This window comes from Sphaerodactylus townsendi, linkage group LG01 (assembly GCF_021028975.2).
Source record: "Sphaerodactylus townsendi isolate TG3544 linkage group LG01, MPM_Stown_v2.3, whole genome shotgun sequence".
NCBI classification, from domain to species: domain Eukaryota; kingdom Metazoa; phylum Chordata; class Lepidosauria; order Squamata; family Sphaerodactylidae; genus Sphaerodactylus; species Sphaerodactylus townsendi.
The window spans coordinates 135,391,396-135,532,360 of NC_059425.1; the positions used below are offsets into that span (position 1 = coordinate 135,391,396).

A 140,965-nucleotide genomic window follows, 5' to 3' on the forward strand; every position below is an offset into this window, starting at 1 on the left:
TTATGAGGAGAGGCTGCAGCGCTTGGGACTCTTTAGTTTGGAGAGGAGACGTCTGAGGGGATATGATTGAAGTCTATAAAATTATGCATGGGGTAGAAAATGTTGACAGAGAGAAATTTTTCTCTCTTTCTCACAATACTAGAACCAGGGGCATTCATTGAAAATGCTGGGGAAGAATTAGGACTAATAAAAGGAAACACTTCTTCAATGCTAACGTGTGATTGGTGTTTGGAATATGCTGCCACAGGAGGTGGTGATGGCCACTAACCTGGATAGCTTTAAAAAGGGCTTGGACAGATTTATGGAGGAGAAGTCAATCTATGGCTACCAATCTTGATCCTCCTTGATCTCAGATTGCTAATGCCTTAGCAGACCAGGTGCTCAGGAGCAGCAGCAGCAGAAGGCCATTGCTTTCACATCCTGCATGTGAGCTCCCAAAGGCACCTGGTGGGCCACTGCGAGTAGCAGAATGCTGGACTAGATGGACTCTGGTCTGATCCAGCAGGCTAGTTCTTATGTTCTTATGTTCTTATATATTATAATTTTAAAAATGCACATACGTTTATTTATGATTTAGGTTCTAGCATCTTCCTCTAGTTAGATAATCTTGACTAGTATTCATTCTTCTTTCCATTTTCATGCAATTGCATGTTGGCTATTTCTGAAGTAGACCAATTTGCAGGATGAAAGATATGTAATGAAATCAGCTATAACACTGTATACAACATTTCCCCCTTGTATCCATTTCAGTCAGGGATGACTTGTATAGGGGCTCAACCCCAAATGGCACATAGCACTACCTAGCTGATGCAAAAATGTATTTATCATTCTCACAGTATTTATACAAAATGGTATAAAAGCTCTATCCCAGTAGAAAATCCCTTTGAAAAGAACAGAAGCTCACTCAGATATTGTAAAGAACAGTGTCTGAGATGTATCATGTTGAAAGCTTAAAACCACGGCCTGTTTCAAGAAAAATACATTCATTTGAACAACCGAGCGAGAGCAGGGTGTTCCCCAGCACCTTGTTTGTTTTGCAGCAGTCCTCTTTGTTTCATTGCAGCTGCAACAACTTAACTCCTCATAAAAAAAGCAGTTCAACAGCTGGCTGAAGCTGAAGAGTCTGACATGTGCATCTGTCATGGAACAAATTGCCTTCTGTACAACGTGACCAAAATATTAAACACTGAATTACCAATTTAGTCAATGTAACAGCTCTCCTTTCAAAGACATCTCAAGTTACAGACATTTCTGCCTAGAGAGACGGTATACCCACACGTTTGATTATAGAGATTTTCAATGGCACGCCCCCATCCTCCCCCCCCCCCATTTTATATACAATATATATACATTCAGTTTCTTTCAGGTGTGTGTTAGAGCAGGATCTTCATATACCAATAGGGGAAACAGCTTCATATGAAAACAGCGCTTCACCACTTACTGTAGTATTCCAACTTCCAGTGCAAACTATCCCCCAAAGTAGACCTTCATTTCACCAAAATTAACTTCACTTTTAGTTTAAGAAGAAAAGTCTTTTGCAATCAGTTAAGGCTTCTTGAAAATAAAACAAAGATCACTCCCAGTCAAATCTCTATTTGCATTGTCTTTTATGTTCTTTGTGATGGCAAACATCACACATTAATAAGATTCTGTTTCAACACATTTGTCTCCACTGGTGGGATTTTTGTGGTGTCTTGTCGAGGCAGTCCATACAGATATATTGAAATGCATACAAGAAGAGCACCAAAGGCGAAGGGTACAGCTAAAAATGGAAAACAAAACAAACATGGTTTAATCTTTCTAATCCAAATGGAAATCTTAAAAATATAACAGCCCTGCTGAATCAGACCAGTGGCCAGCCAGTTACTCTGGGGGGCCAACACACAACAGGGTCATGTTGAAAATTAGATATATTAATAATTTTCCCTCAGTTATTCCATAATCTCCACTAGGTGGCACTCTCAACATTAGATGCTGCTAAGATTGGAAAATATTTTTAAAACTAAGCCTTAACAGCCAGTCACTGAAAATCTAAACATGAAACTAAGATACCATTTTTATCACAATCTGGGTATTAGATGCCATCTTCCATTAATCAGTAATAAAAACCTTCTTCAGATTGTAGTTTAATTCTGAAATGGCTACAAGTTATCTTGCTACAGAACTAGAGAGATTCTAGATTCCACATCTAGAAACAGACATAGTTTCCAAAAGAAATGTAGTTACTGTACACTGTTTTGTCAGTAGGTTGTTCTCTTGGGATTGGAAAACTTGGTATGTATACACTGGCAGAGAAGCAATTATGTGCCAGCAGATCCCTCTCAAAATTTAGTCACAAACATTTCTTGGGGTGTTGAGAATAACTAAGCCATAACCAAATGCAACTTACTTATCTGTAAGCCAAAGAGAATGACCGATGCAACCGTAGAGAGAACAATGGCAGCAGCTGCAGAAAACCCTTTCATAATGTTGTCTGTGTATTTTACAACAATAGAAGTGTAAAGGCCTCCAACACTTGAAAGAACTGAGAAGCAAAGGAGATGTGCTCATTAATAAACGGTCAAACGTTTTTTAAAAATCTTGCTTCACGTACGGAGTAGTTGCCATATTGGTTCAAGACAACAGTTAAGAAAATACTGTATTTTATTCAAATGAAGACAACCTTAGGGTCGTCTTCCATTTGGGTATATAGATGGTGGGGGCTTTCTTCTCCCTCCCCCTGGAGCCTTTCTGTACCAGCCAGGAGATGCTAGGGCAGAGAGAAGAGTGCACCCCCACGTGCAACTGGTAAAACCCCAAGCAGTAGTCCAGAAAGGAGGAAGGCAGAGAAAAGTGCCACTCCACATGCAGCTGGCTTACCAGACTGCCTGCAGTCTGGCAAACCAGCTGGGAGGAAGTGTATGCTCTTACCAGATATATTTTTTCTTACCAGATATATTTTTTCATGTCTCTTACCAGATATATTTTTTCTCCTCTCCTCTCCTAATGAGAGCCTCAGGGAGCATAAAAAGTTGACATTGGTCTTCGCATATGGCAACTCTGATGGTCAAATTTTCACAACAGTGGTAAAGTACACTCTATTAAGTACACTCTATTAAGTATTAAGAGCACCACAACTGAAGTCCATATTTGCAGGCGCCAGTTTCTGGATCAACAGGTTGAATCTAGCACTGATTTCCTCTGATGCAAGGAATTTCCAACAGTGGGCCAGGATTTCTTCACCTCCCCTATCCCACTGCAGCCTGAATTTCTCTCTAAAATGCGGTTTCTGGAGGCAGGAACAGCATTAGGAGGAGTGAGAGTCTGCAGTGGCATTTTTATTAAGGGATTAGAACTTGAGTAGAATAGACAGTTCAGGAAGGTGCCTTCATAATTTGAATGGGTTAGCAGTCTTTATTAGAGATGTCATCTTGCTTTGACTGCATTGTCTTCCACCTTTGTAACTTTGCTTTCTGCACTATTTATAGTATACTTCGTTGTACTCACTGTTGTGTAATTCTGTAATCCTGGACCTGCTGCACTGTTCACCGTTTGTCTTATGCTGTCAGACTACATCGTTTCAATATTCTGTAAATCACTGTGATTCTCAGGCCCCTTCCGCACATGCAGGATAATGCACTTTCAATCCACTTTCACAATTGTTTGCAAGTGGATTCTGCTATTCCACACAGTAAATCCAGCTGCAAAGTGCATTGAAAGTGCACTGTTCTGCATGAGCGAAGGGGCCTCAGAGACAAAGGCAGACTATAAAGTAAATGAATGAGCAAATAAGGAAAGGTGAAAATTGCCCTCTTCCATTAGCAGAAATATACTGGATCCAGTAAGCGCATTTTTTGTTTCCAAGTGGCAACGCCTCAGTTTCCAAGGCAAGGGCGGAACAAAGGGAGTTTCCCGTTGCCTGCCTGTGTGTAACAACCCTGGAATGCTTCAGCAGTCTCCCATCCAAGTCCTAACCAGGGCTGACCCAGCTTAGTTTCTAAAATCTGAAGAGACTGGGCTAGCCTGGGCCATCCAGGTCAACACTGAACACTTTGATGCCTTATAATTCCTATCAGTTCAACTTGGAAAAAAGTATAATAATTCAGTGATATGAAAAAGCAGTGAATAGCATGGATGGGTGAGAATACAGTAGGAGGAGTACAGTAAAACGTGCTGCATAAGGTGGGATGATCTTGGCTTTTGCTCATCCAGGGCTGCTTTTGGCACGAGGAGAAAACCACACAGACCACAGTGAGCTGGGTATTTACCGCTCACTAGTGTTGTTCCCGCTTGATTCCAATTTTGATGTCACATGCCACCAGCCATATGTTCTAAAAAAAGAATTTTTAAAGGCCAGGCAACCAGAATTTAAGACAAATTGCGAAGAAAATACTTACAGATAACAAACCAGACATAATGTGTGTAGCCATGAAAAAAACCCTTCTCCATGACTTGGCCTCCATCGTACATGTAGACACCAGCCAAGGTCACAGCAATTCCGGAGAGATACATCTGAATGTTCCTGACCCATAAAGATGTATCTGAACTCTTCAGCACCTTCTCAAAATAAACTCCTGAAAGTGGGAAGCAAGGGAGAGAAACAGAACCCATAGAGCAGAAATAGTGCAATTCTCAGGCAGAAAGGAACAGAAGGTTCAAGTATACCAGGTGTTTTGAGCCTGGACTTTCACAGCTTGCCATGATTTCAGTGTGCTCGGGCTGGAGTAATTCTGCATAGGGCCACACTGTCAGCCAAGGAGCCTGACTAAAGTCCTTTAAAAACAGAAAACACTCATAGGCCCCATTGTTTTCATTCTCACTTTGTAACAGCTACACTTAGAACTGTAAATGAGACACACTGGTATAAAGGTTAGGGTTTTTGTGACAATGATGGTAAGCAAGGAAACGCACAACTTAAATATGAACAAGAAGAAAGCTTTCATGGGGAACTTGGCAAACAAATACTATATAACATCCGTCACTACTGCAAAATGCCATTCTACATTCCAGACACACCTAATTTCCGTCACATGCATTCAAACAAGCAATTCATTGTGCAGGTTCTTTCAAATATTATATGCGAGGAAAATCAAGCTTAGCGGGCCCACTACTGCAGGAACCAGTCCCCTACCAGCCCTGGGTTCTCTTCCCCTCTCGTCTCCACAACAGGCCATTGCAGCCAAGAGCATCAATCAGCTGATTGGCCGTGTTCCACAAGTCCAGATGTTGACTGCAAAGTTTATTTTATTTATTTATTTATTTATTTATCATTGGATTTTTAGACCGCCCTCCCCCGGAGGGTTCAGGGCGGTGTACAAATAAACATATACAGACAGGGGAAAGTTAAAACCGGTACAAATATAATACAAAGTTCAGCTTCATCCAACCAAGGCTCCCTTGTTATGTGACTCTTGCTGCTTCCACACTGCAAAAATGACTTCACGTTGCGACTCCCCCCACCCTCTTGTCAGCACTGCCTGAACCTCTGGGAAAGATCACAATGACCTGGGGAAGCCAGAGTACGAGCTTTTCCTCTGTGACCCAGTGACACCTGAGTGGCACAGCAAGGAGTTGCCCTGCAGCAGCCCTTGAGAATGGAGTGGAGGCACCTTAGTTGGTTAGCTAGCCTCTGTTACATGTAAGTCCCTACAACCTAAAGCAAATTGCAACAGTGTTTTACCTGCAAATCCTGAGCATAAAACAGCAACAGCGATTGCACCAAAGCCTACCCACGGACTTTGCTCAACCTAAAAAATGAACAAAAAGAAGACCATCATGCAGGACTGCAATGTCACCAATTATTTCCAAAAGCCAAGTCATAAATGCCATTTTACTACAACATCAGCACATCCTGACCCTTTCGGCTACCAATTTGACTAGGCCACACAAAATGAACCATAGAACTTGATTTACTGCTGTCTCCATAGTCCAACACAAAATTATCCTGGGAATCACAGGGCAAAAGCTCCTTTGATCCCGACATTTTCATGATTTGTGTGGCTCCTCTTCTGATTGTGATACCTTGCCATTCTCAATTCCATTTCTTAATATACTTGTTTAGAAATTTAAAAAATGGTTAAAGACAACAGGTATTTTATTTCAGGGGGAGGGGCGGAGAGAGAAATCTTGCCTGAACTTTTGTAGCTTGAGCTGGTTTCCACTGAACAAGTGTAACTCCACCACACAACATAAAGACTGAGAACCACTGTAATTTACTGAGAGTGCGGTTCAGCATTAAGACTGTACACAAGGCAGTGCATGGGATCTTCAGCTGATAGGTGACCTGATGAAGAAAAGGGGAACAATTTTTTTCAATTAAAAAATGGCATTAATAGCAGAGCAGTATAAGCAATAAGAATTTAAAGCCCAAAATGTCAATTGGATTTCACGCATTCCCTGCTAGATGTTTGCTTGTCTGACACAGGAGTCTCTGAAATAACCCTATGAAGCTAGATGGATTACTTTCGATGTACTTATGTGTAACAAAGCATTAATCTGCCCATCGGCTAGTTGCAGAGCCTGAGGCTTCTTCAAAGCAATAACCAAAAGATGTGGCAAAATCTATTACCAGATACATTTTGAAAGACGGTCTCTAAGTAGAGAATCTTAGGGTTAGAGTACTCTATCGTCTCATTGCCAATAGGTCAACTTCGCCAGTGAAACATTTCTTTTTAGAGCATCCACAAGTTGCAAACACACACACCAAAAGAGCCCTGTCTTAGATATGCATCACTTGATGATTTTTCCTTCCATGATCTGTAGCTGGTAATGAAAACTACTGATACTGAAAGCACCATGTTCAAGGTGATGTCATCCAATGGGCAAGTTCTGCCTGCCTGCTATTGTAGTCACAGGCTCAGAACTATCGTAGTCACAGGCTTCCAGCAGCAGAACTTACAGCTATGGAGTATGACTTTCTTGCTTCCACTGCATCCCATGATACCCCCCAATGCTGCTCCTTGGGGTCCACTGTTACTCCAGAAGAAGCATGTAGAGGAAATTTGGAGCTGCAGAAGGGGTCGAGGTAGTCATGCTCCATGGATGGAAACCCCTTGATTTGTTTTTCACATGTGTGGATTCACCCTTATAGCTATCCATTAGGTATTCTGAAGGTTACTTCCTGAAACCCACAATTACCTGGTAAACCGCTGCATCCAAATTGCTAAGCGCCACAAAAGCCATATTGTTCTGAATGGCATACACAACAGACGGAACGCTTAATTTGAGTAGTTCTTTAGGGCTGCCCAACACATTTTCTCTTAAAGAGGTTAATAGTTTATTCAGGCTTCCAGTCTCTCTGAAAAATAATAAAGTTTTGAATAGAAATATTACTATAGCTGCTTATTCATAGTTAAGTACAACAGATGCGAGATCTTCCAGAAATAGTCTTATTTGAGGATCCTTGAAGGAAAATGTGTGCCTGAATAGATCTCCAGCCGCGTGCCAGAAATTAGGAATATGTTTTCACAAACCAATAGTTTCCCTGAGCCAATCCAGAGATCTTCTTAGCTAGGGAAATTAGAAGCTTCCATTTGGAGGGAAAAACAACCTTGTTGGTTTTTCTAGCAAGGGTGGATTGAACTCTTCACCTGACAGTAATACATTAGCCAGCCCATCGGCAGCCATCTTTGTCATCCTGAGTATGATGGGATTATAATCACACATAGGATTAGACAGCATGAGAAAATGAAGATGAAACTGAGATGTTTTAACCTGAATCAAAGATGCTGGAACTCAAAATGAACGGTGAGAAACCAGATGCGTACTTTTTTAAAAAAGAGTTAATTCTCACAATTTTATCATTCTATATACTTTCAGGTACACGATATGAATAAGTTTCCACTTATTTAAATCAGAGATGGATAATGTGAGCCCCAAAGAGTAATCAAAGATAAAGGACAGTGCAGAGTTCCACAGAAGCATCACAGTCCTGTTAAATAGCCACATTCTCAGTACAGCTTTAATATTATTAGAATTCTGGGAAAATATGTAACCCACTTCCATCTTGAGGCCAAACAACCCGAAAGAATCAGCAGCCCTGCCCTCTGGCAAGTGGCTGTGTTCTACGTACCACAGAGTTTAAAGGCTGTCTTTAACTTACAGTGACAACAATTAGTTTCTGATGTTCCGGAGCCGCCTCAGATCCAATTAACAAGTTCCCACAAATCTTTGCATGAGCCAGATGGCACGAGAAGGCCCTCTTAGCCGGCCTTGAAACTGTTGGGGCAGGTGATGCACCCTGCAACTGTGAATACCTCTCTTATCTTTCTCTCAGTCACTGTTAGCTCAACCTTTGTTCTCAAACTATATAAAAAAGTATATGTTGTTTGCCTTAAGCCTGAACCGCCGTTTCCTTTTTGAGCAAAACTATCCTAAGCAAAGTTACACACCTCACACCCATTGTTTTCACTGGACTTAAACTTATACAACTATGCTGAGGATGGCACTGACAGATTCCTTGAGTAACTTGAATCATGTGCAAGTTTAAAGTAGTCCAACCTTTCTTTTCCACTTACTTTAAATCCTTAAAGTTCCTTTTAAGTCTTTCTATTCTGCAGCATGAAAATACAGGTTTTTCTTGACAAACTCTAAGGAAACACATCTTGGTCAATCCTCATAACTTCAAGCCAAGATTCTGAACTCAAGCCAAGATTCTGAACTTAACCCACAGTGGAACCTTGAACTTTATCCAGAACGCAGTCAACAAGAACAATTCAGATGACTATACCCATCTAATTTAGCTGCTCAGAGACAAGACAAGATTCAGAAGAGAAATCTAAAACCTAGGATGTTGTCGGTTTTCCGGGTTGTGTGACCGTGTTCCAGTAGTATTTTCTCCTGATTTTTCACCTGCATTTGTGGCTGGCAGCTACAGATGCAGATGAAACATCAGAAGAAAATATTACTGGAATATGGTCGCACAACCTGGCAAACCTGCAACACCCTAGTGATTCCGGCCGTGAAAGCCTTCGACAATACAATCTAAAACCTGCCTGTTTTTTCATGCATAGAAACTGAACTTTTCATAGCAGTGTTCGTTGAGAGTACTGTATGCCCACAGGGTGTGGGGGAGAATTTGAAACTAAATACTTCCGTAAAGTAAATCAACAAGCTTAGAATATAAGTAAAAATGTAACAAGAAATGCACATGATATAATACAGTACTCCAGTCTGCCAACAGCACTCAAATTACTTACTTTGCTAAAATGCCCAGACTTAGAAATAGCTTGATAACTTCTGCAATACAGACAGCTGTGCTCGAAAAATAGAGAACTGCTCCTGTTGTTCTTGTGTATCGCAAAGCTACTGTGTAGGTTGCAGCCACCAAGGTCATTACCATCAAGTAGTACAATTTTAAAAGCAAACTGACATTTTCTGAAAAACAAACAAACAAAGGCACTTGTAAGGCTGGAGAGCCTAAACCACCTTGACAATATAGCTGCAATGTTGCAATTAGGAAAGAAGCCTGCTTTTCAAGCTGCTGCCCTGTATATTCAGGGTCATGGGAGAGGGGAATTATTATGCAACATTCTGGGTTTCCGAGCCCCACAGAGCAAGGAAAGTCATACGATTTTTTCCCCCACATGGTATTTGCATTGGGTTTGGGTGGTGTGTGGATGTGTATTTAATCAGACCTTTTACCCATATAGAGAGATGTAGAAGAAGAGTTGGTTTTTATACTCACTTTTTTCTACCTTAAAGAGTCTCAAAGAGGCTTACAGTCACTTTCCCTTCCTTTCCCCACAACAGAAACTTTGTGAGGAAGGTGAGGCTAGGAACTGTGACTGGGCCAAGGTCACTCAGCAGGTTTCACACAGAGGAGTGGGGAATCAAACCTGGTTTTCCAGGTTAGAGTCCACTACTCTTAACCTCTATGCGACACTGTCCATGGTGGTTTTCAACTGTTTAATTTACAAACAGCATGACTAGCCTGTAGCAAGAACATTCGGAAGAATATAAAGATGATTCAGAACAGCCACTGTGACACCTTATTTGAGACCCAGATCTATAATATTCAGACCTTTTGCCAGCACAAGTTATTGCCACCTTTGGACAGGGGGGTGAGTTGCTCTCATTTCTTTTTAGCAAGAGGAAACGTGGCAGGAGGCAACAGCAGGCTGTTCATAAGGGGTGGAGAGTAGAACTGAAGAGTGATGATATTCATATGTCAAGGAGTTGCATTTGCTTCAAACGGTTGGTTTTTCCGTCAATTTAACACCTTGTGGTAAGATTATTACACCATTAATCTGATACAGTTATGAAGCTCCAATTCTTGTTATTTACATCTTCATTCCTTTCCAGAGCTATTGTGTACACAATCCTGCAAGGTACAGTTTCTACATTGACCTGTTGAAATTGTGTAAACAAAGTACATCCTGGTAGAGACAAAATCTTACCTTAAATCTCAAAGAGGTTTACAATCACCTTCCCTTCCCTACAGGGAATTTTAGAATCAAAATGAACTTCAGTTTTGGTGACATATTTCAAGTACAATTTTGGTGATATATTTCAAGAACAGGAGGCTCACCACTGTACCAAGACGTGTCATACACCCTCCAACATTGCCTTCGAAAAGCAATATGAATTATTTTTATTATAATCAGACCATGATACTCCAATTGGTACCCCAATATTCCTTGAGCAGCATCTGAATATTCAGAAATATCGATGTACTTTGATTTGTTTCATGGGACAAAACTGTCCCAAAATTGCCACATTTCTATGCATTTTATAAGCCCAAATATTTACAACATATTTTATACTTAGTAGTACAAACGGTGCTTTTTAAACATTTTGAGTACAAAAATTGTTGCAATACAGTTAACATACTGCAGCTCAAATAGCTGGGTAGACCTGTTTTCATAGCCTAAAGCAATAACCCTATAACATTTACATTTTTACTCAAATCTTCAAAAAATTTTAAAAAATTATAAAATGTGATAGAGAAACACTTCTCACAATACATTTTCATGTCCATATATGGCTATGAAGATGTCCTGATTTTCTAACATAGAAAAGGAACACCCATGTTTTGTTTCTTTTTCTTTTCTTGTCTAAACAATACACCTGTCTGGAGCCAGATCAGGGGATCAATGTGTACATATAATATCAAGACCCCCCAAAAAAGGAACTAGCACAGCTTCACACATCACAAAAATTCAATCTGCCTCCTACTTAAGCATTTCATCTCATGCAGGATTAGCAACGTTTCCACTCAATAACCAGGGGGTCACTCAGGATCCCAAGAAGGGAGGCTGTTTTTAGTCTGAAAGGCGGGGTTGCTCTGGGAACCCCAAATACTTCCCAAAATCAGGAGAAGACGCAACTCTCTCCTTCGCCTCCAAGCCTTAATCAAACTGATTTCCCAGCACCCAAGGTTGAATATGGTGACAGTGGGGCTGGCGTGAGGCACTAGGAAAATACATCACCTTTTCTCCTATTTGACTGACAACGGGGAATTGATATGCTGCGTGTCCTGTAACTGCTCCGTTATTCTAGCATAGCGGCACACAAGGAACATGTGTCTTTCGCACCTTCTTTCTACAGCTAAATGATCTCCGTTTGGGACTTCCCATCCAGCTCCCCCACCCCCCGCACCTGCCGGGAGCGCCTCAATGAAACGAAGAGCTTCTTTTCAGGGAAAGCCAGGGAAATGGGGATAGGAGCTGAGCGAGCAACCTGCCGGCTCGGTTTCTCTTCGAAAGGATCACTGGGGGAGAACAGGGACCACACAGGTGTCTTTTGCTCACCTTTCGCAGGCGCCATGGCATCCAGCAGAAAGAATCAGCTGGCGGAGGAACGAGCCCGACCCCCCGCCGCCTCCCGATGCACCATAGAAAGGAGCGGCTAGGGCGGACGCACCAGATTCAACCATAGATTGCCAGACAAGCCATTCTCTCTGCCGGAACCGGAATGTTGATGAAAACGGCGTGCGTGACAAAGGAGCCATAGAGTCGTAGGAAATAGTGCGCCGGACGGAATACGGGCTGCCGCTAGAGGAAGTGATCAGTGCGGCGTCGTTGTTAGGTTGTTTTGTTTTGTCCGTGTTTTGAACTTTCTGGCTATGTGTAGCACTACGACTATTTCTTCTTAGGGTGTTGAAAAAGAGATATGGGTCCTGTGAAACTTTAAAAACTTTGTTCCAGCATAAACTTTCATCGATTAGATTTCGGCTCGTTAGCTGCAATGCAGTGGATATAGGATGATAAGCATTTGTCAGATTCAAATATAATCAAGAATAGTTGTGGTAAAGGTTACGCTGGGCCCCTTTTTATTTTGCATCCACAAAGCGGTAATTGTTGGCCATGTCTCTCACTTCGTTTAGCTTCGCTCGTTATATTTCACCCAGTTCTCCCTGCATTTCACCTTTTCTGGCTGTGTTGACATTTTTCCTTCTGAGTCTTATGTACAAAATCTCCCTGGAAAGAACTGAGGCCGTGCATCTAAATGAACACTAGTCCACGAAGTATCATCCTATAATAAAATCGGGTTAGACTTTGAATGAGACACAAAGTTCTTCTTTATGTTTGCAGTAATAAACTAGAATAAGAAAGTATACAGTATGCAACATGAATTATGCAGTAAGGAGACCAAAAGAAAGAAACGTTGCAAACTTAGCTGCTACTGTCTGTATTATCAACATATGATAACTCTATATACCCTGAAACCATCACCTCGTGCAATGTATATAAGCAGTTGCTTAACTTATAATAAAAACAAACAAACAAATATACATTGCACTTGAAGTGATGGTTTCAGGGTATATAGAGTTACTTGTTACTTTGGAACGTTTCTTTCTTTTGGTCTCCTTTCTGCAGTAATAAACTATCGGGGCGGCTTCAAGACTGGGTAACCATAACAGCTGCTCAAGAAAAAAAAAAGCTGAGACTGCCACAAGTTTGACAGTGACTTGGCAACAGCATGTTTTCCCCCCAGCACCACAAAAAGCAACAGAAGAGAAGCTGGTGCTTTTTAAATGTTCAGGAGGAGTGTGATGTTGGGAAGGGCCTTTAAAAAACCCACTATGCAAGTTTCCCTGTGATAGAAAAGGTGAAATAAATTGATATTATTGTTGGCTATAATGAGATGTTTTAGAAAGTGAAGTAAAAGCTGCACTCAGAGCAATTGGGAGAAGCAAATAATCACAAATAGATTAAAGAAAAGCTTTTGACTGTGTAGATCATGAAAAGCTATGGGCATGCCAAGCATCTGATTGTTTTGATGCACAGAGGACTGAAGTAGAACAAGATGAAAGTAATGACTGAGGAATTATATAAGATTACTGAAGAATTATGTAAGATTGATAATGAAGGAACTGAAATTGAAATTGCTTGGCTCAATCATCAATCAATAGGGAGCCTGCAACCAAGAAATTAGGTAATTTAGACTGAGAAGGAAAAGAAGAGTTTGGATTTATATCCTACCCTTCTCTCCTGTAAGGAGATTCAAGATGGCTTACAAAGTCCTTTCCCCACAACAGACACCTTGCGAGGTAGATGGGGCTGAGAAAGTTCCGAAGAGCTGTGTCCAAGGTCACCCAGCAAGAAGGGAATGCGGAAACACATCTGGTTCAACAGATAAGCCTTAGCCACACCGGTGGAGGAGTGGGGAATCAAACCCAGTTCTCCAGATTAGAATCCACCTGCTATTAACCACTATACCACACTAGCAGCCATGAAAGAGCTAGAAAAGACCCTGAAGTATAAGGATGTGCTATCGGTGACCAATATCATCCCAAGCCTTTTGAATTTAAATAGGATGTGCTTACACTAAAAATGAGAAATAAAGAATAAAATCTAATACCAGTTACTCAATTTAGGAACTAGCTATGTGTTGACTGTGGTCCATTTATTTAGCAATACAGCTTGCAGAAAATAGCCATTATAATTTTTTTAATAAAATTATTTATTTTGAAGAATATCTGACAAAAGACTATGCTAGGAGGCAATTGCTGAACAGGAGTGTTCGTTATTTAGTCAACCTGAGCAATGAAAAAAGGAACATTACACACTCATCCTTCATAAATGAAGGATGTTTGGGAAGTTTGGAGGGAACGAACCGGACAACAGTGTAAACTAGAGTAACAGATAAAATTAGCCAAAAAATGAAAAAAGCAAGGTTCAAAACAACTAATAATAGCTTTTACTGGGGGAGTAACTGGTCCAGAAGACAAAGACAACAGTGGATTTTTGCAGAAAACTACAGGTAGAAAACCAGTAAACTGGTCATCACAAACATTAGTAGCTTTACATGAGGTCTTCAGTAAAACTCATCTGTATTTCATTAATGTTTGCCCAGTATACAATTCATCCATTTTCCTGAGATTTATCCGGATGCAGTGGATTGGATCCAAAGTATGGCAAGCAGAACTTTGCTTGAAGAATATTACCCCACACACACACACATGCACACCCTTTGCAATCCCCTGCACAAGACAGAAAGCTGCTTCTGAAGATCCAGGGATCTTAGGAACCGCAAGGGATAGTGAAGGAGGACTGCACTTTATATAGACAAACTACAAAAATTGTGATCCATCCACAGTGCAAGACAAGGTGCCTTCTGCTCATACGGTCATAAGCCCACAAAGTAATATAAAATCAACCCATTGTTTTGATGGTTAAACCATGGTTTTACTATATTATCACAAAAAAATATAAACTGCCATATTTTCATACATTGCCACTATGGGCATGGAATTATGGCCTTTGAGAAACAAACAATAGCTATAGGGAATGCAAACCTATGAGGGCCTAATGAAGAAATCCTAGGAGGTGGGAGAAGCAGTCCCCCTGTGGCAAGCTACTGCTACCTTGCCCATAACTTTTCAGTGCACAGTGCACAGAACGAGACAGTCAGCAATAATGCCTAGTGCTTGCCCTTGGCCTGGCTAATGAGATCTATTGAATATAATATGTCATATATTGTCAAAAGTGAGTTACTGGGATGCCACCATAGTTCAGAAACTCACTGTCAAATCAGATTGTAGGCACATTACATGGCGTTCAATAATGATCTCTGACTCACTAGATATTTTTTAATGTTCATCTTTGGAATGACTTTTCACAACTTTCTTGACTATGTCTCATCAACCGCTCTTGTTAAGTTCACTTTAGTCATGCGAGTAATTGGGGGAGTTCCTCCTCGAAGTCCAGCCAAGAAAATCTGTGGCCTGGGTACGTTACTGCTGCTTTCACGCTTGGTCTGCGTGCTGGAATCCTTCATCAGGTACACCTGAGCTGAGTTGTCCCTTCGCATATGACTGAGGTTAGTCTGCACAGAATGTGTTAACTTTTGGCGCAAGTTAGCCTGAAGACAAAAAACAAAAATACGAGAATAAGCACAGCTGTAGCCAGCAGCTAAAAAACTGTATACATCATTTATTTACTTGCCATTAAGTCACAACTGACATAGTGATCCCATAGGGTTTTCAAGACAAGAGACATTCAGAGGCTGTTTGCCATTGCCTGCCACTGGATAATGACTCTAGACTTTCTTAGTGGTTTTCCATGCAAATACTAATCAGGGCTGACTCTGCTTAGCAGGCAAGATCTGGTGGGGTATCTGAGTCAGGGCATTCATTCAGAAATCCAAAACCAGGCCAATTTATCACATCTTGTCAGCACTGAGTTAATCAAAGGCCTTCAAAGTTTAGTCACTGGCATACCTGGGGGAAGCATGGGAGGGCTCAAGCCCCAGACACCACTTCCTGGAGGTTCATTTTGGGTTGCCCCCCCCCTGCACCTCACCACTTCTGTTCATGCGCTGCTGCTTCCTCTGCCTGCCTGCCACTCGCTCACCACCCACTGCCACTTCTTCCACGTAGTACTGCAGGGAGGGGGCACCACCAGATGTTAGCCTTTCCCTGCCTGCCGCATGCCTCCCAGTCTTCCATATCACCAGCTTCTGCCAGGGTCACCTGAAAGCAGCAGAGCATGGCTACAAGAATTGGCCCAGGCAGCAGGCTCCCAAGGGAATCCTGGTGGCAGCAGCGATGGTCTCAGGGCCTTCGAAAATAGAAGCCCCTACCCGGCTCCGGCGTAGCTGCCTGGCCTTCCTGCTCCCCCAAGCAATGGCAATAATGCCAAAGCAGCCTCTAAAGGTCAGAGGTGGGCTGAAGAGTGGTTGGGTTAATAAAATGAATGGGTGGGGAGAGAACGAGGAGTGCTGCCACTGCTTGGAGTTCCAATCCTGTGCCTGTCCTGTGGTTTGAGGCCCTGTGGTGTAGAATGACTTTCCTCACCCAGCCGTTTGCTTAGGGCTTAGCAGCTCTTCCCAGCAAACTTTCTGAATTTTGCTCCTGGAGACACAAATGGGAGAAGGTGTCACAAGAACATAGCAAAAGAGAGGTGGGGTGGGGTTTCTTTCTTCTTTCCTTTTTCTTTGTCTTTCTGTCTGCCTTTCCCTCCCTCCCTCCCTGCCTTCCTGTCCACACTCCCAAGTTTAGTAAGACTGTTCATATCTCCTTTAAAAGAAGTTGTGGAGAGGCAGAAAAGGTGCTTCATTTTGGTTAGGCCTGAATGGTTAATTTCTGGACTGTGCTTATTTCTATTAAAAATCACTCTGAGATATTTTATTGATGCTTTAGTGTTGTCATTGATGGAGCCATCTGATTCTTTCTTTCTTTCTTTCTTTCTTTCTTTCTTTCTTTCTTTCTATCTATCTATCTATCTATCTATCTATCTATCTATCTATCTATCTATCTATCTATCTATCTATCTATCTATCTATCTATCTATCTATCTATCTATCTATCTATCTATCTATCTATCTATCTATCTATCTATCTAATAATTCAATTTATATCCCGCCCTTCCGGCAGGGCTCAGGGCAGCGAACAACCAGCGATAAAACAACTAAAACAACAACAAATAATAAAACATCTATAACAAAAGCACAATAAATAGCCAGCAATAACAACATCAGATGGCAAAAAACCCATAAAGAGAATAAAACAATGAGGAAATCCTGCTTTCAAACTATATGACCAATGGTTTTCCTTTTTTATCCTATTTTCCTTAAGAGGTTAATAGGATATTCATAAAATTTAGGAATCATATGGAATTCAATATGCAAATATTAGAGACTGCATAGTAGCTGATCTGTTGTTACTATGGTTGTTTCCATAGTAGCTGTTTAATATGAAACAGAAATAATCAATTCAGCCTGAAGATATTGTTATCAGCTCACTTCATCCCAGAATCTTCTGATTATCTTCCCTTATCCTTTAGTACCTCATTTGTGACAGTCCTTTCAATGAAATTGCAACGGAAGGACCACTTTTGAAATGAGTTTTGGAAAAGGACTATCGAAGTTTCCTGTGGTATTCTTCCTTATGAGAATGAAAACTACATTTGCTGGAAAATAATGTGATTGAAGGATCCAGGCAGGAATGCTGTGGCCACCGTGAGGTTAGGAAATAACTGGGGGGGGGGGGGGGGGGGGGGGTGATCATAGATATGCTTTGAAACAGAAGAGGACAGAAGCAAAATGTAAAGAAGCAATTATAAGCACTAGCCAAGGCTTTTGTTGAACTGACTAATTCCAATAAAACAGAATAGTGGCGGTGAGTGTTTCTGAAATTCTATGGGGAAAACAGCACAACATTAAATTATATTCAGTGCTGCTATTTCCATTCTGCTTGCTTATGACTGTAGGAAAATATATCCATAGTGTGGAGCCAGCTTTTAATAAGCTCTCAAACGATGTAAACACGAACCAGTTTGATGGCTTTTCTTCTCAGCTCCCATTCATTCCACTCATAATCCTTCACAATAGTTGGTGGCAAGATGTGTGTGTCAGTCTGAGTACTGCTGTCACACTTTGTGATGGGTTTCAAACTCTTATCTTTGCTTTTGATCTGAAAGAAAAATAGGTATTACAAGAGGAACCCACAAGGACTCGCGGAGGAGTATAAATCCCATCCCCCAATGGTCCTTACTTCCTCTCCTTTTGGGGAAAACCAGTCCTTCAGTTACAAAGGTCTGAGACCATGAAGGGCCCTAAGGATCAAAAATAGCACCCTGCATTGAACATGGAAACACATTTGTAAACAAACAACAAGACTTTGAAATGGGTGTTTTAAAAATCAAGCAGTATGCCAAGTCAGCACTCAGCTGTTGAATTTTGGACCAATCACTGTTTCTTGAGTTGCCTTCAAAGGCTCCATTTGTAAAGTATGTTAAAACAGTTTGTTTGGAAAGAATGGGCAGGTGTCACCCTGCCCCTCCATTGAGTTCTTGTTGGCTGTTGTGGCCCTCACATCCCTTTCTGCCCTCTGACCAGCCTCAGAGCAGGCAGAGCGACTGGAGACAGACTCCTTTGCTGTTCCGTACTGCCCTAGTGTCTGCCTCCTCTCTTCTGGCTCCTCTACTAAGACACTCACATCTCTACCCCAGCTAGACTTGCTTGGGTATTTATCCCTTCCTTTCACCAATCCCCTCATGTCATCCTTCCCCCACCCTCTTTTCTGGGTATTTTCCACTTCCCCAGGTGCTCCCTCCTCCGTTAATGTTCTACTTCCTTCCTGTTTCATATGGTTCTCTTGTGAGTGTTCTCATTCTCCCTTCTTGTGCTCTGTGAATGCACTGTTGGTCTTCCCCTTGGGCAAGGTTACTCATGAGTGGGCCCCCTTGCCATCCCTCTCCATCAGCTGGCCCAACTGAACTCCTGGAACCATGGAGAGCAAAGATTATGGCCAGAGACCCAGTGACCGTGGCTGCTCCCAGCAACTCCAGCCTTGTCCTGCCCTCTCCAGCCTTGTGCCTTGCCACGGTTCCCGGATCCCCTGCCAACAGTCTGCATTCAGACCAATCCTTCAAGGTTGGTGGCAGAGCGATGCTCAATATCCTCAGCTGGACAAGGAAGTCCTCTGCCAACTGAAGCTAATCTTTTCCCCTTGGGTGAGTTTGGAGTCAGCAGGACTTATTTGGGTAGGCTGCAAGAGGAGGGGAGAAGGACTGCCTGGGCGAAAGGGGAGAGGGAGATGGTCTAGTGCCCAGCTATATCCTGACAGCTGGATTACTCAACTTGGATTTTGAAGAACATACTTTCTGTGTACAGAACTTTTTTGCTTTGTTCTCATCAAGAACTATGTGTGTTAAGTGCCATCAAGTTGCTTCTGATTCATGGTGACCCTATGAATCAATGTCCTCCAAAATATCCTATCATTAACAGCCTTGCAAACTAAGGACTGAGGCTTCCTTAGTGGAGTCAATCCATCTCAGGTTGGGTCTTCCTTTTTTTCCTGCTGCCTCCAACTTTTCCTACCATTAGTCTCTGCCAGTGAAATTTGTCTTCTTATAAGGTGACTTCTCATTTTAGCCTCCAGGGAAAGTTCAGGCTTGATGCCACTTACTTGTCTTTGTGGCAGAACGGGCTTGCTTTGCCTGTCAGACCCTATTCCGCTGCCAAGCCTCTCCCAGGGGTTGCCAACTTTTCCTGGGGAGGGCTAGCTTTTTCTCTGGGTAAACCGCTGCCACCACCTGACCATTTGAGGAACTGCCCACTGGGGAAGGTCAGGGTTCCCCAACTTCCTTTCCAACTGTGAGGCCTAGCCTCAGTTTCCTTTGGTTCCCCTCTCCTGAGTTCCGCAAGGCAGACTGGAGGTCCCGGAGGAAAAGCTGCTTGCCAGCTGCCAGCCTTCCTCTCCCCCCCCCCTCCTAGTTAGATAGCGCATCCAAGATGGTGGGGCATTCGTGGTACAGAAAACTGTTATCCACATCTAAAGTTTAAAAGTATTTATTAAAAATAAAATGGTTACAGGTATATTTTAGCACTGTACCAGATTGAGCAAGGGTTTTCAAAACAAAGGAGATATAAATGCAAATCCTCTGTCCCTCTCCCTAAACATACCCTAGCAGTTGTTGAAAATACGGTAGGTCCTTAAAGCTTAGAAGGTTGCAATTTTCAAAGAGTTCTCATTACCTGGCAGGCTGTGAGCGAGCTCCTTGGATGAGCACATGGTTCAAAAAATGGCTGCTCCCTTCACAGCCCCGCAAGAGGTCTGCTCCATTTAGTAACCCAGCAGAAAGAGAGGGAGAAGAGACCTTGCCCCTCTCCTCCCAGAGTTTTATCAGTTCCCTGGCCCCACCCTCTTTTGACCTGGTCAAGATGTTCCTCTGGAATTTCTAAGTCCTCCAAATCTATGATACCTGATTGGAGAAGGGGAGGAGAAAAAAAGAAAGGGGGGTGGGTGGGGGAAGGAGCCATTTCTCCAGTTTTTTTGGCAGTCCATGGTATCCATAAAACTTTCAACTACTGTGTAAAATTAGAAGGTCAGAAGAATTAGCCAGACTTTAAGAGTGGTTCCACCTAGCACAGTATGAGAGTATTGGCTATGCTGAATCAAGCCACAGCTTAAACTGGGAGCCTGCCCATCTTCATGAGGAGTGTTGCTAGTTCACAATGGACTAGTAAGATTAGTGCATCAACTGAATTACCCAACCAGATATAATACTAAATCCCTGCTTCAAAAAATACCTCTTCTTTGAGATACTCACCTTCCCAGGTCAGCACTGTGATGCCTGACAAAACTTGTATGAAAGTACCCAAAGTAAATATCTGTGAATGGGGCAAATACCTGTGAATAAGGGGCCAAAGATTCAAATTGATGATGAAGTTCAAGCAGTTGAATAAGTTCTGGACTTTCCTTTGCTTTGTCTCCAATCATCTTAATATATTTATCTGGATTTCTGGCAAAACAGTACGCAGATTCCCTGGAACAAAAGGTGTAATATTTCTCCTTATGCTTCAGAATTCCTAAAGAAGGATTTCCTAACAAATAAAAACCATAAAAAATAGTTGTGTTTGTGTACACACACATACGCGCATACATTTCCTCATGATGCTCTTGATCTCAATTAAACTATGTATCTTGAAGTCTAGCCTTTAAAAAATTCTGTTAACATTATCAACCCCCATTTTTATAAGTAAAGTAAGAGATCAGAGTTATTCCAACACCCAGTCTTCATTAGTGCAAATCGTAGTAAAAAAAGTCACACTATGGAAATTCTATATTCTGCTTTTTTTAAATAAACAAATGTAAATTTATGTTCTGAGGCATCAATTCTAAACACTGTTAGTAATGCATTATTTAAATCATCAAACATTTCTGCCACATGGCCATATTTGGTAGGGAGAGGAGGTGCAGGTATACAGTAGAGCTTCTAACATCCCCACTGATAAACTACACCTAAAATTGAGGAGAGCATCAGGAGTGCCTTTATGCAACACAAAGCATTGTAAATGGGGAAGAATATATGCTAAAAGGCCCTGAATATGCTCAAAGAGCTCCTTGGATTCCTGTCGACCTAAATGGGATCCGTATAGAGGACTCTGACACACAACTGGTCATACCTCTGCTGAAATCTGCAAGGAACTGTTTCAGTAATGAGTCTTAAAACAGAAATTGAAGAATGGAGTTTTACAGGAAATTACTATAATAACGTCACAACTTACAATAACAAGGCCATGTAATACTTAAGAGAGAAGTCAAATTTGGCAAAATACTGTAAGTAATAGCACAAGTTCACACATGGTGAGATACAGAAATTCCACCCACCAATACTGCCTTCCTTTATACTGATATGAAGCAGTTAAAAAAGCTCTTCAAACAAACAATATTTTAAAATTGCTGTACCTGGGACGAGGAGACCATCTTTCACAGCAAAACTGTAAGCACAAAACCCATGGTACTGAACTATCAGTTGGCTAAAATTAATTGTGGTTTCTGGAAAGAGCCATTCTTCTGATGTGAAGTCAGAAACATTTACTTTGTCATCTGAAAGAGAACGTAGCCCAAAGAAACATTTTAAAATGGTAAATAGGATAACCAAGAAGAAATTATTCACAATGCCATGGATTTAAGACAACTGGGGAAAACAGTTACTTGTAGTAGCTAACTGCCCATTAATCAGGATTTATTAGCAACTAGCAGAAATGATCACATTTGCAGCTTAGGAAAAGGAATTTTTTAAAAATCAAACTCAATCATTGTCAGAATCATAAAAAATATGTTTGGTGCCAACAGCATACAAGTAACTTTACTGTATGCAGACCTAACAATGGCCTAGTTCAGGCACTTATGAGGCTGATGCTCTGATTCATCTCACAGAGCAGCATTTCTGTATGAACATGCATGTGGGCCTCCATGTGAAGAGCCCATCTCAGACTTTATTGTTGTGTGCTTGGTGGAGAGGAGGGTTCCATTCTTACTGTTCCACAAAGGAAGGGACACTGGTCAAGTAAGTGAATCAGGTCATACTTTTCTGCCTAATCCTAGCAAAAATGTACGGTGAGGCAGAACAAAACTGGGAAGAGAGAAAGAGCAATGGTAGGAAGAGCATATTCTGCTGTGTTGTAACTACAACATGAAGTAAGTAGGGCAAGCTGTGAGTCTTAGGATTGGTAGCCTCCAGGTGGGGCCTGGAGATCTCCCATAATTACCACTGACTGCCAGGCCTCAGAGAAATGGCTGCTTTGGAGGGGAGGGTGCTCAGTCCCCCCTTTCCCCAGACTCCTTCCTCAGATCTCCAGGGATTTTCCAACCCAGAGCTGGCAACCCTTGCATACGCTGATGTCATAAGTATAAAACATTTCTTTATAGCAAGCATTTTGGAAAAACAAATTGCCTAGAAAATCCAAGGGATACGATGCCTGGATCATTATCGAGAGAATTAAAGACCTAGTAATCACACGGCCTAAGTATAATATGTTTGACAATGAAGACAGCAGAGACAGTTCACAGGCTTCATGGTGTGTATTTGATTCATACTAGATCAGATATTCATAATGATGTTGAAGTACCAGCTGATTCCTTTAACCTTTCATCATCCGTTTTCACACGTATGCCTTCAAGAAGAGATTCCATCACATCTTCTGGAAAGATCACTGCGTGGGCATTCAAGAATTGCTGGAGATTGACAGTCAAGTTATTGAGGAAACTGAGAACCAGTATCTCATCTTGAAAGCTGGTCCAAAGGTTAGAAAGTGTAATAAAACTAGGCTAGAAAACAAACAAAAATGTTTTAATTTTTAATTTGATTTTATTTCTATCACCCTCTCATACACCGCAGTGGAGCTCAGGGCAGCCAACAACATATATATGATTAAAATCCAACAAATATACAAACACATAAAATTAACATCAGACTTAAAGAAATATAATGTAACCAAAAACCCCAAGATGCATGTAATCAAGTCTCCCTATTTTGCGGGGGGAGACCAGTTGATGCCAGCATTAAGCCAGTACAAGCATTGCAGAGAGAGGGAGTTGCCACATCCAGTGGCTCCCAACACCCCAGAAGGAACACAAGCATGTGAATGGGGTGGCCAGCTGAGGTCATAGGTCATAACCTATCCCTGCCCTCAATCATAGGCCTGGTGGAACATCTGAGTCTTACAGGCCCTATGGAACAAGGCCCAGGCCTCTCTAACAGAGTTTCACCAGTCTTTGTAACAGAGTTCTACCAGGACAGTGCCACAGCAAGAGAGCTCTAGCCCTGGTCACGGACAGCCAGATACTGGTAACCCCTGGCCCAAAGCTTGTTGTCACCTGTGGAACGCAGCGTTCTCTGGGGGAAATATTAAATTTGAATTGTTCCTGTGTCTACAAATTGCACTATCTGCCCATCAAAAATGTTTACTTTTTTGTGCACTACACAAAGAGGATGAAATAAAATTTCTAGATAGTGAGATACTGGGATTTTTTAAAATTGACTTCAATGTTAAATAATGCTAAATAATTTTGGAAACAAGGTTTGGAAAAGAATACTCCCTCTGCACACTTAAGAAGAATACGCACTTACCCTTTATAAGTAAAAGTTTCATTTTAATTAAAGAACATACTTATGATTTAGGAACTTACATAAACTTGAGATGTAGGCACAGCTGTTTTTGCCCGAACAACATCTTTTAACTGTTCCATCTGTGCTGCAAGCTGCTTCTGCATCATATCAATTTCTTGTGAGCAAGTAATCACATCGGACTGAAAAGACAGTACATCCAAAGCAGAGACTGATTGTAATATCAGGGGGGAAATGTAATAGTTAATGAAATCACGGTACACAAAAGCTCACTTTGGGGACTAGACAGCTACATTACCAGAGAAATTTAATGCTATTCTAGTCTAGCAAATCAATGGGCATAGAATGGAGTATTTCTGTTCAGGAATCCATTCTAAATGTCACAAAATAGTTATGAAAACCTGTGTACTTGCTAGTAAACTGTACTGAATTAAGTAAGGGTTTATTCCCAAGTAAATGTGCTCAGGGCTGCAGCCTGAGAAATAGGGGGAAAACAATGAGGTAGACAAAGGCTTGATGACTCAAAGCTGCAGGGGGTAGGGGGGGAGCATCCAGCAGTGGATTAGATTTAGGGTGGAGTTGATGAAATCACAATGTCAGGGTTATTTCAATTCAAAGTGAGGTAGTGGTTCCCAAAAATAAAGCAGGAAAAGGAGTGACAGGATTAGCTAGGTAAGAATAATTCTCAGAAAACGTTGATTGTGTCAAGCTGTCTAGCATTTAGCATATCTTTTGTGATCGGGACAGCAGGTGTGCTGAATCCAAGGGCAGTGGCATGGCCATTGTTCTCTGGATAACTTTAGGAAAGATGTAGCTGGCTGCTATGCATTCCAATGAGGGACTGAGAGAATTGTCTGTACAGATCCTTTTCCTATAGGCAAAGCTGTACAGTGTTCTGGAGATGGTATCAATCTTAGCCTGTATTACCAGGGCACCTCTATGGAAGACTGGTGGAGCTCTGCTTCCTTCCTGAAAACAAGCCCCCGCTGTTCCACCACAGGTTGGTCTGACAACACTGCCCCCTGCAGTGATAGCCTGTGGAGGGCATTCCACGGGCAGAGGACTTTGGCCTGCGACTTTGGCCCTTCAGCGGTGCAGACTTGCGCCACCAAAGAAAGCATGTAAGTCATTTTCAACTATGGGCTTTTCTGGGGGAGAAAGGAGTTTCTCCTTCTCCCCTGGCGTCCATGCTACCAATTATCTCTTTAGAGCTGGTGCACTGGCACCATCCCTGGCCACTGCTCTACTCCCCCCACCACACTTTGGATTGGGCTGTAATTATTCACAAGATCTGTAATTATTTACAAGTTGTGCACCATTTGATAATCTAAGCTCATATAAGTATAGTGCCTGTATGTTGCAGAAATGATGCTATTTCCCCATTATATAGTGCAGAATAGGAAGTTTGTATACTTTTCAATTAACAGCAGGTGACTGGTGCTGAATGTCCTCCTTTCCCCCACTCCTTGGCACCCAACATAGCTATTACTGTCTACAGGCACTCTGAATGCACATACAGGCATTTCTAAAGAAGATGCAAAATTCTCACCAGGATGACGCAGAGATAAGCTTCATGTTGTCTCACATTGTAAAGCACTTCTTTTAACATTGTCAGTTTCAGTTCCATTTCAGCATTTAGGCTTTGGTGCATTGTTTCAATTATGGCTGTGTATCGATATGCCAAGTCCTGGGAAGTCTGAAGCTCTATCTCTATGTGGTGGGTGGCTGCTGGGATAGCTTCATTCAGAATAGCTGGTACTAGGGGCATAGATATGATTGGAAACATACAAAGGAATTACAGTCATTATTAATCAGCTACAGATATTTTCTTACGTATTTCTGAGCCGGGGCTGGGATTCAAAGGCAACATGCAGCCTTTCACATGTTCACACAATCTTTTGAGGGATGTCTTTCTCAGCAGCCCTTTCATGGCCTGAAAAGCAACCCCCCAATATCAAAGGATCCTATGAATCAGAAATCAGAATAGCACATGGAGCTGAAGCTGGAAGGAAAAAGTTAGCACAGACCCTGTGTGTGTGCAAAATGATTTAAGAGCATTTAAGAGCAAAATGATTTAAGATATTTGGATCCTGATTCAGGTCTGTCACTCATATTACAGCCAGTGTCATATAGTAATGTATTTGACCAGGAATTCATCCTAACCTACTTCACAAGATTGCTGTGAGGGCCGAATGCAGAAGGGGAACATGTATGCTGCCCTGAGTCCCTTGAAGAAAGAGAGTGATAAAAATGTAACAAATAATCAATTATTCATCTTCGAACAGGCTGGTTAAAATAAAATAGTTAAATAATATAAAATTTTAATAGAACTAGTATTTGAAAGGCATTCAACAAACACAGTTATTCCACTGATTGAAAACAAAATACTAAATTGTTCTGAAAAGCCAATTTAAATGTATTGCCTGGGCCAAGTGATTTAGATGGAATTCTTTATAAAATTGTGATTAGCAATAAACATTTTAATACAAAAGTGGCTTAAATGCATAGTATAGGCATAGCCTTAATTTTAGTGCCCACAATATGGGCCTCCATTTTTTGAGGGGGAAGCATCAAGCTGTACACTTTTCAAGGCATCAGATACCTACAGTCATCAATGCCTTCTCCTCCCTTCCCACAGTCCTTGTTGAATAATCGAATTCCTGTCACAATCATGGTGAGTTCTTTCAAGTGGCGCTCTTTTTCCTTCTTATTGAGAGACAGGAAAACAGCAAGCTCTGTCTGAGGAAACACACTCTGCAAGGCAGCTGGAAAATATTCAATGTGAAGATGGTCATGCTAAAAAAGTAAAACTAGAAACATCAATATAATTGCCTGAAAGTTAACTATGGGAAACTCGTTGGGGAATAGTCTGCCATTTGTTCACTTTTTCTATGCCTAACATAGTAGGATGCTTATGCATTTTGGGACCTATATTATTGAAAATCATGGGCTGGATCCAAATTTCTGAAAATAGAACAAATTCACGGAAGCAGTTTTTATCGGTTTCCCCTTCCTTCAGCTGTTCCCTGCAAGCCACCATTACCCTGCCCAAAAGTCACTGCTAAGGATTTGGGGCACCTCTAGAACAATATGCCAGGAGAAAATTTTAGCCACTTACGTCTTATTTCTGCAAAGTGATGTGGGAGTAATCCTAACCCTGACCAATGTTAGCATTAGCACAGGAGGCTTCTAAAGGAAGGAATAAGCAATAAAAATGTCTTCACACACTATTCACACAAGAAGGTTTGGACCTAACCTATTATTTTTTGAACTGGCTGTAAAGTTTTAAAATGTTATGTGTGTGTTCCTTTAAATTGAGAGGTAAGTTGTAGAAGGAAGGTGGGTGAAAGGGGGATGTGTGAAAGAGGTGATTGGTTGACACTGGAGAGTGACTGAGTAGAGTCTGTGTTGAACTGAGAGAGAGGGAGTGTGTATAAAACTTGAGAGAGAAACAGCAGTCTGTGCTGAAGACTGACAGGGAGCCAATCTGAGCTAAACTGAAATCAGAGTGTACAGAACTTGAGAGAAAATATTATGTGCTAAACAGAGAGAAAGAATATTCTGTACTGAAGTCTCAGTCAGTCTGTGCTATACTGAGAGTGAGAGATTAGAAAAAGAGTCAAATCCTGTTATGATCTCAGAGATGTAAAGGAGTGAGAGAATGAATTGATATAAAGTGAAAGTCACCTCAGCCGAAGTTGTTGCCTCCGTTTATTTTATTTTTAAAAATATTTCTTAAAACCCAAAAGCATTTCTAAATAAAAATTTATTTGTTAAATATAACCTGGAATTCCACACTACTAATTAACTCAGAAACACGTAGTCAGTGATGAAGGGAGGGGGAACTGCGCCTGGGGCATGAGCTGCCCACCAGCCCCCTCGCACCCCACCTCCGTCATGTGACAGCAATGGCGGTGCCCGGAACAAGCCGCCCCGGATGTCCCCATTGCTGCTATGCATCTGCACATAGTGCCTCGAATCTGCTTTAAAGTTTGGACACACTATTTCAGTGGAAAGTATAAAGGGGCTTGGAATTAAATTCCTGGTGCCAGCAAAATATATATACAGAGAGAAAGGAATAAATGAACATTATTTTGCACCTATTACTTTTATTTGTAAAGAAATAAGAGTGGGCATTGCATGAGCATTCATTGATATCTTAAGAAGCTTAACAACTCAACCCAGACTGGGCTGGCAGGCTAGGGTCGCACCACTCTGGCACAGCCCCACCTGCTTCCCATGCTGCGGGAAAGCCCAGAAAAGTTTTTAAAACTACTGAACAATCCCCCATTGGGGAGAATAAACTCCACTGGTGGCTCTACCAGGCACTCGAAGCCAACTAAGGTTGACCCCAACCCCCAGAAATCCCCCAGAACACTCCCAGTCATTCCAGAGCAGCGTTTTGTGCTGGTGGGTCTGAGTAATGGAGGCTGTTACTGGGTCAGGTGCTATGGATCCATGTGGTGCTTGGTTACCCAAAGAAGTTGCTACTCCACAGGTGCATTTGCCCCTTGTGCCAGGGGAACAGGCACTCCCAACTGCAAAGGTGTGCACCGGCTTCACAGAGGAATTCACACACACACACACGGCCTGTATGTGTTATGTTAGTTATTCTTAGTTGGAGATACTACTAGAATTCCATGCAACACCTTTCAAATATTTTACTTGTGCACCTGCTGGAAATTAAGCCCAAATTCCAATGACCTAATTGTGAACAAGTGGCTTAAAATGAGGTTTGTCCACTACCTCTAAATTTGCTTCTGTACCCCAATGCAAAATATTTTAACAAGTTAGAAAACAAAGAAAAGTGTTCTTCATTTTAGCAATCCTGAGTGTTTTCACTGAAAGCTGCAAAGAAAATCTAACAGTAGTATCTGCTTTTTTGATTAGTTTGCAGTCAAATCACAGCCGACTAAGGGCAACCTGGTAGAGTTTTCAAGGCAACAGATGTTCAGAGGTGCTTTACTGTTGCCTTCCTCTGGGTTATGCCCCTGCTATTCCTTGGAGGGTCCAATCCAAATGCCAATCAGACCAACCCTGTTTAGCATCCAAGATCTGTCTAACCTGGGCTATCCAGGTCAGGGCAGTATATAATGACAAGAATCTAAATATAACTGAAGGTATTCATAAATTAACATCGGACAACAAATAAAGTAGCAGTAATTCTTACTACCTGGAACTAGATTCTCCTTACCCTGAAAATATATGTGTCAGACAAGTGCCATTAAACCAAATCTGTTAATTTTGCATTGCTAATTCCATGCAAGAACCAGGCTTGCAGTGAATCTGGCATTACTGACAGAGACTGGAAGAGTGAAAGGAAAGAACAGGACAGATATTAGAAACCTGTATGCTGAAGGTCTAAGCAACTATCAGACATAGGAGGAAAATAAGGAAGTGGACATTGAATCACCCTTTTCTTGGTCACTGGTAACCCTTTGTATTCCTCCTCGAAGACGACAGTAGTCCAAGTCCACGTATTCTTAAGATTTCTTCACAGCCACAGATGCTAGACATTCTTCCATTATTTAAAGGAATTAAAATAGAGGCCACGAGGCTACAACATTCTGCACTGAAAATTAACGCAAGCGTAGAGTCTCTGTATGGTTACCAAGCGTTGTAGTACACTGACTAGCAACTTATTTTACTGGACAACCATACTTAGGAAGGAAGTGCAGAACGGTGGGTCAGCATCTCATCAAAATCCTGCCTGATGGTGCCCTAGGGACCCTGCCCACAGCCATCTTGTATTTAAGAAGACCTTGGGGGAATAGGGCTAGCTGATGCCTCTCAAGAGTCCATTTCCAATTTATTAAGGGATACATTAACATAACTCATTATTTCATCTTTGGAACTTTTACTAACCAGTTGCCTCTCTAATGACCTTGATGTCTGTGGGGGAGCCAAGTCCTGAGCGCAGTAGAACATAGCTGACCATTTTTCGATAAACACTTTCCAGTTCTTCTCGTGTTCGAGCACGATTATCTGTAATTTCTCTGCCCACAGGAGCAAGCCTGGATTCCAGAATGCGATGCTGTTCATTAATTAAGTCAACTAAGAGAAAATACAGATAGAAGATCATATAAGATATAGTTACGTTTTATACAACTTGTAGATGGCCATATAAACTTCTAGATTTCACTGGAGTAGACTGGATTTTGTTGAACTGAGATCTGCAGCCACAAGTTGCTTCTAATTGACGGCACAGAGAAGTCATGAATAGACATTCTACAGGGTTGACATTACGCAGGAAAGTTCCAGATTTCTGGGGGGAGCGGGCAGAGCAGAGGAGCAAAATAGGAGAAAGCAAGGAATACAAGGCAATTTAAGATGGCTTGACGGTTCAGATAAGGAGAGGTATATTTTAAATGTTAAAACACTCCCATGTTTCACTTATTCATATTCATTAGCAATAGAAAGTATGTAGTCTATTTTTATGTTTAAACAGACCCCTCCAGAATGGCAAAACAATGTAGAAATACTAACTCATGGCCAAACTGAGGATTTCGTAAATTGATAAGTTCAATTTATAACCTCCTTGCTGTAGCTACTGTTACATGGCTCTATTATCCTCATGTCCAGGTGACGTCCAGTTTTTCACTTTCTCGATTTTTAAATCATATCAGTTGTTATTTCCGGTTCTTGCATTTGTTTATCCACTTTGCCTTCTTGTTGTAATCCTTCTCATTTTCCCACAGATCTTTCCAAAACTGAAGAGTTGCAATTTTCTCTGTTTTTTTGCTTTCGACATTGATGCTTGTGTTGCGGCCTTTGCTCTGATCAAAATTGCTGATTTTGTCTGTCCTGGATGTTCTTGCTTCATATCTTTCAATTTTTCTCGCTGTGGCTGTTATTTGTGTTTTGGTGATCTCCAACACTTCTTCAATTGTTCTAGTGTCTAGCCAGTACCTTCTAATTAGTTCTTTCATGATTTTGCCATTCTTTAATTTTTGTCCTATTTTTCTGGTTACTGGGATCTGATCTTAGTTTTTTGATCTTCTGTTCCAGTTTAATTTTCCACTTTGGTTTTGATGGTTGATTTATCTTGGGTTTAGGTGTTTCAATGCCCAGTTCTCATGTGATCACTATAGCCATACTGTATATGAGCTGATTGGTTTGTTTGGAAGCTGTCATCAGTGTTTTGTTCACATCCCTTATTATGGGTGCCAGGTCTTTTTTGGACACTGTTTTTCAATGCTGGCAGCTATTGTCTTACCTCTTTGACTGCACATACTTGATTATCTTTTCCCTTAGTTCTTTTTGTCTTTCTGTAAGTCCACCAGTTGTTTCCATGGTGCCTTTTTCTGGTGGTTGACTACTACTATTTCCTCTCCTGTACTGGCATTTTCGACTGGCAGTTCTACTATTCTACTGATGTTTCTGGAGTATGTACTGTTCTTTCTTCAGGTGTTACAGTTGATTTCTTTTCACAATTTTTCTGGATTTATTCCAATTCTATCTCTGTGAACACTTTATTCTGTATGATGAATTGCCTTTGATCTGCCAGTCTTTGCTTAGTGATATTCAAATCTAGATATTGTTGTTTCCACAGTTCATACATTTGCTTTGAGTATCCTCTTTTTTCTGGCTCTGAGTTGTAGTAACGGGTCATGATGGCACAATTTTCTTGAACACTATACATCTTTCTTTTTGATGGTCGGTCCTCTTGTAGCCCACTTGCTGACGCATGCCCAGGGACCCCAGCATGTGATGTGGCCCTTGTTAACCCAAGCAACAACCAATGGAGTATAGAATTATTTTGTATTTGTTTCACCATATTGTATAGACTTGGGAGACACTTCTGTAGTATACGCTACCTCCAGCATAACTCTCAGCATCATTGAAGCACACAAGCCCCTTCCCCATGACAAGGGGTGTCCAAGAATATTATAATTTTTAATGTCAACGCTGCCAGTTTTTTTATCTGGTTGTTGGCTTTTCATTACAATTTGAGCCTCACCCAGAGGCCTAGGAAGTTGTGATGTATAGGCAAATTATTTATGTGGATCCCAGCAGGGCTGTCTTCTGAATATGACCAACGTTGATCCTGTCAACTTGAAGATATTTAAAGTATTGCACTGGTGTTTCTGGAATGGTGCCCAGGGTGCCGAGTACCACTGGGACAACCTCAGTTGGTTTGTGCCAATGAATCTTGATTTTCAAATTGTGGTATTTAGTGACCTTCTTGTGTTCTTTTCCAACAACCCTGCTGTCACCAGCTACCACTATGTAGACGATGGTCACTTTCTTGTCCTTGATCACTTTGATGTCCAGTGTATTATGTGCCAATACTTTGTCCATTTGGATTCGAAAATCTCACAAGATCTTGACCTTCTCATTTTCCATGACTTTCTCTGGACAATGTTCCCACTAGTTTTTAGTGTTCCCACTATGTTCCCACTAGTTTTTAGTGTCCTAATGTTGAAATTCTGTTTTTACTCAGTCTGGGTGATCTTTTTGCAGCAGCTGAGTACATGATCTACAGTTTCATTGGCTTCCTTGCACAATCTGCACTTTGCATCATCTGAGGATTTTTCTATTGTGGCATTGATCATATTTGTCCTAATCACCTACTCTTGAGCAGCTAAAATCAGTGATTCGGTTTCCTTTTTCAAAGTTCCTGTTACTAACCACTGCCAGGTCTTTTAGATGTCCACCTTGTCCTTGGTGGAAATTAGCCATGCAATGCTTTGTTGTGCCAGCTTTCGATCCTTGGTTTAATCACATTTTTTTCTGTACTCCTGTTGGGTTCTCTAGGATTTAGTAAATGCCTCTTCTTCACTTCAGTTAATGCCTGTTCTTGACTTTCATTCATACAATCAGCCAGCACATGTTTCTCCTCCTCCACTGTTTGCTTTACTTGCAGTAACCCTCTGCCACCAGTTCTCCAGGGAAGGTATAGTCTATCAGTATCACTACATGGGTGTAAGGTATAGTGCATTGTCTTAAGCTTCCAAGTTTTTCTATCCAATGACTCCAAACGATGATGATGATGATGATGATGATGATGATGATGATGATGGTTTTTCTGTTCCATGCTTGCGGACATACTTATATTGTATAACAAGAATGTACTGCGCACATTCTTATATAACACGAATGGATGCAAGTAGTGCACAATATTCACATTCAATAGCTACACACATTCAATAGCTAGACACTATTGATTACCTCGACTTGAATAGTTCATATCAAAATAAACTTGCATCTTAATTGTGTCCAGAGAAGGATTCCTTGTGTCAAGCAGTCTCTCAATACACAGCTAAAAAAGAGAATGTTAAAGTGAGATCTTTTTTAAAGTCACTTATTAAGTAAGTGAAACAATATTGATTTGGGATGCAAAGGAACACTGGGATCAAGAGTGGGCCTCTGAGTAGAATCCGCTAAAATTCATTAGTATAATAGTTTTTTTAAAAAAAGATGCATGTTTGCCTTCAAACAAATTTAGTAAACGGATCAAGCAGCTGAACATTATCATTTCAAAAATTATTTGTATTGTGGCAATAAAGTAGTCTGAAGAGACAAAATGTCATAGCTAAAAATTAGTTGTCATTACAACATAATATGTCACAACACTGTATGTGCTAATGTATATGGACAGTACTAGTCATTTTACCTATATCTAACTGATAAGGTCTAAGGATCAGGTTCCAGAAAAATTCAAAAGTTATGTGGTAGCAGTCAGAAACAAGTTTGGCAAAGCTCCACAGATTTTATATACGGCTAAAGGGACTGAATAGAGCTGCAGTGATTTCCAAAGATATTTAGAGAATGAAGGAATGGAGAGTTTATGCCCATATCCACAAAGAAAGAAGGGGGAAACTGGACCCCAAAGCTGAACTGAGACTTCTGGTTGGTTACAACCAAAATTCAAAAGGCTATCAAATTATGAACCCTAGGACTTTTGAACTGGAAGTGTGCAATGTTAGTAGATGGATGAGAGCAAATCCTGGGAGTTTCTGGACAGGATGACTCCACAGTAGAAGAAGCTGTGCTGTCTCCCTGGGGCAAAAATCCATGATGTCACAGAGAGGCTGACTAGACTTGTCAAGCCCACTGACCATTATCCCTTCCTTTTGATCCTACCTCCTGCCACCTTCGGTCACCTTGTGGAGGCCAAGGGACACACCTCCATGGCCAGAGCAATGCCTCTGGGGTCGGAGGTAGGAGGCTTCCAGAAGCGGCACAGGAAATATGTCGGCTTCTACCCAGTGCCGTTCGCTCGGCACCAGATGGAAGCCGGCATTTTCAAAAACATCATTTCGGGGGGGAGAGAGCGCTGCTGCATCAATTTGGCAATGGTACCTGTGCAAAGCCCCCCCCCAAAAAAAAGGCATTTTACCAGGCCAAAATCGGTGATTTTGGCCCATGCAGAAACAGCCTATGGTTCTGTGATTCTAAGCCAGCCCTGATGTTGAGGAAGTCACCTTCATCGAATGGGTCAACACGCCACCCACCAAGACAGCAACTCAATTTGATAATCCCCAGTCAGAAAAGGCAGCAGAAGAGACTATATTAGAAGAAAGGGAGACCAATGCTACTATAAGGAGTTCAGAAAAGGAAACCAAAGGAATAGCTCTGAAGACAGACTCTGATTACACCTACTATGCCAGTGTGCAGAACAAACTATAATTTATGTTGCAATCCTCTGCCCAGCAAAGCAGCTTCAGTTCTACTGATTTTATGTGGATTTGAACTGTGTAGAAAACTGCTGCCTTTGGTACAAAAATTGAGAAAATCTTCACACAAGCCCCACCAAAATAAAGGGGGACTTTGCAGGAGAACTTCTGTGAGATTTAAATTTTAAAAACAGAGTTGAAATTAGAAATATATTTAAGATTTTTTCCACAATGATTAGATAACACAGATAGCTCACTTGTTAACAAAACTGTAGATAATTTGCCTTCTTCAAAATAGCATTTATTATATTTCTTTCAATGACTTTTTAGTTGGTTAAAGTTAAGTCAGTTGCTCAAGAGAAACTTTTAGTGTGTTATAATCTTAATGCATGCATAGATATGGGAGTAAATGTTGTCAATCCTTTTAAACAGCTTCCAAAAGAGGGAATTACCTTAATAAGTTTTTGCACATCAGCCTTTGTAAGAGTCCTGTCTACATTAAACCCATTCCTTGGATCCAACACAACAACTTTCACCTACAAAACAACAAAAGAAGTTTTAGAATTAAGCAGTATCATAAACTGTCTTTTCCACCAAGTATTTCCATTCAATATTTGTTCTGAAATAAAATATTACTCCTAATTTTCACTACAGAATTACACAGGTTATAAACTCTAAGCTCCAAGACTAGAATGCTTATACAGTCTATGTTCAGCAGTCTAGTCACACAAACTCCAATTCTACGCTCTGCTCACCTTTTCTCATGCAAATAAATGCTCTGTAATCAGATGCAGGGACATTTACTTCAAAATGTATATTCTATTCTATAAGTCCAAAATTGTATAAAATTTACAACAATAGAAGCAACAGAAATCAACTGTACTCAAATTATAATTTAACAGCCCAATCCACAAGCTGAGGTGGACGGGGACAGCGTCACTCCCACGCTGCCTCCAAAGTGCTCCCAGGTGGTGCAGGGTGGCAGCAAAAAGAAGGGTTTAACAGTTACACCATCTTTCAGGTGGCATAAGTCTGAAGCCCTGGTCATGGCATTCCCAGCTCAAACAACCGGGTGGGGTGTTCCCAGCTCAAAAATTGACTTCACTCTTGGGAATGCCCCAGCCTGCCCCCGCTCCCAACCCCACCGGCACCTACTTCTGTGTGGTACCTGGACACAGGCTTTCTCCACAGGCGGGGGGGGGGGGGGGGGGTGTTGGGGGGGGGGGGGGGGAAAAATTTCCCCACCCCCCCCCCCCCCCCCCCCCCCCCCCCCCCCCCCCCCCGGCCGCTACAGCGGGGGGGCCCGTGGAGTCAGGCCCCCCCCGGGGGGGGGGGGGGGGGGGGCTTTAGGCTGGTGGAGGGGGCAAATACTTCAGCACATCCCAGCACTGCTCCCACAGCCCATTCACCTCCCACCCTCAATCTGGACTGGACTGGACTGGACTGCCCAACTAGCAACCACAAATAAAAACATCTTCTGAAACAGGAGTTTTTGCATACCCTCTAAAGCAGTGGTTCTCTACCTGTGGGTTGGGACCCCTTTGGGGGTTGAACGACCCTTTCACAGGGTTCACCTAAGACTCTCTGCATCAGTGTTCTCCATCTGTAAAATGGATAACTGTTAGGGTTGGGGGTCACCACAACTTGAGGAACTGTATTAAAGGCATTAGGAAGGTTGAGAACCACTGCTCTAAAGCTAGAGAACTAGATTTCTGTACCTTCTCCAGAAGGGAGAGCAGCAACTGAAAACTACTGTGGCCTGCACTTGATGTTTCCACAGCCATGTGTATGCTTACATGCAGCCAAGATCACTCACTGCATTTTTTTCTAAGGGATATTATTGTTTTAAAGCTACAGAAATGAAATCAACACAGTACAAGAGAACTTCAACTCATCCTACCATAAAATAGTACAATATCTACTTTGCTCTTACCATGAAAGCCACAAGGGTTTCCGATACAGTCTGGCCCTTCATGGCACATTCTTGTCCTATTTCACGGATTATGTTCTTGATGACATTTTCAGCTTGAGAGTGAGTCATTCTGCACCATCAATAGATAAGGGATGGATGATTATTTGTTAGAGTACAATGTCACATTATCTATCATACATTTTACTGAGTATTCTCCTGAGGTCTTTCAGCTTTTCAAAAACAACCTGGTCACGCAACGGAGGGGCTCCGTAGGCACTAGGAAAGTTGACGATAAAAAAATATTCAGGAAGCCTTTCTTTGACATGTGAACACATCTTAAATGAACCAAAGGATGGCTCAGTGCTCTGCCAGTGGAGTTCCTAAGACTAGGTATGTTAAACCATGTATGTAGTTGTATTGCAGGACTGATGACTAAGTAAAGTAGCTTCCATTAGTGGGACTCATGGGTAATTCCTCCCAGCCCCAAGGCAAAGGCTTTACTTTAGTTCTCAAACGTTATTTTATAACTGACATTCCATTTACTTAAGAACTGTTCCTGTTTCTATATGATACATTTTAAAATCTTACATACGTCTATTTAGGATTTCAGTGTTATTATGTTACTTCTCAAGGCAACAAAGGCAGTGATATTTTCCTTCATAACACATGCATGTGGCAAGAACAGTTCAAGAAGTTCCTTCTTTAACTGGCACACAAAGGAAGATTATATTTGGTATACTCAGGTAACCAGAAGAAACAAGGCACCCATAAAAATCCACTACATAGCACTTGCAGTTGCATGGCAGAGGCTGGATATACCCTGTAATATCTGACCATGGAATTAAGGCTATTATTTCTGTTTCAGTTTTGCAGCATCTCCAAATATTGTAAAAGGGTTGATAACGTGGGGTTGATAATGAGTGTATAAATAACCATCTCTTCTTGTCAATCAAGATACCGCACAGTATATTTTTGTGGCTTCCCATATTCTGAATCCATAATGAACTGAATTCACTGCTATAAGATGTGGGAAGAAAATATTATGTTTTATAAAATTCAGTTCTCATTGACTAAGTTCCTTCCCCAGCTATAAAACAAGATATTTAAAAGTTCTGTCTCTGCCAGTATGATTTCTTGGAAGACCCGTGGAAGTGATGACAAAGGATGGACACCAAATATCAAATTTATTATCAAGCAGCGGGGCTTGCATGGATTTCTGACTGGATATTAAACCCAATTCACAGTCTTGTAAAATTAGAAACTGCAGACCTAACACTAGGCATACATAACTATCTATGGCAGGAAAAAGCCAACCAAAAGAAAAAGCCAATTTAAAAAGATCCTCATGTAATAAGAAATGGATTATTTGAAATCTGGAAAAAATATTTACAACTTAGCCCCCACACTCAGACCTCACTTTTAAAATCTCTTATAGAAGCTTATTATGATACTGAATTTTTGAAGAAGAATGACAATATACTTTATAAGGAAATGATCGATAAGCAAGGGAAAATTAAATCATGACAAACAATAAAGGAGGAAGGTAAAAAAATACAATGGCTGTCATATTATCAGATAACATCCAGACTCAGAAGAGAACTAATACTACAAGGAGGAACTTTACGGGAATTATCAGATTTTGAAAAAGAGCTCATACACAGGAAGAAACATTTGACGGGAAGAATATGTAAGATTCTGCTGCATGTCTTCATGCGAGGAGGATTATACCAATTCTCTTTTAACATTTGTCAGATGGTATATAACTCAAGTGTTCCAGATGACTACACAAAAAGAGGGCCTCTACTGGAGATGCCATAAAGAGGTCAGGTCTTTCTTCCAAATGCTGTGGACTTGTGAAAAAATTAAGAAGTACTGCAAAGTACACAAGAAAATGCAAAAGATACCTAAATTTAAATTTCCTCTTATTGCAAAAACGATGCTATTGGGTATCTTACTGGAAAACCTTCCTAAGAAGCTGAACTATGCTGGCACTTGTTAACTGCAACAAGAGTAACAATTGCATCCTGTTGAAAATCTGATGAAGATTTTATAACAAAATTTTGGGAACATAAAATCAGAGAATATGCTATTATGGCCAAACTAAAAAATTATGTAAACAGACAACCAAAATATTAATTTGATGAGAGATGGGAACTTTACTTTTTATATGAAACTGAATCGATCATGTAAAAATAAAAACAACCTGAGGATTAATAATTTGATAGTGATTAAGATATAAGAAACTAACCAGTAAAGGTGTTCCAGAATTGGCAGATAGAAGGCAGTGACTTAAAGATTTTGTGATAGTTTCTCTGATATTAGAATGTCACACTGGGATCCATTATGTAATGATTATCACATTTGTACATGTGGCTTCCTACCGCACGTGTTCTAGCATTCTCCTGACATTCTCTGCATCTGTGGCTGGCATTCAGAGGATTCTACGCTGTGAAAGCAAGTGAGTATACCTTATCTGTTGGAGTGTCCAGGTGGTAAACCACCTGCAGCGCAACTGTATTTGTTACTCACAGACAAGGTTTCCCCACCCACCCTGGACACTCCACCCAACAGATATATACTCCACTTGCTTTCCCAACATCAGATCCTCTGAAGATGCCAGCCACAGATGCAGGCGAAACGTCAGGAGAGAATGCTGCTAGAACACGGCCATACAGCCCGGAAACCACACAGCACCCAAGTGATTCTGGCTGTGAAAGCCTTCGACAATACATATATTAATACAGTTTGGAATAGATGTCTTTTCTGTTCCTATCTTTTCTGAAGTATCTTTTTCTATATCTGTGAAATATACTATGAAAGTTAATTAAAAATATTTTTTAAAAACTTACATATCAAAATAGTGAATTAAAAATTAGTAGCCAGATCACAAATACCCTTCCATCCTTTCCTGCAACACAGTGTACAGGCTCCTTATGCCCTTATACCAATTCTGATCACTGTACTATTAGTGGCTCTCCAAGGTCTCATGCAGAGGTGTTTCAAATCATCTACTGCCTGATCTTTTAACTGAAGATGCCAGCAAGCTTAGTCCCTCCTCTTTTGCATGAGGCAGGCACACACCAATGGCACTGAGTTGGGTTCATGCAGACAAAGCTGTTGAGTGTCCTGGTACTGTGATGGCTGTAGCTTTGGTAAAATGGAAAGATCTGTCGGACCTGATCGGCAAAAGCTATCTGACAGTTGGCAGGAAGATGATGTAATGGACAGAGAGTATGGCCTATCTCTATGAGCTGGTAACGGAAGTACTGATAAGATACCGTATGCAGCCACACAGCCATATGTACAGGTAGATACAAGGTGCGAGCCAAAGTGTGCTTAGGGACACCTGTTACTGCGAAGCACTTTGTCAGTTGGAACCATGACTTGTACAAGTGGAATAAAGCCCTTCTTGGAAGTGAAGCTGCTGCATTCCTGTATCTTGTTTCTGGTTGCTGACTGCTCTACTCCGCTGTAGACCCCGCTGATTTATAACCCTGGTCAAGGCGTGTCCTGGCCATGGGTTGACTAGACTATTGGGGTCCCTAACCCACTCTCATGACAAAGTGAGAGGGTGGAAGGATGATAAGTAGAATGGGAAGGAAGGGAGAGCACATGGTCTCCTTTGCAAGTGAAATAGGGTCACCATAATATGAAATTGTTATATAGTATCTCTTATCAAGACTACAAAGTTAAGCCTACAAGGTGCACTGTTTGGGGTTAAAATAACAAAATGTGTTAACCAGCACTGCCCCTTAAAACCAGTGCTAAACAGAACTGGACGAACTTTCAAAGACAGAGCTTAACTCCATTAACTAATACACACTTGCCAACTGAAGTGGTATTAATCTACAAGACACCAATACTTGTTCATGTAAACATTGCCTTTCATCGTTTTTTCATGCAGAAATGCTCTTTCACAAAATATTTTTTGTTGAAAGAGACTTCTGAAATATTGGACATAAAACACCCTAATACATACACACTATTGCTAATATGCACCATGGAAAGATTTCTAGATCCTGATCCCTCTTCTAAAAAGGACTCAAGTTGTTTCTTGGGGGGGGGGGGGGGCTTTGCCTATCAGTCATACGACACAGAGAAATTCAACAGGTGCAGCTTCCCCACGTTAGATGTGTAACGAGGGGGAAGCATGCCTGCATGAGCGGGGGAGGGGGAGAGGTCGAAAGGTAGCAATCTTTCTGAAGAGCCGACTGTGGACTGCCGCGGTCACCAGAGACCCACAACCCCGTCCCCAACGAACCTTCTCTGCCCCGTGCGCCCACCGCTCGCTTCAACCCTCCTCGCATGAAGACATTCTGGGAATTTACCTGCCCCTTCGTCACTGCAAACCTCGAGCGCCCTATTGCAGTCTTTGCTCTACGTTAACCGCCTCGGGTTAACGGCGGCAGCCACTCTCCAGTGGAAAGAAGTGCTCGAGCCCTCCACCAACAAGTTGCGTTTCCATGGTTACTGGCGGCGCCAGCGTTGCTAGACAGTCAATGGGGAGCTTTAGGGGCGGGCCTGAGATCCCAGAGGAGGTGTGGCCTGCCGAGGATTCGCTCTCGCTCACTTCTGTTTACGGGGAAGTAGCGCCACTTATTCCAAATCTTCTTCCCGACTGTTGCGGATAGCCCAGATCCATTTTGTATCCCTCCGCTCTCTCTGTCTAGTTCAACAGGCATCCATGTCACCAAAGTATGCCCTAGAATAGTATGCCCTAGAATAAATTCTTCAGGTGCCACCGGTTGTGTTTACTAAGGCTACAAAAACTGAAGAAGAGGCAGATACAAGCAGAGGCATAAGTGTGCGTGCTGTTGGAGTTTCTCACAAGGTGGGACTTGACATACAAAGATGTACAAGTAAAAAAACGTGTAGTGGCTGTGCCATCGTGAATAACCTACAAATTGGAGAACAGATGGGGGATAGAAGTTCAACGCTTGGTTTGACACAGGAACGTAGAGACTATTTTGCCCAAGAGACTATTTTGAAACTCAAGTGAACTCGCTCCTTGAAACATGAAGCAATGTGGAGGTACCTCTGTTTCACATATCGGTAATATGAGGGGAATATCCAATTTAAAAGGAACGGGTATTTAAAGAACAGATGAAATAGCACTCTTTTCAGACCAATTGTATTATTTGATGATGTTGGAAGCTACAGTGTACACCACGTTTGTAGCTTGAGGGTGCTGTTGGATCCCAGCCTGCTTTTGGATAAGCAGATGGCAGTGGCAGGCAGGGATTCCTCTTGCTAGCATGAACCCTTCCTGAGCAGGAAAGATTTGCTGGTGTGGTGCATGTCCTGGTAACATTTAGGCTAGGTTACTGTGATGTGTTCATTGTGAGGCTGCCTTGAAGACTGTCTGGAAGCTGCAGCTGGTACAATTGCTGCTGACTGGAGTGGGTTGTGGGGACATCTCATTCCTGCCAGGTTCCATTTACATTGGCTTCCAGTTTGCTTTGGAGCTCAAGGTGAATGAGCTTCTGAATTCATGGTGCTGGTATTGACCGTAAAAGCTCTATGTAGCATAGGGCCAGCAAACATTAAGGACCACCTATTCCAGTGATGGCAAACCTTTTCGAGACTGAGTGCCCAAACTGCAACCCAAAACCCACATATTTATCGCAAAGTGCCAATACAGCAATTTAACCCGAAAACTGAAGTTTTAGTTTAGAAAAATGGTTGGCTCCGAGGCATGCGTTACTCAGGAGTAAGCTTGGTGGTAGTCGTTGGCTTTGCTTTGAAGCAACCATGCAACTCTTCCAACAGGTGAATCACGACCCTAGGAGGGTTTACTCAGAAGCAAGCCACATTGCCAGCAATCAAGCTTACTCCCAGGTAAAGGATTGCACTTCAGTTCTTCGCATGAAAATCAGTGAGGTTTAACAGCACTTAACAGGGTTACCTACACTGCCTCCCCAAAACTAGGTCTTAGGTTTAATGCTAATAATCGAGCTCAGCGGCCCAGGCCAGCCTAGATGTGTGTGGGGGACTCTGTTTGCATGTGCCCACAGAAAGGGCTCTGAGTGCCACCTCTGGCACCCGTGCCATAGGTTCGCCATCACTGACCTATTCCAATATGAACCATCTCAATTATTCCAGTCCTGCTTGGCACACCTGCTTCAGGTACCCCCGCCAGCTGAGGCTAGACAGGTGGCAACTCAAGAAAGTGGCTTCTTGGTCATGGCACCAAAACTCTCTCTCCAGGGAGACTCATCTGTCTGCCTCTATCATTGTCTTCGGCAAGTAGGTGAAGATCATTGAGGACAGGGGGGCTGGCATTCCCTCAGTAATAGCCATCCTCCCTGTCTGTTTTTATGCATTTATATGTTTATATTATATTACGTGGATAGGGCGGTATGTTAAATAAAAAAATAAAAAATAAATATCACATACACATATTTGTACACATGTGTGTATGTATTTTACATTATTTTAAATGTCTGAAATGTTTTAACCTTTTTTTTAATGGTCACTACTTTGGGGACCCTAAGTTGGATGGAAAGGCAACATAGACGTTTAAAAATTATAAAGGAAAGGAGAGGCATCAAAATTTGAATTTTTCACTGTCACAACATTCATAGTGGAGTTTTAGGAGCCAGATGTTAGGTGAATAGGTAGGTTTGTCCTCCGAAGTTCATGGGCCAGTCTAAACCTATTCATATAGCATGGATTTTCTATCTTCCCATCAGATACTACTCTCTTAGCACTCTAGTCTGTGGAAGGTAAACTGCACATTTCTTTTTCTTACCAGTTAAAATTTCAGATAAGAACATAAGAACAAGCCAGCTGGATCAGACTAGAGTCCATCTAGTCCAGCTCTCTGCTACTCGCAGTGGCCCACCAGGTGCCATTGGGAGCTCACATGCAAGATGTGAAAGCAGTGGCCTTCTGCGTCTGTTGCTCCTGAGCACCTGGACTGTTAAGGCATTTGCAATCTCAGATCAAAGAGGATCAAGATTGGTAGCCATAAATCGACTTCTCCTCCATAAATCTGTCCAAGCCCCTTTTAAAGCTATCCAGGTTAGTGGCCATCACCACCTCCTGTGGCAGCATATTCCAAACACCAATCGCACGTTGCGTGAAGAAGTGTTTCCTTTTATTAGTCCTAATTCTTCCCCCCAGCATTTTCAATGTATGCCCCCTGGTTCTAGTATTGTGAGAAAGAGAGAAAAATTTCTCTGTCAACATTTTCTACCCCATGCATAATTTTATAGACTTCAATCATATCCCCCCTCAGCCGTCTCCTCTCTAAACTAAAGAGTCCCAAACACTGCAGCCTCTCCTCATAAGGAAGGTGCTGCAGTCCCTCAATCATCCTTGTTGCCCTTCTCTGCACTTTTTCTATCTCTTCAATATCCTTTTTGAGATGTGGCGACCAGAACTGAACACAGTACTCCAAGTGCAGTTGCACCACTGCTTTATATAAGGGCATGACAATCTTTGCAGTTTTATTCTCAATTCCTTTCCTAATTATCCCCAGCATAGAGTTTGCTTTTTTCACAACTGCCATGCATTGAGTTGACATTCCCATGGAGTTGACATTCCCATGACATTCCCAAATCCCTTTCCTGGTCTGTGACTGATAGCACTGACCCCTGTAGCTTCTATGTGAAGTTTGGATTTTTTGCCCCTATGTGCATCACTTTACATTTTGCTAAATTGAACTGCATTTGCCATTTCTTAGCCCACTCACCTAATTTATCAAGGTCCGCTTGGAGCTCTTTGCAATCCTTTGCGGTTCTCACCACACTACATAATTTGGTAATTATGTAGATCCTTATTATAGAACCTGTGAAATACCATTTGTTCTGATCCACAGGCTTGGATCCTTTCCACTGAGAGCAAAACAGTGCCAAATGGTAATTTCCGGCCTCCAAGTGGTTATCTATGCTTCCCTCCAAAATTGTGCCCAAGCAGGTCATTATATCCCCCTGTAACTTTATGAGCATCAGAGTGAAAAAGAGGCTGCTGTGAAGGATTTTGCAGAAATGGCACGCCCATCTTCTGTGAATGAAAGTGGCCAACAAGGGGAACCAAAGTCATACTTCGTAATGAATTGCTCAGAGGTACTGAACCTTGCACACCCTGAAGATGATGGGATTATTAAGATGGGTTCCAAGAACCTGTAGCGATAAGCCTTCAGAACTACTGCTTATGTGCATTGAAAAACAGACACCAGAAAGTGGTGGAATCAAGGATTTAATAACTGAGTGCAAGGCGGGTGGTTAGAGTGCTAAAATAGGTACGAGGTAGGAGATCCAGGTTCTAATTTCCACTTGCCATGAAACTCAGTGAAACCTTGGGCCAGTCACTGCCTCTCGGCCTAACCTACCTTTACAGGATTGTTGTGAGGATAAAATGAGTAAGTGGGGAAAAAAACTATCTATGCTGGCCAGGAAGCAGCAGTCTTCCTTGGGAAAAGGGCAGGGTGAAACATATGAAATAATGTATCATCTAGTTCAGCCATTCTCTGCTCCTTTGTCAAGACTTGAACATTATTTTTCACCCACCCATTAGGTGTAAACTAGCTCTAGTTTCAATGTATATATACCTACGTTGACCAGAAAGCTCTTACTAGAGTTAACAACAATTAGATGTTAAAATAAATAATGCGGAGAGAGACTCAAATGCAATTCTTGCCTCATGTATGAAAACAGCCTTGGGCTTAAGATGCTCAAAAGTGTTTAAGACAGAGGATGTATGAAAGAAGTTGCAGACAGAACTGGCATTCTTTCTGAAACCTGCTACTTCAAGTGGATGCTTCACATATTTATGTTGTCCTTTTGTGACCACTGGTCTAACAAGTTTTGCACATTTTTGTAACAGTACAAAAACATGGTTAACTTGTTTGCCAGGAGTGAAAGTGGGATGAGAATAAATACCAAGAATTCCAGTCCATATTTGCTGGAAAGCTACCAACTTGTCTCTTGTTTTAGGCGGCTTCCGCATTGCCACGCTGGGGGTTGGGTCGGCGTACATGACCCAACCCCCCGTCCCGGTAATAACCGGGAAGACGGCACTGCGCCACGCCATCGCCCGATCGACTTACCGTCCCTGCGACTGTCTGGTGCGTCGCTGAGGCCAGGGGATATGCCCCCCTGCCCTGCGCGACCGCTCTGGAGTCGCGGGGGGGGGGCGTGTCCCCAGGCCTCGGCAACGCGACGGACCGTCGCAGGGACGGTAAGTCGATTGGGCAAGGGGGGAGGGATGGCGCCTTTTTCCAAAAACCTCATTTAAGGAGCGAGGTGGGAAAATGGCAGCTTCACGCCACTGGGGAGGAGCGAGGGCGGCGCGGCTGAGAAGCAGCTGCGCCCCCCATGCGAACAGCTCCCTCGGGACGGCGTTTTTGCCGTCCCGAGGGCGCTGTAAAAGGCCCGTGCAGAAAGGGCCTTAAATTCTAATAATACCTCATTGGTTTGTAGCTACCATAATAACATGATGGGGGACTCAATTAATAACCTGGTGGTTATTAGAGACCCCATTTGGTGTGGTTGGTGCCAGGCTGGGATCTAGGAGACTTATGTTTGAACTCCTACTGTGCCATGGAAGCTTGATGGGTGACCTTGACTCAGCCACACACTCTCCTACTTTAGACAATTCCTGTGAAGATAAAGTGGAAGCAAGGTGGAATTATGTTGCAAGCTGCTCTGGGTCCCCACTGCGGATAAGACAGGGTAAACATATCTAAATACTCCCACCAAAAATGTGTATGGAGTGAAAGAGGATGGATTTGTTTATTGTTTCTTAGAACACTCTGACAGCAGAGCCAGATGGTTGTAGCAAATGAGTGGATCCTTGGAGAGTCTTTAATTCATTGACCTTGAATGTCTACGCCACTAGCTGTGAATTCCGTTGATATTCTGAATGGCAAGATAAAATGTGCTTGTCCTGGGGCAAGTTGAGGGAATGTGACATCAATATACTTCTGAAATGCTTCTCTTGTTTCCACTATTTCAGCTTCCAAACTGTCTTTCCATTTCGTAATATATTCCAGTTTCTGGTAAAGAGAGAAAATTTCAGTGTCTTTTTCATTCACCTGAGTCACCACCTGTTCCAACTGAGCCTCCCGGACAGCCTCTGCTGCTTTGAGGAGCTTCTCTGTTTCTTCCTGGTATTCTTTTTGGGAGATAGTGAAGGCAATTTCCATTTCATGTTTTTGCTCCCAGGCTAATTGTTTCAGGTTCTTCTGATAGATTTCATTAGCGATTGTTCCAGCCCGCCGTAATTGTTCCACACAAAGCCCAAGCGAAAGACCAGACAACAAATTTAAACCTCATCTATTCATTCATCTATCCATCTGGATCTATCTATCTATCTGCCCACCATTCATTCATCTATCTAATTCTATTCATTCATCTATCTATCTATCTATCTATTCATTCATCCATCCACCCATCCACCCCCCTACCTACCCACCTACCTACCCACCTACCCACCTACCCACCTACCCACCTACCCACCTACCCACCTACCTACCCACCTACCCACCTACCCACCTACCCACCTACCTACCTACCTACCTACCTACCTACCTACCTACCTACCTACCTACCTACCTACCTACCTACCTACCTACCTACCTACCTACCTACCTACCTACCTACCTACCTACCTACCTACCTACCTACCCATCTTCTTCATCGTCATCATCCATCCATCCATCCATCCATCCAACCAACCAACCATGGAGGCTAGCTGTATTGTAGAGAGGCCAGAGACCACCAGTAAATTGGCCTCTGCAGAATGCAGAAGCCGAATGGGGACATAGGGGGAAAGACAGTCCCTAAGGTATGAGAGGCCCAAGCCACAGAGTGCCTTGAAGGTTAATACGAACACCTTGAAGATGATCCAGTATTCCATTGGGAGCCACTGCAGCCGACACAGCACAGGAGAGATATGGTCTCACATAGAGCTACCTGTGAGAAGCCACGCCACTGCATTCTGGACCAATTTCAACCTCCGGATCAGCCGCAAGGGTAGACCCATGTAGAGTGAATTACAACAATCTAGCCTGGAGGTGATTGTAGCATGGATCACAAAATGGCCAGATTGGTCTGGGAGAGATAACGGACCAGCTGCTGCACTTGGCGGAGATGAAAAAATGTCACCTGGGTTGTGCGGGTCACCTGGGTCTCCAGAGATAGATATGAGTCCAAGTGGACCCCCAGGTTATGAACAGAGGAGGCCACTGGTAACGAGACCCCCTCGAGTAACGGTGGCTGAAACCCCTCCCCCTCACCACCCCAACACACCCACAGGACCTCCAACTTAGCTGGACTAAGGTTTAACCTGCTTTGCTTCAACTACCCAGCAGCCGTCTCCAAACAGCGCTGTAGAGCCGCAGGGGCAGAGGCCGTCCCTCCCTCCAGCAACTGAATGAGCTGAGCGTCATCAGAATATTGATGACAAATCAGTCCAAACCTCCGCAACAGCTGAGCAAGGAGTCGTACATAGATGTTAAATAACAGTGAGGATAATAGGGCCCCTTGCAGCACACCGCAAAGCAGCGAGCACCGTTTGGAAACCCCATCCCCCAACCTCACTTGCTGACTTTGGTCCCTGAGGAACCGATTTCCATTACTGGTGATTTTTAAAAGTCAGATAAGTCTTCTTCAAATTGCACAGTTCATTTCCTGTTTTAGTTAAGAATGAAATTCAAGTATTAAACACAATGAAAAACTATAAGGCTTCTTGAAGGCATCAGAGCCAGAACATGGTCAGAAAACTTTTATGACCAGATCGTCCAAGAATTGGGATAGTCTAATATCTGCTATAACTGGATTTGAACCTGAGATCTTTACTCAAATCTCTGTCCTAATACTGAGATGGGCTTGGTAGAGGGAGGAGAGCTGTGTTTAGAGATGTGCACATCTGAACAGAAAAACTCAGATGACAGTTCTGTTTATTCTTTTAAAAAAAGCAAACAGGGAAGTTGGAGAGCGGAAGATACCATTCCTCAACCAACTAGCCAGCTGTTGTTCATGAAAAAGCCAGCCCTGCTCCCTGGACACACCATGGTTTTGGCCGTTTCAAAGATTTTTTTTTTTGGCCAATTTATGTATGAATTTTTATTTACAAACTGTTAGGAATTGCAAGTGTCTGTCACAATCCTGACAAGAAAGGGTTAACTGTGTGCATGTTAATTAGCTAGTGAGGTCAGTGTCTTGCGACCAGTTCATTGATTAGGCCATTGGGCAGTTAATCCTACATCACCTATGTGAGACAGAGCATGCCGGTCAGAAGTTATATAGTTAAATGTGTTTCTTTGTCTCGCTTAGTCAGAGAACTCAGAGAAGACAGAACACACAAGGTCTTTCTTTTCTATCTGTAACATGGATTCACCTTAAGGGTGAATGCCTAGGCACACGTGGGCTCACATGTGCCTGAGTTCTGCAACTAAGTTTGTTCTAGAATAGTGAGGATTTATTATTTTAAACTCCATGTATTCCCCTATCCTGATTTAGTTAAGTAAAGTATTTTCTTCTTTTTATAATCACGGCAAAAGTCTCTTGGTCTCTTATTTCACTCTGCTTATTATTCAATCAGGGAAGCAATTTCCCCAACACAAACACCATTCCACACAAACACATTTTAACAGGTCAGGATAATGTAAAGAAATTGTGTATCATAGTTCCTTCAGGTGGGGAGAGAGAGAGAGAGAGAGAGAGTCATAGGATTAAGACTTGAAGGAACAAATTAAAAGTACAGAATTTAAATTGTTAATTGATTTGAGTTTACTGTTCACAGTGGCTGGAGATAAATAGTAATTTTAAAGAGAAAGTGAAATGGTTATTTTTGTCCTTGTTTTAAAAGTTTCAGAAAACGCATAAATCCCCTATGAACATTTTTTACCCAGTTGTGGCCGGTGGGATGGAGGGGCCCCAGCATTATCAATATGCAAATTAAATGCAACATGAAAGCAAACTGTATCTGGGGATATGATTTGCTTTTTATGTACTGAGTTCGCACTCGACACAGAGGCAGTTAATACGCTGATCCGATAACAAATCAACACTAAATAGCTAATACACAGGGTATGCTATAAGATTGCCAGTTTTCAGGTGGGGTCTGGGAGATCTCCTGGAATTACCGCTGATGTTGAGACTACTGAGATCAATTTTCCTGGAGAAAATGGCTGATTTGGAGGATGAACTGTACAGCATTATACTCCATAGAGGTCCTCCAAACTCCACCCTCCCCAGAGTCTACCCTAAAATCTTGAGGTATTTCCCAATCTGAAATAGGCAAACCTAGTAACTGAGTAGAATGCCACCAGGAAACACAGACCCAACTCCACAGACCAAAACAAAATCTATCCTACTTCAGAATGGAGTTGAAGTAGTAGAAAGATACTCATCCAGACAGAAAAGAGCCTCTCCTCTTGTAGGAAGTGAAAGGAAAAGTACCAGCCCTGTTACTGGTCCTGGGCACACTAGCTTATTGGCCAGTGCAAAGGTCTCCTCAAATGCTTTTCTGAGTCCCTCCCTAACTTGTCAGTTTTTGCCACAAGAATCCACTGATGAGACCTGCATGTCTTTCGTTACCTCCTGCTATGACTGTTCTACAGATTACCTGAATGAAGAACCGTATATTTCCCTCTACGCTTAAGGGAAACAAGGCTGTACAGGAGGGCCTTGCTTCTCAAATTTTTCAAAAGTAAGCCTGATGCTTCAAAGGAAGAGGCTGTCAGAAGGTAGGCAGGACGGAGCTGGGCAAAAAGTACCCCGCCCTCATGGGTCAGCCTCCACTGTGTTTATTAGAGGCATAAGTGGGGTGGTTATGAAGGGCATGGATCCATGCCGCAAATAGCCCTCAGCTTTCTGAAAGCCCCTCCTCCACATTGCCTTTCCAGTATATCTGTCGTCAGTGGTCGGAATGGCCAGGCCTTCGTGGCATCATTTTGCCACCTTCTCTCCCTTTCACACACAAGTACATCTTAACACACATGCTGTGCAGAGTACAGCCCAAGTGGGCTGCATGGGTCACAGGTTTCGCAGACCTGATTTAAGCGCAGCCTTTACATATGGATTTCCTCAGCAATTCAGCATATTTAGAAAGACAGTGTGGATCTGATAGGGCCAGCTCTGACCACCATTATTCTGCTGCTAGTACTGAAGTGATTTTTAAGCAGTCATTTCATAGCTGCTACTGACTGTTGGGCATTACGCTGGTTCCTGAGTTTACCATATATCCTACTGTTTCTCCAGGCTCACCTGTTAAAGCCTAAGAACAAATTCTGATATAGGGGAAACAGCCAAACACCACTCTGAGACAGTGTAATGCAAGACATAGATCGAGACCATGAGGTGGCAGGGTATGATATGTTTCTGGGAAACAAACACTGGAGATGCTGGTTTGGATCCTATCAGCTTTTCTATTTGATCTTGCCCTATTTCCCTCTGCGCTGCATCCCTCATCCTACATGGCTTTGGACTATGCATGTCCGATGATCCCAAACAGTCATTTTGATAGTCTGAAGAACACTCACAACATTTTGACCAGCAGAGAAGCTCAAGATCCAACCTACTGTCTGGTGATTTTTTAAAAAACCCACAACTTTACAAATAATGAATAGATGAAGTACATTTGTTGCTTGGCCAGAGCTTCAGCTGTTTTGGATCTCTCCTGATCCCTTGCTTCGGCCACAGCTGCCATCTTCTCCAGAGAGATCTCCAACATGAGCCGCTGGAGTTTGTGGGTCATTCGCTGTTCAGCAGCTTCTGATTCTCTTTTCAGCTCCACTTCCAGATGTTTCAGCATTTCTGTCCTCGTATTCATCACAGCCACCTTCACCAACATTAAAAATCAAATTGTCAGCTGAGAAAGAGATCCATGTGCCCAAGATGTTGGCACTGTGGCAAACTGGGAGCATACTACACCCACATGTGGATTAAATATAAGGAGGTAAAAAAGTTTTGGTAAAAAAATTTGAAGTATGTAGAAAAATTATTAAAAATTAAAATTGATTTAAAAATGATTTATTAATGGCAGGTGTGATTGAAGAAAAAAGGGTGAATAGAAGTTATGGACCAATGTACAAAATTATGATGAGAGCTGCACACATGGTGATTGCTTTGGGATGGAAAGAGAAAAAGAAATGGACAATCTCAAAATGGTTGGAATATGTTTGGGAACAAATACAGTTAGACATTTTTGAGATGATGACAAAAAATATGTTATGGCAAGAAAAACTAAGAGACATTATGAAGATATGGTCAATCTTTGAGAAATGGATGAGAGAAGCTGGATTTAACGAAGAAATATGGGAAAAAAGAATAATAAGAATGAACTTTCTGCTGCTTGCATGAAAAAAAAATAAAAAAGAAGAAGGGAGGGGGAGGGAGGGAGAAAAAGGGAAAAATGTATAGTCTGATTAAAAGTATAGAATGTATCTGTTACATAATTATACTATGCAATAAAAAAATTTTAAAAAGAAAGAAAGAGATCCACATGTTTCTTTTGCCATGCTTAAACAATGCAAATCGAGAACCAATGGCTGGCATTTCACAACCAGTGTCAGGATTATATGTAGAAGATGCCAGTTCAAGTTCTTTCTCAGCCATGAAGTCAGAGGTGGGATTCAACCAGTTCTCACCACTTCTCTAAAAGTGGTTACTATTTTTTTCTGAGTGCCGAGAAGGGGTTACTAAAGCAACCTCCCTGCCCAATAGCCCCATTGGCACTATGCCACTGTTTGAATCCTACCACCATCGGAACCTGTTATTAAAATTTTTGGATCCCACCACTGCATGAAGTCATGAATCCTAAAAACAGTTACAGCAATCTAAGTCAACTGAAGTCAAAATTTCTCTGCACAGTGAGTGGCGGTGCATATTTCATATGCAGAGAAGTTTCTCCCGCATGAAACATCCAGATCTGAATGCCACCTATGTGCCCAGGATTGCACCCTATGCAATTTCCACCTGTTCAAATCAGGTGTTAAGATGGAAGTGACTACTGACCTGCAGTTCTTGTTCATGTTTCTTTTTAAGCTCTTCTAGGTCTTGCTTGTGGAGGGCTGCAGCATGAATAAGGGCATCATCTACAGCCTCCTCTTTTTCCTTCTCAGCCTATCAAACAAGCCATAATAAGTACAAAAAAAGATAAACACATAGGGTATCTTGATGCTGGATCTCTAGTTTTATTCATTTGCCTGCATATATTTATATTCAACAGAGGAAAAAAAGAGCACATAAATACAGTAGACATGGTTACAGTCCAGTTCTCTCAACAGTGGATAAAGAAGTACATGTGTTCCTGGGCTATGCTCTCCATATTACAAGTGGGATTTCAAATGAAAGAGTGGTTTACCATATAATCTCCCAAGGAGGGGCAGAGTTTTAGAAACTGCTGCGTTAAGGCTGTTGGCTATGGAGGATCCTGCTAGCACAGTTAAAAAGCTTTATGTGGTTCCAGAATCTCATGAAAACCTGACCCGTGGCTGAGACTTAGTTATCCAGTCCAAAGGGCACCTCCAGGATTCTCACTAGGTACGCCATTTGCTACAGTTACTGATGATTGTCTGAAGCTGAAATTCTGGGTTTATTAATTTGGGAGTTTGTTGCTTTGATTTAAACGACTGAGTGACTGCCCGCCCCATAAATTACATACAGGACAGCAGCATAAATGTTTCACTTCAGACTGCATACATTTTCAGCATGCCAGAAACCTGAAGCGTAGCGGCAATGGGGACATCCTGGGCGGCTTGTTTCAGGCGCTGCCATTGCCATCACATTGCCGTCACATGCTCCACCCACATTTTGTGGGTGGAGCAGGGCATGTTGGGGGCAGGCGGGAGGGGGCGAATGGGCAGCTTATGCTCTGGGTGCAGTTCTACCTCCTTTCATCACTGGCAGAAACAGACAAGAACTGTCACCCTTTCTAAGGGGCTGATGGTAGAAGGTTCCATATTGGCTCTTTTACAGCTATCTCTTAACTACTATAAGTGGACTCCGTCTCCGGTACAGTCCTTTACAGAGTTAAATGCTGCCAAATAATGTATAAGTATAAACAATCACTCCAAATATGTATACAGTGTCACAGAAATAGCTTCATTGGGGAGGATAAATACATGCAGGCCTGGCTTACTTCCCTCCTGGTAGCCCAGCCAGTTTTGCTGAAATCAAGAAACATAGTGATAAACTGTTAAATTACAGTCATTCAAAATTCCTCAAGTAAATATTTCTATGTTGGTTTACTTACCCTCAAAGTTTATCCTGTAATCTAATACAATCTCAGCATCTTGCAGGAACACTCAGTTCACAAAGTACTACAGTGGTGTCCAGAAAGAGCCTTGCAAATCCCTGATCGTTTAAAGGTGCAGGCAGGCTCCAACTGGTATGTTAACAGGTGCAAATGTTCTACTAAACTCTGGTTCATAGAAATATTTACTCAGATTGCAGAAAGCAACCCCTCTGTTTTGCCAAGCATGTAAATACAGAAACATTTTCACGATTACAAAAAGCAACCTAACTTCATTTGTGAATTAAGTTCTTCTGGTTCCAGAGAGTTGAACCAATGTATGAAACTCACTTCCTGCTGCATAATAATTAATCTTGAGTCCACATAGTCAGATTTAATGGGACTCAGATCAAAAGCACCAGAAACTTAAAGTCATACCGCCATTATGTACTGTACTATACTGTACTGTACTGCCAGTACAGGTATAACACACATCAGTACATATGTTGAAAATTTTTCCAGGGTAAGAGGGATGCTGATGTAATGACAACAGAGCAGTTTCACTTACCTGATACAACAATTTCTTTTGCACTTTTTCAATCCGCTTTTGTACTTCTTGTTCTCTTCTCTCTGCTTCTTGTTCCTTAATGTCTGCCCCAACATCTACATAAGTCAATAAATGGTTAAGAAACATAATACTTCAGATTATATATGAACTGCAAATGCCATCATTGCTTAATATTTTCTATTAACAAATTAAACCCACAAATATTCCCAGTAAGCTGGTTCTTGTGCTTATTTTTAATCTGTTGAGTTTGTATATTTTCAAAAATATTGTTGTGCCAATTAAACAGTCCAGAGGTGTAGCTCCAAGGGGGCAGGGGCAGTGGGGGTGGCAGGGGGGGGTGCATGACGCACTGGGCGTGTCCCCTGTTACACTCCGTGAAGTCTGGCTTTTGAAAGCCAGAGCTTTTGAAAGCTGGCTTTGCGCAGAGGCTGGGGGCAGGCTCTGCCCCCCGCATCCCTGGAGGCCAGCTCCTGCTCTCCCCAGAGCCTGGAGAGGGCAGGAGCCTGGGCTGCAGGGAGGCTGGGAGGGTGGGGCGCTGCGGCAGGCAGCTCAGGCTGTTTTGTCATGTGGTGGGGGCATCTGGCGCCCCCCCCCATGTGACCAAAAGTCTGGGGACATGGGTGTCCCCATGTTTCTAGGGCAGTACACCCCTGCACTACACCACATCACACTGCTGTTTTCTAGCATGAACAGTGCATAATGTGTTACATTCTTATTTTTATAAACCTTAATCTTTTTCCCACAAAGCTGAAATCTATTTTCCTACAACTGACTTCTTCCCCAAAGATTTCCCACACTCCCTTAATTATTTGAGTTGCTTTTTCCTGAAAGAGTTCTAGCTTTTACTGTTTCTACCTGTAGAGACCAAAACTGCAAACATTCTCCAAAGTATGGATGCATTTTTATATACATCAGATCAATTAATGAAATTAATGCCTGCGTAACAGACAGATGAATACCAATTGTATATCATCTGTGCCAAGGAGGTTGGGGAGTAAATTAGACTCTTGACTTACCCAGGATATCTTTGTGAGTATAATATCGAGTCTTGAAAGGTTTATATTCCCTAATCCGCTCATAGGTCTCTCTTCTAGGTGGCGGTGGAATTAGTTTTGAACACACAGCACAGCAAACAAATGTGTCGAAATCAGGATTCCTAATCATGATGGTGTTTATAATGTTCCTTGCTTTGAAGATAACTGTTGATATAATTGTAGTCTAAATGAAAACGTGCACGGTGTTCTTGCAGCCCAAGCTGAACTGATTTGGAGCTTCCTTTGATTCTGTGCCTGTCAAATATGAGGAACTATTAACCATGATTGGGCATGATGGTGGCTTCTAAAGTGGTTGGCTGATTCTTCTGAAGTTCTGGTGTTAAAAAGCTCTGTGTATCAGGTGGCTATGAGAGAGTCTGCTGATCTGGGCCAGTGCTCACCCAGCAACTGTTGCTAGGTGGGGTAAAAGCTTTGATCACAAAAGCAGTTTCAACATCAGTTTGTGTTAGGTAGCCTCCCAAGGAGATCTTTGTAATGCCAGAGTTTCATTTTAAAGGGTTTATTCAAGCTAATACTAGCTACCAGATAGTTTTCGCTTTAAATGGGGCTTTGCCACTGCTGCTAACTAAATGATATACCTTTTCAAAAGTGGTTATCCCTTCAGAAATATTTATAGAGTATTGTTCTGATTGGCATTGCTAACTCACATGCTCCCCTTGTGCTACATATGAAGATGAAGAAGAAGAAGAAGAAGAAGAAGAAGAAGAAGAAGAAGAAGAAGAAGAAGAAGAAGAAGAAGAAGAAGAAGAGGAGGAGGAGGAGGAGGAGGAGGAGGAGGAGTTTGGATTTATATTCCTCTTTTTTCTCCTGTAGGAGACTCAAAGGGGCTTACAACCTCCTTGCCCTTCCCCCCTCACAACAAACACCCTGTGAGGTGGGTGAGGCTATACATATGCATGTATAGCTAGAGCAGTATCCTTGACAAGTAGGGAAACGATTGTTTCCTAACTGCAAAAGTTATTAGCCTGAAACCTACATGCATACCCATCATTTATGACATGCAGGCAGCCCAATTCAAGCGAGAGACAGCAGGTCACAGCACTGATGCGGTGGTACCCCAGTGCTCCCATAGAGGTTTCCTGGAGACATAGGGAAGCTCACAAAATGCAAAAGTCTTCCCGCCACTGAAAAGCTCAATGGGTCTCAATGGACGTGCGGCACCCAAAAGGGTGGCTTAAGTCTAAACTGGCCTGGCAAGACTGGGAGGGAGATCACTAAGGTCTGCTCCACCCCTGTGGTGGCAGTCAAGGGCCCTGGGATGCTGATGTGGGGTCCAGCACCACATTCCAGTGCTGAGGAGAGGGGGCTGCGGTCGCTGCATGACAGCGGGATCACCCCTCCATGGAGGTAAGTGCCCCTTGAAGGGCAAATCCACCAGTGCAGCCACATGCTGCTCTCAAGAGCGGATTTGCTGCCCTGCCCTTTGGATGGGGCTTTAATGCTCTGAAAGGGAATAACAATAACAAAATCCCCATGTCTTATCACTTGGCACATCTTGCCCCAGGCTACCAGACAAGTGGCTATTTACAAATCTGCTTTATGCTTTCTCTCAGCTGCAGTCTAGTTTTTTTTAAGTCTCTACCAAACATTTGATACATACAGTTTTCACTATTGAAGTGGTTTCAAGGTAATCAAAACATCTGTTGAGTGCAGTAAAACTCAACAGGGCCGAAATGCCACTATTTGCTGTTGAGGTGCTACAAAACAGTTTTGCCATTAGCACCATGTCACATCTGCCAATGGTAACAGTTGCAGAAGTTGCAGCCAAATCCACTTATTACCAACATGGACTTTCTGTACAACTGTTCTGAGAGGGAGCCCTCTCGTGAAGTGATGTATCTAAGGTATGGCAGGTATTGGCATGTGCCCTGAGTGCCACTTAAAGGTAAAAACCATGTCTGCCTATCTGCTGGACTCTCACAGCGTAGCTGCACCATCTACCTCACTCTGCCTGCCATCCAGTTCCTTGGACCCACTCAAACACTCGTGGCACCATGTCCTCCCCCACCAAGTAGCTGAGTATTTTCCATAGATACGCCCCTGCCCTCATGGAAACTTAATACCCAGGCACATACAGGTCGGATATGGATTAGGACCATAATGCAGGAGAAGAGGCTTCAGGCTGATGGGCGCATGCAAGTTCTACAGTGGTGCAGGTACCTACTCCCTGGAACTGCTTCAAGTAGAGTAAATGGCACAGTTGTGTGTTGCGAGGGGGACTGAATCCCTTTGTCATGCATGGTTGTTGCAATCTGAATCTGTGAATGTGTAGACAGTCTCCATTTAAGCTGGGGGAGTTAGGTGGAAACAAAGAGAAAGAGAGGGTAACTGGGATTGATAACTGATGTGTACCGGGATAGTCCTGGGAGAAAACTCTCAAATGAGCTGGCAGTTGGACAATTAAAATATAGTTTTGTAAAAGAATAAACATAGAAAAACAAATATTTTAAGTGATTCACATATGCTCACAGAGCCTATAAGCACTGGCTAAGAGAAAAGGGAAGAAGTTGGACAGGGTTTCAAGCGTGGATGATAGTTACCATTCTTGGACATCCAAGGAAATCAGCACGGAAGAGGAAAATGAGCAGCATTTCCAGGAGCAAAGAGTCTGCATGCAAGTGGGGGGTGCATGTGTGCGCACACACACACAAATGGCCAAAGGCCCAATATTCATACCCCAAAATAAGCGCTGAGACTTTATGAGATAAACTGGCAGGAAAGCCAGAGATAAAGAATTGATTGTTTTTCCAGGGTTTGAACAAAAAGATAGGAGAGCCTTGAGGAGTCATCGGGACCCAAGAGAATATTGATTGATGGGATGGTACCAATAGGGTAAGTAATGGTCTGCTCAGAGCAGTGATTAAATCACTTTAGGGTAACACAGTGAAGATTATCTAGCCTCATTTTCCAGCCAGGCACACCTTAGGGCCAGGGGGAAAGTTCAGCTGCCAACCTCTTTCCTTCCCAAGCTTGACGTACAAGATGGATTCCAGAACTGTCTGAGGGGCATCCATTTTGTGAGAAGCAGTGTCTTGTTCTGCTGCAAGCCTTTGGTCCCTGTGCCTCCATGACATCCCTTAGCAGGAGGGATCTTGACGGCTTACAAATGCTTGAAAACTGAGCTCCCAGCACAGAACTCCAGACACACATCTGATTCAGGTCCACGTGGTGGCTGTGTTCTCTGTCATGTGGATTTTGGGTCATGTGGGTTGTCTGTCACCAAGTATAGGGAAGCAGGTTGAAGCTAGTGACTGAACACATAAGGGTATGACACAGTAAATCCGGGAAAGACAGACCTCTGTCCAAGATCTTAGTTGGTGACAGAACAGGCATTACTGAACTAGAGGGATTCAGGGTAAGGAAATTTTATTGTTTCACATGTGGGATTTTTTTCACTAAGAATCTTGTTTTGTCTTTGAAGATGTAAATGCTGAATTTGGGGGTTGTATGTGTATTGCCAAGGCAAGGGGTAACGGTTCTCATCTATGAAGGGATACAGAAGCAATCAACACAAAAATGCTGGAGAAAAATAGATTTGATTAAATATCTTAATTCATAGAAGATGAATGAGAAAGTTAATAACAAAAGATACTTGCTTACGCTCCTTCAGCTCTTGGGAACCCCAGAATGACAATGTGCTGACCCCTGGAACTGATCGGTTGCACAGCACTGTTCTGCAGTTTTAGTTTGGGCTGAGGTTCACTACTGGGGTGATTCCCAGACTTACATATTGTTTTGGATACCTGAATGTCACCTATACTTTGGGGACTGATAGGCCAACCGATAAGCAGTAGTGTGTAGCAGGTGATACTATCCTCCCTCTACTCCTGTACTAGGAGCACAAATTTAACAATATAAACAAGCCACTCAGTGGTGCAATAACAAGGACTCAGTGATAAGATGCATAAGCGTTCAGGAAGAAGACACAAAGTCTTCAAGGAACCTTTGGGCCTAGCCCAGGGGTAGGGAATCCCGCGGCTCTCTGAGATGGATAGGTTCAGCACCCCATCAGTTTTTCTGTCAGCATGGCCAATTGGCCATGCTGGTAGGGGCTGATGGGAATTGTAGTTCCTGAACATCTGGAGAGCCGCAGGTTCCCTACCCCTGGCCTAGCCTATAAGGCAATTCAGGCACAAGATGGAGAAACTGGGGCACACCAGCTCAACACCTCAAAATTAGTGGTCTTCTTCAATGAAGCTACATTATCTTTATGCAACAACACAACACTTGCTCTAAGTATGCTTCACCATTGCAGAGACCAGCAACTAAGCATCTCCATGATCCTTGTCCTGCTGCTACATTTTCTCATCCTACCACGCCATGGGTACTGCATTCTACCCTGACACAGTAAAATCTGGCTGATCATTACTTTTCACTGTTCACGGCACATTATGGTTATATCCCCATAATCTGGGCCTTACCTGCAGAATGAGAGATGGATTCTATAAACAGCCCTAACTGCCAAATATTTGACACTGCAAAATTGGAAAAGCACTAGCTATTACTGCATGGGCTCAGAACTTACTTCTATTATCCAATCGTAAACATATCATATGTAGAAATCTATCCATTGAACTGTAATAGTGTGCCCCATGGACTACCTTTATGGATAAAAACACATCACTTTAAAAAGGGCACATCCCTGTGTTTGTCCCCTATTGAGTCCAGATTAACCTAGTTTTATGCAGCAAGACAATATAAAAATGAGCCTTTAATACCATACTTAATACATTCTCCACCACTTCCACTTTACAATTTCGTCCCTCCCCCAACTTTTCCTTTTTTTCAGTGACTGCTGACAGGTATTGCTTTATTAGTGATCTTTATTAAGGTGTTGATTAACCCCAAATGGCATCCTCCTCCAGTGTATTCCCCTCCAGCCCTTTTCATAATTCCTTTCGAGCAGAATTTTTCATTAGTAAAACTATACATTTTTAATACTGCTAGAAGAAATAAAAATGTTCATAATCATGATGTCTGCAACACAGCAAATTACACATGCTTTTTGATAAGGTTAGTTTTATTCACAGTATTTACAGGCAATAACATTTTATACTGTGGATTAAATTGGGTTATATTTCAGGAGAAACATTCATTATCGCATTGAAAAGCGTTGATGCCCCAGATGAAGCCTGAAAATGCATAATTCAGAAAGCTGCATCCAATTATTTGTCTCCATCTGTGATGATTCATACACACCATTACGTTAATTTGTTTAGTCCCATTTTGAAGCCTTCCGTCTTGTATATCTGTTTCCTTCACTATCAATAGCTTCATAGATGTCCTTTTTATTCTCTTGCTGGGCATGCAAATACCCAATGTAGGCTACGCAAAGTGTAATCGTTATAAGCCCAAAAGCCATAACAGGTTTGTTCTGTAAAGAATACAAAACATGCTTTTAAATCCAAAACTTTTTATTTCATCTATGTTGTACACACAAAACATTCTTACCTACAAAGACAAAGGTTAAATAAGGAGCCCCTGAGTTTGGATGGCTGTTTAGAAGGTTTAAACAATTCTTATCCACTTGTCCTTTGCATTTGACAGAGAAGGAGAAAGTTGAAAGAATTAATCTGCTGTACCTCTTTTCATTTTTATGTCTATAAAAAGTCATTTTTGTCACTTTTATAGTTCAAATCTTTTATACACACATACACACACACACACATATGGCGACATGGGCAGGGTTGAGGGAACTTGGAGGCAGCAGGAAGTCCTGCTGCCTCGTCATTTTTGCGAGCCTCGACAAGGTCAAGGCACACGAAAACAACAAGGCAGCAGGACTTCCTGGTCACGTGGGGGGCCAATTTTGTGCCCCCCACGTGACCAGAAGAGTGGTGCCTGGGGACAAGGGGTACCCTAGGTAGATACGCCACTGCTTGGATGCTAAGACCTTACAGGAACCAGACTAAAGCAGCCCAGCTGCAAGAGGTTATTGTACTAGGGAATGGGAGGCTGGCTATAAAAGAGAGGTTGCAGCTGAGGTGGCAGCAACACTGTGTTTCAGTTTGCAGGTCTCTGTTCTAAGCCTTATGTAATTAAATAATTGCTGTCCAGACTGAATAACTATGTCCAGACTGTTGATTCCTGAGGGTCTGTCTAGGACAATAAGTTTTCAAATGCATGGATTTCTGAACAAGCTTCTTACAGGTTTAATGAAAAGTTCTGGGTTTACAGCACGGAACAGGGAGGTGGTCCGGACGCTTCGAAGGCCTGGAACTCGATAATCTTTCTCTTTGGGTGCTTCGTGTTGTAAATCTGGAGGCGGAGACGATGAAGACATTGTCCTGCTGTGTAAAACACGTCAATTGAATCAAGGCATACTTCAGGGGTTGGAAAGAATGTGTGGTACGACAGAAACATTTTCATATAGATAGTGACAATGTGACAGACATGAAATATTTTGAAAAGTGAGCAACCAGTAAAATTAAGAAAACTGGATAGGAGTGAATGTGGAGACATCAGAATTAATTCTTCAGGAAAATGCTACATACCTGATCTGAAAGAAGAGTCACAAGAGTCCCCATATCACCCCCCGGAAGACGCTCAGTTCTTCCAGTGTAACTTTGCTGGTAGTCCCTGGCCCCCAGGACATTAGGTTGTCTCAACCATAGTCAGGGCTTTTTCGGCCCTGGCTCCAGCCTGGTGGAACTGTGTCAGCTGACATCAAGGCCCTGCAGGATCTTAACTAATTTTACAGGGCCTGTGAGACAGAGATGTTCCATCGGGCTTTTGGTTGAAGCCATCCATCCTTTGTTGCTATCATGCTGCTGGCAAACTCTATGCTGGGGATAATTAGGAAAGGAATTGAGAATAAAACTGCAAAGATTGTCATGCCCTTATATAAAGCAGTGGTGCGACCGCACTTGGAGTACTGTGTTCAGTTCTGGTCACCACATCTCAAAAAGGATATTGAAGAGATAGAAAAAGTGCAGAGAAGGGCAATGAGGATGATTGAGGGACTGGAGCACCTTCCTTATGAGGAGAGGCTGCAACGTTTGGGACTCTTTAGTTTGGAGAGGAGACATCTGAGGGGGGATATGATTGAAGTCTATAAAATTATGCACGGGGTAGAAAATGTTGACAGAGAGAATTTTTTCTCTCTTTCTCACAATACTAGAACCAGGGGGCATTCATTGAAAATGCTGGGGGGAAGAATAAGGACTACCGGTAATAAAAGGAAACACTTCTTCACGCAACGTGTGATTGGTGTTTGGAATATGCTGCCACAGGAGGTGGTGATGGCCACTAACCTGGATAGCTTTAAAAAGGGCTTGGACAGATTTATGGAGGAGAAGTCTGCCATGGCTACCAATCTTGATCCTCCTTGATCTCAGATTGCAAATGCCTTAGCAGACCAGGTGCTCAGGAGCAGCAGCAGCAGAAGGCCATTGCTTTCACATCCTGCATGTGAGCTCCCAAAGGCACCTGGTGGGCCACTGCGAGTAGCAGAGTGCTGGACTAGATGGACTCTAGTCTGATCCAGCAGGCTCTTTCTTATGTTCTTATCATCATCATCATCATCATCATCATCCATGAAAGCATTTTAGATGATAGTTTTATCTTAAATGTTATATTCTATGTAGGGTTTTCATTGTTGTAAACCACCCCAAACTTCACTGCGGCCAAAGATGAGTGTGGTATAATGTAATGAAATAAAAATAAAAACAAAATTTGCACAAATAGAAATAAAATTATATAATCCCTGTACTAATCTTTGCAAGCTTAATTCACAAAGCCAGCCACCCTCAATTTAAAATTGTGAGCTGATGTTTAAACAATTAAAATGTTAATGTAGAATATGGCATTTGTTTTGCTATTTGGAGAGAGGGAAGAGGCAAACTTGTAACAGAAAAGCACCCAAGTTGTCTAAAGGTTATAGTCTTCTCTAGAGTTCCCAGTTCCCAAGAGCCTCTCTAATAGGGACTAAGTGTGTGGAAATGGGCAAGTGAAGCTTTTAACATCCCATTAGAGGCCATTTTTTTCCTCCAGGGAATTGTCATCCCTACTCTTCCCCCACCCCCTTCATACAAGATAAGCGAGACTGCGTTTTGAATGCAGTTTTTAAAATTAAGAAAACAGGAAGAGGGAGCACTTGAGGGCCATTTGAATTCATTCTTTTTAAAATTGGCCCTAAATCACAGAACGCAAGAATGGCCTAGAACAAGTGATAGTGAACCTAAGACATGCGTGTCAATGGAAACATGCCAGGTCTTGGGGAACACACCAGTATTCACCAACACCCAACAACTATTCTCCCTGTTTGTGATTGAGTCATTTTTGTAATTATTTGACTTTTCTTTGTATAATACATCGCACCATAAATTATTTGACCGTATTTTTGAAAATAAATATGTAAAAATTGTTTCTCTTTTGTTGTGTGTGTGTGTGTGTGTGTGTGTGTGTGTGTGTGTGTGTGTGTGTGACACATCCACAGAGTCATTAAGCATTTTCCATTAAGCATTTTTGACACACCAAGTCCAAAAGGTTCACCATCACTGGTTCAGAACCAAGGTGAGCTAGTGAATATTAGTCACAAAATAGCACTGTTAGTTACAGAAAAGTTCCAAACACTTTCAGTTTAAACTGTCCAAAAGTCCACAGACTTCAGTATTCCCAAGAATTGTGTAGGGCAACCTTAATTTCACAAACGTGGAACCCTATGCTAGGTATCCTTCCTTTGGGCACCTCAGTGTTACTGTATATCTCTTCACAAATGCATTTGTAAACTGATTGAATCCAATGAGCTTCCTCCTAGCAAGCAGAGAACATCTCATGTAGGTCTCAAGTCACACTTTTGCCATCAGACTCAGTAATCCCTTCCCACCCATCCTAACGCACTTTACACAGTTGCACTGGTTAGATACTGAGAGTATGACACCCGGAAGAGAAAGCAATGCAGACTGACCGACACAAAGTTCTAGATTGATTATTGCGGGGGTGGGAGGGGATTGGAAAGTCGCTGGAAGAAAGAGGGTGATGCATAAACGAGCAGCCAAATGCAAACCACAAGTAGGAATAGGTTCTTGGGGGTTTTAATGTGAAGGCAGGCTCGACTATGAAAGGCTGCGTTTGCCAAAGCCACCCCGCTCCCAACCCCTCGCTCACCTTTCCGTAACAGAGACTCAGAGCTCCATGCTGTATGAGCGGAGGACGGGGCTGGTGGTCGCAGGAGAGATCTTCTGGGTATGACCGTCTACTCAGGAGCGACGGGGACCGCGCGCGGCCCCTGCTGTGCGGAGGCTTCGAGAAAACTTATATTTCCAGAGTTAATTCGAAGTGGTTTATCCGGTAGTGGTCTCAAGCCGGAGTCCAGTGCCACCTTAAAGCAGGATTTATCCTAACGTATAGTAAATCGCACTGCACTGGGAAATAGTTTTTTTTTTCCAAATATTTTTAATTGATTTTCACAATATATTGAACAGAATAGAATTAGAAAATATACTATAGAATAGATAACAACTAAACAGAGAAGACAACTACCCAAACTGTATTAATTAAACATTACATAATGGATCCCGATATGATATTCTAATATCAACAGAGAAACCGTCATGGAATCTTTAAGTCACTGTCATTTATCCACCCAGAACATATTTACTGGTTAGACTGTTATATCTTAATCATTATCAATTTATTAATCCTCGAGTTATTTTTATTTTTACATGATCGATGCAGCTTCATATAAAGAGTAAAGTTCCCCTTTCTCGTCTAATTCATATTTTGCCAGTCTGTTTACAGGGTTGGTTGGTTTAGCCATAATAGCATATTCTCTGATTTTATCTTCCCAACAATCTATTGTAAGATCTTTATCAGATTTCCAACAGGTTGCAATTGTACCAGAAAATAGTTTTTGTGCAGTTGGCAATATAGACTTTAAAAAGGAACAAGGTTATTTTTTAAGACCAATAGATAATAAAAAAGATAACAAAATTGAAAATCGAGATGATTACTGTTACCTCATTCTTCATGACCATATATTAATAGTATATTATTGGGGCCAACTACATGAGACTAGTCAAACATATTAACTCATACTTAGAAATTGTACAAAGTGATCAGACAACTGAGGATTTTGTGCTAGCACTGACTTCTAATTTGAAGGCTGTACCCTAGATCCCAGCTTCAGTAGACTTAGATTTCACCCACCTGGAAGAGACCTCTCCTTATCTGACAGATGCTTAAGCTTATCTTCAGTGGAACTTTCTCATTTCCAAATATCCTGAATTTCTTTGGTTTATACATTTGGCCTCCCCTCTGAAGCAATAGTGTTATTAAAAGAGATCATGGTTGAACTGCCCCCCGCTCTCACTTTCAACTGGAAGAGGAGGAGGAGGAGTTTGGATTTATATCCCCCCTTTCTCTCCTGCAGGAGACTCAAAGGGGCTTACAATCTCCTTACCCTTCCCCCCTCACAACAAACATCCTGTGAAGTAGGTGGGGCTGAGAGAGCTCTGAGAAGCTGTGACTAGCCCAAGGACACCCAGCTGGCGTGTGTGGGAGTGTACAGGCTAATCTGAATTCCCCAGATAAGCCTCCACAGCTCAGGCAGCAGAGCTGGGAATCAAACCCGGTTCCTCCAGATTTGATATACGAGCTCTTAACCTCCTACGCCACTGCTGCTCCCACTGTGCATTTTGGTAACTTGTACATGTTCCAAATGTGCAAATATCAGAGAGTGGAAAAATACTACGAAATTACTTTAGAACTAAAGGATTCAATGGACCATCTGTGTTTTCTGTCAATATTGAATACACAGTACGTCATCTGCTGCACTAGAAGCTATTGTTGTGGAAAGAGTTTTTTTGATGCACTGATAGAAAAACATACACATAACATTTGTTTAAGATCATTGTGTTAAATATTAAAAGAGCGCTTCAGGAGCTATTCCTGTTGAGGCAGAAGAGTAGGAAGAGGAACTTTTATGCTGTATTCTACTGAGTATGCATGGGGAAGGTTCAAAAATCTATCCTAAACGGAGTTATACCTTTCTAAATTCATTAAAGTCAGTGGGTTTAGAAGGTTGCGACTATGTTTAGGATTAGAAACTTCAAATAGGCTACATTCACCAATGATGTCCAAAACTAATCGGGTTACTGAATACCTGCTTAGATCTTATGTGCTGCACACATATTTTGAACCCACCAAATGATACAGTACAGATATTTATCTGTAAACTTAGCTGTAGAACATGACAATGGAGGAGGCATTTTTGAAGATGGTCCTATCACATAAAATTAAGTATTAATTTTTGTTTAAAAGTAAGTATATCTGTCTCTATATAAAATACACTGTTCTGTCTTTGTGAAGTAGTCTGCTTTAGCTGAGAGGCCAGCCTAGGCTGTTAAGCAACCAGAGATAAAGAACCTACTTTGAGGATGATAGCCAGGAAGGGAGAGGGAGAAACTCTGCCACTTTCCCTGGACCTTCTGAAATTTGGAAGGCTGTCTTGTCTTGAAACTGGTAATGTCATTTTGAATTAATGAGTTTATGCTGTGAATATATAAACTGTTATTAACTTTGATCCTGCACACTTCATTAGCGAAGCTGATCTCCAGGGGTCCCAGTTTTTTATCCTTGTGCAGAAATAAAAGGATTTAAATATTTCCGTTGCTTGTGTGTGATTACTGACCTAAAACGCACACCAGGAAAATGGACCCGAATGTTTGGAGACAACAGCATGGTAACCATTTTGTATCTAAGTGAATGCAAAATGATCTTACTGTATTTAATCATAGTTGTTTTACCTCTACAACATGATTTTATTTTTATTTATTTGTGTTATTTAGAGTTACGGTTGCTTCCTGGAAATCGCCTAATATTACAATTGATCTCCATACATTCTAGATAGTTCCCCTGGAGAACGTGGCTGTTCTGATTAGGTCCCTCTCCTCGCCAAACTCTCCCCTCCCCAGGCTCTACCCCCCTCCCCAAATCTCTAGTTATTTTCCAACCCTATAATAGTCCTTTTTTTTACAACTCAAAGCAGATTACCCAGAAAATGTTGATCCTATGGCTTCAAGGCAGTAACTGTAGCAACTGAGAAATAGACATCAAGCTCTACTCATCATTAAAATATGTATATGTGTGTTTGTGTGTGTTTCTTAATTTTTTCAAACTTTTTTCCTTCTACTCCCTCCAATCTAGTGCCTGTCGTTTGTTCCACAAACATGACTGGCAGTCTTCAGTTGCCTGCAATCAATTTGCTCTTGACTGAATATGAGGATACGTAGAATCCAGCACTAGTTCAACACTGGCATTAGAACAAGTCAGGACATCTATAAACCCACTGGGAAAACTGACTGTGCACCAAAAAATAGCATTAGTACAAAGAAGCAGCTGCTCCCAAGCTTCCTTCTTTTCCAAATCAGTTTGGAAGGTTGAGGCAGTGAATGGCAGAGAGAGCTTTAGAAGTTATGTATGGGACCAGTTTTTAAGCAAATGAGTGCATGGTATGGAGGTGCTAAACCATTTCCACTATCTGCCATCTACCTATCTAAAGTCTGCCTCCCCACACACTTATTTCCTCAGCAATACCTCTGATGCCTCAACTCCCCATGGACCCCTTCTGCACATGCAGAGTAATGCACTTTCAGTCCACTTTCACAATTGTTTGTGAGTGGATTTTACTATTTTGACAGCTTCAAAGTGCATTGAAAGTGGATTGAAGCACATTATTCTGCATGTGCAGAAGGGGTCCATGGTCGATTCCCCATGGGAAATTCTATCTAGCTCAAACCAAGTTCGTAAAGAAACCGCATCTTTTAATTGGGGTTTCAACCTCCCCACCACAGCATGTATTCAGTGAAGACATGTAGGCCTGTCTCCGATTCCAGAAATGTAGCAGTCCCCACCACCACGCAATCTCCTTTGAAGGTCTCTCCTGATTGGCTGGCGTGCCGTGTTGGGGCGGGAACTTTTTGCGGTGGGAACCTGAGGTTTGCTCGTTTTCAAGGATAAACATTTAAGCGTTTAGGCATTTAAGTGGGTTTTCGCTCATTTGGAAGGATGAATGGTTACTCATGTAAGTGTTTTTTCTTTATACTAACCGAAACCCAGAAGAGGCTGTGCGCTCACAGCGCCTGCCGAGGGCTGATTGATTGCTAGACTTGCGTCACACTCCACAGCAGGAATTTTAAACACAGATTGGACCCCTGTTCCTCTCCACAAAACTAGATCGAAAGTGTGCTAAGTTGTACATGCAAGCAGGGTCTGCCAGGACGCAGGATAAGGGGGAGAATGAGCACCAGAAACGGGATGAATCCCTGTTTGTCGCTCAAACAGTGGGGAGTTCTTCCTGGAACCTGGCTATTTCGCGTTTGTATCACGCGATTAATTGACCATGGGGAATCGATTGGTTTCAGTCTCGATTAGCCCTACTGATACAATGTGGGTCTTCTGCCAGGAGAAATTCGACACAGCAAAGTTTTGGATGGCAGGATATGTTTGGTTCATGATTGTTTATCTCTGTAAAAATCCATAGTTCCTTTTAGGTCTCCCTGTGTCTTCCTAGCAAGTGCCCCACTATTTGATAATGTATGGCTTAGGGAACAGTAATGGAAAAAGTTGTTCTATTGTTCCCCAGGTAGCTGAGAACTATTGCAGGTCACCCGACAAAAATTCCTAAAATGAGTGGACCCATGAGAGGGGAGATGGAAATCAATAACAAAGGCCCTTTCCGCATGGGCCAAAGGGCGCCCCTGCACCGGCAGGAATTCTGCCGGTGGAGGGGTGGGGGCCATTCGCACGGGAGCGTGCGAGCGGCCCCCGCAGAGGCCGGCGCAGGAGAGGTGGCTCCACACGGAGCCGCCTCTTCCCCGTCTCTGTCCCACTCACCTCGTCGCCCTGCTGGCCTCCTAAGACCCGCCCACACTGCCCTCTGACCTCCAGGGGTTGGAGGACAGCGAGGGAGGATCTTAGGAGGCCAGCAGGGTGACGAAGGCGACGAGGTGAGTGGGAGAGGGATGGGGAAAACAGCGTGTTCCCGGCGGTGCCGTTTGCACCGCGCCGCCGGGAATGCGCTGTTTTCCAAAAACCTCCCTCCAGGAAGGAGGTTTTTGGAGGTGGCCTGACGCCGCCTGGGGGAGGGGGGGGAGCCAGGTCAGCGCTGCTGCGTTTTCGCAGCGGCGCCTGTGCAAACGGCTCCCTGGGGACGGCGTTTTTGCCATCCCCAGGGCGCCGTAAATGGCCCGTGCAGAAAGGGCCAAAGAGAGACAGGTGTGAAGATAAATGTTGTAAAAACATATTAAAATATTTTTGAAAAAAATGAAAATCCTCATAGGAAGAAGGCAGTTTGCAAATTAAATGATTCAGAGGTATGACTTTCTCAGACTTTTCAAAGACATAAAAATATTTGTACCTTCCTTTCACTGAGATATGCAAAACCTAATTTTGGTTTATTAAAATATACTGTAAACACAAAAAGAATTATGACCTCATGTATAAGGAATGATTTCTCCTTTGTCCTGATAAATGTATTTATCCCATCAGAAGACCTTTGACTGGTTTTCCATTGTTTCTCTATATCCCTAAAAGCTTTTATGTATAAAAAAGATGAAGCTCTATCTATGAATGATGATGCCTAGATGATTTTAAAAAGTAGTTGTGATGAGTACTTATCTTTTCATATGAAAGCTCCAGAAGTAAAAGCTTGCGATTTCTATCCTACCATATGTTGTGAGAAGCAGGTGGATTAAATAGCTTAGCCTCACCTATGTCAACAAAGATTAAAGTAATTGTTCACCTTAGAATACTGAAGAGGCACATAAATGAATCATCTCATCCTAATAGAACATGGAAGATAAACAGGGGTTTCTTCCATTCACACTCAAACAACGCTTTTAAACTGATCACTGGGGGAAAGCCGACAGGAGCTGAGGTGACTTCGGTTCGGAATACAGTATCTATGGGGATGCAGACAGAGAGGGAGGTTTTTCTAAATCAACCACATACAAGCGAGGAACATAGCAATGTGCATGTGACAAGGGATAGTGTCTACAAAAGACTTGAGGGTAAAGCACATAAATCCCAGGTTAAGGAAAGAGACAGGGTATACAGGTGTCTCTATGCTAATAGTAGAAGCATTCGACCTAAAATGGGGGAGCTAGAGTACAGAGTTTTGAAGGAGGACTTTGATATAGTGGGCATTACAGAGACATGGTGGAATGAGGAGAACCAGTGGGATGCTGTTATACCAGGCTACAGGCTCTATAGGAAGGATAGGACAGCTCCCCACCCCCCCCCCCCCCCACCCCCCCCCCCCCCCACCCCCCCCCCCCCCCACCCCCCCCCCCCCCCACCCCCCCCCCCCCCCACCCCCCCCCCCCCCCACCCCCCCCCCCCCCCACCCCCCCCCCCCCCCACCCCCCCCCCCCCCCACCCCCCCCCCCCCCCACCCCCCCCCCCCCCCACCCCCCCCCCCCCCCACCCCCCCCCCCCCCCACCCCCCCCCCCCCCCACCCCCCCCCCCCCCCACCCCCCCCCCCCCCCACCCCCCCCCCCCCCCACCCCCCCCCCCCCCCACCCCCCCCCCCCCCCACCCCCCCCCCCCCCCACCCCCCCCCCCCCCCACCCCCCCCCCCCCCCACCCCCCCCCCCCCCCACCCCCCCCCCCCCCCACCCCCCCCCCCCCCCACCCCCCCCCCCCCCCACCCCCCCCCCCCCCCACCCCCCCCCCCCCCCACCCCCCCCCCCCCCCACCCCCCCCCCCCCCCACCCCCCCCCCCCCCCACCCCCCCCCCCCCCCACCCCCCCCCCCCCCCACCCCCCCCCCCCCCCACCCCCCCCCCCCCCCACCCCCCCCCCCCCCCACCCCCCCCCCCCCCCACCCCCCCCCCCCCCCACCCCCCCCCCCCCCCACCCCCCCCCCCCCCCACCCCCCCCCCCCCCCACCCCCCCCCCCCCCCACCCCCCCCCCCCCCCACCCCCCCCCCCCCCCACCCCCCCCCCCCCCCACCCCCCCCCCCCCCCACCCCCCCCCCCCCCCACCCCCCCCCCCCCCCACCCCCCCCCCCCCCCACCCCCCCCCCCCCCCACCCCCCCCCCCCCCCACCCCCCCCCCCCCCCACCCCCCCCCCCCCCCACCCCCCCCCCCCCCCACCCCCCCCCCCCCCCACCCCCCCCCCCCCCCACCCCCCCCCCCCCCCACCCCCCCCCCCCCCCACCCCCCCCCCCCCCCACCCCCCCCCCCCCCCACCCCCCCCCCCCCCCACCCCCCCCCCCCCCCACCCCCCCCCCCCCCCACCCCCCCCCCCCCCCACCCCCCCCCCCCCCCACCCCCCCCCCCCCCCACCCCCCCCCCCCCCCACCCCCCCCCCCCCCCACCCCCCCCCCCCCCCACCCCCCCCCCCCCCCACCCCCCCCCCCCCCCACCCCCCCCCCCCCCCACCCCCCCCCCCCCCCACCCCCCCCCCCCCCCACCCCCCCCCCCCCCCACCCCCCCCCCCCCCCACCCCCCCCCCCCCCCACCCCCCCCCCCCCCCACCCCCCCCCCCCCCCACCCCCCCCCCCCCCCACCCCCCCCCCCCCCCACCCCCCCCCCCCCCCACCCCCCCCCCCCCCCACCCCCCCCCCCCCCCACCCCCCCCCCCCCCCACCCCCCCCCCCCCCCACCCCCCCCCCCCCCCACCCCCCCCCCCCCCCACCCCCCCCCCCCCCCACCCCCCCCCCCCCCCACCCCCCCCCCCCCCCACCCCCCCCCCCCCCCACCCCCCCCCCCCCCCACCCCCCCCCCCCCCCACCCCCCCCCCCCCCCACCCCCCCCCCCCCCCACCCCCCCCCCCCCCCACCCCCCCCCCCCCCCACCCCCCCCCCCCCCCACCCCCCCCCCCCCCCACCCCCCCCCCCCCCCACCCCCCCCCCCCCCCACCCCCCCCCCCCCCCACCCCCCCCCCCCCCCACCCCCCCCCCCCCCCACCCCCCCCCCCCCCCACCCCCCCCCCCCCCCACCCCCCCCCCCCCCCACCCCCCCCCCCCCCCACCCCCCCCCCCCCCCACCCCCCCCCCCCCCCACCCCCCCCCCCCCCCACCCCCCCCCCCCCCCACCCCCCCCCCCCCCCACCCCCCCCCCCCCCCACCCCCCCCCCCCCCCACCCCCCCCCCCCCCCACCCCCCCCCCCCCCCACCCCCCCCCCCCCCCACCCCCCCCCCCCCCCACCCCCCCCCCCCCCCACCCCCCCCCCCCCCCACCCCCCCCCCCCCCCACCCCCCCCCCCCCCCACCCCCCCCCCCCCCCACCCCCCCCCCCCCCCACCCCCCCCCCCCCCCACCCCCCCCCCCCCCCACCCCCCCCCCCCCCCACCCCCCCCCCCCCCCACCCCCCCCCCCCCCCACCCCCCCCCCCCCCCACCCCCCCCCCCCCCCACCCCCCCCCCCCCCCACCCCCCCCCCCCCCCACCCCCCCCCCCCCCCACCCCCCCCCCCCCCCACCCCCCCCCCCCCCCACCCCCCCCCCCCCCCACCCCCCCCCCCCCCCACCCCCCCCCCCCCCCACCCCCCCCCCCCCCCACCCCCCCCCCCCCCCACCCCCCCCCCCCCCCACCCCCCCCCCCCCCCACCCCCCCCCCCCCCCACCCCCCCCCCCCCCCACCCCCCCCCCCCCCCACCCCCCCCCCCCCCCACCCCCCCCCCCCCCCACCCCCCCCCCCCCCCACCCCCCCCCCCCCCCACCCCCCCCCCCCCCCACCCCCCCCCCCCCCCACCCCCCCCCCCCCCCACCCCCCCCCCCCCCCACCCCCCCCCCCCCCCACCCCCCCCCCCCCCCACCCCCCCCCCCCCCCACCCCCCCCCCCCCCCACCCCCCCCCCCCCCCACCCCCCCCCCCCCCCACCCCCCCCCCCCCCCACCCCCCCCCCCCCCCACCCCCCCCCCCCCCCACCCCCCCCCCCCCCCACCCCCCCCCCCCCCCACCCCCCCCCCCCCCCACCCCCCCCCCCCCCCACCCCCCCCCCCCCCCACCCCCCCCCCCCCCCACCCCCCCCCCCCCCCACCCCCCCCCCCCCCCACCCCCCCCCCCCCCCACCCCCCCCCCCCCCCACCCCCCCCCCCCCCCACCCCCCCCCCCCCCCACCCCCCCCCCCCCCCACCCCCCCCCCCCCCCACCCCCCCCCCCCCCCACCCCCCCCCCCCCCCACCCCCCCCCCCCCCCACCCCCCCCCCCCCCCACCCCCCCCCCCCCCCACCCCCCCCCCCCCCCACCCCCCCCCCCCCCCACCCCCCCCCCCCCCCACCCCCCCCCCCCCCCACCCCCCCCCCCCCCCACCCCCCCCCCCCCCCACCCCCCCCCCCCCCCACCCCCCCCCCCCCCCACCCCCCCCCCCCCCCACCCCCCCCCCCCCCCACCCCCCCCCCCCCCCACCCCCCCCCCCCCCCACCCCCCCCCCCCCCCACCCCCCCCCCCCCCCACCCCCCCCCCCCCCCACCCCCCCCCCCCCCCACCCCCCCCCCCCCCCACCCCCCCCCCCCCCCACCCCCCCCCCCCCCCACCCCCCCCCCCCCCCACCCCCCCCCCCCCCCACCCCCCCCCCCCCCCACCCCCCCCCCCCCCCACCCCCCCCCCCCCCCACCCCCCCCCCCCCCCACCCCCCCCCCCCCCCACCCCCCCCCCCCCCCACCCCCCCCCCCCCCCACCCCCCCCCCCCCCCACCCCCCCCCCCCCCCACCCCCCCCCCCCCCCACCCCCCCCCCCCCCCACCCCCCCCCCCCCCCACCCCCCCCCCCCCCCACCCCCCCCCCCCCCCACCCCCCCCCCCCCCCACCCCCCCCCCCCCCCACCCCCCCCCCCCCCCACCCCCCCCCCCCCCCACCCCCCCCCCCCCCCACCCCCCCCCCCCCCCACCCCCCCCCCCCCCCACCCCCCCCCCCCCCCACCCCCCCCCCCCCCCACCCCCCCCCCCCCCCACCCCCCCCCCCCCCCACCCCCCCCCCCCCCCACCCCCCCCCCCCCCCACCCCCCCCCCCCCCCACCCCCCCCCCCCCCCACCCCCCCCCCCCCCCACCCCCCCCCCCCCCCACCCCCCCCCCCCCCCACCCCCCCCCCCCCCCACCCCCCCCCCCCCCCACCCCCCCCCCCCCCCACCCCCCCCCCCCCCCACCCCCCCCCCCCCCCACCCCCCCCCCCCCCCACCCCCCCCCCCCCCCACCCCCCCCCCCCCCCACCCCCCCCCCCCCCCACCCCCCCCCCCCCCCACCCCCCCCCCCCCCCACCCCCCCCCCCCCCCACCCCCCCCCCCCCCCACCCCCCCCCCCCCCCACCCCCCCCCCCCCCCACCCCCCCCCCCCCCCACCCCCCCCCCCCCCCACCCCCCCCCCCCCCCACCCCCCCCCCCCCCCACCCCCCCCCCCCCCCACCCCCCCCCCCCCCCACCCCCCCCCCCCCCCACCCCCCCCCCCCCCCACCCCCCCCCCCCCCCACCCCCCCCCCCCCCCACCCCCCCCCCCCCCCACCCCCCCCCCCCCCCACCCCCCCCCCCCCCCACCCCCCCCCCCCCCCACCCCCCCCCCCCCCCACCCCCCCCCCCCCCCACCCCCCCCCCCCCCCACCCCCCCCCCCCCCCACCCCCCCCCCCCCCCACCCCCCCCCCCCCCCACCCCCCCCCCCCCCCACCCCCCCCCCCCCCCACCCCCCCCCCCCCCCACCCCCCCCCCCCCCCACCCCCCCCCCCCCCCACCCCCCCCCCCCCCCACCCCCCCCCCCCCCCACCCCCCCCCCCCCCCACCCCCCCCCCCCCCCACCCCCCCCCCCCCCCACCCCCCCCCCCCCCCACCCCCCCCCCCCCCCACCCCCCCCCCCCCCCACCCCCCCCCCCCCCCACCCCCCCCCCCCCCCACCCCCCCCCCCCCCCACCCCCCCCCCCCCCCACCCCCCCCCCCCCCCACCCCCCCCCCCCCCCACCCCCCCCCCCCCCCACCCCCCCCCCCCCCCACCCCCCCCCCCCCCCACCCCCCCCCCCCCCCACCCCCCCCCCCCCCCACCCCCCCCCCCCCCCACCCCCCCCCCCCCCCACCCCCCCCCCCCCCCACCCCCCCCCCCCCCCACCCCCCCCCCCCCCCACCCCCCCCCCCCCCCACCCCCCCCCCCCCCCACCCCCCCCCCCCCCCACCCCCCCCCCCCCCCACCCCCCCCCCCCCCCACCCCCCCCCCCCCCCACCCCCCCCCCCCCCCACCCCCCCCCCCCCCCACCCCCCCCCCCCCCCACCCCCCCCCCCCCCCACCCCCCCCCCCCCCCACCCCCCCCCCCCCCCACCCCCCCCCCCCCCCACCCCCCCCCCCCCCCACCCCCCCCCCCCCCCACCCCCCCCCCCCCCCACCCCCCCCCCCCCCCACCCCCCCCCCCCCCCACCCCCCCCCCCCCCCACCCCCCCCCCCCCCCACCCCCCCCCCCCCCCACCCCCCCCCCCCCCCACCCCCCCCCCCCCCCACCCCCCCCCCCCCCCACCCCCCCCCCCCCCCACCCCCCCCCCCCCCCACCCCCCCCCCCCCCCACCCCCCCCCCCCCCCACCCCCCCCCCCCCCCACCCCCCCCCCCCCCCACCCCCCCCCCCCCCCACCCCCCCCCCCCCCCACCCCCCCCCCCCCCCACCCCCCCCCCCCCCCACCCCCCCCCCCCCCCACCCCCCCCCCCCCCCACCCCCCCCCCCCCCCACCCCCCCCCCCCCCCACCCCCCCCCCCCCCCACCCCCCCCCCCCCCCACCCCCCCCCCCCCCCACCCCCCCCCCCCCCCACCCCCCCCCCCCCCCACCCCCCCCCCCCCCCACCCCCCCCCCCCCCCACCCCCCCCCCCCCCCACCCCCCCCCCCCCCCACCCCCCCCCCCCCCCACCCCCCCCCCCCCCCACCCCCCCCCCCCCCCACCCCCCCCCCCCCCCACCCCCCCCCCCCCCCACCCCCCCCCCCCCCCACCCCCCCCCCCCCCCACCCCCCCCCCCCCCCACCCCCCCCCCCCCCCACCCCCCCCCCCCCCCACCCCCCCCCCCCCCCACCCCCCCCCCCCCCCACCCCCCCCCCCCCCCACCCCCCCCCCCCCCCACCCCCCCCCCCCCCCACCCCCCCCCCCCCCCACCCCCCCCCCCCCCCACCCCCCCCCCCCCCCACCCCCCCCCCCCCCCACCCCCCCCCCCCCCCACCCCCCCCCCCCCCCACCCCCCCCCCCCCCCACCCCCCCCCCCCCCCACCCCCCCCCCCCCCCACCCCCCCCCCCCCCCACCCCCCCCCCCCCCCACCCCCCCCCCCCCCCACCCCCCCCCCCCCCCACCCCCCCCCCCCCCCACCCCCCCCCCCCCCCACCCCCCCCCCCCCCCACCCCCCCCCCCCCCCACCCCCCCCCCCCCCCACCCCCCCCCCCCCCCACCCCCCCCCCCCCCCACCCCCCCCCCCCCCCACCCCCCCCCCCCCCCACCCCCCCCCCCCCCCACCCCCCCCCCCCCCCACCCCCCCCCCCCCCCACCCCCCCCCCCCCCCACCCCCCCCCCCCCCCACCCCCCCCCCCCCCCACCCCCCCCCCCCCCCACCCCCCCCCCCCCCCACCCCCCCCCCCCCCCACCCCCCCCCCCCCCCACCCCCCCCCCCCCCCACCCCCCCCCCCCCCCACCCCCCCCCCCCCCCACCCCCCCCCCCCCCCACCCCCCCCCCCCCCCACCCCCCCCCCCCCCCACCCCCCCCCCCCCCCACCCCCCCCCCCCCCCACCCCCCCCCCCCCCCACCCCCCCCCCCCCCCACCCCCCCCCCCCCCCACCCCCCCCCCCCCCCACCCCCCCCCCCCCCCACCCCCCCCCCCCCCCACCCCCCCCCCCCCCCACCCCCCCCCCCCCCCACCCCCCCCCCCCCCCACCCCCCCCCCCCCCCACCCCCCCCCCCCCCCACCCCCCCCCCCCCCCACCCCCCCCCCCCCCCACCCCCCCCCCCCCCCACCCCCCCCCCCCCCCACCCCCCCCCCCCCCCACCCCCCCCCCCCCCCACCCCCCCCCCCCCCCACCCCCCCCCCCCCCCACCCCCCCCCCCCCCCACCCCCCCCCCCCCCCACCCCCCCCCCCCCCCACCCCCCCCCCCCCCCACCCCCCCCCCCCCCCACCCCCCCCCCCCCCCACCCCCCCCCCCCCCCACCCCCCCCCCCCCCCACCCCCCCCCCCCCCCACCCCCCCCCCCCCCCACCCCCCCCCCCCCCCACCCCCCCCCCCCCCCACCCCCCCCCCCCCCCACCCCCCCCCCCCCCCACCCCCCCCCCCCCCCACCCCCCCCCCCCCCCACCCCCCCCCCCCCCCACCCCCCCCCCCCCCCACCCCCCCCCCCCCCCACCCCCCCCCCCCCCCACCCCCCCCCCCCCCCACCCCCCCCCCCCCCCACCCCCCCCCCCCCCCACCCCCCCCCCCCCCCACCCCCCCCCCCCCCCACCCCCCCCCCCCCCCACCCCCCCCCCCCCCCACCCCCCCCCCCCCCCACCCCCCCCCCCCCCCACCCCCCCCCCCCCCCACCCCCCCCCCCCCCCACCCCCCCCCCCCCCCACCCCCCCCCCCCCCCACCCCCCCCCCCCCCCACCCCCCCCCCCCCCCACCCCCCCCCCCCCCCACCCCCCCCCCCCCCCACCCCCCCCCCCCCCCACCCCCCCCCCCCCCCACCCCCCCCCCCCCCCACCCCCCCCCCCCCCCACCCCCCCCCCCCCCCACCCCCCCCCCCCCCCACCCCCCCCCCCCCCCACCCCCCCCCCCCCCCACCCCCCCCCCCCCCCACCCCCCCCCCCCCCCACCCCCCCCCCCCCCCACCCCCCCCCCCCCCCACCCCCCCCCCCCCCCACCCCCCCCCCCCCCCACCCCCCCCCCCCCCCACCCCCCCCCCCCCCCACCCCCCCCCCCCCCCACCCCCCCCCCCCCCCACCCCCCCCCCCCCCCACCCCCCCCCCCCCCCACCCCCCCCCCCCCCCACCCCCCCCCCCCCCCACCCCCCCCCCCCCCCACCCCCCCCCCCCCCCACCCCCCCCCCCCCCCACCCCCCCCCCCCCCCACCCCCCCCCCCCCCCACCCCCCCCCCCCCCCACCCCCCCCCCCCCCCACCCCCCCCCCCCCCCACCCCCCCCCCCCCCCACCCCCCCCCCCCCCCACCCCCCCCCCCCCCCACCCCCCCCCCCCCCCACCCCCCCCCCCCCCCACCCCCCCCCCCCCCCACCCCCCCCCCCCCCCACCCCCCCCCCCCCCCACCCCCCCCCCCCCCCACCCCCCCCCCCCCCCACCCCCCCCCCCCCCCACCCCCCCCCCCCCCCACCCCCCCCCCCCCCCACCCCCCCCCCCCCCCACCCCCCCCCCCCCCCACCCCCCCCCCCCCCCACCCCCCCCCCCCCCCACCCCCCCCCCCCCCCACCCCCCCCCCCCCCCACCCCCCCCCCCCCCCACCCCCCCCCCCCCCCACCCCCCCCCCCCCCCACCCCCCCCCCCCCCCACCCCCCCCCCCCCCCACCCCCCCCCCCCCCCACCCCCCCCCCCCCCCACCCCCCCCCCCCCCCACCCCCCCCCCCCCCCACCCCCCCCCCCCCCCACCCCCCCCCCCCCCCACCCCCCCCCCCCCCCACCCCCCCCCCCCCCCACCCCCCCCCCCCCCCACCCCCCCCCCCCCCCACCCCCCCCCCCCCCCACCCCCCCCCCCCCCCACCCCCCCCCCCCCCCACCCCCCCCCCCCCCCACCCCCCCCCCCCCCCACCCCCCCCCCCCCCCACCCCCCCCCCCCCCCACCCCCCCCCCCCCCCACCCCCCCCCCCCCCCACCCCCCCCCCCCCCCACCCCCCCCCCCCCCCACCCCCCCCCCCCCCCACCCCCCCCCCCCCCCACCCCCCCCCCCCCCCACCCCCCCCCCCCCCCACCCCCCCCCCCCCCCACCCCCCCCCCCCCCCACCCCCCCCCCCCCCCACCCCCCCCCCCCCCCACCCCCCCCCCCCCCCACCCCCCCCCCCCCCCACCCCCCCCCCCCCCCACCCCCCCCCCCCCCCACCCCCCCCCCCCCCCACCCCCCCCCCCCCCCACCCCCCCCCCCCCCCACCCCCCCCCCCCCCCACCCCCCCCCCCCCCCACCCCCCCCCCCCCCCACCCCCCCCCCCCCCCACCCCCCCCCCCCCCCACCCCCCCCCCCCCCCACCCCCCCCCCCCCCCACCCCCCCCCCCCCCCACCCCCCCCCCCCCCCACCCCCCCCCCCCCCCACCCCCCCCCCCCCCCACCCCCCCCCCCCCCCACCCCCCCCCCCCCCCACCCCCCCCCCCCCCCACCCCCCCCCCCCCCCACCCCCCCCCCCCCCCACCCCCCCCCCCCCCCACCCCCCCCCCCCCCCACCCCCCCCCCCCCCCACCCCCCCCCCCCCCCACCCCCCCCCCCCCCCACCCCCCCCCCCCCCCACCCCCCCCCCCCCCCACCCCCCCCCCCCCCCACCCCCCCCCCCCCCCACCCCCCCCCCCCCCCACCCCCCCCCCCCCCCACCCCCCCCCCCCCCCACCCCCCCCCCCCCCCACCCCCCCCCCCCCCCACCCCCCCCCCCCCCCACCCCCCCCCCCCCCCACCCCCCCCCCCCCCCACCCCCCCCCCCCCCCACCCCCCCCCCCCCCCACCCCCCCCCCCCCCCACCCCCCCCCCCCCCCACCCCCCCCCCCCCCCACCCCCCCCCCCCCCCACCCCCCCCCCCCCCCACCCCCCCCCCCCCCCACCCCCCCCCCCCCCCACCCCCCCCCCCCCCCACCCCCCCCCCCCCCCACCCCCCCCCCCCCCCACCCCCCCCCCCCCCCACCCCCCCCCCCCCCCACCCCCCCCCCCCCCCACCCCCCCCCCCCCCCACCCCCCCCCCCCCCCACCCCCCCCCCCCCCCACCCCCCCCCCCCCCCACCCCCCCCCCCCCCCACCCCCCCCCCCCCCCACCCCCCCCCCCCCCCACCCCCCCCCCCCCCCACCCCCCCCCCCCCCCACCCCCCCCCCCCCCCACCCCCCCCCCCCCCCACCCCCCCCCCCCCCCACCCCCCCCCCCCCCCACCCCCCCCCCCCCCCACCCCCCCCCCCCCCCACCCCCCCCCCCCCCCACCCCCCCCCCCCCCCACCCCCCCCCCCCCCCACCCCCCCCCCCCCCCACCCCCCCCCCCCCCCACCCCCCCCCCCCCCCACCCCCCCCCCCCCCCACCCCCCCCCCCCCCCACCCCCCCCCCCCCCCACCCCCCCCCCCCCCCACCCCCCCCCCCCCCCACCCCCCCCCCCCCCCACCCCCCCCCCCCCCCACCCCCCCCCCCCCCCACCCCCCCCCCCCCCCACCCCCCCCCCCCCCCACCCCCCCCCCCCCCCACCCCCCCCCCCCCCCACCCCCCCCCCCCCCCACCCCCCCCCCCCCCCACCCCCCCCCCCCCCCACCCCCCCCCCCCCCCACCCCCCCCCCCCCCCACCCCCCCCCCCCCCCACCCCCCCCCCCCCCCACCCCCCCCCCCCCCCACCCCCCCCCCCCCCCACCCCCCCCCCCCCCCACCCCCCCCCCCCCCCACCCCCCCCCCCCCCCACCCCCCCCCCCCCCCACCCCCCCCCCCCCCCACCCCCCCCCCCCCCCACCCCCCCCCCCCCCCACCCCCCCCCCCCCCCACCCCCCCCCCCCCCCACCCCCCCCCCCCCCCACCCCCCCCCCCCCCCACCCCCCCCCCCCCCCACCCCCCCCCCCCCCCACCCCCCCCCCCCCCCACCCCCCCCCCCCCCCACCCCCCCCCCCCCCCACCCCCCCCCCCCCCCACCCCCCCCCCCCCCCACCCCCCCCCCCCCCCACCCCCCCCCCCCCCCACCCCCCCCCCCCCCCACCCCCCCCCCCCCCCACCCCCCCCCCCCCCCACCCCCCCCCCCCCCCACCCCCCCCCCCCCCCACCCCCCCCCCCCCCCACCCCCCCCCCCCCCCACCCCCCCCCCCCCCCACCCCCCCCCCCCCCCACCCCCCCCCCCCCCCACCCCCCCCCCCCCCCACCCCCCCCCCCCCCCACCCCCCCCCCCCCCCACCCCCCCCCCCCCCCACCCCCCCCCCCCCCCACCCCCCCCCCCCCCCACCCCCCCCCCCCCCCACCCCCCCCCCCCCCCACCCCCCCCCCCCCCCACCCCCCCCCCCCCCCACCCCCCCCCCCCCCCACCCCCCCCCCCCCCCACCCCCCCCCCCCCCCACCCCCCCCCCCCCCCACCCCCCCCCCCCCCCACCCCCCCCCCCCCCCACCCCCCCCCCCCCCCACCCCCCCCCCCCCCCACCCCCCCCCCCCCCCACCCCCCCCCCCCCCCACCCCCCCCCCCCCCCACCCCCCCCCCCCCCCACCCCCCCCCCCCCCCACCCCCCCCCCCCCCCACCCCCCCCCCCCCCCACCCCCCCCCCCCCCCACCCCCCCCCCCCCCCACCCCCCCCCCCCCCCACCCCCCCCCCCCCCCACCCCCCCCCCCCCCCACCCCCCCCCCCCCCCACCCCCCCCCCCCCCCACCCCCCCCCCCCCCCACCCCCCCCCCCCCCCACCCCCCCCCCCCCCCACCCCCCCCCCCCCCCACCCCCCCCCCCCCCCACCCCCCCCCCCCCCCACCCCCCCCCCCCCCCACCCCCCCCCCCCCCCACCCCCCCCCCCCCCCACCCCCCCCCCCCCCCACCCCCCCCCCCCCCCACCCCCCCCCCCCCCCACCCCCCCCCCCCCCCACCCCCCCCCCCCCCCACCCCCCCCCCCCCCCACCCCCCCCCCCCCCCACCCCCCCCCCCCCCCACCCCCCCCCCCCCCCACCCCCCCCCCCCCCCACCCCCCCCCCCCCCCACCCCCCCCCCCCCCCACCCCCCCCCCCCCCCACCCCCCCCCCCCCCCACCCCCCCCCCCCCCCACCCCCCCCCCCCCCCACCCCCCCCCCCCCCCACCCCCCCCCCCCCCCACCCCCCCCCCCCCCCACCCCCCCCCCCCCCCACCCCCCCCCCCCCCCACCCCCCCCCCCCCCCACCCCCCCCCCCCCCCACCCCCCCCCCCCCCCACCCCCCCCCCCCCCCACCCCCCCCCCCCCCCACCCCCCCCCCCCCCCACCCCCCCCCCCCCCCACCCCCCCCCCCCCCCACCCCCCCCCCCCCCCACCCCCCCCCCCCCCCACCCCCCCCCCCCCCCACCCCCCCCCCCCCCCACCCCCCCCCCCCCCCACCCCCCCCCCCCCCCACCCCCCCCCCCCCCCACCCCCCCCCCCCCCCACCCCCCCCCCCCCCCACCCCCCCCCCCCCCCACCCCCCCCCCCCCCCACCCCCCCCCCCCCCCACCCCCCCCCCCCCCCACCCCCCCCCCCCCCCACCCCCCCCCCCCCCCACCCCCCCCCCCCCCCACCCCCCCCCCCCCCCACCCCCCCCCCCCCCCACCCCCCCCCCCCCCCACCCCCCCCCCCCCCCACCCCCCCCCCCCCCCACCCCCCCCCCCCCCCACCCCCCCCCCCCCCCACCCCCCCCCCCCCCCACCCCCCCCCCCCCCCACCCCCCCCCCCCCCCACCCCCCCCCCCCCCCACCCCCCCCCCCCCCCACCCCCCCCCCCCCCCACCCCCCCCCCCCCCCACCCCCCCCCCCCCCCACCCCCCCCCCCCCCCACCCCCCCCCCCCCCCACCCCCCCCCCCCCCCACCCCCCCCCCCCCCCACCCCCCCCCCCCCCCACCCCCCCCCCCCCCCACCCCCCCCCCCCCCCACCCCCCCCCCCCCCCACCCCCCCCCCCCCCCACCCCCCCCCCCCCCCACCCCCCCCCCCCCCCACCCCCCCCCCCCCCCACCCCCCCCCCCCCCCACCCCCCCCCCCCCCCACCCCCCCCCCCCCCCACCCCCCCCCCCCCCCACCCCCCCCCCCCCCCACCCCCCCCCCCCCCCACCCCCCCCCCCCCCCACCCCCCCCCCCCCCCACCCCCCCCCCCCCCCACCCCCCCCCCCCCCCACCCCCCCCCCCCCCCACCCCCCCCCCCCCCCACCCCCCCCCCCCCCCACCCCCCCCCCCCCCCACCCCCCCCCCCCCCCACCCCCCCCCCCCCCCACCCCCCCCCCCCCCCACCCCCCCCCCCCCCCACCCCCCCCCCCCCCCACCCCCCCCCCCCCCCACCCCCCCCCCCCCCCACCCCCCCCCCCCCCCACCCCCCCCCCCCCCCACCCCCCCCCCCCCCCACCCCCCCCCCCCCCCACCCCCCCCCCCCCCCACCCCCCCCCCCCCCCACCCCCCCCCCCCCCCACCCCCCCCCCCCCCCACCCCCCCCCCCCCCCACCCCCCCCCCCCCCCACCCCCCCCCCCCCCCACCCCCCCCCCCCCCCACCCCCCCCCCCCCCCACCCCCCCCCCCCCCCACCCCCCCCCCCCCCCACCCCCCCCCCCCCCCACCCCCCCCCCCCCCCACCCCCCCCCCCCCCCACCCCCCCCCCCCCCCACCCCCCCCCCCCCCCACCCCCCCCCCCCCCCACCCCCCCCCCCCCCCACCCCCCCCCCCCCCCACCCCCCCCCCCCCCCACCCCCCCCCCCCCCCACCCCCCCCCCCCCCCACCCCCCCCCCCCCCCACCCCCCCCCCCCCCCACCCCCCCCCCCCCCCACCCCCCCCCCCCCCCACCCCCCCCCCCCCCCACCCCCCCCCCCCCCCACCCCCCCCCCCCCCCACCCCCCCCCCCCCCCACCCCCCCCCCCCCCCACCCCCCCCCCCCCCCACCCCCCCCCCCCCCCACCCCCCCCCCCCCCCACCCCCCCCCCCCCCCACCCCCCCCCCCCCCCACCCCCCCCCCCCCCCACCCCCCCCCCCCCCCACCCCCCCCCCCCCCCACCCCCCCCCCCCCCCACCCCCCCCCCCCCCCACCCCCCCCCCCCCCCACCCCCCCCCCCCCCCACCCCCCCCCCCCCCCACCCCCCCCCCCCCCCACCCCCCCCCCCCCCCACCCCCCCCCCCCCCCACCCCCCCCCCCCCCCACCCCCCCCCCCCCCCACCCCCCCCCCCCCCCACCCCCCCCCCCCCCCACCCCCCCCCCCCCCCACCCCCCCCCCCCCCCACCCCCCCCCCCCCCCACCCCCCCCCCCCCCCACCCCCCCCCCCCCCCACCCCCCCCCCCCCCCACCCCCCCCCCCCCCCACCCCCCCCCCCCCCCACCCCCCCCCCCCCCCACCCCCCCCCCCCCCCACCCCCCCCCCCCCCCACCCCCCCCCCCCCCCACCCCCCCCCCCCCCCACCCCCCCCCCCCCCCACCCCCCCCCCCCCCCACCCCCCCCCCCCCCCACCCCCCCCCCCCCCCACCCCCCCCCCCCCCCACCCCCCCCCCCCCCCACCCCCCCCCCCCCCCACCCCCCCCCCCCCCCACCCCCCCCCCCCCCCACCCCCCCCCCCCCCCACCCCCCCCCCCCCCCACCCCCCCCCCCCCCCACCCCCCCCCCCCCCCACCCCCCCCCCCCCCCACCCCCCCCCCCCCCCACCCCCCCCCCCCCCCACCCCCCCCCCCCCCCACCCCCCCCCCCCCCCACCCCCCCCCCCCCCCACCCCCCCCCCCCCCCACCCCCCCCCCCCCCCACCCCCCCCCCCCCCCACCCCCCCCCCCCCCCACCCCCCCCCCCCCCCACCCCCCCCCCCCCCCACCCCCCCCCCCCCCCACCCCCCCCCCCCCCCACCCCCCCCCCCCCCCACCCCCCCCCCCCCCCACCCCCCCCCCCCCCCACCCCCCCCCCCCCCCACCCCCCCCCCCCCCCACCCCCCCCCCCCCCCACCCCCCCCCCCCCCCACCCCCCCCCCCCCCCACCCCCCCCCCCCCCCACCCCCCCCCCCCCCCACCCCCCCCCCCCCCCACCCCCCCCCCCCCCCACCCCCCCCCCCCCCCACCCCCCCCCCCCCCCACCCCCCCCCCCCCCCACCCCCCCCCCCCCCCACCCCCCCCCCCCCCCACCCCCCCCCCCCCCCACCCCCCCCCCCCCCCACCCCCCCCCCCCCCCACCCCCCCCCCCCCCCACCCCCCCCCCCCCCCACCCCCCCCCCCCCCCACCCCCCCCCCCCCCCACCCCCCCCCCCCCCCACCCCCCCCCCCCCCCACCCCCCCCCCCCCCCACCCCCCCCCCCCCCCACCCCCCCCCCCCCCCACCCCCCCCCCCCCCCACCCCCCCCCCCCCCCACCCCCCCCCCCCCCCACCCCCCCCCCCCCCCACCCCCCCCCCCCCCCACCCCCCCCCCCCCCCACCCCCCCCCCCCCCCACCCCCCCCCCCCCCCACCCCCCCCCCCCCCCACCCCCCCCCCCCCCCACCCCCCCCCCCCCCCACCCCCCCCCCCCCCCACCCCCCCCCCCCCCCACCCCCCCCCCCCCCCACCCCCCCCCCCCCCCACCCCCCCCCCCCCCCACCCCCCCCCCCCCCCACCCCCCCCCCCCCCCACCCCCCCCCCCCCCCACCCCCCCCCCCCCCCACCCCCCCCCCCCCCCACCCCCCCCCCCCCCCACCCCCCCCCCCCCCCACCCCCCCCCCCCCCCACCCCCCCCCCCCCCCACCCCCCCCCCCCCCCACCCCCCCCCCCCCCCACCCCCCCCCCCCCCCACCCCCCCCCCCCCCCACCCCCCCCCCCCCCCACCCCCCCCCCCCCCCACCCCCCCCCCCCCCCACCCCCCCCCCCCCCCACCCCCCCCCCCCCCCACCCCCCCCCCCCCCCACCCCCCCCCCCCCCCACCCCCCCCCCCCCCCACCCCCCCCCCCCCCCACCCCCCCCCCCCCCCACCCCCCCCCCCCCCCACCCCCCCCCCCCCCCACCCCCCCCCCCCCCCACCCCCCCCCCCCCCCACCCCCCCCCCCCCCCACCCCCCCCCCCCCCCACCCCCCCCCCCCCCCACCCCCCCCCCCCCCCACCCCCCCCCCCCCCCACCCCCCCCCCCCCCCACCCCCCCCCCCCCCCACCCCCCCCCCCCCCCACCCCCCCCCCCCCCCACCCCCCCCCCCCCCCACCCCCCCCCCCCCCCACCCCCCCCCCCCCCCACCCCCCCCCCCCCCCACCCCCCCCCCCCCCCACCCCCCCCCCCCCCCACCCCCCCCCCCCCCCACCCCCCCCCCCCCCCACCCCCCCCCCCCCCCACCCCCCCCCCCCCCCACCCCCCCCCCCCCCCACCCCCCCCCCCCCCCACCCCCCCCCCCCCCCACCCCCCCCCCCCCCCACCCCCCCCCCCCCCCACCCCCCCCCCCCCCCACCCCCCCCCCCCCCCACCCCCCCCCCCCCCCACCCCCCCCCCCCCCCACCCCCCCCCCCCCCCACCCCCCCCCCCCCCCACCCCCCCCCCCCCCCACCCCCCCCCCCCCCCACCCCCCCCCCCCCCCACCCCCCCCCCCCCCCACCCCCCCCCCCCCCCACCCCCCCCCCCCCCCACCCCCCCCCCCCCCCACCCCCCCCCCCCCCCACCCCCCCCCCCCCCCACCCCCCCCCCCCCCCACCCCCCCCCCCCCCCACCCCCCCCCCCCCCCACCCCCCCCCCCCCCCACCCCCCCCCCCCCCCACCCCCCCCCCCCCCCACCCCCCCCCCCCCCCACCCCCCCCCCCCCCCACCCCCCCCCCCCCCCACCCCCCCCCCCCCCCACCCCCCCCCCCCCCCACCCCCCCCCCCCCCCACCCCCCCCCCCCCCCACCCCCCCCCCCCCCCACCCCCCCCCCCCCCCACCCCCCCCCCCCCCCACCCCCCCCCCCCCCCACCCCCCCCCCCCCCCACCCCCCCCCCCCCCCACCCCCCCCCCCCCCCACCCCCCCCCCCCCCCACCCCCCCCCCCCCCCACCCCCCCCCCCCCCCACCCCCCCCCCCCCCCACCCCCCCCCCCCCCCACCCCCCCCCCCCCCCACCCCCCCCCCCCCCCACCCCCCCCCCCCCCCACCCCCCCCCCCCCCCACCCCCCCCCCCCCCCACCCCCCCCCCCCCCCACCCCCCCCCCCCCCCACCCCCCCCCCCCCCCACCCCCCCCCCCCCCCACCCCCCCCCCCCCCCACCCCCCCCCCCCCCCACCCCCCCCCCCCCCCACCCCCCCCCCCCCCCACCCCCCCCCCCCCCCACCCCCCCCCCCCCCCACCCCCCCCCCCCCCCACCCCCCCCCCCCCCCACCCCCCCCCCCCCCCACCCCCCCCCCCCCCCACCCCCCCCCCCCCCCACCCCCCCCCCCCCCCACCCCCCCCCCCCCCCACCCCCCCCCCCCCCCACCCCCCCCCCCCCCCACCCCCCCCCCCCCCCACCCCCCCCCCCCCCCACCCCCCCCCCCCCCCACCCCCCCCCCCCCCCACCCCCCCCCCCCCCCACCCCCCCCCCCCCCCACCCCCCCCCCCCCCCACCCCCCCCCCCCCCCACCCCCCCCCCCCCCCACCCCCCCCCCCCCCCACCCCCCCCCCCCCCCACCCCCCCCCCCCCCCACCCCCCCCCCCCCCCACCCCCCCCCCCCCCCACCCCCCCCCCCCCCCACCCCCCCCCCCCCCCACCCCCCCCCCCCCCCACCCCCCCCCCCCCCCACCCCCCCCCCCCCCCACCCCCCCCCCCCCCCACCCCCCCCCCCCCCCACCCCCCCCCCCCCCCACCCCCCCCCCCCCCCACCCCCCCCCCCCCCCACCCCCCCCCCCCCCCACCCCCCCCCCCCCCCACCCCCCCCCCCCCCCACCCCCCCCCCCCCCCACCCCCCCCCCCCCCCACCCCCCCCCCCCCCCACCCCCCCCCCCCCCCACCCCCCCCCCCCCCCACCCCCCCCCCCCCCCACCCCCCCCCCCCCCCACCCCCCCCCCCCCCCACCCCCCCCCCCCCCCACCCCCCCCCCCCCCCACCCCCCCCCCCCCCCACCCCCCCCCCCCCCCACCCCCCCCCCCCCCCACCCCCCCCCCCCCCCACCCCCCCCCCCCCCCACCCCCCCCCCCCCCCACCCCCCCCCCCCCCCACCCCCCCCCCCCCCCACCCCCCCCCCCCCCCACCCCCCCCCCCCCCCACCCCCCCCCCCCCCCACCCCCCCCCCCCCCCACCCCCCCCCCCCCCCACCCCCCCCCCCCCCCACCCCCCCCCCCCCCCACCCCCCCCCCCCCCCACCCCCCCCCCCCCCCACCCCCCCCCCCCCCCACCCCCCCCCCCCCCCACCCCCCCCCCCCCCCACCCCCCCCCCCCCCCACCCCCCCCCCCCCCCACCCCCCCCCCCCCCCACCCCCCCCCCCCCCCACCCCCCCCCCCCCCCACCCCCCCCCCCCCCCACCCCCCCCCCCCCCCACCCCCCCCCCCCCCCACCCCCCCCCCCCCCCACCCCCCCCCCCCCCCACCCCCCCCCCCCCCCACCCCCCCCCCCCCCCACCCCCCCCCCCCCCCACCCCCCCCCCCCCCCACCCCCCCCCCCCCCCACCCCCCCCCCCCCCCACCCCCCCCCCCCCCCACCCCCCCCCCCCCCCACCCCCCCCCCCCCCCACCCCCCCCCCCCCCCACCCCCCCCCCCCCCCACCCCCCCCCCCCCCCACCCCCCCCCCCCCCCACCCCCCCCCCCCCCCACCCCCCCCCCCCCCCACCCCCCCCCCCCCCCACCCCCCCCCCCCCCCACCCCCCCCCCCCCCCACCCCCCCCCCCCCCCACCCCCCCCCCCCCCCACCCCCCCCCCCCCCCACCCCCCCCCCCCCCCACCCCCCCCCCCCCCCACCCCCCCCCCCCCCCACCCCCCCCCCCCCCCACCCCCCCCCCCCCCCACCCCCCCCCCCCCCCACCCCCCCCCCCCCCCACCCCCCCCCCCCCCCACCCCCCCCCCCCCCCACCCCCCCCCCCCCCCACCCCCCCCCCCCCCCACCCCCCCCCCCCCCCACCCCCCCCCCCCCCCACCCCCCCCCCCCCCCACCCCCCCCCCCCCCCACCCCCCCCCCCCCCCACCCCCCCCCCCCCCCACCCCCCCCCCCCCCCACCCCCCCCCCCCCCCACCCCCCCCCCCCCCCACCCCCCCCCCCCCCCACCCCCCCCCCCCCCCACCCCCCCCCCCCCCCACCCCCCCCCCCCCCCACCCCCCCCCCCCCCCACCCCCCCCCCCCCCCACCCCCCCCCCCCCCCACCCCCCCCCCCCCCCACCCCCCCCCCCCCCCACCCCCCCCCCCCCCCACCCCCCCCCCCCCCCACCCCCCCCCCCCCCCACCCCCCCCCCCCCCCACCCCCCCCCCCCCCCACCCCCCCCCCCCCCCACCCCCCCCCCCCCCCACCCCCCCCCCCCCCCACCCCCCCCCCCCCCCACCCCCCCCCCCCCCCACCCCCCCCCCCCCCCACCCCCCCCCCCCCCCACCCCCCCCCCCCCCCACCCCCCCCCCCCCCCACCCCCCCCCCCCCCCACCCCCCCCCCCCCCCACCCCCCCCCCCCCCCACCCCCCCCCCCCCCCACCCCCCCCCCCCCCCACCCCCCCCCCCCCCCACCCCCCCCCCCCCCCACCCCCCCCCCCCCCCACCCCCCCCCCCCCCCACCCCCCCCCCCCCCCACCCCCCCCCCCCCCCACCCCCCCCCCCCCCCACCCCCCCCCCCCCCCACCCCCCCCCCCCCCCACCCCCCCCCCCCCCCACCCCCCCCCCCCCCCACCCCCCCCCCCCCCCACCCCCCCCCCCCCCCACCCCCCCCCCCCCCCACCCCCCCCCCCCCCCACCCCCCCCCCCCCCCACCCCCCCCCCCCCCCACCCCCCCCCCCCCCCACCCCCCCCCCCCCCCACCCCCCCCCCCCCCCACCCCCCCCCCCCCCCACCCCCCCCCCCCCCCACCCCCCCCCCCCCCCACCCCCCCCCCCCCCCACCCCCCCCCCCCCCCACCCCCCCCCCCCCCCACCCCCCCCCCCCCCCACCCCCCCCCCCCCCCACCCCCCCCCCCCCCCACCCCCCCCCCCCCCCACCCCCCCCCCCCCCCACCCCCCCCCCCCCCCACCCCCCCCCCCCCCCACCCCCCCCCCCCCCCACCCCCCCCCCCCCCCACCCCCCCCCCCCCCCACCCCCCCCCCCCCCCACCCCCCCCCCCCCCCACCCCCCCCCCCCCCCACCCCCCCCCCCCCCCACCCCCCCCCCCCCCCACCCCCCCCCCCCCCCACCCCCCCCCCCCCCCACCCCCCCCCCCCCCCACCCCCCCCCCCCCCCACCCCCCCCCCCCCCCACCCCCCCCCCCCCCCACCCCCCCCCCCCCCCACCCCCCCCCCCCCCCACCCCCCCCCCCCCCCACCCCCCCCCCCCCCCACCCCCCCCCCCCCCCACCCCCCCCCCCCCCCACCCCCCCCCCCCCCCACCCCCCCCCCCCCCCACCCCCCCCCCCCCCCACCCCCCCCCCCCCCCACCCCCCCCCCCCCCCACCCCCCCCCCCCCCCACCCCCCCCCCCCCCCACCCCCCCCCCCCCCCACCCCCCCCCCCCCCCACCCCCCCCCCCCCCCACCCCCCCCCCCCCCCACCCCCCCCCCCCCCCACCCCCCCCCCCCCCCACCCCCCCCCCCCCCCACCCCCCCCCCCCCCCACCCCCCCCCCCCCCCACCCCCCCCCCCCCCCACCCCCCCCCCCCCCCACCCCCCCCCCCCCCCACCCCCCCCCCCCCCCACCCCCCCCCCCCCCCACCCCCCCCCCCCCCCACCCCCCCCCCCCCCCACCCCCCCCCCCCCCCACCCCCCCCCCCCCCCACCCCCCCCCCCCCCCACCCCCCCCCCCCCCCACCCCCCCCCCCCCCCACCCCCCCCCCCCCCCACCCCCCCCCCCCCCCACCCCCCCCCCCCCCCACCCCCCCCCCCCCCCACCCCCCCCCCCCCCCACCCCCCCCCCCCCCCACCCCCCCCCCCCCCCACCCCCCCCCCCCCCCACCCCCCCCCCCCCCCACCCCCCCCCCCCCCCACCCCCCCCCCCCCCCACCCCCCCCCCCCCCCACCCCCCCCCCCCCCCACCCCCCCCCCCCCCCACCCCCCCCCCCCCCCACCCCCCCCCCCCCCCACCCCCCCCCCCCCCCACCCCCCCCCCCCCCCACCCCCCCCCCCCCCCACCCCCCCCCCCCCCCACCCCCCCCCCCCCCCACCCCCCCCCCCCCCCACCCCCCCCCCCCCCCACCCCCCCCCCCCCCCACCCCCCCCCCCCCCCACCCCCCCCCCCCCCCACCCCCCCCCCCCCCCACCCCCCCCCCCCCCCACCCCCCCCCCCCCCCACCCCCCCCCCCCCCCACCCCCCCCCCCCCCCACCCCCCCCCCCCCCCACCCCCCCCCCCCCCCACCCCCCCCCCCCCCCACCCCCCCCCCCCCCCACCCCCCCCCCCCCCCACCCCCCCCCCCCCCCACCCCCCCCCCCCCCCACCCCCCCCCCCCCCCACCCCCCCCCCCCCCCACCCCCCCCCCCCCCCACCCCCCCCCCCCCCCACCCCCCCCCCCCCCCACCCCCCCCCCCCCCCACCCCCCCCCCCCCCCACCCCCCCCCCCCCCCACCCCCCCCCCCCCCCACCCCCCCCCCCCCCCACCCCCCCCCCCCCCCACCCCCCCCCCCCCCCACCCCCCCCCCCCCCCACCCCCCCCCCCCCCCACCCCCCCCCCCCCCCACCCCCCCCCCCCCCCACCCCCCCCCCCCCCCACCCCCCCCCCCCCCCACCCCCCCCCCCCCCCACCCCCCCCCCCCCCCACCCCCCCCCCCCCCCACCCCCCCCCCCCCCCACCCCCCCCCCCCCCCACCCCCCCCCCCCCCCACCCCCCCCCCCCCCCACCCCCCCCCCCCCCCACCCCCCCCCCCCCCCACCCCCCCCCCCCCCCACCCCCCCCCCCCCCCACCCCCCCCCCCCCCCACCCCCCCCCCCCCCCACCCCCCCCCCCCCCCACCCCCCCCCCCCCCCACCCCCCCCCCCCCCCACCCCCCCCCCCCCCCACCCCCCCCCCCCCCCACCCCCCCCCCCCCCCACCCCCCCCCCCCCCCACCCCCCCCCCCCCCCACCCCCCCCCCCCCCCACCCCCCCCCCCCCCCACCCCCCCCCCCCCCCACCCCCCCCCCCCCCCACCCCCCCCCCCCCCCACCCCCCCCCCCCCCCACCCCCCCCCCCCCCCACCCCCCCCCCCCCCCACCCCCCCCCCCCCCCACCCCCCCCCCCCCCCACCCCCCCCCCCCCCCACCCCCCCCCCCCCCCACCCCCCCCCCCCCCCACCCCCCCCCCCCCCCACCCCCCCCCCCCCCCACCCCCCCCCCCCCCCACCCCCCCCCCCCCCCACCCCCCCCCCCCCCCACCCCCCCCCCCCCCCACCCCCCCCCCCCCCCACCCCCCCCCCCCCCCACCCCCCCCCCCCCCCACCCCCCCCCCCCCCCACCCCCCCCCCCCCCCACCCCCCCCCCCCCCCACCCCCCCCCCCCCCCACCCCCCCCCCCCCCCACCCCCCCCCCCCCCCACCCCCCCCCCCCCCCACCCCCCCCCCCCCCCACCCCCCCCCCCCCCCACCCCCCCCCCCCCCCACCCCCCCCCCCCCCCACCCCCCCCCCCCCCCACCCCCCCCCCCCCCCACCCCCCCCCCCCCCCACCCCCCCCCCCCCCCACCCCCCCCCCCCCCCACCCCCCCCCCCCCCCACCCCCCCCCCCCCCCACCCCCCCCCCCCCCCACCCCCCCCCCCCCCCACCCCCCCCCCCCCCCACCCCCCCCCCCCCCCACCCCCCCCCCCCCCCACCCCCCCCCCCCCCCACCCCCCCCCCCCCCCACCCCCCCCCCCCCCCACCCCCCCCCCCCCCCACCCCCCCCCCCCCCCACCCCCCCCCCCCCCCACCCCCCCCCCCCCCCACCCCCCCCCCCCCCCACCCCCCCCCCCCCCCACCCCCCCCCCCCCCCACCCCCCCCCCCCCCCACCCCCCCCCCCCCCCACCCCCCCCCCCCCCCACCCCCCCCCCCCCCCACCCCCCCCCCCCCCCACCCCCCCCCCCCCCCACCCCCCCCCCCCCCCACCCCCCCCCCCCCCCACCCCCCCCCCCCCCCACCCCCCCCCCCCCCCACCCCCCCCCCCCCCCACCCCCCCCCCCCCCCACCCCCCCCCCCCCCCACCCCCCCCCCCCCCCACCCCCCCCCCCCCCCACCCCCCCCCCCCCCCACCCCCCCCCCCCCCCACCCCCCCCCCCCCCCACCCCCCCCCCCCCCCACCCCCCCCCCCCCCCACCCCCCCCCCCCCCCACCCCCCCCCCCCCCCACCCCCCCCCCCCCCCACCCCCCCCCCCCCCCACCCCCCCCCCCCCCCACCCCCCCCCCCCCCCACCCCCCCCCCCCCCCACCCCCCCCCCCCCCCACCCCCCCCCCCCCCCACCCCCCCCCCCCCCCACCCCCCCCCCCCCCCACCCCCCCCCCCCCCCACCCCCCCCCCCCCCCACCCCCCCCCCCCCCCACCCCCCCCCCCCCCCACCCCCCCCCCCCCCCACCCCCCCCCCCCCCCACCCCCCCCCCCCCCCACCCCCCCCCCCCCCCACCCCCCCCCCCCCCCACCCCCCCCCCCCCCCACCCCCCCCCCCCCCCACCCCCCCCCCCCCCCACCCCCCCCCCCCCCCACCCCCCCCCCCCCCCACCCCCCCCCCCCCCCACCCCCCCCCCCCCCCACCCCCCCCCCCCCCCACCCCCCCCCCCCCCCACCCCCCCCCCCCCCCACCCCCCCCCCCCCCCACCCCCCCCCCCCCCCACCCCCCCCCCCCCCCACCCCCCCCCCCCCCCACCCCCCCCCCCCCCCACCCCCCCCCCCCCCCACCCCCCCCCCCCCCCACCCCCCCCCCCCCCCACCCCCCCCCCCCCCCACCCCCCCCCCCCCCCACCCCCCCCCCCCCCCACCCCCCCCCCCCCCCACCCCCCCCCCCCCCCACCCCCCCCCCCCCCCACCCCCCCCCCCCCCCACCCCCCCCCCCCCCCACCCCCCCCCCCCCCCACCCCCCCCCCCCCCCACCCCCCCCCCCCCCCACCCCCCCCCCCCCCCACCCCCCCCCCCCCCCACCCCCCCCCCCCCCCACCCCCCCCCCCCCCCACCCCCCCCCCCCCCCACCCCCCCCCCCCCCCACCCCCCCCCCCCCCCACCCCCCCCCCCCCCCACCCCCCCCCCCCCCCACCCCCCCCCCCCCCCACCCCCCCCCCCCCCCACCCCCCCCCCCCCCCACCCCCCCCCCCCCCCACCCCCCCCCCCCCCCACCCCCCCCCCCCCCCACCCCCCCCCCCCCCCACCCCCCCCCCCCCCCACCCCCCCCCCCCCCCACCCCCCCCCCCCCCCACCCCCCCCCCCCCCCACCCCCCCCCCCCCCCACCCCCCCCCCCCCCCACCCCCCCCCCCCCCCACCCCCCCCCCCCCCCACCCCCCCCCCCCCCCACCCCCCCCCCCCCCCACCCCCCCCCCCCCCCACCCCCCCCCCCCCCCACCCCCCCCCCCCCCCACCCCCCCCCCCCCCCACCCCCCCCCCCCCCCACCCCCCCCCCCCCCCACCCCCCCCCCCCCCCACCCCCCCCCCCCCCCACCCCCCCCCCCCCCCACCCCCCCCCCCCCCCACCCCCCCCCCCCCCCACCCCCCCCCCCCCCCACCCCCCCCCCCCCCCACCCCCCCCCCCCCCCACCCCCCCCCCCCCCCACCCCCCCCCCCCCCCACCCCCCCCCCCCCCCACCCCCCCCCCCCCCCACCCCCCCCCCCCCCCACCCCCCCCCCCCCCCACCCCCCCCCCCCCCCACCCCCCCCCCCCCCCACCCCCCCCCCCCCCCACCCCCCCCCCCCCCCACCCCCCCCCCCCCCCACCCCCCCCCCCCCCCACCCCCCCCCCCCCCCACCCCCCCCCCCCCCCACCCCCCCCCCCCCCCACCCCCCCCCCCCCCCACCCCCCCCCCCCCCCACCCCCCCCCCCCCCCACCCCCCCCCCCCCCCACCCCCCCCCCCCCCCACCCCCCCCCCCCCCCACCCCCCCCCCCCCCCACCCCCCCCCCCCCCCACCCCCCCCCCCCCCCACCCCCCCCCCCCCCCACCCCCCCCCCCCCCCACCCCCCCCCCCCCCCACCCCCCCCCCCCCCCACCCCCCCCCCCCCCCACCCCCCCCCCCCCCCACCCCCCCCCCCCCCCACCCCCCCCCCCCCCCACCCCCCCCCCCCCCCACCCCCCCCCCCCCCCACCCCCCCCCCCCCCCACCCCCCCCCCCCCCCACCCCCCCCCCCCCCCACCCCCCCCCCCCCCCACCCCCCCCCCCCCCCACCCCCCCCCCCCCCCACCCCCCCCCCCCCCCACCCCCCCCCCCCCCCACCCCCCCCCCCCCCCACCCCCCCCCCCCCCCACCCCCCCCCCCCCCCACCCCCCCCCCCCCCCACCCCCCCCCCCCCCCACCCCCCCCCCCCCCCACCCCCCCCCCCCCCCACCCCCCCCCCCCCCCACCCCCCCCCCCCCCCACCCCCCCCCCCCCCCACCCCCCCCCCCCCCCACCCCCCCCCCCCCCCACCCCCCCCCCCCCCCACCCCCCCCCCCCCCCACCCCCCCCCCCCCCCACCCCCCCCCCCCCCCACCCCCCCCCCCCCCCACCCCCCCCCCCCCCCACCCCCCCCCCCCCCCACCCCCCCCCCCCCCCACCCCCCCCCCCCCCCACCCCCCCCCCCCCCCACCCCCCCCCCCCCCCACCCCCCCCCCCCCCCACCCCCCCCCCCCCCCACCCCCCCCCCCCCCCACCCCCCCCCCCCCCCACCCCCCCCCCCCCCCACCCCCCCCCCCCCCCACCCCCCCCCCCCCCCACCCCCCCCCCCCCCCACCCCCCCCCCCCCCCACCCCCCCCCCCCCCCACCCCCCCCCCCCCCCACCCCCCCCCCCCCCCACCCCCCCCCCCCCCCACCCCCCCCCCCCCCCACCCCCCCCCCCCCCCACCCCCCCCCCCCCCCACCCCCCCCCCCCCCCACCCCCCCCCCCCCCCACCCCCCCCCCCCCCCACCCCCCCCCCCCCCCACCCCCCCCCCCCCCCACCCCCCCCCCCCCCCACCCCCCCCCCCCCCCACCCCCCCCCCCCCCCACCCCCCCCCCCCCCCACCCCCCCCCCCCCCCACCCCCCCCCCCCCCCACCCCCCCCCCCCCCCACCCCCCCCCCCCCCCACCCCCCCCCCCCCCCACCCCCCCCCCCCCCCACCCCCCCCCCCCCCCACCCCCCCCCCCCCCCACCCCCCCCCCCCCCCACCCCCCCCCCCCCCCACCCCCCCCCCCCCCCACCCCCCCCCCCCCCCACCCCCCCCCCCCCCCACCCCCCCCCCCCCCCACCCCCCCCCCCCCCCACCCCCCCCCCCCCCCACCCCCCCCCCCCCCCACCCCCCCCCCCCCCCACCCCCCCCCCCCCCCACCCCCCCCCCCCCCCACCCCCCCCCCCCCCCACCCCCCCCCCCCCCCACCCCCCCCCCCCCCCACCCCCCCCCCCCCCCACCCCCCCCCCCCCCCACCCCCCCCCCCCCCCACCCCCCCCCCCCCCCACCCCCCCCCCCCCCCACCCCCCCCCCCCCCCACCCCCCCCCCCCCCCACCCCCCCCCCCCCCCACCCCCCCCCCCCCCCACCCCCCCCCCCCCCCACCCCCCCCCCCCCCCACCCCCCCCCCCCCCCACCCCCCCCCCCCCCCACCCCCCCCCCCCCCCACCCCCCCCCCCCCCCACCCCCCCCCCCCCCCACCCCCCCCCCCCCCCACCCCCCCCCCCCCCCACCCCCCCCCCCCCCCACCCCCCCCCCCCCCCACCCCCCCCCCCCCCCACCCCCCCCCCCCCCCACCCCCCCCCCCCCCCACCCCCCCCCCCCCCCACCCCCCCCCCCCCCCACCCCCCCCCCCCCCCACCCCCCCCCCCCCCCACCCCCCCCCCCCCCCACCCCCCCCCCCCCCCACCCCCCCCCCCCCCCACCCCCCCCCCCCCCCACCCCCCCCCCCCCCCACCCCCCCCCCCCCCCACCCCCCCCCCCCCCCACCCCCCCCCCCCCCCACCCCCCCCCCCCCCCACCCCCCCCCCCCCCCACCCCCCCCCCCCCCCACCCCCCCCCCCCCCCACCCCCCCCCCCCCCCACCCCCCCCCCCCCCCACCCCCCCCCCCCCCCACCCCCCCCCCCCCCCACCCCCCCCCCCCCCCACCCCCCCCCCCCCCCACCCCCCCCCCCCCCCACCCCCCCCCCCCCCCACCCCCCCCCCCCCCCACCCCCCCCCCCCCCCACCCCCCCCCCCCCCCACCCCCCCCCCCCCCCACCCCCCCCCCCCCCCACCCCCCCCCCCCCCCACCCCCCCCCCCCCCCACCCCCCCCCCCCCCCACCCCCCCCCCCCCCCACCCCCCCCCCCCCCCACCCCCCCCCCCCCCCACCCCCCCCCCCCCCCACCCCCCCCCCCCCCCACCCCCCCCCCCCCCCACCCCCCCCCCCCCCCACCCCCCCCCCCCCCCACCCCCCCCCCCCCCCACCCCCCCCCCCCCCCACCCCCCCCCCCCCCCACCCCCCCCCCCCCCCACCCCCCCCCCCCCCCACCCCCCCCCCCCCCCACCCCCCCCCCCCCCCACCCCCCCCCCCCCCCACCCCCCCCCCCCCCCACCCCCCCCCCCCCCCACCCCCCCCCCCCCCCACCCCCCCCCCCCCCCACCCCCCCCCCCCCCCACCCCCCCCCCCCCCCACCCCCCCCCCCCCCCACCCCCCCCCCCCCCCACCCCCCCCCCCCCCCACCCCCCCCCCCCCCCACCCCCCCCCCCCCCCACCCCCCCCCCCCCCCACCCCCCCCCCCCCCCACCCCCCCCCCCCCCCACCCCCCCCCCCCCCCACCCCCCCCCCCCCCCACCCCCCCCCCCCCCCACCCCCCCCCCCCCCCACCCCCCCCCCCCCCCACCCCCCCCCCCCCCCACCCCCCCCCCCCCCCACCCCCCCCCCCCCCCACCCCCCCCCCCCCCCACCCCCCCCCCCCCCCACCCCCCCCCCCCCCCACCCCCCCCCCCCCCCACCCCCCCCCCCCCCCACCCCCCCCCCCCCCCACCCCCCCCCCCCCCCACCCCCCCCCCCCCCCACCCCCCCCCCCCCCCACCCCCCCCCCCCCCCACCCCCCCCCCCCCCCACCCCCCCCCCCCCCCACCCCCCCCCCCCCCCACCCCCCCCCCCCCCCACCCCCCCCCCCCCCCACCCCCCCCCCCCCCCACCCCCCCCCCCCCCCACCCCCCCCCCCCCCCACCCCCCCCCCCCCCCACCCCCCCCCCCCCCCACCCCCCCCCCCCCCCACCCCCCCCCCCCCCCACCCCCCCCCCCCCCCACCCCCCCCCCCCCCCACCCCCCCCCCCCCCCACCCCCCCCCCCCCCCACCCCCCCCCCCCCCCACCCCCCCCCCCCCCCACCCCCCCCCCCCCCCACCCCCCCCCCCCCCCACCCCCCCCCCCCCCCACCCCCCCCCCCCCCCACCCCCCCCCCCCCCCACCCCCCCCCCCCCCCACCCCCCCCCCCCCCCACCCCCCCCCCCCCCCACCCCCCCCCCCCCCCACCCCCCCCCCCCCCCACCCCCCCCCCCCCCCACCCCCCCCCCCCCCCACCCCCCCCCCCCCCCACCCCCCCCCCCCCCCACCCCCCCCCCCCCCCACCCCCCCCCCCCCCCACCCCCCCCCCCCCCCACCCCCCCCCCCCCCCACCCCCCCCCCCCCCCACCCCCCCCCCCCCCCACCCCCCCCCCCCCCCACCCCCCCCCCCCCCCACCCCCCCCCCCCCCCACCCCCCCCCCCCCCCACCCCCCCCCCCCCCCACCCCCCCCCCCCCCCACCCCCCCCCCCCCCCACCCCCCCCCCCCCCCACCCCCCCCCCCCCCCACCCCCCCCCCCCCCCACCCCCCCCCCCCCCCACCCCCCCCCCCCCCCACCCCCCCCCCCCCCCACCCCCCCCCCCCCCCACCCCCCCCCCCCCCCACCCCCCCCCCCCCCCACCCCCCCCCCCCCCCACCCCCCCCCCCCCCCACCCCCCCCCCCCCCCACCCCCCCCCCCCCCCACCCCCCCCCCCCCCCACCCCCCCCCCCCCCCACCCCCCCCCCCCCCCACCCCCCCCCCCCCCCACCCCCCCCCCCCCCCACCCCCCCCCCCCCCCACCCCCCCCCCCCCCCACCCCCCCCCCCCCCCACCCCCCCCCCCCCCCACCCCCCCCCCCCCCCACCCCCCCCCCCCCCCACCCCCCCCCCCCCCCACCCCCCCCCCCCCCCACCCCCCCCCCCCCCCACCCCCCCCCCCCCCCACCCCCCCCCCCCCCCACCCCCCCCCCCCCCCACCCCCCCCCCCCCCCACCCCCCCCCCCCCCCACCCCCCCCCCCCCCCACCCCCCCCCCCCCCCACCCCCCCCCCCCCCCACCCCCCCCCCCCCCCACCCCCCCCCCCCCCCACCCCCCCCCCCCCCCACCCCCCCCCCCCCCCACCCCCCCCCCCCCCCACCCCCCCCCCCCCCCACCCCCCCCCCCCCCCACCCCCCCCCCCCCCCACCCCCCCCCCCCCCCACCCCCCCCCCCCCCCACCCCCCCCCCCCCCCACCCCCCCCCCCCCCCACCCCCCCCCCCCCCCACCCCCCCCCCCCCCCACCCCCCCCCCCCCCCACCCCCCCCCCCCCCCACCCCCCCCCCCCCCCACCCCCCCCCCCCCCCACCCCCCCCCCCCCCCACCCCCCCCCCCCCCCACCCCCCCCCCCCCCCACCCCCCCCCCCCCCCACCCCCCCCCCCCCCCACCCCCCCCCCCCCCCACCCCCCCCCCCCCCCACCCCCCCCCCCCCCCACCCCCCCCCCCCCCCACCCCCCCCCCCCCCCACCCCCCCCCCCCCCCACCCCCCCCCCCCCCCACCCCCCCCCCCCCCCACCCCCCCCCCCCCCCACCCCCCCCCCCCCCCACCCCCCCCCCCCCCCACCCCCCCCCCCCCCCACCCCCCCCCCCCCCCACCCCCCCCCCCCCCCACCCCCCCCCCCCCCCACCCCCCCCCCCCCCCACCCCCCCCCCCCCCCACCCCCCCCCCCCCCCACCCCCCCCCCCCCCCACCCCCCCCCCCCCCCCCCCCCCCCCCCCCCCACCCCCCCCCCCCCCCACCCCCCCCTCCCCCCCACCCCCCCCCCCACCCCCCCCCCCCCCCACCCCCCCCCCCCCCCCCCCCCTTCCCACCACCCCCCCCCCCCCCCCGACCCCCCCCCCCCCCTACCCCCCCCCCCCCCCACCCTCCCAACCCCCCCCACCCCCCCCCCCATCCACCCCTCCCCCCCCCCCCCCCACCACCCCCGCCCCCCCCCCCCCCCCACCCCACCCCCCCCCCCCACCCCCCCCCCCCCCCCCACCCCCCCCCCCCCCCCCATCCCCCCCTCCATCCATCCCCCCACCCATCCTCTCTCTCTCTCTCTCTCTCTCTCTCTCTCTCTCTATCTATCTATCTCTATCTATCTCTATCTCTATCTATCTATCCATCCACCTTTTCAGTGTTCTCTGAAGTCACATAGAGAACGCTTTCTTATTTTAGAGGAAATTTAAATCCCTCTCCCCCATTTAAAAGAAGTTTTAGATTTTTCTGATGACCCTGGGGGCTCCCCTGAGTTTGCAGAAAAAAGTACTGGGGGAAGTGTTCCTCCTATTTGCGGATTTAGCTATCCACAGCAGGGAGCATGTGTGGGAATTCGATATATAGATTTTTCAAAGGTTTTGTTATTCACACCTTACCATGTCAACGTAGATTCCTCTTTCCCTTCTCCCACACTATTATTGCTTGCTGCTATTCTCCCTCTCTGGGGTCCATTGTTCTTTCCTAGTGGTACTTTGCCTTTAAACCCAGAATTCGCTGCTAGGACAGCTAAATGCTGTTGCAACTGGAGTAACCAACTCAAGTTCTATCCCACAAGTGTACTCTGTTTCTTATGCACTTAAAGATCAGGTGGTATCAACTTTTTGTTACAAAAATGCTGCAGATAATCAAAAATAGCTGCCACACACATTTGATATACTAAATATGGAAAGTGCAAGTAAACATATAAATAGATGCTCAGTATTCGGAGAAGAATCATCCTCTCAGAACACATAAGGCAATATGAGCATCCAGATATTGAATGTTCAAGAAGACAAGCCCTTTGGTTCTTATTATGCCCATTTTGTGGAAACACTAAATCCACTTCCTCAGTGTTGGTTACTGTATCTTGCCCACAATCTCATTGTATTTTTGGTTATGATCCATATTCATCATAGATTAATTCTTACAGAGTGTGTCCTGTTAGTGCAAGATTAAGACTCAATTGCACATTGTTTTATAGGTGCGAGTGACAAGCAGTCTCTTTGTTTCTTTAGATTTACAATTAGGTCTTAACAAGGGTGATGTATCAATATTCCTAGCTTTGTGTAGGGCCTGCCTGAAAATTCTAAAGAAATACTTCTAATTTTAAATTTTTCCATCAGAACATGGGTCTATCTTTAAAGGTCTTGCTATGATTTCCTCAACATCTGAGAATAAAGTAAATTCTGTTTCAGATCTCAAGGATGAAAACTGCCAAAGGCCGGATCTGAACATTCAAAAAACAATTTGGTTTAATATCAAATTTGATACACTCGTGGACTGAATTAATACATTCTCCAAATTGTATTAACAATATTTCAGAACCTTTCCAAATCATAAATATATCATCTAAAAATATTTTATACATTTAATATGGTCATGAAAGGGATTGTTTTCATGATAGCTAACGGTTGTACCCCAAATGGTCCATGAATAAATTGACTAGCTTTGGAGCAAATCTACACCCCCATGCCAGTCCCTGAAATTTGACAGAAAAATTATCTTCAAATTGATTTTTTTTTTAAATTAGCTTTGCCAAGTAACGAGAACTTTTAGGAGGATATATCAGTAAGTTGTTTTCTGTTTAGAACATTTTCAATGATCTCCAGTGCTTTTGTCTGAGGAATATCTGTATATAAGTAAACAACATCCATGGTCACAAATAAGACATCCTTCATATCTAACTATCTGATTCACTATATTCAAAAAAATCCATCATGATCTAGTCAAGATTCATCCTTATGAATCTTGGCCAATAAATAAAAATGTGTTCTCCTTCTCTCAGGTTCCAGGAGTTCAGATGTTGATTTAGAAATATATCCTCTCTGTAATGCCTCCCCCAGAGTATTTACAATATCTTTCTTAATCAGCTGAGTGGATTTGGGTTCATATCTGGGATGTATTTCTCAATTGTTCATAAACTTTCTTCAAATAGGCATTTTTATCTAAAACAACACATTTTTGCCATCAAGTCATATCTGGCTTATGGTGGCCCCTGGTGGGGAAGAGATGTGCAATAAAACTTTGTGCAATTGAGTCTTAATCTTACACTGATGGGAGGAGGTGGTTCAGAGGTGGTGTGCCATTGCCTGCCTCAGCATCATGACCCTGGTATTCCTTGGAGGTCTCTATTCCATCTAAATTCTTGACATTTAAGAGTCCGCTTTTTCTGTTGATTTAAATTATGCCAATCTCATACCATCTGCTCTTCCAAAGCGGAGATGTCCCTAATGATTAAATATTCAAATATCTGCATCATAGGGTTTTTGGAAGTGGGACTGAAAGTAAGTGCCAGCGTGGTGTAGTGGTTAAGAGCAGGTGGATTCTAATCTGGAGAACTGGGTTTGACTCCCCACTCCTCCACCTGAGAGGCAGAGGCTTATCTGGTAAACCAGATGTGTTTCCGCACCCCTACCTTCCTTCTGGCTGACCTTGGGCTAGTCACAGTTCTGCGGAACTCTCTCAGCCCTACCTACCTCACAAGGTGTCTGTTGTGGGGAGAGGAAGGGAAAAAAGCTTGTAAACCACCTTGAGTCTCCATACAGGAGAGAAAGGCGGGATATAAATCCAAACTCTTTTTCTTCTGTTAATATATTTCTATCGTTTTTAACCATGCTCTTCCTCTTTGAAAAAAATCAGCTGACTTAACATTTGCTGAAGTTTTACCATCAGATTAAAAGGAACATGTCTAGAAGTAGGAATGTAAGACATCCCCTTCTGATGTACTAAAATTAATATTCTGTGAACACTACCTCAGAAAAGTTAACTAACATTGAGTTTTTAAGATCTTTTTCTGATGGTTCTCAGTCCTCTCCCTTTTTACAAGTTTTCTTCCCTAGCAAGCTCCTAAGAAAGATCTATCAGGTAGAGAGTTAGGGTTCCCCTCAATAGTTGCCCATTTGCTACAGTGTATTCTTATGCTTTGGAAGGAATTGAGCGGGAAGGTATGACTTATTTCTCCCCCCCGCCCCCCCCGGATGTGCACAATCAGCATTGCATTTCTGATGGAGAAAACATCCATGCGTAAAAGCTAAATTTGTAAACTTCCAAATTGCTGCTGTACACAGGCACAGAGTTAATCATTATGAACGCACAGGTGACCACTTAGAATAACAATTAAAGATAAGTTATCTGTTTATTGTGTCTGTCTTTATGTGGATGTAGCATTACTAATGTCTCTGTGGCTTTCATCCCATTTCATCACTTTCTCTCTAAAAAGTAATTACAGTGATAAATTTACCTGCAAGGATATCTGTTTCCATATAATAAAACTACTTAATCCAGCTGATCGGAGGGATGTTTGCAGTGTCATTTAATTGATTGTTTTAATTAACTTTATCATTTTAGCCATGTTGAAATACTTTGTAGATAGAGATAAGATCGACAGAAAGTTAAGTATAAAACCATCTGGCTTCTTCTCCAGTTACTTTCTCATCTTTCCATTATGTTAAAGTAGTTTCTACCATTGTATTTAATATATGTATACCAAGGCAGGTAAGCTGCAACTCGTGTTCTGAACAGTAGCACACTACATCATTTAGCTTGGCACCTGGGCCAATTGTTTGAGCTTGAAGCACGGGCAGCAGTACTGGTACTTGATTTTCTCCCAACATGTCCCCTTTCCCTGTGCCATTTTGTTTACTACCAGTTGAGCTATGGGAGTGTGACCCGCATCTAACAGACATGTTGCATTTGATTTACTTTCTTGGTTATTTCCAAATTTGTTTAAAACTCTTTTGTCCATGTTCTTTCATATTTAACTTTATTATAGGTTTCTTCTGTTTTCTTTGTAGTGTATCTATCATGGAAATTTCTGAAACATTGAGGATCACTGCCAGTTCATTTTTCTGTATTTTAATAGAGTTTTAAAATAACCTTTTATTGCAGGTGTAATGATCTTTGTTTCATACGTCCTGTTTGCAGTGTTCTTTTTCTAGACCTGTAATCTATAATAGCAAAACTGCATTGATTATTATAGGGTCACTTTCATTACTGATAAAATTCTGATAAAAATAGATTGATTCTTCTCCATTCTTGTTGCTTACTGGATTTTTATGGATTAAATATGTTTCTCCCTAATGAATTAAAAATATTTTTGTATAATCTTGAGTTCTTGCAAACTCTTTTAATGATTCATGCTTTGGTAACAAATGGATGTTAGAAGTTACTGACTTTGTGGATATAAGGTGTAACAAGATAAAAATGTTGTCTTTCAGTGAATGAATTTTTAGTCGGTGAAGGTCCTGTGCTACTGAATATGCGCATCAAACATCTGATGAAATCAGCACTGTTAACTCAAGCAACTATCCTAGCAAAACTATGCTCTGATCATCCAGAACTTGGTATCAAATGCAATTTTAAACAAACTTACCTTGTCTGTCTTTGTTCTGGATCACCAAATGAAAAGCTAATGCAAGAGGTAAATATATTTTATGTGATTATTAAAGCAACAATGTTTGAAGTCATTTCACTGTGAAAGGAGTATTAACATCTTTTGATTTCATAATGGGAGAATCTCTGAGAAGGGGATGATCCATATACATATTCTTGAATATTAAGCCTGAATCAGTTCACAAATAAAATATACAACTGATAAAGTGTTACTGAGGTTCTTACTGTATTAAAGGAAAGATCACAAGGAGATACTAAGCTGTATCAAGATGACATTTTCTATCTGTGGAATGGGTATTTCCTGGCTCCCCCTCACACTGCAGCCCAGTGCTTTCCTGGACAATATCAGATCCTAAGCAATATCAGGGGGAGGGGGGGCGGCTGCTGGAGAAATGGGATATTAGTGGAAACTACCAGCCTGGTTTGTATCCAACTCACTGTTTTTATGTCCATAATTGATTGTTAACTCTTAGGGTAAGGTGAATTACACATCAGAACAATCACAGAAAGTTATTAGGTATTTTTGAACAATTGTGCGGTCATGCCTTTCTACTGGATGGTGTAGGCCATCCTGCAGCCTGCTGGCTGCAGGGGTTACCCCTTCGCCCTCCGAGGAGGTCAGCAACAAGCGGCTTGTGATTGCTGGTAAGCGGTGACTCGTGTATAAGCTGAGGGGGCATTTTTCAGCCTTAAAACAGGGCTGAAAAACTCGACTTATATGCGAGTATATATGGTACTACTTTCAGTGCGTGAGCACAAGTTAACATACCTCTCTGCCCGAGCAGCTCAACCATCTAGATTAACTGTAACAGAATTCAGTACTATAACAGTGCTAAACTGTTAGCTGTAATGTTTTCAATTCTGTACTGTCTTTTAATACTATCTTAACAGTAAAAACCTTCCTCTTTTTAGCTACCTGGACTCCACCATTCCTTTCTCCAGTATTCTTCCCATTTAAAACATTTTCATGTGTGATATGTTTTACCTAAAAACATATTTTGTGATCAGGGTGTGTGTGTTTTTTTCATTTCAGATAATAGACATAGATTGCAAAGATGCTTTAGAAATGATCTGTAATCTAGAATCTGAAGGAGACGAAAAGAGTGCTCTGATTTTGTGTGCAGCATTTTTATCTCGACAGCTGCAACAGGGAGAGATGTACTGTGCATGGTAGGTTGGAATCTCTTTTTGGACCGTACTAGTGCTGTGCATCCAGGGTATAATAAATTTTACAAATGGAGACATTGAACAAAGGTGGCAAAAGCCTTAGTAAAGTCCTTTGGAGTCTACTTCTTAGGATTAAGTCCATGTCATGTAAAGCATTACAAAGATCACCAGTTTTACTCATTTATTTTACAGAAACGTCTAGATAGCTTTGCTTGGTGTAGTAGTTAAGAGCAACAGACTCAAATCTGGAGAACCACTCCTCATTTGATTCCCACATGAAGCCTACTGGGTGCCTACTCGAGTATTTAATCTCAGAGCTCTCACAGCCCTACCTACCTCAGAAAAATGTCTGTTGAGGAGGCGGCAATTATAAGTCGCTTTGAGACTCCTTACCGTAGAGAAAAGTGGGGTATAAAAACCAACTCCTCTTCTTCTAGGACACCAATTTTATTGATACTAATGTTCATTTTAGTATGTGAAGAAATCAGTTTTATTTGGAATTCTGAGAGGCTTTTCAGAGTTGCCTTCCATTCATGGGGATATTTTGTGATACTGTGTTACATTCTTTGCTAAGACTGTCAGGCTGTAGCTTGTGAGCATAAAATTCTACTAGCACCAAGTTGATACAATTTAATTTTTAAAAAATCTAATTCAAGCAACTTAACACCAGGCAGTGGTCGAGGGTTGACTTACCCCTTTGGAATAAAAATCTAATTCAAAAAGCGCCAATATTTAAAATGGAGTCCCATAATTTCTGAGAAAATATTTTCAAATCTAACATTTAACTGTTCTCCATTAATTAAGAATTGCAGTTAAATAATCCTTGAGGAATGTTGCTATGAGGAATGATAGCTTCATTTGGTATTATAGATCTCTCTTATTTACATAAAACAGTACTGAGTCGCAGATGATTTATGTTTTTCTGCGAAAATATAGGTTGCCTTTTCTGTTGTTATTTATCTGTCTGTAACCCAAATTAGCTTCCCTTGTCTTGCTCCTCATCACTTTTCTGCTTACAATTTAAAATTGATGAATTATAGTATGCATGTTGTTTGAAATTCTGTATTGTTTAATTTTGTAAAAATCACATTTACAGGGAGTTGACGCTCTTTTGGAGCAAACTACAACAAAGGGTGGAGCCTTCGATACAGGTGTATCTGGAGAGATGTCGCCAGTTGTCCGTGTTAACAAAGACAGTATACCACATTTTCTTCCTAATTAAAGTAATCAATTCAGAGGTAAGGTATGAAAGAGAATTATTCCTATAATGTGAATTGAACACCACATTTTTGAGCTGCAAATTAAGTCATTTCCTAGAATCTTAAAGTTTGAAGAGACCACAAGGGCCATTAAGTCCAACCTCCTTTCATGCTGGAATAGACTATCAAAGCATCCTTGACAGATGGCCATTCAGCCTCTGTTTAGAAACCTCCAAAGGAGACTCCACCACACTCCAAGGCAGTGTATCCCACTGTCGAGCAGCCCTTACTGTCAGTTGCGAAATAGCAGCCACCAAGTATAGAGAGCTTAATTCATAAAAACATTGTTATTGAGATTTCTGTGAAGCCCACATGAGGAGTTTGTTCCTTTATAAGACAGCCAGTGAAACCTTCCAGAAGATGCTTCAGGAAAAACCAGGAGGATAACTGCTTTATGTTTGCAGAGATTACTCAATCAGAAGCAGCTGCCTCCATCATAGCAGAACATAGGCTTGCATTCTCCCAAGATTCTATGACTGTCCCCTGTATCCCATGGCAGCTGTTTTGAGATTTGCCCTACCCTTTCCATATTTGATGGTGACCATTCCCCCTAAGTTCTTATGGGAGAGGAAGAAAAATCTTTATTTTTTTTACCTGATGCTTAATTTTATAAATCTCTATCATGTCTCATGCCCCTTTATTTTTTTTCCTGAAACAGAAAATTCTCAAACACTTCGTTCAGTGACATAGCTATGGATTTTTTATGGGGTGGGTTTTGGGGGCGTGGCCATGCTTCCCCAAGCTCCGCCCATGCCTCAGTGCTCCGAAGCCGGGGAGGCAGCCTCCTCTGCCCCCCCTGCACCGTTTGGGAGCCCAGCTGGCAGCTGGCATTCCCTTCTTCCATCCCCTCCGGGGAGAAGAGACTGCAGTCCCCGGCCTCACAGAGCAGATATTATAAGCACTGAGGCCGGGGGGCGGGGGGGGGCAGCTTGGAACGCATGGCCACATTCCCGGGGGTCGAGGCTACGCCTCCCAAGCCCCGCCCCCCAGGCACAGTGCTTATAAAAGAGCTCTCCGAGGCCAGGGACTACAGTCACTTCTCCCTGGAGGGGAGGGAAGAAGGGACTGCCGGCTGGGAACCCAGCCGCTGGGGGGGAGGGGGCAGAGGGGAGCTTCAGACATGTAATGGGGGGTTAAACCCATGAACCCCCCTTACCTACATCCTTGACTTTGTTATTTAGAAGATTAAAAGGTTTTCAATACTGAATTTGAGTTTTTTTCCCTAAGTTCTGTTTTCAGGTGCTAATAATCAAATGACATTTAAAGTGTATTAGAGGTGGAGAGAGGAAAACTTCATGAGTATTTCTTAAGTAGTTTCAAATATTTTGGCAAACAGAGAAAATATCTAGCAGTATAAATAGTGTTACTAAGAGGAGATTATTCTCTTCAAACAGAAACATTGCAATTTTCTACATTTTTAGAATAGTTTGAGTTCTGCCAAAATGTACAGTATACTTTTATGTTGAAGACACACAGAAGTATTGAAGATGCCAAATTTATCATCAGTTTTCAGTATAGACTGATACATTTATGTCAGTTTAGCTTCACCAAGCTTTTCAGGTGTGAACAAAGGAATAATCAATATATAACAAGTGATAGACCTGCCAGGAATCCCCTTTCTTCCTGTGAAATATTTCATGGGTACTTTGAGGTTTTACTTCTTTTTTGTTATTTCTTATATGTAATACCTATAAAGGCACCTCTCCATGGTGTTCTGAGGTGACGAGCATTATGTTGCCTTCTTGCCTTTTAAAATGTTTCTTAATTCCGCTACAACGGAAGCTTTTTCCTTAGAATTCTTCGTTGGACCAGAAGACTTTAGTTATAATTGGTAGAATGGTCAGCATGTAGGGGTGACTCTGAGGTAAAAGGGAAACCTTTGCTCTAAATAAAACATTTGTGTGTTTTTTCTTAAACAATAAATAGTTTATTTAGAGGTATAATGGTTTTAGTAAAATTCAGAAGTGTCATGCTTTCAGATAAATACAGTTCCTTCTCTCGTGTTCCTTAAATAGACCTAACCACAAAGGCTTATTTTCCCACTTGCCACTTAGGCATACCAATAAACTCTCTCTACAAACCAGTCAGCTCTGCCCCCTAAGGTGCAGCTAGCATCTATTCATAACACACTTCCATCACTCATTCAGCACTTTTCTTTCTTATTCTAGAGGTCTACAGTTTCACCCACACTAATATAAGTATAAAAGTCAACACTGAATCACAAAACAAAATGCACAAAAAATAATTACATAATGTTAGATCTTGGAACCTTAAGCCAATAAACGGACTCTGGGGTATTGATCGGTAGCGTTTATTGGATAGGCATTGAAGCACCACACTGGTAAAGCCAGCTCTGATGAAGCTGGCATTCACAATCCCCTTTATTCCCCTTAGAGAACCCCTCCCTCCCCTTTTCTCAAGAGGTTGTGAAAAACCACCTTTAGAGCTAAGGCACTCCAAGATCAGCGACAGATAGCAAGAGAAAGCCACCTGGCTTTCTGCCCTACAAGATAACAGATGTAACAGTTCCCGTGGAACAGGAGATGCCTAGTTGTCTACAAGCGTATGAAGCCATAAAGTAAAGATCAAGGAGAGAATGCACAGATGGCAGTGGACACATATAGCAGGCTGCTTACATATATCTTTTTAGCAGCACCCATTTGTTATTTTAAGCAGTTGCACCATCCCAGGAATGTATCTCAATCACTTAGATAGCATCCCCCTGACACATAGTCAAACATGACAAGTACCTACTTTACAGTGTACGTATGAGAGTGATAGCACTAACCTATTCTGTAACTTATCTCTCTGTGATTATTTATTTTGTTACTTTATAATCCACTCTTAACCCTCAGTGGGAAATCAAAGTGGGTTTACAGTATTCCTCCTTCTCCATTTTATCTTCACAGCAACCTTGTGTCAGGCTGAGAGTGTGTGACCCAAAATCACTAAGAAAGCTTTCTTGGTAGAATGGGAATTCAAACCTGGTTCTCCCAGCCCCTGGTCTGACACTTGAACCTCTACTTTGCTACCCAGTGTTGGCAAACTTTAGACTGTTCTGCATAAAATGCATAAGAGAAGGAGTCTTTTCAAGTTGTTAGTGTAGTGGTCAAACATAAGGAATCTGATCTCTGTCATAGGTTTTTGTTCTAGTTGCTATGCAGTCTATCTCTTTTTTAAGCATGTCAAATACTAACAGAAAATTGCAATATTGATTGATTGACATCAGCAATACAGACTACATGATATTTATGACTGTAGGTACTTGTAGATAAATTAGAATATAAAACCTGTCTATTCCTTTACAGATTGAAGCTGCTGGACTTGCAACCTGCATTGAGCTGTGCGTGAAAGCTTTGCGTTTGGAAGCTAGCGAGAATACAGAAGTCAAGATTTCCATTTGCAAGACTATATCTTGCTTATTACCTGATGATTTGGAAGTTAAACGTGCTTGTCAACTGAGTGAATTTCTTCTCGAGCCTACAGTGGATGCATACTATGCTGTTGAAATGTTGTATAATCAGCCTGACCAGAAATATGATGAAGAAAACCTTCCAATACCAAATTCATTACGTTGTGAGCTCTTGCTTGTGTTAAAAACACAGTGGCCTTTTGACCCAGAATTTTGGGACTGGAAAATGCTAAAGCGTCAGTGTCTTGCATTGATGGGTGAGGAGGCATCAATCGTATCCTCAATAGATGAGCTAAATGATAATGAAATGCATGAAAAGGCAGAAGAGTGCCAAGACGAGAACAAAGAATCTTCAGTGAATGGATTTCCTGGATGCTTCGATGAAGCTACCAACTTACTTAGAGGGATTAGAGATAAAAAGCAGAAAAACAGAGAAATAAAGAAGTTGAGAGAGCGAGGATTCATATCAGCTAGGTTCCGGAATTGGCAAGCCTACATGCAGTATTGTGTGTTGTGTGACAAGGAATTCCTTGGACATCGGATAGTTAGGCATGCACAGAAACACTATGCAGATGGAATTTACAGTTGTCCCATATGTGCACAAAACTTTAATTCAAAAGAAACTTTTGTTCCTCATGTAACATTACATGTTAAGAAATCCAGTAAAGAGAGACTGGCTGCCATGAAACCATTAAGAAAACTAGGAAGGCCACCTAAAACAGCAGCTGCAGGTATGAATAAGAAGAACAATACTGTAGTTAAACAGGAACAACGGCACATAAAAAAGAACAGCCTTTATGCAGCGGACTTCATTGTTTTTAATGATAATGATGGCTCTGATGATGAAAACTATGAAAAAGACAAACCTTACATTCCAGAGATAATACCAGTTCAGAAGCCATTGTCTGTCAATGAATTTATCTGTCCAGTTACTTTGTGTAAAAAAGGCTTTAAATACTTTAAGAATTTAATTGCACATGCAAAAGGTCACAAAGACAATGAAGAAGCTAAGCGATTTCTTGAAATGCAGAGCAAGAAAGTAATTTGCCAATACTGCAGACGACACTTTGTAAATGTTACTCACCTCAATGACCACTTACAGATGCACTGTGGCAGCAAACCTTATATCTGTATACAATTGAAATGTAAGGCTAGTTTTAACAGTTACACTGAACTACTGAATCATAGAAAAGAGCACCCAGTCTTCAGGGCCAAGTGCATGTTCCCTAAATGTGGAAGAGTGTTTGCTGAAGCATATTTGCTTTATGATCATGAAGCACAACATTATAATACCTACACCTGCAGATTTGCAGGTTGTGGGAAAGTTTACCGTTCTCAGAATGAATTAGAAAAACATATTGAAGAACACTCTAAACAGTCTGAAAAAACATTACAACCTGATGGTGAGGCTAATTGTTCTCAACATTTAGAAGATAACGAAACTCCTGAGGAAACTAATCCAAAAGAGGAATTTGTATGTCCATCAGAAAATAACACAGTCAAAACTGAAAATTTTATCACAGAGCAAGTCAAAGATGAACTGCCCAAAATTGAGAAAACAGAAGTGTCTGCAAGTGTACTGGAACAGAGTAATTCACTCTCAATTGAAAGTTTGGAACAATCTTTGCTTACTCCAGCGAAGTCAGAATCGGTAGTTCCAGCCAGCAATGTTTTGATACCTCTTCTGGGTCAAAAAATTCGGGAAAACATAGCAAGAAAGAGCAAATTGCTTGCTTTAAGCACTAAAATACATACTGCATCTCCTGTACCCCATCAGCTTTGCTCAGCAGTTGAAGATAACTGCAGCGATATTCCAGTTTTTCAGGAAGAAAAGGAGGATAATCTTCTTAGCCAGTCCCAGACTATTTCCATGAATTCAGTTACAACAACTTCAGCTTCTGTTTTTACAAAAAGCCCAGAAAAACAGTTAAGCCAAGTGCCTTTCAGCATACAGAGTGAAGGAGGGTATCAACATTTACTGATTTCGAAACCTCAAGTTGAAGAAAGCACTAAGACTACTCCTAATCTCTGTAATATGCCTCTGAAAACTTTAGAAGGGATTCCAATGGCTTCAGCCCAGCCGAGCTTAGGCACCCCATTTGTCCCAATCATTCCATTGGCTGCTCCTGTTCAGAGGTTTCCTTGCCAGGTTGAAGGATGTACACGAACCTACAATTCTGTACAGAGCATTGGCAAGCATATGAAGACAGCACATCCTGATCAGTATGCTATATTTAAGATGCAGCGCAAAAATAAGAAAAATAGAAAAACAAGCAGCTTGCCAAGCTTGCCAAATGATAGCAAAACAGTTTATTTTATGCCACCACAAGTGGCCTCTCCCACTAGTGAGGCTTTTCCTCAACAAGCCAAAACTAGTTTAAATCCCTCATGCACTAGTCAATTGCAGCAGCTCTCTAATGCTCTTTTCCCAACACGCCTGGAAAGTATGACTGATTCATTATTGCCTGCTGTGGAAAGTATAAACACAGGTCTGTCTCCTCATATTAAGAGTGAACCAGACACTGCATTAGGCTCCCAAATTGAACATCTGTCTTGTGCAACTTTATCTTCACACCTGGATGATCTGGAAAAGCCAGGTATGCCTTTGAACATTGACAGCGGCTCAGATCCTTTCCTCCCTTTGCCTGCAGAAAATGGGCCAATTTCTCTCTTTCCTTCGCCAACAGACAATGGTCCAAGTTCTGTCTTTTCTCAAATGGAGAGTACCAATCATTTTTCTTCCCAATTGGAAGGAAACACTCATTCTGATTTCTCAAAAGAGGAAAGTGTTGACTCATTGTTTCCATCTCAAGTGAATAATGATAACTTCAGTGAAGTCACTCCTCAATCTCTGCTATCAGCCAAGGCAAAAAAGGATCGTAAAAGAGGTCCAGATGGGAAAGAGAGAAGACCAAAGCATAATAAACGAGCAAAATGGCCAGCAATTATCCGGGATGGTAAATTTATTTGTAGTAGATGTTATAGGGTTTTTTCCAATCCCAGATCGCTTGGTGGTCACTTATCTAAACGGTCATACTGTAAACCTCTGGATGAATCTGAGATTTCTCCGGAAGCCTTACAGCTGAATGGACAGTCCTCTTTACTTACCAGTATGATTCTTTCTTCAAATGCTTTAAGCTTACAGCAGCAGCAGGAATCAACATTTAATCCAGAGGCATGTTTTAAAGAGTCATCGTTCCTGCAGCTGCTTGCAACTGAGAATCGGTCTGCCGCTTTTTTACAGAACTTGTTTCCACGGACCAGTATGACTAATTTTAATACAAATGAGAATGAGGAAGGAAATGAAATTATAAAACAGGCATTGGAAACTGCAGGCATTCCAAGTACATTTGATTCTACAGAAATTCTCCCACACATAGTTACTACAAGTTGTGTCTCTGGGACTAGTCAAATAAATGCAGCCGTTTTGCCCAATCCAGGAGTGTCGTCTCTGTTACAAGCTGTGTGCAGTCCTTCTACCTTGCTAACAGACCAAAATAGAATACTTAACACCAAAATTCCTTCCATAGATGAATGCAGCAATTTACCTGTATTTCCAGATGAGTTAATACTAAAGACTATTGAAAACGGCTTATGTCCCAGCTTGGTTTCTAATTCTCCTTCCTCATCGCATAACTTTGGAAGCAGTACTTCACGTGTTTCAGTCATAAGTAGTGTTAAAAATTCAGAATCGTGTAATTTAAACAAAAAAGGGGTTGGCAGTTCAAAGAAGAAGAAGAAAGCAGCGGCTTCTTTAGCTGTGCCTAACATCTCTCAGAAATCAATAGTTAATGATTTGACAGCATTGGGACTTTTAGCTAGGAACATTGAAGGAAGCATGCAAGTTTCCACAGAGAACTTACAGTCAACTGTACTGACACACTGTGAGTCGCCAGTGTTAATGGAAAGTCTTACACAGAAACTAAACAATGTGGTCAAAGAATTAACAGCGGATGTCAAAGAGAATATCAAAACCAATGAAGAAATCTATTCAGAAATTACTCCGGCATTAGTGAAAAGTGAAAATGGTGACTCGGAGGTAAGGCTGGGTTCTTGCATTCAAGAAAACTCAGAGTTGGGTATCTCAGAGGTTAATGTTATTCAAAATTTTGAGAAAGCATTTGAAACCATTAAAACAGCTATGAACTCGCAGTTGGTTGAAGTAAAAACTGAAATCCAAGAGGTGTCAATTGAGATACTGCAGAAAGCACAAGTGAATGCTGCTGAATCTTCTTCAGAAAATTCTTCACACAATGTTAAATCATCCTGCCCTGCTCAACTTGTCATACACACGCCAAACATTGCCCCTGGCAAAATTGCTCCATCTCAATCTGAAAGCTTGCACAAAGATGATACCCAAATTATGGAAATTTTAGAAGGTTTGAAAAAGCTGAAATTAGAAAGTGAAATGCCTAGTCAAGCATTGGACACCATTACTCATTGTCTTCCAGAAGATGCATTGCTGCCACAGATTATAGTTCCCGTTGTAACATCTGAGAACAAACCTCTTGTACAGCCATCTGTTGCAGCGCATACTCAGTTCAGTGAAAAAGTCCATAAGCCTTTTACATGCCAGGCACCAGGGTGCAATTACAGTGCTATGACAAAGGATGCATTATTTAAGCACTACAGCAAAATACATCACTATACTTCTGAAATGATACTAGAAATCAAGAAACACCAATTAAAATATGCCCCCTTTAAATGTGTTGTAGCTACCTGTCCAAAAACATTTACAAGGAATTCTAATCTCCGGGCCCATTGTCAACTGGTGCATCACTTTACGACAGAGGAAATGGTAAAACTGAAATTGAAAAGGCCATATGGGAGGAGATCACAAAACAAACCTGCAAGCTCAACACCAAGACTTGCTCAACTAAAATCTATTCCATATGTCTTAATAGAAAGCAAAACTGAATCTCAGTTGACTAAAGAATATGAAAGAAAGAAAGAGACATGTATAGAATCTGTGAAGCTTCCAGAAAGAGTGAAGGCAGACAATACTCTTTGTATTCCTGAAAAATTAGAAAAGCCTCCCCAAGTCGTTCCAGTTCCGCTTGAGCTTCATAGTATAGTTTCACTTAGTAATGTGCAGGTGCAACCCAAAGTCCGTAAAATCCGGAGACATAGGAAAGAAAAAGAAGAAAGAAAATACAAAAAACCAGTTCGGAAATCTCTGGAATTTCCTACTACTTATAGTCCCTATAGACCATATAGATGCGTGCATCAAGGTTGCTTTGCAGCTTTTACAATACAACAGAATTTAATTCTTCATTATCAAGCAGTGCACAAATCTGATCTGCCATCATTCTCTGTAGAGGCTGAAGAGGAAAGTGAGCCAAGTAAAGAGAATGACTGTACTAAAGAAGATTGTGATGAAACTATATCTAGTTTAGATGCAAAAGAATTTAGATGTGAAGTGAGAAACTGCTCTAGAATATTTCAAGAAGTAACAAGTCTTATTCAGCACTACATGAAACTCCACGAAATGACCCCAGAGGAAATTGCTAGCATGAAGTCAGCCATGGATGTTGGAAGATTCCCCTGTGATCAGTCTGAATGTAAATCATCATTTACGGCATATATTAATTACATTATTCATCTTGAGACAGATCATGGCATAAAGATCAAGCAAACCAAAACAGAGGATGGTATGTACAAGTGTGATTGTGAAGGTTGTGACCGTATTTATGCCACAAGATCTAATCTCTTAAGGCACATTTTTAATAAACATAATGACAGGCATAAGGACCATTTAATAAGACCAAGACGGTTCCTGACACCAGGTCAGGAAAATATTTCAAGCAAAGCTAACTTGGAAAAAACTATGAAAATTAAACATAGAGGATTAAAATACAATAAGGCAGGAAAAACCGGCAACAAAATTTCAATTAGGACCAAGCGGAAGAGAACTATTGCTATAGAAAATAAAAACTCAAAGGTTGGACATATTCCTGAAAATAAGGCATTTTCTTTGAAACGTGGAAAACATGTGTATTCAATAAAGGCTAGAAATGAAGCCTTATCCGAATGTACAAGCAGATTTCTCACTCAGTATCCATGTATGATTAAAGGTTGTTCATCAATTGTCACAAGTGAGAATAATATAATAAGGCATTATAAATGTCACAAGTTGTCTAAAGCATTTACCTCAAAACACAAAAGTCTCCTAGTTGTCTCAAATAAGCATTCATATTCATCAGAAAAAGAAGCATCTCCACAAAATGAGGTTATTAAGGATAAAAAAAGTGAAATAAAAGAATCGCCACCACATGTGTCAGAGAACTGTGAGGACTTAAGAGTTCCTACTCCAATAACACAGAAGGAGCCTGAAAAAGATGAAAAGGATGAAGTAGACGAGCTCGCTGAACTCTTCATCACCAAACTTATAAACGAAGACCTCATAAGTGCAGAGAACCAAGCAAAGCCCTCTTCCGATGTAAATAGCAACTCTCAAGACACCAACTCTTGCCTTTCAGAAAAGCAAAACATAAATGGTGATTTAAAAAGAGCATGCAAAGAAAAAAGTCCCCCTCAAAACAAAAAAAGGAAAATTGAAAAGCCAGATGAAATGTCGGCCGTTGAACTGAGTGATGTGCGCAGAGAAGAGGAAACTGCCGTTGCTGTTCAAACAGCTCAAGAACAGCCTGCTCCTTTTGACTGGAGTTCCTTTAAGCCCATGGGGTTTGAAGTATCTTTTCTCAAGTTCCTTGAAGAGTCTGCTGTGAAGCAAAAGAAAACTACAGAAAGAGGTTTTCATAGCTGTGGAACCAGAAAAGGTTCCTACTCAAGAAAATCACATGAAAAGAACTCTTTGGCAAGAACACGGTCATGTACTGAAAGTGAAACCCATGTACAGTTTGCTAATGCTTCACGGTTTCAGTGCAGTGGTACTGTAAAAATAGTTTTAGACAAGACTTTTAAGGATTGCACTGAGCTTGTGTTGAAGCAACTTCAGGAAATGAAGCCTATTGTAAGTCTGACAAAACTCGACGGACACTGGGAGACAAATGCAGAGGTTATAAAATAATTGAGTAGCGTGCGTGGACTCATAGTACTGATAATTAGTGTGTAAACATGACTTGTACTACATTTTTTATTGAGTAGGAAGCCATCAAGCATGATACTATTTTTTAAGGTTTTCTGTTGAAGTGGTTTAAACTAGCAAAACCATGACAGTTGTCATGTGAATTTTTTGTTTTTATCCCTATGGGACTCAAGGAACAGAATCATTGTTTCAGTTGTGTAAATAACTGATCAAAACCTCAATTTTTAAAAATCAGATTTGTCCCTTCCATGACTGAAATATTTGTGAATTGTCTGTGGTATCTTTCACTGGGTCACTGCTCATATATAACAGTACTTTTTATTTGTAGATACGTTTTTGTATATATTTATTATTGTAAATCATTTGCTGCCACCAGCAGTCTGTAAGTCTGAAATATTAAATGACACATTTATATTCAGAATTTTAATTTGTAATTAAGTGATCCAGTTTTTAAAATGTTCTTTTAATCTTAAACTTTTTGAAGTAAAGCCTAGGTAAGTCTACCATATCCAGTTTATTTTGCATAAAATATATGTACAGGAGAGGAGTTTGATCAGATCACATTTAATTGATTAACTACATGCAGGCACTGTTTCTGTACCATTAAACATCCAGTACCTTTGGATGCTACTCATTTGTAGTTAACTCAATCTTTATTTACATTTCTTTTAATTGGATCAACAACTCTTCCACTTCCATAATGCAATGGAATTGTACATTTTAAATAGTTTGCTGACATTGAGGATTTAAACCACATTTTGGTATTAAATAACCCATCGTGAATGTGATAGAAAAATAGTAGTGTGGAACAGTGTATATATTTGAGGTGGTGATTTGTGAAGTAGCCCAGTATTGCCTTAAATAAAATCACATTTCATTTCTTGTTTTATACATGTTATCTTATAAAGGTCATTTTTGTTTCTGTAGCTGACTTCTACCCAATGCTTTGGAGACAGTACTTTATAAGTAATTGATTTTTAAGCACATTGATTATACTGTCAATTGTTGTAAAAGAATGTAATATTCATAACTAGGGGAGCAACCCTACACAAGCTTACGTAGGAATTTTATTCAGTGGGGCTTGCTCTCAGGAAAGTGTTCTTAGGATTGCAACACAAGTTCTAGAAAATAAAGTGGTTTTTTTAAAGAAGTGAGATTTTGCTGTTACGAGCAAAATCACATGGCTTTATTTTGTAAATGAGATGTTTTATATACCGATTATCAATTCCAGCAGGGAATTTGGGTTAATTTTTCATTTTTCTAATAGTTTTGTCATTAAAATTCGCAATATTTACAGAGAATGTAAAATATTAAAGTAATAGACCATAACCTTATGCTGGGTTGAGCCTAGAGGAGAGGGACTATATACCCCCTTTCCACAGAACCTTCCAGTAACCCTACTTGTGTTCTGGCATTCTTATTCAAGATACCTCCACACTGAGTACCAGTGTGGGGATTCACTCCTCTACTATCCATGGGATCAATGGACAACTGTAAATCCTACCGTTTCTACATGGAGTGGTGGTAGAAACCTCTCTCTTGTCTTACACAGTAGCAGTGAAAAAAATTAATTCAGGCTTTGAAAAACCTCCTTATGATAAATAGCTTTTGTTTTGTGTATGTGTGCATACATACCTGTACATGCAATTAATGGAACAAGTTCACAGAAAGGGTCTCTCCTTATTCACCACAGTTGCTTCCAAAGATTGAGGGGACCTTTGAGAGTGAAATGTGGCTCAAGGGATACAGGATGAAAGGAGAACTGTAAAGTTCATGCAGGATGATTTGTTGATGTCCTCTCAAACTTCCATCCCTTTCTATCCCACCCCCACCCCCACCCCAATTGATCTCTCTGGAAACAGCTTTTTAAAGAGGCTACAGGGGAGAAGTTTCAGGTGTGTTCTGTGAACTCCTTTCATGGTTTCGTTCACGTGGTCCATGAACTGAAGGGCTGTTTTGGTGTAGTGCCAAATTATCAGCGTATTGCTAATAGATAAAAAGAATCATTTACAATTCCTGTACTGCATATTTTTCCTCGCATAACATTACCTCTCATACTAATTATTTCACATCTTTTATTTCCTCCTTGTGATAATTAAATGTGAACAGTAAATGCAGATGAAACCTCTTAAGTATTTTTAAGATGATGTTCATTGAAGGAGCATCTAACCTTTGCATCAAATTCTTTCATCTCCCCAGCACTTGGGAGCACTTCAGCTACAGAGAAAGGATAAGCAGTATCCATCTCTTACAGAATCTCTCTAACAAATTGAGAGTTAAAAGTACTGAAAAGAGTTGTCGCCCAGCATCTACTCCTTTACAAGAACACGAACTTTCCTTATAATGAACCTTCACTCATTAGCTATCTCTGTTCAAGGTTATTTTATTTACAAAATTTATATCCCCTCTTTCTACCCTCATCAGGGTCACCCAGGCGGCTAACCGATGAAAAACATCCCTAATAAAAACTCATCTTACAGACCATGAAATTGAACATAATTTAAACAAAACAAAGCTAAATACAAATCCTAAAACAGTAATTAAAGCTTAGGGTAAGGAGGAGGGAATCACTGAAGGAATGCTAGACTAAAAAAAAGTCTTCGCCCAGTGGCAAAAGAGGGCACCATAAGGGGACAGGCAAGTCCCTGAGAGGAGAGATTCCAGAGTTTTGGTGCTGAGAAGACCATCACCCAGTTGCCACTCTCCTGATCTCGAAGATTCTTGCCACTCAGCCAAGGTCTGTGGTTAGAATGTACTAGATGTGTTGTAGTAGGTCCTGCTGAGTAGAAGAAGACAGTGGATAGAATGCCTTCGGGGCTGACTCTGAACTATGTCCATCTAAAGCTGGAGACTGATAAGCTGAAATATTTTTCAACATCCACCATAGAATATATTATTTAGATTTTGTTGCCACTGGAAACAATGGATGATGCTCAGATGTCTTAATGTCAAGTTTTATGTCTTTCTGTGTATTGTCGAAGGCTTTCACGGCTGGAATCACTTGGGTGCTGTGTGGTTTCTGGGCTGTATGGCCGTGTTCTAGCAGCATTCTCTCCTGACGTTTTGCCTGCATCTATGGCTGGCATCTTCAGAGGATTTATGTCTTTCTGTTTCTATTGTGAACTGCACATGAGTATTTTCATATTTTTTCTTACAAAACTTGTGTTCACTGTGCTACCGAGGAAATGTGTAGTAAATATAACTGAATTTTGCTTAGTTTTAAAAAGCTGAGAATAGCACAGACTGTTGCTCTGATTTTGTAAAGGCAGAAGGAGAGTGATTTAGTTTTCAGCATGCTCAGCCTTCTCTTTGGAGAAGCTGATAGAATCTTAACCATGACTGATTTTTTTGGTAAGAAAATTTGCATCCCATCTTCATGTACATTTAACAGGTAGAAGCAAATGAAGTAATCCATAGGCCTCATGTAAATCTTCATGGATACAATAAATACTGTTAATGGAAGGAAAGCTGACTTGGACAGTGAGTGTGCTGCTTCAGTAGAGTTCAGGTGCCTATGTGCTACTTGGCAGCTAGTATACCCAATAGTCACATAATAAATAATGAAATCAATAGGTTGATTGTGTTAGTGTCATTCAGATAGAGCAATAAGAACGCATCATTTCGTTTTTTCCATAACTGCAGCTTCCAAATTTTCACCTTAGCTGAGAAACTTGGAACAAAAGCTGCCAGTTGGAGAAGTGATTGCTTCAAAAACTTTTTCTGGTTGGCAGCTGTTCTGCCACGTCATTCTTTAAGCAGGTGTGTTTTAGTGATCGGGAAAGGACAAGAGTGTTTGTAATGTGCAGTATTCTGGATTACGCTACACTGGAGAAAATGGGTGAAATTTGGTTATGAAGTAATTATGAGGTTTTTTTATTAATGCTGAAACAACGGTGCGGCATTCTCATAACTATAGTCCAAACCCAGCTTATGCAGCTCTTATCAAGTGCCTTCTTCACTTTGCCCTAGCTCTGACAGAAGAAACAACCCACAGCCCTACATTTTTAATGTTTTGAATATACCGCTGTCTGTTTTTAATTTGCAAGTACATGTGCAGTTGCCTTTCTGCTGAAATGTGTGACCACCATTATGCATAAAAAGAAGCAATGTGCAATAGAGGGAGGAATCCCTCATCTTTCCTTTGCAGTTTTTCCCATTCCAGATGCTTTCCCCACAGTTTGGGTGGCAGGTCCATGTTATCAACGCTTTCATTGAGGAGGACACTTGCCATTAATTAGAGGTCAGCCGATGTGCCATTAAAAATGGGGTACTCATGACAGAGAATAAGATAATTTGCTTTTTTTATGAAAAGGTATTCTGAACTCGAGTTGATTAGCTTGGTATCATATCGTATCTTTAATTTATATACCACCCTCCCCCGAAAGATTCAGGGCAGTGCACAACAACATAAACCACAACAAAAGCATAACATCATATGACGACAAGCAATAAGCATGGCAACAGTAACATAGAATCAATAACATAGGATCAATAAGCGTCACATCATAGGATCAATAAGCGTCACATCATAAATATCATTGGTAGGCAAAACAAGAAAGCTACAAGAGATCTTGTTGGCATCAAGATTAGAAACAAGGTTTGTTCTTCACGAAATAAAATAATTGAAGTGACTGAAGATACAGGAAACTCTTAGGGCATTTATATCATAACCTTCCAAATGTACATCTTGATTTCAGAAATTTGACTGCATGCATAAAAATTGGACCATTGAGTTGGTCATGAGGCAACCTCTTTTGTTTTTAATTATGAATTGAGACCAATTTTATTTATAATCAAACCAAAAGTCTGTTTGAAATGATTTCTTAGAAATAATACTTTTCTTAGTATGGTCAACTCTGCACTATTTTATAGTCTAAAATACCCACTGCAGCAGTATTTCAAAGATCACGTTGTACAGGAGACTTACCAGTAATTTGGCAGTTGGCATTTAATAAGTCATGAAAATTATATTTATTCCTGGCATCAGAAAGGTAATCTGATTTAGATTTTAACTAGAACAGTCATCAGTTCTGACCTTGTCATTTGTTCTGTGGGCGTATTTCATGGCAAATCTTCATAAAGTGATTCCAGGAAGGCTTTGGGGCATGTTCTCTGTATGCCCTTGAAGAAGCCACTTGAGGAGCTGTGACCAGAGTTTAAATGAAAAATGCGTAAATTTGAAGTACATTTGTATGAAAGTGACTTAAGGCGGTAATTTTTGGTCTGTTGAACCTGGCAGTGGACTACCAAAGGCCTGCTGTGCAAGGCTGTCCTTGGTATACATGCCATGAAAGTGCGTTGATGAAGATGAACTACTTGTTTAGGCAAAGGAATCTAAATGTGCGGTTTGCTTGAAGGTTTAGAAAAGGAAATTCATCTGAGCAGCGTGTCATGATCACAGGCTTATTTTTCATAGTGCTCTCCGTTCTTGAGCCCTGCCCTCTCATTTACAGAGAGGGCTTCCTACTAGTGAATGACCCTACACCTTTCCTCAATTTCAACTGGAGTCTTTTTTGTAAAACAACAACAACAGTTCTTGTAAGAACCAGCACTGCAGTTATAGTGCAGAATATAAAAAGTTTTTTTGAAAAAAGTTTGGATGCAGTGACAAAGCAGCACCGGGTGTTTGCAGTCCCACATTTTTGCCCTATTACTCCCTTGCCACTGCCCCCCCCCCCCCCCCCGCTAGTTGGAGGTACATTTCCCAATGGTCTTGGGACTCATCCATGCACACTTCCAAAGTTGTAAGCAGCCGCTAGGCTCTATGACTTTTGGTGACCACAGCTGATAGGGAAGAATGTTTCTTCCCTTTGACCTGAAAAACCTTTGAAAAAATCAACTGGAATAGTGATGTCAAAAGATTGAAAGTGTCTCTTAAAATTACCATTCTTTTAATGTTTCTGTGTCATGTGTTGGACATTGCCATGGTGACACTTTAGGGTTTTCAAGGCAAGAGATGTTCAGAGATGGTTTGTCGTGGGCTGAAGGAGAGAACTGACTGGCCCAAGGACACCCAGCAGGCTTCACGTGGAGGAGTGGGAAATCAAACTTGGTACTGTAGTTTAGAGTCCACTGCCCTTAATCACTACACCATTCTGACTGTCATTGACAGAGAATGAAAGTCAGAATGGTGTAGTGGTAAAGGGCAGTGGCTCTGGGCCAGTGTCTGGGTTTTGCATCTTCATTAATTAAAATCAGTTAACTGGAATAATTTAATATGTGAAAAAATAAATACATATCATTGTGGCTGGTTAAAATTCTTAAGCCATACTTTTATCTGGATATACATTAATTGTTAAAATGCATTTTATTTAACAATCTGGTTGTAGTTTTACTCCTCATGTGGAGGCGGATTTCTTTCATCTCCTTGGATGCTGAAGAGAGTAGCTGATTCATTTCCACTGCACAAGGTTGTTGTGTGCTGATCAATAGAATTTGTTTTTTTGCATTCGTGTTTGGAGTCTTGAACTTTCTTGATGTAATTTTTGAAACAGCATTTGATGGAGTATTTGAAGATCAAGTAGGTGAGCTCAATGATGTTTAAAACAATGCACAAGCAGGATGTCACCACCACTATATAAAGGAAGACTTTCTTCTCTGTCGGCTTAGATATGTAACAATCAACAGTGTTTGGACATGGATGCATATCACACTTAACAAGACGGGGAACGTTGAAGCCACCATACAACTTGTGAAATAAAAAGAGAAAGCTGATTTCAAATGTTGTTTTGGAAAGGAGGCTGATCAGGTAGGTGCAGAGCAATCCACCATCCATGCTTCCTGTGTTCTTGTACAACTTCTTCTTGTGTCTTTTTTCTCTGTTTTCTCGATAGGCAACATGGAGGACAACAAGAAGAGATGGGGTGGAGACCATGATCAGTTGCAAGGCCCAAAGCCTCACTTGGGAAACAGGGAAGAAGTGATCAAAGCACACATTTTCACAGCCAGGTTGCCTGATGTTGCACTCAAACTCTTTCAGTTCATCCTTCCACACATTTTCTGCAGCCACCACATAGACAAGCAGCCGGAATATAAACACAATCGCCAGCCAGATTCGGCCAATTCCTGTTGAATACTGATTCACTCCACTTAGGACATCTCGTAGGAATCCCCAGCTCATGCTTGCTGGGTCACAAAGGGCCAACTGTAATAAAATAAGTACATGTTAGAAGATTATACTCTTTGAATAAAGGACAGAATTACATGGTGAAATAAGCTACAAATTCTGATCCAGTCAGTCTTCGATTAATTGGATTGTCCATGGATTTCAAATTAAATTGCTTCCTGTTCCTTCCCCCCTACAATGCACTGGATTCAATGCTGACCCCAAATGGAATGAGTCTGCAGAAGGGATTCTTGTTGCAACAGCTACTGCTTTTGCTTCATGTGTGAAGCTTACTCTACTTGTACAACAGCACAATTTCTAACAATTCCCTTTCCTCCTACAGGGTTCCCCCATTCCTGAGGGTTCCCAATAAAGAGTTGAAAATGCAGTGAACTGCTGGGAAAGGGATGTTTGGATCCACTCCTACAGAACTTCCTTTATTCTCCTCATTAGCTTATACACCATGCTGCTGTGGAATCCAGAATACAAAAGGGTATTCCTAGAGCATGGAGACAGTTCACTGTTTAAAGAAGCAACAGAGGCTTAGAGGTTAAGAGGTGCATTCTAAGCTGGAGGAACTGGGTTTGATTCCCTGCTGTGCTACTTGAGCTGTGAGGCTTAACTGGGGAATTCAGATTAGCCTGTGCACTCTCACACGCCAGCTGGGTGACCTTGGGCTAGTCACAGCTTCTCGGAACTCTCAGCCCCACCCACCTCACAGAGTGTTTGTTGTGAGGGGGGAAGGGCAAGGAGATTGTAAGCCCCTTTGAGTCTCCTGCAGGAGAGAAAGGGGGGATATAAATCCAAACTCTTCTTCTCTTCTAAAGTGGCAGAAAATACAAAACCCCCCCCCCACCCCCCCCCCCCCCCACCCCCCCCCCCCCCCACCCCCCCCCCCCCCCACCCCCCCCCCCCCCCACCCCCCCCCCCCCCCACCCCCCCCCCCCCCCACCCCCCCCCCCCCCCACCCCCCCCCCCCCCCACCCCCCCCCCCCCCCACCCCCCCCCCCCCCCACCCCCCCCCCCCCCCACCCCCCCCCCCCCCCACCCCCCCCCCCCCCCACCCCCCCCCCCCCCCACCCCCCCCCCCCCCCACCCCCCCCCCCCCCCACCCCCCCCCCCCCCCACCCCCCCCCCCCCCCACCCCCCCCCCCCCCCACCCCCCCCCCCCCCCACCCCCCCCCCCCCCCACCCCCCCCCCCCCCCACCCCCCCCCCCCCCCACCCCCCCCCCCCCCCACCCCCCCCCCCCCCCACCCCCCCCCCCCCCCACCCCCCCCCCCCCCCACCCCCCCCCCCCCCCACCCCCCCCCCCCCCCACCCCCCCCCCCCCCCACCCCCCCCCCCCCCCACCCCCCCCCCCCCCCACCCCCCCCCCCCCCCACCCCCCCCCCCCCCCACCCCCCCCCCCCCCCACCCCCCCCCCCCCCCACCCCCCCCCCCCCCCACCCCCCCCCCCCCCCACCCCCCCCCCCCCCCACCCCCCCCCCCCCCCACCCCCCCCCCCCCCCACCCCCCCCCCCCCCCACCCCCCCCCCCCCCCACCCCCCCCCCCCCCCACCCCCCCCCCCCCCCACCCCCCCCCCCCCCCACCCCCCCCCCCCCCCACCCCCCCCCCCCCCCACCCCCCCCCCCCCCCACCCCCCCCCCCCCCCACCCCCCCCCCCCCCCACCCCCCCCCCCCCCCACCCCCCCCCCCCCCCACCCCCCCCCCCCCCCACCCCCCCCCCCCCCCACCCCCCCCCCCCCCCACCCCCCCCCCCCCCCACCCCCCCCCCCCCCCACCCCCCCCCCCCCCCACCCCCCCCCCCCCCCACCCCCCCCCCCCCCCACCCCCCCCCCCCCCCACCCCCCCCCCCCCCCACCCCCCCCCCCCCCCACCCCCCCCCCCCCCCACCCCCCCCCCCCCCCACCCCCCCCCCCCCCCACCCCCCCCCCCCCCCACCCCCCCCCCCCCCCACCCCCCCCCCCCCCCACCCCCCCCCCCCCCCACCCCCCCCCCCCCCCACCCCCCCCCCCCCCCACCCCCCCCCCCCCCCACCCCCCCCCCCCCCCACCCCCCCCCCCCCCCACCCCCCCCCCCCCCCACCCCCCCCCCCCCCCACCCCCCCCCCCCCCCACCCCCCCCCCCCCCCACCCCCCCCCCCCCCCACCCCCCCCCCCCCCCACCCCCCCCCCCCCCCACCCCCCCCCCCCCCCACCCCCCCCCCCCCCCACCCCCCCCCCCCCCCACCCCCCCCCCCCCCCACCCCCCCCCCCCCCCACCCCCCCCCCCCCCCACCCCCCCCCCCCCCCACCCCCCCCCCCCCCCACCCCCCCCCCCCCCCACCCCCCCCCCCCCCCACCCCCCCCCCCCCCCACCCCCCCCCCCCCCCACCCCCCCCCCCCCCCACCCCCCCCCCCCCCCACCCCCCCCCCCCCCCACCCCCCCCCCCCCCCACCCCCCCCCCCCCCCACCCCCCCCCCCCCCCACCCCCCCCCCCCCCCACCCCCCCCCCCCCCCACCCCCCCCCCCCCCCACCCCCCCCCCCCCCCACCCCCCCCCCCCCCCACCCCCCCCCCCCCCCACCCCCCCCCCCCCCCACCCCCCCCCCCCCCCACCCCCCCCCCCCCCCACCCCCCCCCCCCCCCACCCCCCCCCCCCCCCACCCCCCCCCCCCCCCACCCCCCCCCCCCCCCACCCCCCCCCCCCCCCACCCCCCCCCCCCCCCACCCCCCCCCCCCCCCACCCCCCCCCCCCCCCACCCCCCCCCCCCCCCACCCCCCCCCCCCCCCACCCCCCCCCCCCCCCACCCCCCCCCCCCCCCACCCCCCCCCCCCCCCACCCCCCCCCCCCCCCACCCCCCCCCCCCCCCACCCCCCCCCCCCCCCACCCCCCCCCCCCCCCACCCCCCCCCCCCCCCACCCCCCCCCCCCCCCACCCCCCCCCCCCCCCACCCCCCCCCCCCCCCACCCCCCCCCCCCCCCACCCCCCCCCCCCCCCACCCCCCCCCCCCCCCACCCCCCCCCCCCCCCACCCCCCCCCCCCCCCACCCCCCCCCCCCCCCACCCCCCCCCCCCCCCACCCCCCCCCCCCCCCACCCCCCCCCCCCCCCACCCCCCCCCCCCCCCACCCCCCCCCCCCCCCACCCCCCCCCCCCCCCACCCCCCCCCCCCCCCACCCCCCCCCCCCCCCACCCCCCCCCCCCCCCACCCCCCCCCCCCCCCACCCCCCCCCCCCCCCACCCCCCCCCCCCCCCACCCCCCCCCCCCCCCACCCCCCCCCCCCCCCACCCCCCCCCCCCCCCACCCCCCCCCCCCCCCACCCCCCCCCCCCCCCACCCCCCCCCCCCCCCACCCCCCCCCCCCCCCACCCCCCCCCCCCCCCACCCCCCCCCCCCCCCACCCCCCCCCCCCCCCACCCCCCCCCCCCCCCACCCCCCCCCCCCCCCACCCCCCCCCCCCCCCACCCCCCCCCCCCCCCACCCCCCCCCCCCCCCACCCCCCCCCCCCCCCACCCCCCCCCCCCCCCACCCCCCCCCCCCCCCACCCCCCCCCCCCCCCACCCCCCCCCCCCCCCACCCCCCCCCCCCCCCACCCCCCCCCCCCCCCACCCCCCCCCCCCCCCACCCCCCCCCCCCCCCACCCCCCCCCCCCCCCACCCCCCCCCCCCCCCACCCCCCCCCCCCCCCACCCCCCCCCCCCCCCACCCCCCCCCCCCCCCACCCCCCCCCCCCCCCACCCCCCCCCCCCCCCACCCCCCCCCCCCCCCACCCCCCCCCCCCCCCACCCCCCCCCCCCCCCACCCCCCCCCCCCCCCACCCCCCCCCCCCCCCACCCCCCCCCCCCCCCACCCCCCCCCCCCCCCACCCCCCCCCCCCCCCACCCCCCCCCCCCCCCACCCCCCCCCCCCCCCACCCCCCCCCCCCCCCACCCCCCCCCCCCCCCACCCCCCCCCCCCCCCACCCCCCCCCCCCCCCACCCCCCCCCCCCCCCACCCCCCCCCCCCCCCACCCCCCCCCCCCCCCACCCCCCCCCCCCCCCACCCCCCCCCCCCCCCACCCCCCCCCCCCCCCACCCCCCCCCCCCCCCACCCCCCCCCCCCCCCACCCCCCCCCCCCCCCACCCCCCCCCCCCCCCACCCCCCCCCCCCCCCACCCCCCCCCCCCCCCACCCCCCCCCCCCCCCACCCCCCCCCCCCCCCACCCCCCCCCCCCCCCACCCCCCCCCCCCCCCACCCCCCCCCCCCCCCACCCCCCCCCCCCCCCACCCCCCCCCCCCCCCACCCCCCCCCCCCCCCACCCCCCCCCCCCCCCACCCCCCCCCCCCCCCACCCCCCCCCCCCCCCACCCCCCCCCCCCCCCACCCCCCCCCCCCCCCACCCCCCCCCCCCCCCACCCCCCCCCCCCCCCACCCCCCCCCCCCCCCACCCCCCCCCCCCCCCACCCCCCCCCCCCCCCACCCCCCCCCCCCCCCACCCCCCCCCCCCCCCACCCCCCCCCCCCCCCACCCCCCCCCCCCCCCACCCCCCCCCCCCCCCACCCCCCCCCCCCCCCACCCCCCCCCCCCCCCACCCCCCCCCCCCCCCACCCCCCCCCCCCCCCACCCCCCCCCCCCCCCACCCCCCCCCCCCCCCACCCCCCCCCCCCCCCACCCCCCCCCCCCCCCACCCCCCCCCCCCCCCACCCCCCCCCCCCCCCACCCCCCCCCCCCCCCACCCCCCCCCCCCCCCACCCCCCCCCCCCCCCACCCCCCCCCCCCCCCACCCCCCCCCCCCCCCACCCCCCCCCCCCCCCACCCCCCCCCCCCCCCACCCCCCCCCCCCCCCACCCCCCCCCCCCCCCACCCCCCCCCCCCCCCACCCCCCCCCCCCCCCACCCCCCCCCCCCCCCACCCCCCCCCCCCCCCACCCCCCCCCCCCCCCACCCCCCCCCCCCCCCACCCCCCCCCCCCCCCACCCCCCCCCCCCCCCACCCCCCCCCCCCCCCACCCCCCCCCCCCCCCACCCCCCCCCCCCCCCACCCCCCCCCCCCCCCACCCCCCCCCCCCCCCACCCCCCCCCCCCCCCACCCCCCCCCCCCCCCACCCCCCCCCCCCCCCACCCCCCCCCCCCCCCACCCCCCCCCCCCCCCACCCCCCCCCCCCCCCACCCCCCCCCCCCCCCACCCCCCCCCCCCCCCACCCCCCCCCCCCCCCACCCCCCCCCCCCCCCACCCCCCCCCCCCCCCACCCCCCCCCCCCCCCACCCCCCCCCCCCCCCACCCCCCCCCCCCCCCACCCCCCCCCCCCCCCACCCCCCCCCCCCCCCACCCCCCCCCCCCCCCACCCCCCCCCCCCCCCACCCCCCCCCCCCCCCACCCCCCCCCCCCCCCACCCCCCCCCCCCCCCACCCCCCCCCCCCCCCACCCCCCCCCCCCCCCACCCCCCCCCCCCCCCACCCCCCCCCCCCCCCACCCCCCCCCCCCCCCACCCCCCCCCCCCCCCACCCCCCCCCCCCCCCACCCCCCCCCCCCCCCACCCCCCCCCCCCCCCACCCCCCCCCCCCCCCACCCCCCCCCCCCCCCACCCCCCCCCCCCCCCACCCCCCCCCCCCCCCACCCCCCCCCCCCCCCACCCCCCCCCCCCCCCACCCCCCCCCCCCCCCACCCCCCCCCCCCCCCACCCCCCCCCCCCCCCACCCCCCCCCCCCCCCACCCCCCCCCCCCCCCACCCCCCCCCCCCCCCACCCCCCCCCCCCCCCACCCCCCCCCCCCCCCACCCCCCCCCCCCCCCACCCCCCCCCCCCCCCACCCCCCCCCCCCCCCACCCCCCCCCCCCCCCACCCCCCCCCCCCCCCACCCCCCCCCCCCCCCACCCCCCCCCCCCCCCACCCCCCCCCCCCCCCACCCCCCCCCCCCCCCACCCCCCCCCCCCCCCACCCCCCCCCCCCCCCACCCCCCCCCCCCCCCACCCCCCCCCCCCCCCACCCCCCCCCCCCCCCACCCCCCCCCCCCCCCACCCCCCCCCCCCCCCACCCCCCCCCCCCCCCACCCCCCCCCCCCCCCACCCCCCCCCCCCCCCACCCCCCCCCCCCCCCACCCCCCCCCCCCCCCACCCCCCCCCCCCCCCACCCCCCCCCCCCCCCACCCCCCCCCCCCCCCACCCCCCCCCCCCCCCACCCCCCCCCCCCCCCACCCCCCCCCCCCCCCACCCCCCCCCCCCCCCACCCCCCCCCCCCCCCACCCCCCCCCCCCCCCACCCCCCCCCCCCCCCACCCCCCCCCCCCCCCACCCCCCCCCCCCCCCACCCCCCCCCCCCCCCACCCCCCCCCCCCCCCACCCCCCCCCCCCCCCACCCCCCCCCCCCCCCACCCCCCCCCCCCCCCACCCCCCCCCCCCCCCACCCCCCCCCCCCCCCACCCCCCCCCCCCCCCACCCCCCCCCCCCCCCACCCCCCCCCCCCCCCACCCCCCCCCCCCCCCACCCCCCCCCCCCCCCACCCCCCCCCCCCCCCACCCCCCCCCCCCCCCACCCCCCCCCCCCCCCACCCCCCCCCCCCCCCACCCCCCCCCCCCCCCACCCCCCCCCCCCCCCACCCCCCCCCCCCCCCACCCCCCCCCCCCCCCACCCCCCCCCCCCCCCACCCCCCCCCCCCCCCACCCCCCCCCCCCCCCACCCCCCCCCCCCCCCACCCCCCCCCCCCCCCACCCCCCCCCCCCCCCACCCCCCCCCCCCCCCACCCCCCCCCCCCCCCACCCCCCCCCCCCCCCACCCCCCCCCCCCCCCACCCCCCCCCCCCCCCACCCCCCCCCCCCCCCACCCCCCCCCCCCCCCACCCCCCCCCCCCCCCACCCCCCCCCCCCCCCACCCCCCCCCCCCCCCACCCCCCCCCCCCCCCACCCCCCCCCCCCCCCACCCCCCCCCCCCCCCACCCCCCCCCCCCCCCACCCCCCCCCCCCCCCACCCCCCCCCCCCCCCACCCCCCCCCCCCCCCACCCCCCCCCCCCCCCACCCCCCCCCCCCCCCACCCCCCCCCCCCCCCACCCCCCCCCCCCCCCACCCCCCCCCCCCCCCACCCCCCCCCCCCCCCACCCCCCCCCCCCCCCACCCCCCCCCCCCCCCACCCCCCCCCCCCCCCACCCCCCCCCCCCCCCACCCCCCCCCCCCCCCACCCCCCCCCCCCCCCACCCCCCCCCCCCCCCACCCCCCCCCCCCCCCACCCCCCCCCCCCCCCACCCCCCCCCCCCCCCACCCCCCCCCCCCCCCACCCCCCCCCCCCCCCACCCCCCCCCCCCCCCACCCCCCCCCCCCCCCACCCCCCCCCCCCCCCACCCCCCCCCCCCCCCACCCCCCCCCCCCCCCACCCCCCCCCCCCCCCACCCCCCCCCCCCCCCACCCCCCCCCCCCCCCACCCCCCCCCCCCCCCACCCCCCCCCCCCCCCACCCCCCCCCCCCCCCACCCCCCCCCCCCCCCACCCCCCCCCCCCCCCACCCCCCCCCCCCCCCACCCCCCCCCCCCCCCACCCCCCCCCCCCCCCACCCCCCCCCCCCCCCACCCCCCCCCCCCCCCACCCCCCCCCCCCCCCACCCCCCCCCCCCCCCACCCCCCCCCCCCCCCACCCCCCCCCCCCCCCACCCCCCCCCCCCCCCACCCCCCCCCCCCCCCACCCCCCCCCCCCCCCACCCCCCCCCCCCCCCACCCCCCCCCCCCCCCACCCCCCCCCCCCCCCACCCCCCCCCCCCCCCACCCCCCCCCCCCCCCACCCCCCCCCCCCCCCACCCCCCCCCCCCCCCACCCCCCCCCCCCCCCACCCCCCCCCCCCCCCACCCCCCCCCCCCCCCACCCCCCCCCCCCCCCACCCCCCCCCCCCCCCACCCCCCCCCCCCCCCACCCCCCCCCCCCCCCACCCCCCCCCCCCCCCACCCCCCCCCCCCCCCACCCCCCCCCCCCCCCACCCCCCCCCCCCCCCACCCCCCCCCCCCCCCACCCCCCCCCCCCCCCACCCCCCCCCCCCCCCACCCCCCCCCCCCCCCACCCCCCCCCCCCCCCACCCCCCCCCCCCCCCACCCCCCCCCCCCCCCACCCCCCCCCCCCCCCACCCCCCCCCCCCCCCACCCCCCCCCCCCCCCACCCCCCCCCCCCCCCACCCCCCCCCCCCCCCACCCCCCCCCCCCCCCACCCCCCCCCCCCCCCACCCCCCCCCCCCCCCACCCCCCCCCCCCCCCACCCCCCCCCCCCCCCACCCCCCCCCCCCCCCACCCCCCCCCCCCCCCACCCCCCCCCCCCCCCACCCCCCCCCCCCCCCACCCCCCCCCCCCCCCACCCCCCCCCCCCCCCACCCCCCCCCCCCCCCACCCCCCCCCCCCCCCACCCCCCCCCCCCCCCACCCCCCCCCCCCCCCACCCCCCCCCCCCCCCACCCCCCCCCCCCCCCACCCCCCCCCCCCCCCACCCCCCCCCCCCCCCACCCCCCCCCCCCCCCACCCCCCCCCCCCCCCACCCCCCCCCCCCCCCACCCCCCCCCCCCCCCACCCCCCCCCCCCCCCACCCCCCCCCCCCCCCACCCCCCCCCCCCCCCACCCCCCCCCCCCCCCACCCCCCCCCCCCCCCACCCCCCCCCCCCCCCACCCCCCCCCCCCCCCACCCCCCCCCCCCCCCACCCCCCCCCCCCCCCACCCCCCCCCCCCCCCACCCCCCCCCCCCCCCACCCCCCCCCCCCCCCACCCCCCCCCCCCCCCACCCCCCCCCCCCCCCACCCCCCCCCCCCCCCACCCCCCCCCCCCCCCACCCCCCCCCCCCCCCACCCCCCCCCCCCCCCACCCCCCCCCCCCCCCACCCCCCCCCCCCCCCACCCCCCCCCCCCCCCACCCCCCCCCCCCCCCACCCCCCCCCCCCCCCACCCCCCCCCCCCCCCACCCCCCCCCCCCCCCACCCCCCCCCCCCCCCACCCCCCCCCCCCCCCACCCCCCCCCCCCCCCACCCCCCCCCCCCCCCACCCCCCCCCCCCCCCACCCCCCCCCCCCCCCACCCCCCCCCCCCCCCACCCCCCCCCCCCCCCACCCCCCCCCCCCCCCACCCCCCCCCCCCCCCACCCCCCCCCCCCCCCACCCCCCCCCCCCCCCACCCCCCCCCCCCCCCACCCCCCCCCCCCCCCACCCCCCCCCCCCCCCACCCCCCCCCCCCCCCACCCCCCCCCCCCCCCACCCCCCCCCCCCCCCACCCCCCCCCCCCCCCACCCCCCCCCCCCCCCACCCCCCCCCCCCCCCACCCCCCCCCCCCCCCACCCCCCCCCCCCCCCACCCCCCCCCCCCCCCACCCCCCCCCCCCCCCACCCCCCCCCCCCCCCACCCCCCCCCCCCCCCACCCCCCCCCCCCCCCACCCCCCCCCCCCCCCACCCCCCCCCCCCCCCACCCCCCCCCCCCCCCACCCCCCCCCCCCCCCACCCCCCCCCCCCCCCACCCCCCCCCCCCCCCACCCCCCCCCCCCCCCACCCCCCCCCCCCCCCACCCCCCCCCCCCCCCACCCCCCCCCCCCCCCACCCCCCCCCCCCCCCACCCCCCCCCCCCCCCACCCCCCCCCCCCCCCACCCCCCCCCCCCCCCACCCCCCCCCCCCCCCACCCCCCCCCCCCCCCACCCCCCCCCCCCCCCACCCCCCCCCCCCCCCACCCCCCCCCCCCCCCACCCCCCCCCCCCCCCACCCCCCCCCCCCCCCACCCCCCCCCCCCCCCACCCCCCCCCCCCCCCACCCCCCCCCCCCCCCACCCCCCCCCCCCCCCACCCCCCCCCCCCCCCACCCCCCCCCCCCCCCACCCCCCCCCCCCCCCACCCCCCCCCCCCCCCACCCCCCCCCCCCCCCACCCCCCCCCCCCCCCACCCCCCCCCCCCCCCACCCCCCCCCCCCCCCACCCCCCCCCCCCCCCACCCCCCCCCCCCCCCACCCCCCCCCCCCCCCACCCCCCCCCCCCCCCACCCCCCCCCCCCCCCACCCCCCCCCCCCCCCACCCCCCCCCCCCCCCACCCCCCCCCCCCCCCACCCCCCCCCCCCCCCACCCCCCCCCCCCCCCACCCCCCCCCCCCCCCACCCCCCCCCCCCCCCACCCCCCCCCCCCCCCACCCCCCCCCCCCCCCACCCCCCCCCCCCCCCACCCCCCCCCCCCCCCACCCCCCCCCCCCCCCACCCCCCCCCCCCCCCACCCCCCCCCCCCCCCACCCCCCCCCCCCCCCACCCCCCCCCCCCCCCACCCCCCCCCCCCCCCACCCCCCCCCCCCCCCACCCCCCCCCCCCCCCACCCCCCCCCCCCCCCACCCCCCCCCCCCCCCACCCCCCCCCCCCCCCACCCCCCCCCCCCCCCACCCCCCCCCCCCCCCACCCCCCCCCCCCCCCACCCCCCCCCCCCCCCACCCCCCCCCCCCCCCACCCCCCCCCCCCCCCACCCCCCCCCCCCCCCACCCCCCCCCCCCCCCACCCCCCCCCCCCCCCACCCCCCCCCCCCCCCACCCCCCCCCCCCCCCACCCCCCCCCCCCCCCACCCCCCCCCCCCCCCACCCCCCCCCCCCCCCACCCCCCCCCCCCCCCACCCCCCCCCCCCCCCACCCCCCCCCCCCCCCACCCCCCCCCCCCCCCACCCCCCCCCCCCCCCACCCCCCCCCCCCCCCACCCCCCCCCCCCCCCACCCCCCCCCCCCCCCACCCCCCCCCCCCCCCACCCCCCCCCCCCCCCACCCCCCCCCCCCCCCACCCCCCCCCCCCCCCACCCCCCCCCCCCCCCACCCCCCCCCCCCCCCACCCCCCCCCCCCCCCACCCCCCCCCCCCCCCACCCCCCCCCCCCCCCACCCCCCCCCCCCCCCACCCCCCCCCCCCCCCACCCCCCCCCCCCCCCACCCCCCCCCCCCCCCACCCCCCCCCCCCCCCACCCCCCCCCCCCCCCACCCCCCCCCCCCCCCACCCCCCCCCCCCCCCACCCCCCCCCCCCCCCACCCCCCCCCCCCCCCACCCCCCCCCCCCCCCACCCCCCCCCCCCCCCACCCCCCCCCCCCCCCACCCCCCCCCCCCCCCACCCCCCCCCCCCCCCACCCCCCCCCCCCCCCACCCCCCCCCCCCCCCACCCCCCCCCCCCCCCACCCCCCCCCCCCCCCACCCCCCCCCCCCCCCACCCCCCCCCCCCCCCACCCCCCCCCCCCCCCACCCCCCCCCCCCCCCACCCCCCCCCCCCCCCACCCCCCCCCCCCCCCACCCCCCCCCCCCCCCACCCCCCCCCCCCCCCACCCCCCCCCCCCCCCACCCCCCCCCCCCCCCACCCCCCCCCCCCCCCACCCCCCCCCCCCCCCACCCCCCCCCCCCCCCACCCCCCCCCCCCCCCACCCCCCCCCCCCCCCACCCCCCCCCCCCCCCACCCCCCCCCCCCCCCACCCCCCCCCCCCCCCACCCCCCCCCCCCCCCACCCCCCCCCCCCCCCACCCCCCCCCCCCCCCACCCCCCCCCCCCCCCACCCCCCCCCCCCCCCACCCCCCCCCCCCCCCACCCCCCCCCCCCCCCACCCCCCCCCCCCCCCACCCCCCCCCCCCCCCACCCCCCCCCCCCCCCACCCCCCCCCCCCCCCACCCCCCCCCCCCCCCACCCCCCCCCCCCCCCACCCCCCCCCCCCCCCACCCCCCCCCCCCCCCACCCCCCCCCCCCCCCACCCCCCCCCCCCCCCACCCCCCCCCCCCCCCACCCCCCCCCCCCCCCACCCCCCCCCCCCCCCACCCCCCCCCCCCCCCACCCCCCCCCCCCCCCACCCCCCCCCCCCCCCACCCCCCCCCCCCCCCACCCCCCCCCCCCCCCACCCCCCCCCCCCCCCACCCCCCCCCCCCCCCACCCCCCCCCCCCCCCACCCCCCCCCCCCCCCACCCCCCCCCCCCCCCACCCCCCCCCCCCCCCACCCCCCCCCCCCCCCACCCCCCCCCCCCCCCACCCCCCCCCCCCCCCACCCCCCCCCCCCCCCACCCCCCCCCCCCCCCACCCCCCCCCCCCCCCACCCCCCCCCCCCCCCACCCCCCCCCCCCCCCACCCCCCCCCCCCCCCACCCCCCCCCCCCCCCACCCCCCCCCCCCCCCACCCCCCCCCCCCCCCACCCCCCCCCCCCCCCACCCCCCCCCCCCCCCACCCCCCCCCCCCCCCACCCCCCCCCCCCCCCACCCCCCCCCCCCCCCACCCCCCCCCCCCCCCACCCCCCCCCCCCCCCACCCCCCCCCCCCCCCACCCCCCCCCCCCCCCACCCCCCCCCCCCCCCACCCCCCCCCCCCCCCACCCCCCCCCCCCCCCACCCCCCCCCCCCCCCACCCCCCCCCCCCCCCACCCCCCCCCCCCCCCACCCCCCCCCCCCCCCACCCCCCCCCCCCCCCACCCCCCCCCCCCCCCACCCCCCCCCCCCCCCACCCCCCCCCCCCCCCACCCCCCCCCCCCCCCACCCCCCCCCCCCCCCACCCCCCCCCCCCCCCACCCCCCCCCCCCCCCACCCCCCCCCCCCCCCACCCCCCCCCCCCCCCACCCCCCCCCCCCCCCACCCCCCCCCCCCCCCACCCCCCCCCCCCCCCACCCCCCCCCCCCCCCACCCCCCCCCCCCCCCACCCCCCCCCCCCCCCACCCCCCCCCCCCCCCACCCCCCCCCCCCCCCACCCCCCCCCCCCCCCACCCCCCCCCCCCCCCACCCCCCCCCCCCCCCACCCCCCCCCCCCCCCACCCCCCCCCCCCCCCACCCCCCCCCCCCCCCACCCCCCCCCCCCCCCACCCCCCCCCCCCCCCACCCCCCCCCCCCCCCACCCCCCCCCCCCCCCACCCCCCCCCCCCCCCACCCCCCCCCCCCCCCACCCCCCCCCCCCCCCACCCCCCCCCCCCCCCACCCCCCCCCCCCCCCACCCCCCCCCCCCCCCACCCCCCCCCCCCCCCACCCCCCCCCCCCCCCACCCCCCCCCCCCCCCACCCCCCCCCCCCCCCACCCCCCCCCCCCCCCACCCCCCCCCCCCCCCACCCCCCCCCCCCCCCACCCCCCCCCCCCCCCACCCCCCCCCCCCCCCACCCCCCCCCCCCCCCACCCCCCCCCCCCCCCACCCCCCCCCCCCCCCACCCCCCCCCCCCCCCACCCCCCCCCCCCCCCACCCCCCCCCCCCCCCACCCCCCCCCCCCCCCACCCCCCCCCCCCCCCACCCCCCCCCCCCCCCACCCCCCCCCCCCCCCACCCCCCCCCCCCCCCACCCCCCCCCCCCCCCACCCCCCCCCCCCCCCACCCCCCCCCCCCCCCACCCCCCCCCCCCCCCACCCCCCCCCCCCCCCACCCCCCCCCCCCCCCACCCCCCCCCCCCCCCACCCCCCCCCCCCCCCACCCCCCCCCCCCCCCACCCCCCCCCCCCCCCACCCCCCCCCCCCCCCACCCCCCCCCCCCCCCACCCCCCCCCCCCCCCACCCCCCCCCCCCCCCACCCCCCCCCCCCCCCACCCCCCCCCCCCCCCACCCCCCCCCCCCCCCACCCCCCCCCCCCCCCACCCCCCCCCCCCCCCACCCCCCCCCCCCCCCACCCCCCCCCCCCCCCACCCCCCCCCCCCCCCACCCCCCCCCCCCCCCACCCCCCCCCCCCCCCACCCCCCCCCCCCCCCACCCCCCCCCCCCCCCACCCCCCCCCCCCCCCACCCCCCCCCCCCCCCACCCCCCCCCCCCCCCACCCCCCCCCCCCCCCACCCCCCCCCCCCCCCACCCCCCCCCCCCCCCACCCCCCCCCCCCCCCACCCCCCCCCCCCCCCACCCCCCCCCCCCCCCACCCCCCCCCCCCCCCACCCCCCCCCCCCCCCACCCCCCCCCCCCCCCACCCCCCCCCCCCCCCACCCCCCCCCCCCCCCACCCCCCCCCCCCCCCACCCCCCCCCCCCCCCACCCCCCCCCCCCCCCACCCCCCCCCCCCCCCACCCCCCCCCCCCCCCACCCCCCCCCCCCCCCACCCCCCCCCCCCCCCACCCCCCCCCCCCCCCACCCCCCCCCCCCCCCACCCCCCCCCCCCCCCACCCCCCCCCCCCCCCACCCCCCCCCCCCCCCACCCCCCCCCCCCCCCACCCCCCCCCCCCCCCACCCCCCCCCCCCCCCACCCCCCCCCCCCCCCACCCCCCCCCCCCCCCACCCCCCCCCCCCCCCACCCCCCCCCCCCCCCACCCCCCCCCCCCCCCACCCCCCCCCCCCCCCACCCCCCCCCCCCCCCACCCCCCCCCCCCCCCACCCCCCCCCCCCCCCACCCCCCCCCCCCCCCACCCCCCCCCCCCCCCACCCCCCCCCCCCCCCACCCCCCCCCCCCCCCACCCCCCCCCCCCCCCACCCCCCCCCCCCCCCACCCCCCCCCCCCCCCACCCCCCCCCCCCCCCACCCCCCCCCCCCCCCACCCCCCCCCCCCCCCACCCCCCCCCCCCCCCACCCCCCCCCCCCCCCACCCCCCCCCCCCCCCACCCCCCCCCCCCCCCACCCCCCCCCCCCCCCACCCCCCCCCCCCCCCACCCCCCCCCCCCCCCACCCCCCCCCCCCCCCACCCCCCCCCCCCCCCACCCCCCCCCCCCCCCACCCCCCCCCCCCCCCACCCCCCCCCCCCCCCACCCCCCCCCCCCCCCACCCCCCCCCCCCCCCACCCCCCCCCCCCCCCACCCCCCCCCCCCCCCACCCCCCCCCCCCCCCACCCCCCCCCCCCCCCACCCCCCCCCCCCCCCACCCCCCCCCCCCCCCACCCCCCCCCCCCCCCACCCCCCCCCCCCCCCACCCCCCCCCCCCCCCACCCCCCCCCCCCCCCACCCCCCCCCCCCCCCACCCCCCCCCCCCCCCACCCCCCCCCCCCCCCACCCCCCCCCCCCCCCACCCCCCCCCCCCCCCACCCCCCCCCCCCCCCACCCCCCCCCCCCCCCACCCCCCCCCCCCCCCACCCCCCCCCCCCCCCACCCCCCCCCCCCCCCACCCCCCCCCCCCCCCACCCCCCCCCCCCCCCACCCCCCCCCCCCCCCACCCCCCCCCCCCCCCACCCCCCCCCCCCCCCACCCCCCCCCCCCCCCACCCCCCCCCCCCCCCACCCCCCCCCCCCCCCACCCCCCCCCCCCCCCACCCCCCCCCCCCCCCACCCCCCCCCCCCCCCACCCCCCCCCCCCCCCACCCCCCCCCCCCCCCACCCCCCCCCCCCCCCACCCCCCCCCCCCCCCACCCCCCCCCCCCCCCACCCCCCCCCCCCCCCACCCCCCCCCCCCCCCACCCCCCCCCCCCCCCACCCCCCCCCCCCCCCACCCCCCCCCCCCCCCACCCCCCCCCCCCCCCACCCCCCCCCCCCCCCACCCCCCCCCCCCCCCACCCCCCCCCCCCCCCACCCCCCCCCCCCCCCACCCCCCCCCCCCCCCACCCCCCCCCCCCCCCACCCCCCCCCCCCCCCACCCCCCCCCCCCCCCACCCCCCCCCCCCCCCACCCCCCCCCCCCCCCACCCCCCCCCCCCCCCACCCCCCCCCCCCCCCACCCCCCCCCCCCCCCACCCCCCCCCCCCCCCACCCCCCCCCCCCCCCACCCCCCCCCCCCCCCACCCCCCCCCCCCCCCACCCCCCCCCCCCCCCACCCCCCCCCCCCCCCACCCCCCCCCCCCCCCACCCCCCCCCCCCCCCACCCCCCCCCCCCCCCACCCCCCCCCCCCCCCACCCCCCCCCCCCCCCACCCCCCCCCCCCCCCACCCCCCCCCCCCCCCACCCCCCCCCCCCCCCACCCCCCCCCCCCCCCACCCCCCCCCCCCCCCACCCCCCCCCCCCCCCACCCCCCCCCCCCCCCACCCCCCCCCCCCCCCACCCCCCCCCCCCCCCACCCCCCCCCCCCCCCACCCCCCCCCCCCCCCACCCCCCCCCCCCCCATAGGGCGGCTTGACGCCGCCCTGGGGGGAGGGAAGAAGAGTCAGGTCGCCGCTGCTGCGTTGCAGCAGCGACGCCTGTACGAACGGCGGCCTGGGGGCGCCTTTTTTGGCGCCCCCAGGCCGTCATAAATGGGCCGTGCAGAAACAGCCAGAGAGAGAGAGAGAGAGAAGAGATGGAGAAGGGGGGACGTGGCAGGGGGCTTCGCATGTCCACCTGCTCAGACAGAGAAAAAGAGAGGGGGTGGAAAGGTGACTCCACCATGACAGCAGTACTCAGGAGCCACTGGGAGGCCAGGCCAAAAGCTGAATAGGGGGAGGGGGGATGGAATTCTCTCTCCCCTCCTCCACGAGTTTCATGGGCCCCAAATTGTTATTTATTATTTTGGTAAAAAATAACTAACTTAAGAAGAAAGGAAAGGAACAAGCACAGAAAAAAAGATCACAGCAGATTT

General features: G+C 58.1%; 6 protein-coding genes across 9 annotated transcripts; 1 reads left to right on the plus strand and 5 right to left on the minus strand.

Moving 5' to 3' along the window:
- Positions 1–536: 536 nt before the first annotated feature.
- On the minus strand, positions 537–11,876 carry SLC35A1 (solute carrier family 35 member A1). The gene is made up of 8 exons (XM_048494785.1): positions 11,730–11,876; positions 9,177–9,354; positions 7,117–7,276; positions 6,110–6,262; positions 5,660–5,726; positions 4,377–4,553; positions 2,390–2,524; positions 537–1,762 (listed from the first exon to the last, which is right to left on the minus strand). The coding sequence occupies exons 1-8, from the start codon at positions 11,743–11,745 to the stop codon at positions 1,632–1,634; spliced, it is 1,017 nt and encodes a 338-aa protein (XP_048350742.1). The 5' UTR covers positions 11,746–11,876; the 3' UTR covers positions 537–1,631.
- Positions 11,877–13,863: 1,987 nt separating this feature from the next.
- Positions 13,864–40,782, minus strand: CFAP206 (cilia and flagella associated protein 206). 3 transcript variants are annotated; one of them, XM_048494795.1, is made up of 13 exons: positions 40,640–40,782; positions 36,333–36,441; positions 34,852–34,935; positions 32,952–33,042; positions 29,646–29,834; positions 26,387–26,545; positions 25,330–25,538; positions 23,843–23,962; positions 22,783–22,981; positions 21,617–21,757; positions 20,558–20,751; positions 17,696–17,836; positions 13,864–15,285 (listed from the first exon to the last, which is right to left on the minus strand). In XM_048494795.1, exons 2-13 carry the CDS (start codon positions 36,438–36,440, stop codon positions 15,055–15,057), a joined length of 1,866 nt encoding a protein of 621 aa, XP_048350752.1. In that variant the 5' UTR covers position 36,441; positions 40,640–40,782; the 3' UTR covers positions 13,864–15,054. The 3 variants fall into 3 exon arrangements, with proteins under 3 accessions (XP_048350752.1, XP_048350770.1, XP_048350760.1); XM_048494813.1 differs by lacking the exon at positions 26,387–26,545; XM_048494803.1 differs by lacking the exon at positions 23,843–23,962.
- A 5,195-nt stretch (positions 40,783–45,977) lies between these two features.
- Positions 45,978–57,368, minus strand: LG01H6orf163 (linkage group 01 C6orf163 homolog). 2 transcript variants are annotated; one of them, XM_048494827.1, is made up of 6 exons: positions 57,279–57,368; positions 55,080–55,352; positions 54,064–54,158; positions 52,277–52,384; positions 50,895–51,101; positions 45,982–46,551 (listed from the first exon to the last, which is right to left on the minus strand). In XM_048494827.1, exons 2-6 carry the CDS (start codon positions 55,225–55,227, stop codon positions 46,126–46,128), a joined length of 984 nt encoding a protein of 327 aa, XP_048350784.1. In that variant the 5' UTR covers positions 55,228–55,352; positions 57,279–57,368; the 3' UTR covers positions 45,982–46,125. The 2 variants fall into 2 exon arrangements, with proteins under 2 accessions (XP_048350793.1, XP_048350784.1); XM_048494836.1 differs by lacking the exons at positions 52,277–52,384; positions 57,279–57,368 and having other exon boundaries at positions 45,978–46,551; positions 55,080–55,448.
- A 2,752-nt stretch (positions 57,369–60,120) lies between these two features.
- SMIM8 (small integral membrane protein 8) lies at positions 60,121–64,353 on the minus strand. Its single transcript, XM_048494851.1, has 3 exons — positions 64,227–64,353; positions 61,267–61,408; positions 60,121–60,492 (listed from the first exon to the last, which is right to left on the minus strand). The coding sequence occupies exons 2-3, from the start codon at positions 61,399–61,401 to the stop codon at positions 60,334–60,336; spliced, it is 294 nt and encodes a 97-aa protein (XP_048350808.1). The 5' UTR covers positions 61,402–61,408; positions 64,227–64,353; the 3' UTR covers positions 60,121–60,333.
- A 40,152-nt stretch (positions 64,354–104,505) lies between these two features.
- Positions 104,506–118,452, plus strand: ZNF292 (zinc finger protein 292). The gene is made up of 4 exons (XM_048494861.1): positions 104,506–104,705; positions 105,711–105,847; positions 106,941–107,082; positions 110,412–118,452. Exons 1-4 carry the CDS (start codon positions 104,544–104,546, stop codon positions 117,543–117,545), a joined length of 7,575 nt encoding a protein of 2,524 aa, XP_048350818.1. The 5' UTR covers positions 104,506–104,543; the 3' UTR covers positions 117,546–118,452.
- Positions 118,453–123,851: 5,399 nt separating this feature from the next.
- GJB7 (gap junction protein beta 7) lies at positions 123,852–124,706 on the minus strand. Its single transcript, XM_048494871.1, has one exon. The coding sequence runs from the start codon at positions 124,681–124,683 to the stop codon at positions 123,895–123,897; it is 789 nt and encodes a 262-aa protein (XP_048350828.1). The 5' UTR covers positions 124,684–124,706; the 3' UTR covers positions 123,852–123,894.
- Positions 124,707–140,965: the final 16,259 nt, after the last annotated feature.

Bases quoted from the DNA above. Each gene is read 5' to 3' on its own strand.
- SLC35A1 (XM_048494785.1), bottom strand. The intron at 7,277-9,176 runs GTAAGTAATTTG...ATTATTTTTCAG, and splicing joins AGTCTGGGCATTTTAGCAAA to AGAGACTGGAAGCCTGAATA. The intron at 5,727-6,109 runs GCAAGATTTCTC...TTCATTTTTTAG, and splicing joins CTCAAGCTACAAAAGTTCAG to GTTGAGCAAAGTCCGTGGGT.
- CFAP206 (XM_048494795.1), bottom strand. From the start codon at position 36,440: ATGACTCACTCTCAAGCTGAAAATGTCATCAAGAACATAATCCGTGAA. The intron at 34,936-36,332 runs GTAAGAGCAAAG...GTTGTTTTGTAG, and splicing joins AAACCCTTGTGGCTTTCATG to GTGAAAGTTGTTGTGTTGGA. The intron at 15,286-17,695 runs GTTCGTGTTTAC...TTTTGTCTTCAG, and splicing joins GAAGAAAAGCCATCAAACTG to GCTAACTTGCGCCAAAAGTT.
- LG01H6orf163 (XM_048494827.1), bottom strand. From the start codon at position 55,227: ATGATTAGGAATCCTGATTTCGACACATTTGTTTGCTGTGCTGTGTGT. The intron at 54,159-55,079 runs GTAAGTCAAGAG...TGACTTATGTAG, and splicing joins TACTCACAAAGATATCCTGG to ATGTTGGGGCAGACATTAAG. The intron at 51,102-52,276 runs GTCAGTAGTCAC...ATGTTGGTGAAG, and splicing joins AACATGAACAAGAACTGCAG to GTGGCTGTGATGAATACGAG.
- SMIM8 (XM_048494851.1), bottom strand. From the start codon at position 61,401: ATGTCTTCATCGTCTCCGCCTCCAGATTTACAACACGAAGCACCCAAA. The intron at 60,493-61,266 runs GTAAGAAGCTTG...TATTCTTTACAG, and splicing joins CAGAACTTTTCATTAAACCT to AACAAACCTGTTATGGCTTT.
- ZNF292 (XM_048494861.1), top strand. From the start codon at position 104,544: ATGCGCATCAAACATCTGATGAAATCAGCACTGTTAACTCAAGCAACT. The intron at 104,706-105,710 runs GTAAATATATTT...TTTTCATTTCAG, and splicing joins ATGAAAAGCTAATGCAAGAG to ATAATAGACATAGATTGCAA. The intron at 107,083-110,411 runs GTAAGGTATGAA...ATTCCTTTACAG, and splicing joins TTAAAGTAATCAATTCAGAG to ATTGAAGCTGCTGGACTTGC.
- GJB7 (XM_048494871.1), bottom strand. From the start codon at position 124,683: ATGAGCTGGGGATTCCTACGAGATGTCCTAAGTGGAGTGAATCAGTAT.